The sequence below is a fragment of the Rhododendron vialii genome, chromosome 1a (genome assembly GCF_030253575.1).
Source record: "Rhododendron vialii isolate Sample 1 chromosome 1a, ASM3025357v1".
Lineage (NCBI taxonomy): Eukaryota > Viridiplantae > Streptophyta > Magnoliopsida > Ericales > Ericaceae > Rhododendron > Rhododendron vialii.
This window is the reverse complement of record NC_080557.1, coordinates 43969029-44090038: the sequence shown is the minus strand read 5'-3', so window position 1 is coordinate 44090038 and position 121010 is coordinate 43969029. Positions and strand designations below refer to the sequence as shown.

The 121010-nt window shown below is 38.5% G+C and overlaps 13 protein-coding genes, 2 non-coding genes and 1 pseudogene across 32 annotated transcripts in view; 10 read left to right on the top strand and 6 right to left on the bottom strand.

Moving 5' to 3' along the window:
* The window catches only part of LOC131332045 (uncharacterized), a 9549-nt gene extending 4905 nt beyond the window's left edge, over positions 1-4644 (top strand). The window contains exons 11-17 of the mRNA XM_058366081.1: positions 358-568; positions 2520-2661; positions 2738-2775; positions 3582-3654; positions 3728-3832; positions 3982-4007; positions 4091-4644. Of these exons, the coding sequence (XP_058222064.1) occupies positions 358-568; positions 2520-2661; positions 2738-2775; positions 3582-3654; positions 3728-3832; positions 3982-4007; positions 4091-4644 (1149 nt within the window). The remainder of the gene's footprint in view (positions 1-357; positions 569-2519; positions 2662-2737; positions 2776-3581; positions 3655-3727; positions 3833-3981; positions 4008-4090) is intronic.
* A 15647-nt stretch (positions 4645-20291) lies between these two features.
* LOC131326152 (peter Pan-like protein) lies at positions 20292-26995 on the top strand. Of its 6 annotated transcripts, none has more exons than XM_058358787.1 (9): positions 20292-20330; positions 20572-20744; positions 22508-22573; positions 22799-22975; positions 24474-24704; positions 25360-25452; positions 25532-25719; positions 26142-26335; positions 26562-26995. In XM_058358787.1, the coding sequence occupies exons 3-9, from the start codon at positions 22556-22558 to the stop codon at positions 26639-26641; spliced, it is 981 nt and encodes a 326-aa protein (XP_058214770.1). In that variant the 5' UTR covers positions 20292-20330; positions 20572-20744; positions 22508-22555; the 3' UTR covers positions 26642-26995. The 6 variants fall into 6 exon arrangements, with proteins under 6 accessions (XP_058214770.1, XP_058214797.1, XP_058214763.1 ...); XM_058358814.1 differs by having other exon boundaries at positions 20295-20330; positions 22802-22975; XM_058358780.1 differs by lacking the exon at positions 20292-20330 and having other exon boundaries at positions 20555-20744.
* Positions 26996-27131: 136 nt separating this feature from the next.
* Positions 27132-28438, bottom strand: LOC131326141 (pentatricopeptide repeat-containing protein At1g11630, mitochondrial-like; annotated as a pseudogene).
* Positions 28439-39938: 11500 nt separating this feature from the next.
* On the top strand, positions 39939-49056 carry LOC131323885 (B3 domain-containing transcription repressor VAL1). 4 transcript variants are annotated; one of them, XM_058355727.1, is made up of 14 exons: positions 39940-40442; positions 40550-40690; positions 42316-42397; positions 42483-42599; positions 43244-43884; positions 44021-44117; positions 44275-44449; positions 44900-44973; positions 45077-45157; positions 45273-45497; positions 45716-45765; positions 46210-46323; positions 46575-46642; positions 48124-49056. In XM_058355727.1, the coding sequence occupies exons 2-14, from the start codon at positions 40581-40583 to the stop codon at positions 48807-48809; spliced, it is 2520 nt and encodes an 839-aa protein (XP_058211710.1). In that variant the 5' UTR covers positions 39940-40442; positions 40550-40580; the 3' UTR covers positions 48810-49056. The 4 variants fall into 4 exon arrangements, with proteins under 4 accessions (XP_058211718.1, XP_058211710.1, XP_058211715.1 ...); XM_058355725.1 differs by having other exon boundaries at positions 39942-40442; positions 48121-49056; XM_058355735.1 differs by lacking the exon at positions 46210-46323 and having other exon boundaries at positions 39939-40442.
* Positions 49057-56062: 7006 nt separating this feature from the next.
* Positions 56063-57567, bottom strand: LOC131335273 (RING-H2 finger protein ATL72-like). Its single transcript, XM_058370559.1, has one exon. The coding sequence runs from the start codon at positions 56748-56750 to the stop codon at positions 56205-56207; it is 546 nt and encodes a 181-aa protein (XP_058226542.1). The 5' UTR covers positions 56751-57567; the 3' UTR covers positions 56063-56204.
* Positions 57568-61805: 4238 nt separating this feature from the next.
* On the top strand, positions 61806-65739 carry LOC131324245 (transcription factor RF2b-like). The gene is made up of 4 exons (XM_058356136.1): positions 61806-62583; positions 63581-63713; positions 64303-64387; positions 64865-65739. Exons 1-4 carry the CDS (start codon positions 62081-62083, stop codon positions 65500-65502), a joined length of 1359 nt encoding a protein of 452 aa, XP_058212119.1. The 5' UTR covers positions 61806-62080; the 3' UTR covers positions 65503-65739.
* Positions 65740-66359: 620 nt separating this feature from the next.
* On the bottom strand, positions 66360-70272 carry LOC131332911 (uncharacterized). 2 transcript variants are annotated; one of them, XM_058367230.1, is made up of 6 exons: positions 69363-70272; positions 68236-68708; positions 67813-68000; positions 67385-67451; positions 67220-67300; positions 66360-66906 (listed from the first exon to the last, which is right to left on the bottom strand). In XM_058367230.1, the coding sequence occupies exons 1-5, from the start codon at positions 70033-70035 to the stop codon at positions 67259-67261; spliced, it is 1443 nt and encodes a 480-aa protein (XP_058223213.1). In that variant the 5' UTR covers positions 70036-70272; the 3' UTR covers positions 66360-66906; positions 67220-67258. The 2 variants fall into 2 exon arrangements, with proteins under 2 accessions (XP_058223213.1, XP_058223208.1); XM_058367225.1 differs by having other exon boundaries at positions 66360-66873; positions 69363-70257.
* Positions 70273-71901: 1629 nt separating this feature from the next.
* Positions 71902-78463, top strand: LOC131298312 (UDP-xylose transporter 3). 3 transcript variants are annotated; one of them, XM_058323696.1, is made up of 9 exons: positions 71902-72085; positions 72343-72382; positions 72492-72662; positions 74470-74654; positions 75097-75164; positions 76581-76713; positions 77008-77169; positions 77259-77531; positions 77996-78463. In XM_058323696.1, exons 3-9 carry the CDS (start codon positions 72542-72544, stop codon positions 78110-78112), a joined length of 1059 nt encoding a protein of 352 aa, XP_058179679.1. In that variant the 5' UTR covers positions 71902-72085; positions 72343-72382; positions 72492-72541; the 3' UTR covers positions 78113-78463. The 3 variants fall into 3 exon arrangements, with proteins under 3 accessions (XP_058179679.1, XP_058179695.1, XP_058179688.1); XM_058323712.1 differs by lacking the exon at positions 72343-72382 and having other exon boundaries at positions 71946-72085; XM_058323705.1 differs by lacking the exon at positions 71902-72085 and having other exon boundaries at positions 72088-72382.
* A 1055-nt stretch (positions 78464-79518) lies between these two features.
* Positions 79519-79611, bottom strand: LOC131308884 (small nucleolar RNA snoR114). The gene has a single exon (XR_009194593.1). It is a non-coding gene; the product is annotated as a small nucleolar RNA snoR114 (small nucleolar RNA).
* Positions 79612-79617: 6 nt separating this feature from the next.
* On the bottom strand, positions 79618-79688 carry TRNAG-GCC (transfer RNA glycine (anticodon GCC)). Its single transcript has one exon. It is a non-coding gene; the product is annotated as a tRNA-Gly (tRNA).
* Positions 79689-82049: 2361 nt separating this feature from the next.
* On the top strand, positions 82050-85142 carry LOC131298303 (small ribosomal subunit protein eS26x-like). The gene is made up of 5 exons (XM_058323685.1): positions 82050-82186; positions 82278-82370; positions 83303-83387; positions 83492-83622; positions 84861-85142. The coding sequence occupies exons 1-5, from the start codon at positions 82184-82186 to the stop codon at positions 84924-84926; spliced, it is 378 nt and encodes a 125-aa protein (XP_058179668.1). The 5' UTR covers positions 82050-82183; the 3' UTR covers positions 84927-85142.
* Positions 85143-89346: 4204 nt separating this feature from the next.
* On the top strand, positions 89347-96132 carry LOC131298289 (uncharacterized). Of its 2 annotated transcripts, XM_058323668.1 has the most exons (11): positions 89347-90277; positions 91081-91266; positions 92059-92151; positions 92938-93120; positions 93208-93310; positions 93409-93594; positions 93731-94686; positions 94767-94883; positions 94965-95081; positions 95177-95505; positions 95812-96132. In XM_058323668.1, exons 1-11 carry the CDS (start codon positions 90032-90034, stop codon positions 95876-95878), a joined length of 2583 nt encoding a protein of 860 aa, XP_058179651.1. In that variant the 5' UTR covers positions 89347-90031; the 3' UTR covers positions 95879-96132. The 2 variants fall into 2 exon arrangements, with proteins under 2 accessions (XP_058179651.1, XP_058179658.1); XM_058323675.1 differs by lacking the exon at positions 94965-95081 and having other exon boundaries at positions 89694-90277.
* Positions 96133-97398: 1266 nt separating this feature from the next.
* Positions 97399-104982, top strand: LOC131298274 (uncharacterized). 4 transcript variants are annotated; one of them, XR_009190480.1, is made up of 12 exons: positions 97399-98775; positions 99617-99735; positions 99850-99969; positions 100870-100957; positions 101305-101396; positions 101470-101574; positions 102826-102935; positions 103391-103478; positions 103557-103592; positions 103681-103767; positions 104075-104200; positions 104657-104982. XR_009190480.1 is itself a non-coding variant. In XM_058323649.1 (11 exons), the coding sequence occupies exons 1-10, from the start codon at positions 97545-97547 to the stop codon at positions 103762-103764; spliced, it is 2073 nt and encodes a 690-aa protein (XP_058179632.1). In that variant the 5' UTR covers positions 97402-97544; the 3' UTR covers positions 103765-103767; positions 104657-104982. The 4 variants fall into 4 exon arrangements, 1 of the variants encoding a protein (XP_058179632.1); XR_009190483.1 differs by having other exon boundaries at positions 97402-98775; positions 104143-104200; XR_009190482.1 differs by having other exon boundaries at positions 97402-98775; positions 104014-104200.
* A 1542-nt stretch (positions 104983-106524) lies between these two features.
* LOC131307897 (uncharacterized) lies at positions 106525-107319 on the top strand. The gene is made up of 2 exons (XM_058334638.1): positions 106525-106853; positions 106941-107319. Exons 1-2 carry the CDS (start codon positions 106683-106685, stop codon positions 107052-107054), a joined length of 285 nt encoding a protein of 94 aa, XP_058190621.1. The 5' UTR covers positions 106525-106682; the 3' UTR covers positions 107055-107319.
* A 3892-nt stretch (positions 107320-111211) lies between these two features.
* On the top strand, positions 111212-115209 carry LOC131307890 (uncharacterized). Its single transcript, XM_058334625.1, has 4 exons — positions 111212-111545; positions 112253-112391; positions 114040-114173; positions 114253-115209. The coding sequence occupies exons 1-4, from the start codon at positions 111334-111336 to the stop codon at positions 115025-115027; spliced, it is 1260 nt and encodes a 419-aa protein (XP_058190608.1). The 5' UTR covers positions 111212-111333; the 3' UTR covers positions 115028-115209.
* Positions 115210-116187: 978 nt separating this feature from the next.
* Positions 116188-119295, bottom strand: LOC131307872 (CBL-interacting protein kinase 2). 3 transcript variants are annotated; one of them, XM_058334598.1, is made up of 2 exons: positions 119075-119295; positions 116188-118179 (listed from the first exon to the last, which is right to left on the bottom strand). In XM_058334598.1, the coding sequence occupies exon 2, from the start codon at positions 117819-117821 to the stop codon at positions 116406-116408; it is 1416 nt and encodes a 471-aa protein (XP_058190581.1). In that variant the 5' UTR covers positions 117822-118179; positions 119075-119295; the 3' UTR covers positions 116188-116405. The 3 variants fall into 3 exon arrangements, with proteins under 3 accessions (XP_058190581.1, XP_058190597.1, XP_058190588.1); XM_058334614.1 differs by having other exon boundaries at positions 116188-118146; positions 119075-119223; XM_058334605.1 differs by having other exon boundaries at positions 119092-119202.
* Positions 119296-121010: the final 1715 nt, after the last annotated feature.

The following is a 121010-nucleotide window of genomic DNA, read 5'->3' as shown; positions in this document are numbered from 1 at the left end:
TCTAGGCAGCTACATAGGGATCAGTGCTAAGTCTTCAGTGCCACCATTGCAGCATGGAATTTTGGAGTGTTAGCTTTTTGTTTCCCTTGAACAATCCCTCCGTAAAAAATTGGAAGCTGTTGCCTTGAATACAAGAAAGAGAGAAGCTAAAGCTATCTAGTATAACTGGAAAGCAGTATGGAGATCTAGTGAGGCGATGGATTGCTGTCCTAATAGGAGTATTATTTTAGTAAGAGTTAATCCAATTGTCATGTTTGCTGGGCCCATTAATTTGGGTGTTATTGCGTGGTAGGGTTAAGTTGCTTGATACCATTGACTAAGATCAGGGACCAAATTAAGACATTGCACATGATGCAGGGTGCTATGAGTCAAGATATGCATTCTGGCAGTTATTTGGATGATCCATTCTGTTCAAGGGGCACAGTAAACTTACATAGTGAACAGGGGCAGAAGGTATCCACTGGCAAGGCGTATTCACGATTCAACATCAATGCTAGTAGTTTGAAGAACTTTGCTGATGATAAAATGTCATATAACATTGCTGATGAAGATAACGATATATGGAAAGGTAGTTACGTTTTCCATCTTTTTCACCAGTATTTTTGTTGAAATTCTTATTATTGGTCTAGATGTTTATGTCGATAAGTTCTATGTCAAGTAGATGACTTTGTTGATCCGGGATCAGAGCCTGTTGACTAAGTAGCAGATAGACCCTCGGCTTAATCTACCATAATAGAGCTTGAGTAATCGGATCAAAGAATCCCAATCAAATAGAAGATGCTCCTATGTGAACTATTGTAACCTTTTCTCCCGGTGTAATGTTTATGTGAAAAAGAGTGACGAACTCATTTTTGTTCGGTCATAGGCTTGTTCTGGTTGAAGTATGCATTGGAGCATCCAAACAAACCAGCAGAGGCTGCTGTGGCAGAGTTGGAAGAACCTTAGAGAACTGAAAGGCGCTTTGGTACATCTGATTTTACCTGGGTAACATCTCTAGGAATTACACAGTCAGTTTTTCACGTCCCCAGTTGAACTAACTGATAGTTTAACTGGTGATGGTCTTTAGGTATAATAGGGTTTTCAATAGGGGGGGAGGCTGCCTCCTCCACCACCTCCACCTGCCCCTCCGCTCCTCGCCAGCCACCCCCACCTCCATCTCCTTGCCTTTTCAAAACCCACATTCTTGCTGCCTCCATCTACCATCTTTCTCCCTCGGCTCTGCTCCACATCTCCCTCAACTTGGTTCTGATCTCAGGTGTGGTCAGATCTGAAGATGTTGTGGATGTTGTGAAGCTAGGGTGGCTTGGCTTTGGCTCTTTCTCTGGAAAATAAGTTGCCAGATCCGGCGTGGCACTTCCAGCGACATAGATGATATCTGGAATTTTTTGTTCTCTCTTTTCCTTTTACTTTATTATCTGTATTTCTCCTCCTAAGTGGAGGTTTTTCCTTTCCTTTAGCTCGACTTTCTCACCCCTTTGTACATAGGTTGTAGATTTCATTTGGGCTTTTTCCTATGGTTTGAGTTGGGTTTCCCTTATTGATCCTCTACTACCACATCTGTGACTGGCCCTATATCTGAACTTGTTTTTCTGTCTGCTTTGCAATATGTGTTATTTGAGCCTGCAGTGTGCTTGTTCTCTTGTCTAGATTATCGCTACTTTTGGTTCGTTCTTGTATTTTGTGTTGAAATCACTTGTGATGCCTTCGGGCTTTGAATGAAATTTGCCATGTTCAAAAAAATAACCTTTTGTGCCAAGAACAGGCATGTTAAAAAGTCTATTTAATTACTAGAAAACTGAGCATGTTCACTGTTAAGTGCGTGTGATAACCACCAATGCCCAAACCTGGAAATCATTTTGTCTTTAAGTTTTAAATTCGCATGACACGACATGGACATGGCACCACCACATAAATTTTTGAAACATAAAGGACATGACATGTTGGAGACGTGTTAAAACAATATACTTTTGTACTTTTAGTACATGCAAGCCATTAAAACAAAAATATTAAAGATGTGAAACTAAGGCTCTGCTTATTACTACATATTCCTTGATTCACACATGTAAGAGTAGATCAACAAAAGGTGTTTCATCATTCACATTTACGATTCTATTTTGCAAACCATCATTGATGACATACAAAGTTTTTAAGCTTTAGATTATTGCATACTATTTCATTTGACACCAGTGACATGTCCAACCAGTGTCCATAAAGTGTCCTACCATGTCCCAAACGCATTCTAGAGTACCCAAAGCACCCAAGGGAACAAAATTGGAAGAATTTAGGACCCTTTGGACGTGAGTGTCAGACACATGTCCGGAGAGTGTTGGTGTTTGAGAAGTTTCCGGTCCTGGTATGTGACCTCTGGCGAAGTGTCTGTGCTTCGTAGTTTAGTTGTGTTTATTGAATTTGAATATTTGATGCTGCTTTGACCTGACTTGTGAATCTAATTCGTTATGGCCAAAATAGTGGGATAACTAATTTGTATCAGTTTTCACCTGTTACATCAAACTTTGCAGATGGCAACTTTCTTCATGAGGATTGTGATATAACATGGAATGGTAGTCTGCTTGAAATCGATGGCAGTTCTTCTGAATTTTGGAATCTTGGAAGCCATGAGATGTCAGACTTTGCTCTTGAAGGCCCCCATTTTGAGAAAATGTATTTTATTTGGAACTGACCTTCCTATTCTGGATGTGATTCTATGCTTTTTGATCAAATTGTTTTATCTGTGTAGGGTCACAGAGAAAGCAAGAGGCAGGTTCAACATCTCAGGTTCTTTCTAATCCCGTCTCCCATGACTGCAAAGTTATTACCAAGCTTCTGGCCTTGGTTCTCCGAAATTGACTTGTTATCAGAAATGGAAAAGGGAAATGTTTTTCAGAAGATTGGTGTAATGATGTGGAACTAATTGAGTTGTTCATTAGGATTCTTTCAAGTAAAAGAATATGGAATGCCTTCAAAATGTCCATAGTCTCTTGAGCAAACAAATTTATGCATTGATAGCTAGCGTTGATGTGAGAAAGATTTGGTGGTAGTGTGTAGATTCCCGAGTGTTTTAAAGCTTTATTTCTCCTCTACCTTTTTATTTGGTTATAGTGGTTACATTACTGGTTTTCCAAGGTCTTTAGTTACCTCAATGAAACAATATTCACTTAGCTTCCTACATGTGAAGAGCTACTGTAAGTTTGTTCATCATGGTAGAAGACATGTTTTATTTTATTTTTTGATCAAGAAGACATGTTTTCTCATGGTTTCCAGGAGAATCTTGTTTGTCATTCCTTACCTTTTTATGATAATCTTGTGAGAGAATAACTTTTGACTCATGTTTTCAATTCTTTAGAGTTGCATAAACCTTCTGTTGTTCAGCAATTAGGGGTTTAGTGTGAAAATATTGGCATCTGACAATTAATTTCTAAGTTGATAGGAGAGTAAATTATTTTGACCACTTTGGCACTTTCTAATCCGTTTGGATTCGGATTATAGTAGGCTTATCTGCCGTTGAGAATTTTGTGACTTATGACATTATTGACTGGCTCCTGATATTTTCTGGTTAATATTTTCTTTTCTTTGGTTGCCAGACTCACCAAGGCCACATTATAGGCAACGAAGATCAAGAAATAATCATGATTTCCTTTTTCCAGACAGAACATGGTATGATATTCTGCTTGGATATTTTACTTCTAAACTTCATTTTACATCAGTGAATTGTTTCCTATCATATCAGGAACCACAAGGTAGGAAGAGACTGTGATTTAAGAGATATAACCAACCAACCAGCATGGTCTTGCCATCTAACAGAAGATGCAGGAGAAAGTTTGAGCTTGTTGAGGTTAGTATTCTTAGTTACTGTTGTCTCTGGCATACTGTTTTTCTCTCGTTTATCATCCGAGTTTTTTTTTTTTTTTTTTTTTGGGGGGGGGGGGGGGGGGGGGAAGCTGGAGTTATATAATTGATTTTCTTTACTGTTCCCTTTTTCAGTGAGGAGTCGTGCTCCTCCAGCGCAGGTTATTACTAGATCTATGATACTTCAAAAGTTTGGGTTTTTCCCCCAGCCTATTTAAGAATATTTTATTTTGAATGAACTCAGTAAGGAACAACGCTAATAAGAGGTCACCATCAAATTCAGTGGCACAACAGAACATAAGGCGGCATGGCAACGATATCTGTAGCCCAGCAAATAAGTGCTGTAGGGAGAAATATGCAAAAGTTAGACCGTATGAAAAGAGTGATGATCTCTTTGAAGAAAAGAAGATAAATGGGCCCCAAAAGTTTGCAAAGATTTGCAATCCGTCGAATCCAAACCAAGCCCATTTCTCTAATTCTCTTTTCCACAAAAAGTTAGGGCCTGAGGACAGCTTCTCAGGCGAGGAAGGATATATTTCTGCAAAGATGGATTCAGGATTCAGTTCATTCCGCCAAACATCAGGATCAGAAAAATGTGCGTCCGCACATCCCAAGATTTGGACTAAGTATCCCTTTGGTGCATACCCCCTTCCTGGAGCACATGTGAATGTCAAATCATCTTTTGAGAGATCCAAGCATGATGTTCTTCCCAAATTGTCACCTTCTGGCAAATTTTTGTTGACTTTTGTGGCTCCAACCCACGCCTGCATTTCCTTCTGCCTCCTTTGTGGAAAATGAAGGGAAATCTTTGACTCTTACTCCAGTATCCTTCAGCCTCTTTTGTGGAGTATCCTTCAGCCTCCTTTGTGGAAAATGAAGGGAGACTACCGTGGCAAATGAACAGGGTCTCATCTGGCTATAAATGGAGACCTTTGGTTCAGAGTGTTGTATCAGAAATCAGAGAGAAGAGAGTGATACACGAGTAGATTGTGAGGCAATACTGTGTGAGTCTGAGTGATTGTTGTAATCCTCCTCCAGTAAATATAGTGAATCCGCTGCCCCTCCGTGGATGTACCCGATTATTGGGGAACCACGTAAATCCTTGTGTTTCTCTGTGTTGTGTGTTTGTGTTTGCTTGGTTTGACTCTGGTTTAGCACTACAATTGGTATCAGAGCAGTGTAGTGGCAACCAAGAACACAAAACACCATTGTTGTCTCTGTTTCAGGGTCTCTGTCCGAAAATCACAGCACGGATTTCTGATCCTCCACTCAGTTTGAGCACTGAGTCTAGTGCATCTCATCGAGACGATTCCAACGCACCAAGGCCCGTCGACAACGGAGGTCCACAGTAGCCACACGGTCCGTTCGACGGAGTTGCGTGTACAACGAGTTCTGTCCAGAAATCGCAGAACTGGAAAGTGATCGAAAAATAGATCTGATCATTAAGTCTTGTGCACCTCGGCGAGACGATCTCGGAACAGCCATCGCCGTCGCCGTTCTTTGTCGGAGCAAGCCGCACCTGCGGTTTGAAGTTGGAACCAGAACAGTGCGTGCTTAAAGGAAAAGAATAAGAACAGTGGGTCTTATCTTTTGTTTTTCTTTTATATATCTGAAGAAGATGGTTCTGTGAACGTGGGGTCAATTTTCTTGGGAGAAGGAAATTATTCCCTGCTTCTCAAAAGGAAAACCAGGTGCTGGTTTTTTGACTAGTCAAAGCCAGGGAAAATTATCCAGTGCTACTGGCTCCCCTAGAGACGCTGATGTCAGCTTGACATCATCGATCCAGAAGCTTCAGAAGGTTACGCCCAGTCAGCACGCCACGTGTCACCCAGTCACCAGACACGTCACCAGCCACATCATCAGAGAGGCTGAGTCATCAGCCACGTATTCAGCCACGTGTCTTTCCACGTCAGCCCCAAGTGTGCGCCACATCAGCAAAAAAGGCCCAGTCATTAGCGCCCAGTCAGCATTTATTGCTGAGTCAGCAGGTCCAGTCAGTCCTAACCAGAGGGAATATTCTCTGATCCAAGGAATATTCCAGAAGGTGTTATTTTGCGATTTCGGAGCCGTTTCAACTCTGATTTGCGCAAGTGAGTAGTCGTTCCTGACTATTCTCGACGTTCCGGATCCAACGCCGCACTCCGTTTTCCGTAACTCAGCTCCGACATTGGTGTTTTGTCCGTTGGTTGGCTAAAAAGCGCGTTTTTGGTGTTTTTTGTGCACCGGATATTCACGTGGGTGGAGTTTAAGGAGTTCTAATGGCGGAAGAAGAGTTTAAGGAGACCTCGGAAGTTTCTTCATCTGCAGAGAAGAATACCGAGCATCCCAAGGTCACTTCGAGCAGTTATGGGCAAAGGAATACGGTTTCCAATGCTAAGTTCGAGGTGGAGAAATTTGACGGAACAAGTAACTTTGGCATGTGGCAATGCGAAGTTTTGGATGTTCTGTATCAACAGGAGTTGGATATTACGTTAGAGGAGAGGCCGGACGACATTTCAGACAAGGATTGGATAAAGCTTAATCGCCAAGCTTGTGGCACCATCAGACTTTGTCTCACGAAGGATCAAAAATACTTCGTGATGAAGGAAACGTTAGCTAAAGAGCTATGGGAGAAATTGGAAAACAAGTACATGACGAAGAGTATTGAGAATCGGTTGTATCTCAAGAAGAAGCTCTACGGGTTCCAGTACGTGCAAGGTACGACTATGAACCAACACTTGAACAATTTCAATAAGATTTTGGCTGATTTGCAAAATCTAGACGTTTCCATAGAAGATGAGGATAAAGCTTTACTGTTGTTAAATTCATTGCCTGATACTTATGATCATTTGACTACTACTTTATTGTACGGTAAAGAAGAAATCAAGTTTAATGACGTTTCAAATGCTTTGATGAATAACGAGGTACGGAAGAGGGATCAGCAAGCTCACCGTGACCCGTCCGCATCAGCTTTGACAACAAGAGGCAGAACCGACACTGGGAGGACTGGTGGTGGAGGGCGAAGGAGGTCTCGCTCAAAATCAAGGGGGAAGTCTGTAGAGAGAAGATTGGGGAAAGACGAGTGTGCCCTTTGTCGTCAAAAGGGGCACTGGAAGAAAGATTGTCCGAACAAACAACCAGCTGCAAATGTTGCAGAGGAGACAGAGGATGATCTAGAGTCAGCACTATTAGTTTCATCATCACCTGACCATTTAGATGAGTGGATACTAGATTCGGGATGTTCCTACCACATGTGTCCCAACAGGGACTGGTTCTCGAGTTTTCAAGATCTCGATGGAGGAGTTGTTTTGCTAGGCGATAACACCGCTTGCAAAGTCCAAGGGATAGGTTCAATCCGTTTGAAGTTGCATGATGGGACGATTAGGGTGCTAACAGACGTTCGGTATGTTCCGGACTTGAAAAAGAATCTCATTTCGCTTGGAGCCTTTGATGTGAAAGGATACAAGATTACGATGATGGGTGGAGTGCTAAAGATAGTTCGAGGGGCGCTCATTGTCTTGAAAGGTAGCCGAAAAGGAAACTTGTATTTCCTAGACGGTTGCGCAGTCATAGGGAGAGTGGCCGTTACTACTAGCTCAGACGAAGACGATGCATCCAAGCTATGGCACATGCGTTTAGGGCATGCTGGCGAGAAGGCCTTACAGGGTTTAGTAAGGCAAGGCTTGTTGAAAGGGGCCAAGACAGGGAAAGTTGGCTTCTGTGAGCATTGTATATTGGGCAAACAAACTCGAGTCAAGTTTGGCACTGGAGTTCACCGCACAGAGGGGATTCTTGACTATGTTCATTCAGATGTTTGGGGGCCGACCAAAAATGTAACTTTGGGAGGCAAACGATGGTTCGTGACATTTATTGATGATTTCTCCAGACGTGTCTGGGTTTATACCATGAGGCACAAGTATGAGGTCCTTCCAATCTTCCTTCAGTGGAAGAAAATGATGGAGACGCAGACAGGAAGGAAAATCAAGAAGCTGAGGTCAGATAACGGTGGCGAGTACAAGTCAGATCCTTTTCTCCAAGTCTGTCGGGAGGAGGGGATAGTCAGACACTTCACAGTTGCGGGGACGCCGCAACAGAATGGAGTAGCTGAGCGCATGAATCGCACTTTGGTGGAGAAAGTTCGGTGCATGTTGTCAAATGCCGGGCTTAGCAAGGCGTTCTGGGGTGAGGCTCTCAAATATGCCTCCCATCTTGTCAACCGTTTACCGTCAGCAGCAATCGGAGGGAAAACTCCGATGGAGGTATGGTTTGGAAAACCAGTTACAGATTATGATTCGTTTCATGTTTGGGGTTGTTCTGCTTACTATCATGTAACTGAGTCCAAGTTAGATCCACGAGCCAAGAAAGCTGTTTTCTTGGGTTTCACTTCAGGTGTTAAGGGATACAGGCTCTGGTGTCCCGAGTCCAGGAAGGTGATTCTAAGTAGGGATGTTACTTTCGACGAATCTGCTATGTTACAGCAGGTTCCTTCCAAGGAGAATGTGGAGCCGAATGCCCAGCAGCAGGTGGAGCATTCAGAACAGGCGGAGGTTGAGACTCCCCTTGTTCCAGCCAAGACTGTTCAGACAGTCAGCCGTCCTGAGGATCAACCCGTTGATCAGGATGTCATTATTGAAGAGGAGGCTTCATTACAGGAAATACCACAGCAGCCAGAATCCATTGCAACCAGCAGACCGAGGCGGGAAATCCGGAAACCTGCTCGATATGCTGATACAGTAGCTTATGCACTTCCAGTGACAGACGATGATGTCCCCTCCACTTACCGGGAGGCAGTGCAGTGTACAGATAGTAACAAGTGGAAAGAGGCGATGGATGAGGAGATGGGTTCACTCTCCAAGAATCAGACTTGGGATTTGGTTCAACTTCCCAAGGGCAAGAAATCTATTGGCTGCAAGTGGGTTTATGCAAAGAAGGAAGGTACAGGATCTGAGAAAGTCAGGTTCAAAGCAAGATTAGTAGCCAAGGGTTACGCACAGACGGAGGGGATCGACTACAACGAGGTGTTCTCCCCTGTCGTCAAACATTCGTCGATCAGGATCTTGCTTGCATTGGTAGCACAGTTTGACTTTGAGTTAGCCCAACTCGATGTCAAGACCGCTTTTCTACATGGAGATCTGGATGAGGAGATCTATATGGCTCAGCCAGATGGTTACAAAATTGTAGGAAAGGAGAATTGGGCTTGTAAACTGAAGAAGTCGCTATACGGGTTGAAACAGTCGCCGAGACAGTGGTACAAGCGCTTTGATCGGTTTATGATGGAGCATGGGTACACAAGAAGTCACTTTGACCATTGTGTTTACTTCTGCAAACTCCCGGATGGATCATTTGTCTATTTGCTCTTATATGTAGATGACATGCTGATTGCATGTAAGAGCAAGGTGGAGATTGACAGACTGAAGGCTCAACTCAGTAAGGAGTTTGACATGAAGGATCTCGGGGAGGCAAAGAAAATACTCGGCATGGAAATTCAGCGGGACAAGGCGAAAGGCACAGTTTGTTTGACTCAGATGCAGTATCTGAAGCGAGTGTTGCAGAGATTTGGGATTGACAGGAAAGCCAAACCTGTCAGTACACCTTTGGCCGCTCATTTTAAACTTAGTGCATCGATGTCGCCGCAGAAGGAAGACGAACGGAAGCAAATGGCTCAGGTTCCTTATGCCAATGCTGTGGGAGCTTTGATGTATGCTATGGTTTGTACGAGGCCGGACATTTCACACGCAGTTAGCATGGTCAGTCGATACATGCACAATCCAGGGAAAGAGCACTGGCAGGCTGTGAAATGGATTCTACGGTATCTTCAGGGTACTGTGGATATTGGATTGAAGTACGAGAGAAACAGAAAACTTGGTCAGCATTTGGTTGGTTACGTGGATTCCGATTATGCTGGTGACCTAGATAAGCGACGGTCGACTACAGGGTATGTGTTTACACTTGCTGGAGGGCCAATCAGTTGGAGGTCAACGTTACAGTCAACGGTGGCTTTGTCTACTACAGAGGCAGAGTATATGGCAGTGACAGAGGCTTTCAAGGGAGCTATTTGGGTACATGGTTTGATTGAGGACTTGGGAATTGCTCAGAAAAACGTGGAGGTTTTTTGTGACAGTCAGAGTGCCATTTGTTTGGCGAAAAACCAGGTTCACCATTCCCGCACCAAGCATATCGATGTTCGGTTTCATTTCATCAGGGAGATTGTAGAGGAAGGGGATGTTCTTCTTCAGAAGATTCCGACTGCAGATAACCCTGCGGATATGCTCACCAAAGTGGTTACAGGGATCAAGTTCCAACATTGCTTGGACTTGATCAACATCTCTCGAGTAGTGCGCGCCTAAGGGCGCAGAGGGCAGTGTTGATTCAATGATTGTCGCCAAGGTGGAGATTGTTGACTTTTGTGGCTCCAACCCACGCCTGCATTTCCTTCTGCCTCCTTTGTGGAAAATGAAGGGAGACTACCGTGGCAAATGAACAGGGTCTCATCTGGCTATAAATGGAGACCTTTGGTTCAGAGTGTTGTATCAGAAATCAGAGAGAAGAGAGTGATACACGAGTAGATTGTGAGGCAATACTGTGTGAGTCTGAGTGATTGTTGTAATCCTCCTCCAGTAAATATAGTGAATCCGCTGCCCCTCCGTGGATGTACCCGATTATTGGGGAACCACGTAAATCCTTGTGTTTCTCTGTGTTGTGTGTTTGTGTTTGCTTGGTTTGACTCTGGTTTAGCACTACAATTTTCCTCGGAGAAACTTGCATTATGCGAACCATATGGTCATGATAACTCTTATGACACTCCTATTTTCTCAACCATTGGGTCTCGGCAATGCAAACGAAATTTGTTTACAGACTCTAAGGTTGAAGGGAGACCTCGGGATTTATTCCCTGTTGAAGGTTCTCGGGGAGATGCAGAGTTTCTCCATGTGCCCGTGGAAGTAAGTGTTGCAAAAGATGGGGAAAATAGATCTGAAAAACAACAAAGTGGCTGCGCAAAAGTTGAGCTTCAGAATGACATATGCATGGGAAGCAATGACTTGTCCTCTGAAAACGGACAATCATCAGAAGCTTCAGAGTCAAAGGATAACCGTAGTAGTGACTGCAAGGAAGCATGGGATTTAATCCCAGAAATGGAGAATCAAAAAGCAGATGGTTCTCCTGAACATGCAGAAGAGATATCATCTTTTGTGAAGATTGGTCACAAGTTTGATGACATTATTGATGAAAAAGCGTGAGTTCGACATGGAATTGTCTCATTTACTTGTCATTTTTATCAATGGTTTCTACTAAAAATTGTCATCACAAATATTATTCCCTTACCTTTTTTTAAAAAAAAAAAGGATCTTGTTATTTTCAAATATCACAACGATGTCCAAACTTCTCTTCTCCAACAATTTGTATTATTTAATCCTACTTTCTAATACCTCATCCAAAAAAAAACTACCTCCAATCCCCGTGTTATCTCTGTGGGTCCATCTTTCCACATATTACTCCCTACTATTTTATCTCTTCATAATTAATACCCCCGATCTTTATATCGCATCAAACGGACCCTTAAACTCTCAATTTGTAAAAATTCAGCCCTTTAGATATGTTGGCTTTATTCAAACTGATTGTTTTACCCACCATTTTATTAAATGTCCCTCCGCCATCATCTGATAAAATCGTTTTTTGGTGTGGACTTCTGTTCCGATTAATCAAACATAATATTTATGATCATATTACGTTTTAACATTTAAATTATTCATGACAAGTGTAGGGCTTACCTTTTCCAATCTTTTTTTGGAGAGACTCCTTTTTACATCTTCTGCGTACTTTTCACTCACTCTTTTAAACCTCTGGAGAAAAAATAGCTTGCATTCGCATCGTAGTATCCGATAATCCATTAGGTATAATCATGGTGATTATTTATTTCCAATGTTGTATACCTTATTTTTTGTACACTACTAAACAAAAACTACGGCTACCATTTGTTTGTATCATTTATGCTAATAAATGTGAAAAGATGTTGTCCCCGAAAAGAGGATGAGGCTCACTCCGTCCGAATTCAAGCCCTGATTGGGAAGCATCACCTAACGGCAGTGTCTCATCGACTCCCTCCGGCTAATACGTCTCAAAAAAATTTCACTGACTTTTCATAAATCTCAACTTTGTCATGACTCTAAAGGTTTCCAATTTTCTCTAAACCATCAGCGTCAGAGATCATTTGAGCATAAAGATTATTGTTGTGCTGTTTTTTTTTTTAAGCATAACAACTTGTTTGCTGGTTGAATTTATATGGATTTGATTGATCTATTCATACGGTAAAATTATTTTTGATTTTGTACTTTGCATTATTATGCATTTTGTTTAGTTTTTATATGTTGAACATGTGTGTAAAAAAAAAAAAAAAACACATAGTGAATATAACATAACAGTAAAAAAAAAAAAAAAAAAATTCATATTTAAATTGCCTGTTTCAAAGATATTTATTATTCCCGAATTTGTATTATTAATTCCATTAAATAGCAAAAATAATCTCAAACAACGATTATTCTATTTTGCTTTTAAAATTAACAAATTGCTATCTTATAATTGTTGGTTTTACTAAAACATAATTTTGTATTTGTATTTGGACAGATAAATATATGGATATTATTGAAACATGGATCTAAAGCATGGCCTGTAAAGGTTGTGAATAATAAATTGCAAGATGGTTGGCCCGAATTTAGAAATGAACATAGGCTACGATCTCATTGCAAGATAATCTGGGGATGCGAAAGGAAATTAAATGGGTTTTTGAGGTTTTCATACTCAACAACCGTGGCTGTCATATGCTATATGATTGGTCTTACGTAAATTACAACTGGATGGATTTCCATCCATTTGCACGTAAGTAAGGAATTATCAATTTTATTTTGTTAAATTATATTACCACGTTAAATTTAATTAATATGAAATGTTAGAAAAAATAGGAGTATCTTATTTTATATTTCATAATTATCTACGATTATATAGTCACTCTCTTTTTTTGTTCTGTCAGTTCACTTGAGAACTGCGTACTTATTATGGAGGGAAAGTTAACATACTAAAGGTATAAATTAATAGCTTTTGTATATATGTTATGAAAGATGCATTTTGTTTAACTTAAATAGTATCTGACTACACTTGTGCAGTTTTTAAAAGACAATACCAGCCCAATAATTCATCCACAAAGCTCTTCGAACGTGATCATGTTGATGAATCGACGTCCATGGATTATCCCGATATTCTATGGAAAACTTTGCATTTTCTCGTTGAAAATGTTTGTAGATGAGCTACATCTGCAGCAGATGGAATATGTTCTTGTTTTGGCTTCTACGGTTAATCAATTCCACGTTATGGTGTTTGGTGTTGATCAAGTTGAAAAAATCGAGTAAATAGTATGCGGACACCTTGAATAACAAGAAGACTGTGTATGTATGTTTCACACTAAGTCAGTGTAGTATGTCTGTTCAAGTCTAAACCAAATCCTTTTATCTTTAAGTTCATTTTGAAATGTATTTTAATGTAACCAAGCTTTATTACAACCCTGTTATTTTGCTTAAAAATTCTGCATGGTGTGATTGTATCAATGGTAAATTGTTGTCTTATTGTACAAAGCGCATGAATATTACTACAATTAGCAAAAAATCTATCAATCTCTATTCAATTAGTTTCTTTGTTAATTTGAAAACACTTGGTTTTCAACTTGTATTCTGGATAGTAACTATTTAGGTAACTTTCTTAGTGGAAAATAATGAGTTTTAATTACTTTCACAAAACAAATACTCATTGTTATTCTCTCACAAATGACGCAAATGGAATGCGAGTAGGTTTTCCCGTATATATATGGAATTATAATGAAATGTATGCGTTATCAACTTGGTATGTCAAATGTTTATGTGTTTTTATCTTATAACATGGGGAAAGAAAAATATGAATAACTCACAATTTAATATAAGTAGTTTTTATTACATCCAAACTCAATTTACATAAGTGTAATATAAAATATAATACACATATCTCTAAGCAACATTCACAATATCACCGAATAAGACCAGGCTATTGTAATTATTAACTTTATAATATGACCACACGTGATATGTGAAATACAACTAATGCAACCAAAAAAGTACATATATTTCCGCTGAATAATTCGATCTACCTAAAGTTGGTATTCGAATTAATCAATCATCTGTAAATCTTGTAAATGCAATGTAGTTTCTTCCATCATTGCAAATTGTTGAACACTTTCAGTCACCGTATACTGATCAGTATTTGTTGTTTCGATTATCATATCTTATTCAACTTCAGCTGATATGCGAATTAAATACGAAAGAGTTGGTTCTTCCCAAAGAACTTTCCCCATCATATCAACCATTTCCAAAGTTTCAGAAAATCTGAGCATAAGGCTGTATACCTCTTTTTTGAGTTTGTTGAATTTCTTGGAGGGTGTTTCTAAATTCATTAATTCATCGCTTACTCCCATTTGGTTGCAATTCATACATGGCATCATGGGTGTAGAATATGCAGTGTTTTCAGAGTTGTTAAACAACGAATAATTGTTTGCCATCCGTCGTATGGAAAACACCTAACATAAAATCTAACGCCCCGATTTTTGAAAACGTTAATTAAAATAAATACAAATTCGATTCAATATTTATTTTAAATAAAATCGATAATTGAGTCATTACAATAATTAAGTTCGAGTTTCAAATACGAATATTCTAATCAAAGGGGAAAGGGTACTACAATAAATCTATTCTACTTGATGTTCGGCTTCTTCTTCAATATTTTGCTCAGCTCTGAACTCCTCTGAATATTAAAACTTTTCCTGTTCGTCACCTAGGTCTGGCATAATATGCCAGGGTCACAAAAATAACACCGTAAGCTTTTAAGCTCAGTAACTAACTCCTTACCCTATGTCCCATACTTTATAAAAAATAATATATAATTTTGCAAAGTAAAATCTAGAGATTTAACAGTTCAACATATAAATAACGATTCAACAAAAGTGTCAATGTCTTTTCAGAGTCAACACAACATATCGTAATTCGTGTCTTCATTTTATCAGTATCGATTTCACTTTCTATTTTATTTTCTCGAGCACTGATTCTGCTAACCATCTTTCAAATTCCATCGAGCTCCCAGGCTAATTTGTTCCACCCATAAACACTGATTCCGCTAACCATCTCTTTCAGATTCCATCGGGCTTTCAGTCTTATTCATTTCATTGGCTCTTTCACCATTTTCACATGACACTAGTTCCGCTAACCTTCCTTTCAGATTCCATCGGGCTCCTAGGTCACACACACCCGAGCCATGATTCCGCTAACCATTTCAGATTCCATCGGGCTCTCATGCTCACACACACCCGCCCGAGCCATGATTCCGCTAACCATTCTTTCAGATTTCATCGGGCTCTCATGCTCACACAATTATTAATCTTTTTCACATTTCAATTTCTCATTTATTCTCGTTAACTATTTCTTGTTTCTCGTGTCTCATGAACATGCATCATTTTCTCGCTTTCACATTATTCTTTCAAAACTTGCTAAAATCATGCAAAATCCTTGTTCATGCATTTCTACACTTTCGTTTTAATCTAAATTAAAATGGTACCACGGTAATAACAGCAAGACTATATTTAACCATTCAACTCGATAATATTACCACATGCGAATATCTAACAATGTTAACACCACTTGATAAATTACTTTCTTGGATAATTTAGCAGTACTAAGCATGCGATTCAATAAACCTAAATTACTAGTTTAACTTTAGCAGCTCTCCTGTAGCATTAAAATCATTTGTTCATCTCTCAAGCGCACACACATACCATTTTACAATTTCCCCTGGTCATCGCATTTTATAATTTTATACTTTACATGCGTAACTTGTAACTAAATTCAATTCTCGTTCACCCAATAAATATAATCAGTACATTATACTTAGGTAAGTAGGAAGAAGATTTTTACCTCGCGATCGATATATAAATTTTAACATGTGATACCATACAATTTCTAATTTTAATATTTAATCATATAGCACATCAACTTTATACTTAGATGAGTATGAATGAGGTTTCTACCGTTCTTCTTGACGGTAGTCGGGTACAGTACGTCGGTATTGGTGGCGGACGGAGTGACGGCTAGTCGGGTTCGATTCAGAAGAAAAAGAAAATTGTTTTCTTTTTCTAGAATCAAAAAGGACAACTGAAACTACTAAAATCAAATGGTGGTTTTGTGGTACCTGGTGGTGGAAGGCGGTAATGTGGTGGTGCATTAGAACTAAATTTTTCTTTCTCCTTCCCTCCCTCCTAGCCGATTCCCCTCTCTTTTTTAATCTCTCTAAACTCTTAAGAGAGATGCTACAACCACACCCAACATCACATACCCAAATACACACTCTCTCATAAAATACAAGGGTTCCACGCACACATAATACCCTTATATTTTGTGAGAGAATGTGTGTTTGGGTGTGTGATGTTAGGTGTGGTTATAGAATATTTGTATTTCAAACAAAGCAAGAACAATGAAGTGAGGTGGCGTGAAATGACAAAGAATGGATTGCTATTTATAGGCAACTCATCTCCTCCCTCTCTCTCCCTCCGAATTACTCTCTCTGTCTCCTGCTTTGGGCCCAAAGAAAAGGGAAAACATGGCATGTGCTTGCCATAAATGCAATCTTGTCTTCTCCCCCCCCTCTCTCTCTCACTCTTCTTTTCTTTCTTACTACGGCACACACACACTCTCTCTCATAGGTAGTCCACTACTACATAGGATAATATAGAGTGCATTGATGAAGGAGAGATGCTACATAGTCTAGGGGTGTGAAAAAAACCCGAGACCCGACGAACCCGACCCGAAGGATTTCGGGCGGGGACGAACATGTGGTTTAGTCGGGTACAGGTACAATTTTTCAAAAAAAGCAGTTTTCGGTTCGGGGCTCGGGGTGCTATTTTTTCTTACCCGACCCGACCAAAAAGCAAAGGAATTCATATACTTTACTTCGGCTTTGGTCGGACCTGACCAACCCGACCCGACCAAAAAAATCGGTTACACGGACGGGTATCTCCCCTCCTTCGGTTCGGGTTCGGGTTCCAAAAAAGTGATACTCGACTGGTCGGGTCGGGTCGGGTTCGGGGCCAAACCCGACCCTCCCGACCCCTGCCCACCCCTACTACATACACTATCATCCATCTACTACATCATTCACTATATTTTTTATGAGGCTTATCCCGGTTCTCAAAAAATGTTCATAAATTTTAGAATAATATTTTATGAGACTCTGTAAAAAATCAACTCCAAAAGAATATCGGTAAGTATTATTTCTTGATTTGTAGGGACAAAACTGTTTAACTGCACAGTTTCGTCTTTACAAATCAAGAAATAATACTTACTGATATTATTTGGAGCTGATTTTTTACGGGGTCCCATAAAATATTATTCTAAAATTTATGGACATTTTTCTGTATTTTTTTGGAAGCCGGGGTAAGCCTCATAAAAAATGTAACGGATAATGTAGTTGATGGATGGTAGTGTATGTAACATCTCTCCACTATCCCATTCAAGATTTGCACAATCTAATGAATTGTTTGGTACAAAATCTAGTCAAAACCAATAGGATTTTAGGCGATATCAAATAGGGTTTTTTAATAGTTAGGGCTAGCTTATAATAAAAATACTCTCTTTAATTTAATGAGTTTTGACAATTAAAAAAAAGTTAAATTATATTCGAAAGAAAAAAAAAATTGGCCGAAATTTTGGGTTGGTACATAAAACTTGGTCCTTAATAAAATAGAAAAACAATTGGATAAAACGAAAATGCTGTTTAAGTTCAGAAAATGTGAGGCTTATATAGTACTTCACAGCTAGGTAGAATGCAAAGCAATACGTACATACGTTGTGTCTATCTTAGGGAAAAATAATCTATATGTTTCGTACTCGATGACTAAAATGAAAAACATAATCCTAACATGCCAGCTTTAGTTAATGAAACCTTTTATTTTGATTTATAGTTATGTATAATTAAAATACAAAAAAAAATGCTAATAGTTAAAATAGAAAAGCCGAAAACAACTTCCTAGCACGAGACTAAAGGATACATGAAGAAATCCTTTTTTTTTTTGTTTAATGTATCTTATAATGCTTTGTTGCGTATACCATCTCGCTCACGAAATAGGAAGGAATTTTCAGAGATTGAAGTTTTTATTGGATTTTAATCAGCGTTTAAGTTTCGAGTATCAACTGAGATTAAGTAATTTTGATATTTCTATACCCTTCTCCTTGTAGTCATAAATTTTTTAAATCAGTGATTAAAAATAATTTTATCTAATCAAAATATAAATTTAAAATAAATAAAAATATAACAACAAAAATGAATTGAATTATAAACTATCTTCTTTTTGTAACTACGATTTCATTTTTTAAGATTTTATTACTGAGATTGCATATATTATTGCCTAAAAGAAACAAAAGAAATGTATAGTAAAAAAGAAAGAAAGAAGGATAAGTACATATTAATTTATTAAAATAAAAAACAAATAATCTGGAACCATCAGACACACAATTTTTAATATTATTGTTATCATTAAATCTAAACTATAATCACACAATTTTTAAATTTCAAACGCATGTCCTCGAAAAATGTTTGGGTAAATAGTTATTGAATTCTTAAGTACACATTTTCCGTTCTATTTGAGCGGTAAAGAAACCAAAACTAATGCATTTTCAAATCTAAACTTTATGTGGGAAAAAAAAAAAAAAAACTTCCCAAATTCTATTTTGTGTTGGAAATCCATGGTCTACAGAACACTCGACGTTAGGCCTGGGTAACAGGTCGTGTCGGGTCGTGTTTGTGTCGTGTTAGTCGGGTTTATGTCACAAATCACCCAATCCGAACCCAACCCATTTAGAATTCGTGTTTCTCGAGTCGTGTCATTTTCGTGTTTCGTGTCAGAAATGCTCAACCCTAACCCGTTAACTTCGTGTCCGGTTCGTGTAGTGTTATCGTGTCTGATGCCCAACTCTATATAGAATTACAGAATTACAGATATACCATATATTATGTATATACGTTCGTGTTAATAGGTGACACAGATTAGTAATCGTGTTAGCCGTGTCAATTTCGTGTCTTGCGTGTTCAACCCGAACCCAACCCATTTAGAATTCGTGTTCTCGAGTCGTGTCATTTTCGTGTTTCGTGTCAGAAATGTTCAATCCTAACCCGCTAATTTCGTGTCCGATTCGTATCGTGTCTCGTGTCCGTTGCCCAGCTCTACTCGAGGTTCCAGCTACAATATTGACAAGATAGCTGCATTTAGAATAATTGTTCAGATGTACAGAGTGGAAAAACACCATTACAAAGCCAAGTTAATTTCGAAGTTTTTTTTTTTGTTTTATGGGTTATTCCATCAAGTAATTAGGGGTGTGCAAAATACCCGAGGGTTCGCAGGCCCGACCCGACTGGTATCGAATGGCTCCGAAGCAGTGATTCGGTCGGTTACGGTTTGTGATGTGCAGAATTTTTGGTTCGAGGTCCGGGTCGGCACCTCGGCAACCCGTTGAACCTGACCCTATAATATATATACTACATTATAATACATATATACTATATTATAACCCTAAGGGAAAATTTCAAAATAGTCCCCAACCTTTACACCAAAATTCAATTAGACTTTTCAACTTTTTAAAAATTTCAATTTTACTCCAAACGTTATATTTCGTTAATCAAAACGCCCCCTTCAGTCCGAATGACTAACGGATTTTGTTAAAGGCTCCGTTAAATATCATCCCAATCGAATTTTGATAATCTAAGCCGCTCAATGTGTTAAAAAAAAAAGACCAGAACACGTAAGTTCCCTAAAAATCACATTTTAATCATATTGAGCGGCTCAGATCATCGAAATTTGATTGGGAAAGGGGAGGTGCGGATCGATCCGGATTTTGTTCAAGTCCTAATGTCTGGATTTTGCTTTGGTCTACACCTCCCATTTTCCGATTGAATTTCAATGATTCGAGCTGCTCAATGTGATTAGAACGTGATTTTAAAGGCACCCACCGGAAATCAACAAAAAAAAATGACCAGAAAAAGCTTGATTTGAACAGTTTTTTTATTGAAGTTCAATAAAAAACTGTTCAGATGAAGCCTTTCGCGATCTTTTTTTTTCCTGATTTCTCGAATATACCCTTAAAATCACATTTTGAAAAACATTGAGCGGCTCAGATCATCAAAATTCGATCGGGACGATATTTAACGGAGCCTTTAACGGAATCCGTTAGTCATTCAGACAGAAGAAGGCATTTTGATTAACGGAATATAATGTTGGGAGTAAAATTGAAGTTTTTAAAAGGTTGGGAGTCCAATTGAATTTTGGTGTAAAAGTTGGGGGCTATTTTGAAATTTTCTCCCTAACCCTTAACCCTAATCCCTTGTCACTGTCGGTCTCCCCTTTCCCCTTTCCCAAACGAAAAACGCCAAAGCCAGCCCCCAAGTCTCAGGCTGTTCCAGAAATCTTCTTAAAAAATAAGCAACTTATTTCATATTTTCAAACTCAAAAATAATGTAAATGAAAAATAATTTTTTAATTTTTTTTGGCACCATATTAAAGATCTTGATGAAATCTATTAAACAAGATCCATATTGGTAGAAAAATTATTTGCGTAAACACATTATTTTTTAGCTTGAAATTGCCTTCTTAAAAAATAAGTACTTATTTTATGTTCCAGACCAAAGCCTCAGTACACCCCCACGTTCCTCCACTCCAGATCTGATCCCGCCGCCGGGAGCCTCCGCCGGGAGCCTTCCAGTCCACCGTCTCTCTCTCAGTCTCCCGCACAGATGCACACCGTCCGGACTCCAGACTCCAGGCGTCCAAACTCCAGGCGTCCACGACTCCACCGATCTGCAAATCGGTAAATTTTCTGCATTTTCTTGGCTTTATTCCTCAGTCTCCTCCGATCTGCATTTCGTTGTGCGACTTCTGCCTTTACAAATTTACTTCAAAAATTGTCCAAATATTTAAATTTACACATAATACCAATATTAATTAAATGATAACTTGTGAAAGTACATTCATAAGGCTTTAGATTATATTTTGACATCTTATGATCATTAGGTGGCTTTTTGATTTCCACTTCATTGTGGATATGGTGCTCTAATTAAATTGATAGTGCTCCATTTGTTCAGGCCATAACTAAGACAATACTATACACTTTGACGTTGGTAGATGGAACAGCTAGAAGGCTTTCATTCTCTACCTTTTGTCTAGAAGTTTTTATCTTTCTTGGATTTTACTGCCTTTTTTGTATGGCTTTAATAGCTTTTTTATTGACGTTTTAATCCAGATTAACACACTATATATCAACGAATAAATAAATGAGCTTGTAAAAAAGGCCGATCCAAAAAAAGACCTTAGATTTTGGTGGCCGAATCCAACAACAGTGTTAGTAATAAAGTTTGGAGATTGAATATCACCCAATAGACGAAGAGATCCATCTAATCAAGAACTACCCAATGCCAATTTAGCTCATTGAAAATTAATAGAGACACACATATTTGGACGTACGTCCATGTGTATCAAATGAATCTGTTTTCATACATTGTATTCATGAAAAGCGCTGTAGTTTATTTAAAGCTTTTAAGTTTTCTGCCATCTAGGGAGCCTTAATGTATTTTCATTGAACCTAATTTGTTAAAAAAAAAAAGTGTATCGTAATTGCACATTACTGTGTGTTTCTGGCTCTTGGACTTGACAAAACAAATAGTCGGTGAAGGACTTGTTTTGGCTCAATAATTAAGCTAGATAATATTTTTGTCTTTATTCAAATTTTTTTTCGCATTTGTTAGTTTTGCGTCAATTTTTTAAATAAACTTTTAGTGTAGGAATCTAAAAAGTAAATTTTTTCAAACCATAGTAAATTTCTTTTGTGTAATAAAAGAAATAATCAAAAGTCTATCAGTTCTGGATTATTTTTGTCCTTGGTGATTTTTGGTTAACATTTTGATTATGTATTTGTAGGCTTTATATTCCTCTCTTCGAGAACCTATAATTCATTGAACATTAAATACAAAATTACCAAAGACAAAAAAGTTATCCTAGAGAATTTTTGTTTTGTTTTGTTATTTTGGGGGGTAAGTATCCTAGAGAATTATTAAGCCAAAATGGGCCTAAAATTACTCATTCACAGCCTGTTGCCTAATGTTCTTTTTCGGGAAAATGATGGCCAAGTATGTGTTTTAATAATTAATACCCGCCAAGAACATTTTCAGTATTAATAAATGTTCTTAGCATGTCCTTGGCATGTATTAATTATCAAAACACGTTCTGGGCCGTCATTTTCCCTTCTTTTTCACCTTTCTGGGCCAAGTGAAGAGCCCATGCAGGTCTGTCATTCTGTCCAACAAACCATTTGGGCCGAGGCCCATCAAATAATTATACATAGTTAACCCCTGAACCAAAACCCCTTCTGCCCTAAAGCTTTACTCCCGCGTCGACTTTCTCTGGCACTGCGATTATTGACTCGCTCTCTCTACTCATCTCCATCCATTATCAGGTCTCTCTCTCTTTTGCTCTCTCTAAAATACAAACCCTAGTTTATCCCTATATCTATGTATGTTGGATTTAGCCCTCTGTGTGTGTGTACTGTTTGATTTCTAAGTTGGTAGTTTTATGCAGCTTGATTGACATATCAATTAGGGCACTGGAACACACATTGAAGAAGAGATGGCTCGTTTCCGAAATGTAAGATTTACGTTATTCGATGTTGCGCTCTCTTTGGTTTGTTGCTGGGGAAATGAGGAAAAGGAAAGAAAGCAAAATAGAAGTGAAAGTTTTTGGTTTCTTGTTATTTCGTCTAATTTTTTTTTTTAAACCAAAGGGGGCTTTTGTTAAGTTCTCAATTATGTATCGTTTTGGTGGCATGTCTGTACTAATTTATGCTACTATCTTTTCGAATTGGATCTGAAGAAGAAGGCGGCATTCGTAAAGCCAGTTATGAAGAAGCAGCCGACTGTGGATCATATCACGGGCGATAAGATCCCAAAAAGCTTTGTTTTTTCGAGAGGGAAGTTGCCTGGTTCTCTTAGGCAATTGCAGATGGACTTGAGGAAGTTGATGCTTCCTTATACTGCCCTTAAGCTTAAGGTAATTAATTACTACCATTTTGTAGCTTCAGTCAGCTATATTGGTGTTTTTGTTAATTTGGTATCGATTCATTCCAAACAAGAGTGGCTTAAAGAACTTTCAATGATTGCTTGGAGAACTGTTATGCCTAGACATTAGGAGTGAAAATAGCACAAGTTTGATAGATTTGTGGGACAAATCTAGGTCACATAATCCTTCAGTAACATCCTTAGCTATTGCTCTCAATCCTCGTTCTACGCTTCACTTTCTATCCTTGCTCTAACAAATTTTAGTAGTATAGGATGTTTTTGAAAGACTCTTTCAAGCTCCCTCTCCCCTGCTCACGCACACGGATAATGTGACTTGGGAACAAGTAATTGTTGCATAGAGGTAGACATGATTGGCCATGTGGCCAGTTAGTTAAGGGATATCAGCTTCTTGTAAATGCATTCAGGAGATTCTTACTTGGGGAACTTCCTGGCTTGCCCTGTCTGGGTGAAGAATACCCCAATAGGTCCTGCCCAAAGAGTCCATAGTCCAGTAGGTCCTCTTCATTATTTTGTTGACAAAAATACCCCTCGCAAAAAAAAAGAGGCAATTGGAGAGAGACATCAACGAGACGAACCAGCCGCCACCACCACCATCACCACCACCATCACGCCACCGCCACCATTGCTGTCACCGCCACAGCCACCACCAAGCCACTGCCGTCACCACCGCCACTGCCACCTCTCCACGAACACCACGGCCACCACAATGACTACCACCACCACGCCTCCACCACCACCACCACCGCCACGATTAGCAGTGTTAAATTCTGTCTAAATTTATGATTAACAGTGTTAACTTTTGTTTAAATTTACGATTAACAGTGTTAACTTATGTCTAAATTTACGATTATGAGTGTTAAATTATGTCTAAATTTATGATTAATAATGCTAAGACCGGCGAATGAGTGGCCGGTGGCGGGGCTGATTGGGGGGGGGGGGGGGGGGGGGGAGGGGAGAGAGAGAGAGAGAGATGTGTTCATTTGTTGCTATTTAAAGTGGGGTAAAGAAGTAAAAGCACACCCACAGGACTTAGTGAGCGTTGCACTTTTACCCCATAGTACTTGGTGGGCTATGGAATCCAATATTAGGACCGGCCCAGAATTAACTCTTCTTACTTTGGCTGGTTCTTTTCAATTTCGCCAGCCAGTATTCTTTCAATTGTGTGAAATCTATAATTTGCGGTGACTAGTATTTGTTTAAAGATAGTGTCATAGTTAAAGCACCGTGTTGAAGTAAAACAGTAGCTGAATGTTCTACAAGGGTATACGGTGTTGATACGTAAGTCGGAGAACAAAATGGCTTCCTTGCCTAAGCAGTTTTGGGTCTTCCTTAATGCATATCCCCTTTTATATAGGATCTTCTAAAAGCTTTCAATTCATCAGGCTTGGTTCTGTTCAGTATGTAAAGTTTGATAAAATCAAGCATACTCCTGGCTAACTTGGTACTTCATCGTTGTCTCAAAATTGCAGGAAAAGAGGCGTAACAATATCAAAGACTTCTTGAACATTGCAGGGCCGATGGGAGTTACACATTTCCTCATATTATCAAAAACTGAAACCGCACCATATTTGAGGGTTGCCAGAACTCCGCAAGGCCCAACTCTAACATTTAAAATACAACAGTACTCATTGGCAGTTGATGTTGCTCATTCTCAAGTGCGCCCGAGATGTCCTCAAGACCTTTTCAAAAACCCACCCTTGGTAATAATCTTCTTCTGAGGAGTGCATGCACAAATATACACTTCTGTGCAGCTGCGTGTCTATATTGTTGCAATTGATTTTCATCTAATTGCTTCTTACGGAAACTTTGCGAACTTAAGGTCCATAGCACAGGTATTTAGTTGGCAATGACCAGAGAGATATCACAAATGGGTGACAAACTTCCAGCTGTTAGAGGGTTTATGCTTTAGTAACTCGTATCACTGAGAATGTTATCATGAACAGGCATTAAAATCTAGTTTAGATGTCTCTCTGGAATCTGTAATTTCCTTTTTCTGCCATGTGAATCATGTGATAGTGCTATTCTGTTGTGATCAGGGCTATGTGTTAACGCAAAAGAGCCTATGGTTTGGTGCTCTGAAGTGGATTCCAATTCTCTTTATGTATAACTTTACAGTTTTCCCGCATTAGCAAGTTATTAAACTTCCTTGTGTAGAGGAAAAGAAAACATTCACAGTTCTTCTGTCAACATGTATTCCCACCATTTATTTTCAAGCTGTACAATGTGCTACTTTTGTAAATTTAGTTTGCAATGTATAGTTGGTTTCAAGTGTCAACTAACTGTTGCACATTATTGATTTTCTTGTTACTTGTTTTTTGATTACTTATTCAGATTTTCCATCCACTATTTTTCCAGATTGTTCTTTCTGGTTTTGGGACGGGGGAGCAACACCTGAAGCTTACAACTATTATGTTTCAAAACATCTTTCCAGGCATTGATATTAACACTGTGAGTGCTGTGACAATGTCAACCAGATGCTTGCATCATATTGAGTACTGCTTTCCCTCATATGTTGCTTGTGTTGCAGGTGAAACTTTCTTCGTGTGAGAGAATTGTGCTGCTAAACTATAATAAGGAGACAAAGCTGATTGATTTTCGGCATTACTCCATCAGACTACAACCTGTTGGGGTCTCACGCAGAATCAGAAAGTTTGTGCAGAACCATCAAGTTCCTGATTTAAGAAGTCTTCAAGACGTGAGTGACTTTGTCACCAAGTATGCTCTCTCTCTCTCTCTCTCTCTCTCTCTCTCTCTCTCTCTCTCTCTCTCTCTCTCTCGGGTGTGTGTGAAGTATCAAGTAGCTAAGGAGCTCTCAATTTGACTCACAGTTGTTTCTCAGCTTCTCAGATTTCCATTGTTTATGCATTTATGTTTGTTTTTGTGAGCATTAGAGGCTTAGAGCGTAGAGGCATAGAGGGTAATCAGTAGTTAGTATAGTCTCAATGGTACATTAGAGTTTTCTATGGTCTATAAACCTCTGCTTGACTAAGAATAAGGGAAATTTAATTACGTATATTAGCATAAAATCACAAGAAAAGAAGCTCTTTGATACCTCATGCTTATGTGTTGGGAATGTTTACTATTTTTGTTTTAACTTTGTAAAATTGTGTTTTCCGTTCCTTGGTATTTGCCTGCAGGGCTGGTTATGGATCAGAAAGCGAAGCAGATGAAGAAGCGGCAACTGTAAGTCTACCAAGTGATCTCGGTAGAGTTAACCGAGCTTCCACAAAAAGTGCTGTCAAGCTTCAAGAGATTGGACCCAGGATGACTCTTCAACTCATGAAAGTCGAGGAAGGATTGTGTTCTGGTGGCGTCATATTCAGTGAATATGGTATGTTCTTTGATCTAACATTGTACCTTTCCTTTTTCTGTGGTGGGAAAAAACCAGAAGCGTGCTATGCCCTTGCAATGAGCTTATTTGTCCATATCAGCTGTGTTTGGGGGGTTTTCCTTCGTTTCACTCTTATTCTTTTCTTAGGATTCCTACTGGTAGCCGATGGGAGAACAGGAGTATGAAATGCAGTTGTCACTAACTATAACATTTCTATCCCTTTCAGGAGATTATGGCAAACAGAAAACACAGGAGACTGAGGTAGAGCAAGAGCAAGAGGATGAGGAAGTTATGGTGGAAGATTAGCCGTAAACCATCTTCAAACACAAATAGGAGGCAGTTCTTATTGTATTCTGACGATACTTTTTTATGACAGTTTCGAGTCGTTTGGTTGGTCTCTCTCTCTCTCTCTAGGGCTGGGCAGGTGGGTGTGGACAACTCCAAAGGGTGCACAATATCAATTAGCTTCCCAATTTTGTATTTGAGGAAATGAGAAGAAGAATAGTAGTGCCATTTTGTTTCTATTGCGTTTGAGAAGAAAATAGCTGTTGATCCATTTACAAGAAAAGTGCAGAGTTTTGTTGGCTTAGGGAAATGAGTTGTATTTCGCATTTAGATCTGTGATATCTGTCTAGTCGCTGATGTTTAAAAAAAAGAGAGGCTAGTTTCATGTTTGTTGCAAATTATGTTCAATCGAATTCTCAGATTAATGCTTAAAATGCATCCAAAAGCACATTAAGAACATTTTAGAAATTAATCCCTTTATAACAAAGGTAAAACAAGTATGGAATCTCCTTTCCACCAATTTCTGAAACACTGAGGAATTTCTGGGAAAACAACGAACATTTGGTTTTGAAGAAGCCGACGAATTGGAAGCTCTGCATAATTCCACTAAACATCAACACCAACAAATTTACAGTGACAAAAAAATTGCCACACTTCCTCTCAAGTACAGAAAGTGAAACCATTACTCCTACAAAGGAAGGGCTGCTTCGACCTTCCCCCACGAATCCACGGCCCCCCCCTCTAAGCCTCTCCTTCATCTTCTCCACAACCTCCTTCACCTCATCCCCTCTCGACATCTTCACCAACCCATGAACCAGAACTTCCATGGCCGCAAATGGAGGTAACCACCCCCTATTTATAATCTACGTGCACGTTTCCAAGGCCGAATCAAAGTCTCCCTCCTAAACCATATGCCTCATCAAGGTATATTACCTACGCGAAAGAATGCGGCGAAACAAGCCCATCCGCCACCATTCTGTCCAAAACCTCCTTCGCCGTTTCCAAATCCCCAGCCTCACGAAACCCGGAAATCAGAACATTGTAACTCGCCGAATTTAGGCTTAACCCCCTTCGAAACCATCTCATCGAACAACTTCTTGGCTCTAACGCATTCCTTGATCTTGCATAGCCCCATAATTCTAACATTGTAAGCCGCCAAGTTAGGGTTAGGACCCAATCCCTTTTCTCCATCATCCTCTTCACAACTGCATCGAATCCACCCATATCCTTAGCCTTCAAATGAGCATCCAAAAACATACCATAACCCCACCTTCATGTTCCATCTTATTAACCAACTCCATTGCCAAATCCATCTTTTTCTCCTCACAAAACGCCTTCAGAACCAACTCATAAGATTTCACACGCGGCGCCACGACGGACCGACTCGAACAACAGATGTAATTCATGGTTCGTTTTGTTATCGAGATGAACGGATAGGATCGCGCATAGCGATTTCTCGGTCCGAGGGCAGTTGTGGTTTTCCATCTTGTTGAAGGTTCGAGCGGCGCGGTCGACCGATCGAGCGGAGGAGTAAAGCGTTAGGACACCGATCCAGAACCCTTGGGAATTTAAAAGGGATGGATGGTTTGTCGTCGTCGGTGCGGTGGTGATGGTGTGGTTGAGGATGCGTTCGACGAGGTTGGGGCGGTTGAGGAGAGCTTTTGGACGCAGAGGTGGAAGAGAGGGACGGTGGCGGAGGAGGAGGATTCGAAGGTGGCGGCGAGCTTGAGAGGGTCGGATTTTCGGACTCGATCGCGGATTTGATGCATGTCGCGTAACGTGGGGAGGGAGGGGGAGGAGAGAGAGGAAGATGAAGAGAGAGAGAGAGAGAGAGAGAGAGAGAGAGAGAGAGAGAGAGAGAGAGAGTGGTCGGTGGGAGGGAGGGAGAGAGAGTAGGCGTCGACTGTGCATGGCTTCTGAAGAATGCCGCCATATTGGTTGGAGAATATGGCGCCGTGTTTGGATGGTAGAAAAGAAAACCGAGGAAAATTACACGTTGAGAAAAAAAATTAATTTAATTTTTCTTTTCTTTTTTTCTTTTGCACAGGTCCAAACAAACTCTGAAAAATGTGAATCACTAGTACATGCACTAGCTCATTTAAATTTAAAAATAAATTACTTTCGTTGGTCTATCTACACTAGCTTTTCTGGGTTTTTTTTTTTGTCTTATGTAAATTTTCTTGAACTTCACTTTATAGTTGTCTTAATTTTTTTTTTCATTCCTCTTATAGATAGGAACGATGTGATAAAAGAATTTGACCCAAAATTTAATAAGCATAAAGAGAAATTTTTAAAAAAAACCGCACCAAAAAGTTGGGAAAAAGTTTAGGTTGAGGGGGCAAGACTTGCACCAAAATTTATTAATCCGCCTAAGAAATACTTTGGAGAATTTTTTTTTCTTCTATTGATGTTGATGAAATTTGAGAAATGAACCACTAAATTAATTTACGAGAGTTTAACCAAGTTTTCTACAGGGTCCCACCGTGCATATATTGCAGTAATCAGAATCGTTCATCTTGTAAGACTCACAGAATAGTATATCTTCACAAAAAAATCAACTTTATCGGACATAGATATTAGATATATAGGTATATAAAAAATTGAAGTTTGGTTTATAAGATCAGCGATAGATAATAAGTTTAAAGTTAAGCTATAAATGATTGTCTATTTTATAAATTTAAAGTTAAACTTTTCATGACCGTCTATTTTATAAATTAAAATTTAATTTTTGATGTATCCATCGATATCCAATAAATATAATTTCTCGTGGGAATATATTACTCTATGGGCTCTACAAGATGAATGGTTCAGATTACTGAAAAAATGCACAGTGGACTGGGGCTCGCAATGGGTGGTTAAGGTGGAAAGAATTTAAACTCAATTTACGAACTTGCAAGTTAGGCATTCAATAACCTCATGGAATGTGTAGAAACTTTATACTCCCTCCGTCCCTAAATGTTTGGCACTTTTGGGAGTTCTAACTTTTAAAGAACAAATATTATTGTATTGTGCAAAAATCAAGTGTCCAATTTTACCCTTCTAGTGTACTCTTGAAAATTTGAATTTGAAATTTAGTGCCCAAAAGAAAAGGGTAACATAGAAAATTTACCATATTTTGCTTTTGATTTTTCAAAATGGACAAATAATATGGGACAATAAAAAGTATGAAAGTGTCAAACATTTAGGGACGGAGGGAGTATCTATCTCAAAGCCAATTGGCAATGAGTGGAGAGGTCCCAGATGTTATTAAGTGATCACCCATTCCACTCCCAAGCAATGTGGGATTCTATTTTCTTAACATTCCTGATGCGCACCCAATATTGTAGATATTTGGTGCGACTAGTCCCGTTTTATGTTGCTTTAACTTGCATTTATCTAGCTTTTATAACGATATTGCACGTAAGGTGTGTTTTTAGTGTTTTCAGGTAAAACGTGCAAATAAGGCGCATTTCAACGCCATGGATGGCCCAAGTGCTTCCAAGTACCCGAAGACCCTGTCGGCCCCTTAAAATCTGTCTAAGTATGGAAAAATGACTTTCAGAAAAAGTATCGATTCTCGAGATTAAAAATGGCGGTAATTAATCCTTGAATTTTTGTAAGAGTAACTACAAAGTTACAAGATTTTATTTGAAGAGCAAGGTCATGTTTTGAGCCATTTTCTCTTGCGAAAAACGTGCAGATTTCCATTTTACACTAAAAATGGGGGGTTGACATTTTGATTTAATTGAAATCTTCAAATTCTGGTAATGCCATTGTTTCCAAATGGGGGGTACTTTCTTATTTTCATTAAATAAATTAAAGTAAAGAAAAGGTAAAAGAAAGGTTTAAAATGTAGTCTTTACGATGTGGTATCGATACTTTGCTTATTCTGTATCTATACGGAGAGCTTCCGGCCAGATATTTGTTGCTTTTTGGGCTTTCCATTTATGGAATATTTGCCTTTTATAGTATGTTTTTAGATATTTGAGGAGAGAGAAACCCATTGTGTATAAATAGGGGTCTCCTCTCTCCCCTTTGTTATCTAGTTAATAATTAGCTTTAAGTTTTCCTCCATTAATGTTCTTTCAAGCTTTTCTAGTGTAATTCCTTAAGAACTCAAGTAAGTAATTCTCGTTTGTTAATTTCTCGTTTATTAAAGTTGTTCCTACGGACTAGATCTTTTATAATATCAAGTTTGTTTTCGTTTTTATCGGTTAAAAGTCATGTCTCGTTTTTATGCTTTCTTTCATGCTTTAGCTATGTGTGAGTAGTTGATAGGCCAAGTCTCGGGGTAATCTTTCCCGAGGACTTAGGTGGTTATTTGGTTCTCAAACCTTTGGGCTTAAAATCTTGGTTTTCGGAATTTCATGAACCTAACCTTTTTGGTCTAAGCGAGGCGTGTTAACTCCTTGGTATGAAGTTTAGTCAAGCGGTCTTGGCAAGCGACATACCGAGGGCTCGTGGCCCCCTACGTGTTAGATACTTTAGCAAAAACAGGTTGATGTAATTCCGGTTAATCACATCTTTTGATAAACGTAGTCATTAAAGCTAAATCTTCCGGGCGTGAGCACGCGGTCGTGGCTCTCGCCTGAGTTATATTGAGAACCGGTAACATCCTTTGTCAAGGGTTAGACGATCCCTAGACTTGCCTCCTTTAAGTTAATTAGGCGTTTTCCTAGTCTTTTGCCTTGGCAATTTTCATCGTTTCAAAGCAAAATCAAGTTGGCCGTCTTAAACGCCACAATCCACCATATAAAACCAACAATCCGATTAAGCTACATTCGAATTCTCTGTGGGTACGATCCGGGACTTCCGGATATTATGCTACCAACGACCTAGCCCTACGCTTGGGGTTTTAAACCTTATATTTGAAGGCGAGATTTGAAGGCGAAGCATATTCCCCCTCACGTGCAGCCGCATTTAGATGTTAAGTGATCACCCATTCCACTACCAAGCAATGTGGGATTCTATTTTCTTAACATCCCCCCTCACGTATTTTCTTAACATTCCCCCTCACGAGCAGGCCGCATTTAGAGGTCTGTCACGTGTGGCCACTTTTGGGTCCTATCATCGTGCAGCCTTTTTACTGGTCTGTCATCGTGGGGTGTGGATTGTTAATTTTTAAAATATGGGGTGGAACGGGCCCCGCTCTGATACCATGTAGAAACTTTATATCCATTTCAAAGCCAATTGGCAATGAGTGGAGAGGTCCCAGATGTTATTAAGTGATCACCCATTCCACTCCCAAGCAATGTGGGATTCTATTTCCTTAACAGAATGGACCCAAAGTGAACTCCAATGCCCCTAATATAATACTAGGGAAAGTCTTCAATACACACCCCTTTAAGGTGTGTACCATATGCATCTATTGTGTGGTTCATATTGTGCCACCTCATAAAAAATTATTTGTAGGACCGGTTATTCATAACATTTTATTTCGTATCGTAACTTTTATACTAAAAATTCGTAACTTTTCAACAATATGATTTGTAACTTTTTAGCAATAGATTCGTAACATTTTGGGATTCATAACATTTTTGTGTATTTTAATAAGGGTGCATATGATACACACCCAAATAAAGAGTGTGTATTGTAGCACTTCTCATGTACTAACGGTTAAGACGAGCCAAATAGGTTAATTTGGTCAAACTCTGAGTGAACTAAATTCCAAGGAATTAGCAGCCGTATTAATTGAATATATGAACAGATGGTTTTGGCCGGCAAAATTCGGTTGTTACGGTTGACACACTATTTTTATTTTTGTTTTAGCAAACGAAACATATCATATCATATCATATATTGAAACAAGAACAGATCGACACACCATTTATAACATATCATATCATATATTAAAACAAGAACTGGTCGACGCACCATTTATAATTCATTCAATGGGACACGGTTGGATTTTTTTGGACACCAAATGAAGTGCATGCATGTTATAGTATAACTTATACTCCATCCCTCCCGTACTATTTTTATCCCTTTTTAAAGTTGCATTATTTTTAAATAGCAAAGTAAAAACAGGTTTGCGCGTACGTCTTTCATTTTGTGGTACCAATTCAAAAATCTTCGCTATTCTTTTAATTAATAGTATGTCATGCACTAGCATTTCATTTTTAATTCAAAAAATAACTCGTACAACTTGCCAAAACAAACGCTTCTTCCTTTTTTATTTTTTCATGACTATTTTCTTTAATTTTTTTTACTACACCAATTGAAAGAGCTCTGTACATTAGATCTTTCAATATTCAGTACAAATAAGTTTAACAAATATTCATAAAAGGTATTTCCCCCCCCCCCCCCCCCCCCCCCCCCCCCAAATGCACATTTTTAAAACAATACTAACAGAAAGAAACGAATGGAGCATTAATAGCGAAGAGTAGTGGGAATATCGTCATGGGCACATGCTGCCATTGTCTTTTTCACTAAAAACCATTGAAGACACTATGATATATCTGTACACCCCTCTCTCTCTCTCTCTCCCTCACACACACACATGCATGGACGTCCGCGCTCTACGTGTAGGCCATGCAATGCATCCTTCTTCTTTTTCATTTATATAATCAGTTATTCGGGCCAGCTTGCGGACACCTCGTCTAATTTCGGGGTCTCAATATTAAGGACATGACAAATAAGGTTTGGTATGTTTGGTTTCCGTGAGATTAGAACATGCGACATAATTAATTCAAGCCAAATGCTTTTTTACTTTCTCGTGCTCACTTGCCCAAACCCGTTGAGGTTCATGCAATCCTTGTCCTTTTGCCAAATTATTAGATGTACATCGCAACAAAACAATGTTGATATCCAACAAATGCATAAAAACAGTTCTTTTGAGAACTCAAAGTGTTCGAGCAAATTTAAGCGTGCCAAAACGAGGTGGCACAATGGTATTTGAAAACTGTATGTCTATCAAGCCGGTCCCCCTTGGATTAATTAATAATGAGTAGAGAGCTTCCAAATGTTATTAATTAGTTAATTAGTAGTGATTACTCCTTTCACTTTCAAACAATTTGTGGAACTATATTTGAAAATAGTAAATGTTGGATATTATAGTCTAGAACAACGAAAGGACCACGAATATAAAAAAACTCATGTTATCTGAATTTTGTACAACAATTTTGTTTTGTGGTAATACCCTTCTGCCAATTTTACTGCCGATTGATTGTGTTAATTTGAAGGGAGATTTAGCAAAACATTTCTCATATTTACATTTTTAAGCTCAAGGACAGACACCTTTGGCAATCAAACATAAGAACAAATGTGCCTTATAAAAGTGTCTAAAATAAAATCCTAAGGTACTCTATGAAAGTATCTAAAACTCTAGGGTACCCTATATATGAAAGTGCCTAAAGCTCTAAGATCCCATTCGTTTTGGTATTTTGGATGGAAAGAAATAGAGTAATGATTAAAATTAAAATTAAAACCCTTAAACGAATGGGATAGTACCTATGAAAGTTCAAAAATTAATAAAAGGGTTAATTTTAGAAATAGTCCCTCTAGTTTGTATGCAATCTCAATTTTGTCCCTCTAATATTAATTGTGTAATTTTTAACCCTGTAGTTTATATTTTGTCTCAATTTGGTCCCTCTCACTGACAGTGTTATTAGAATTAACGGAACTCTGGGGCAAAATTGACATTTCATTCGTAGAGGGACGAAATTGAGATAAAATGCAAACTAGAGGGACCGTTTTAAAAATTTTACATTTTATTTTTGATTTTGCAAAGACAAACTCATACCTAATTTATTTCTCACCTTAATTATTTTTCTTTGATTAAATAATCAAAATATATTTGAGGAAATAGAAAACATTACTATTTTAGAATATAATACAGATAATATTATGAAATTTGAAAAGAATCCCTTAGTTAAATAATTTTGCATTGTGTTTTTTCTTTCAATGGATTTATCTTGATTTTTACAATCTCATTATGTTCTTTTTTACGCTATTAGAAAAAAGAAAAATATTTTGTACAAAATTTTTCATCACAACTTTTTCCTTATTCACCAAAAACAAAATCTTTATTTTCGCTATTAGAAAGAAAGAAAAATGTTTCATATAGAGATTAACAAAGTGTTTCATAGTAACTTTTTTTTTTTTTTTTGTAATTGCATAGAAAAGAACATATATAACGGGATTGTAAAAATTAAGATAAATCCATTGGGAAAAAATCGATGCAAAGATATTTAACTAAGAGATGCTTATCGAATTTCATAATGTTATCAGTAATATATTTGAAAATAATTTTTTTAATTTCCTCAATACATTTTGATTATTTAATTAGAGAAAGATTTTAGGTGTGAGTTTGTTTTTGCAAAATAAAAAAATGTAAATTTTCTAAAATAGTCCCTCTTGTTTGTATTTTGTCTCAATTTCGTCCCTCTAAGAGTTAAATGTCAATTTTACCCACGAGTTCCGTTAGTTTTACTAATGCCGTCAATTAGAGGGACCAAATTGAGACAAAATATAAACTATAGGGTTAAAAATGACACAATTAATTCTATAGGGATGAAATTGAAATAACACGAAAACTAGAGGGACTATTTCTAAAATTAACTCTTACTAAAACCTTATAATAGAAAAGTGTACCTTAAAATTCTATGAAAGTGTCTAAACACTAGGGTACCCTATGTTTGTAGGATACACTTGGGTAGTTTTGTATGTGAAAACATGTTTTGGCCTTAGGGAAAATAACAGCCCATGACGTGTTTTGATAATTAATACCCGCTAAGGACATGCTGAGAACATTTGTTAATGCTGAAAATGTCCTTGACGGGTATTAATTATCAAAACACGTCATTGGCTGTTATTTTCCCTCGGCTTTATGGCTAAAAAATGCAAAAAGTTGAAGGACATTCACTGAAAACTATTTTGCTGGTGTCTTGCCCTTGAATGAAAACTATTTTACTGTCCTTATGGCTAATTTTTTATTTGAATCCTTAAATTCTTAAAAAAAAAAAAAATTAGCAAATCTACTTCCACTTTCATAAATTTGTTGTCGAGAAAATTTAAGGAGGCCGGCTAATGGGGGTGTGATCCTCGTTTTGATCATAAACAACCATGCATGCACCTAGCTGTTTTCTAGGTTCCTCTTGCAATTGGGTTTTATAGTTGAAATTAAGTTCTCCTATATATAGCTAATCCCAATCAATAATTGTAATTAATTTAGGGCTTGCTAGAGAGAGAGAGAGAGCGCGCGCTAATCATTATCACACATTGCTTCAACTCCCACGTTATCTAATAGTCTAGACACAACCCAAACTTTTGTTGACTTCTTATTTCCTTTATTTTTTCTTCCTCTCTCTCCCCTCTTTCTTTATAGTAATAATAACCATGCATTTAACAAACTCTCAAGGGCAAACCAAAAAAAAAGTAATGGTCTTAACCATTTGTAGATCGATCATGTTTGGAACTTAGTCACATAAGTAATTCTTGAGTAGGATCTTCCGCTTTCTCTAGCTCGCTCCCTCTCTCAATATATCTTCGTTTTGCACTCGTGCTCTCAATCCTCGTTCTCACGAATTGTAATTGATTAGGATATTTTTGAAAGACGCTTTTATATATGCTCACGTCAGCTTGCGCTCTCGCTCAGGTACGTGCATACGCATAATGTGATTTAGGTTTGGAGTACAATATATGCAATAATTTTGCATAGTGACAAACATTTTAGCTATTACGTTTAAAAAAAATTATTGTTTCTAATTTCCAAGTAGCTAATTATGTCAACTACTACTATTGTTTGAGAAAAATCAGTGTCAACCAAAAACAAGATTTTGAGTGTCAACCAAAGATATTCGTAATCATATATAATCTAGAAGAAATTTCATGCAAATCTACTACTAAATACAAAAGCGTCAGTTACAATGTATCTCTCATATGCAAAGTAAAATTACGCTTTTATCCTTTTTATGTTGTATGGAGCATCTAATAGGCCAGGGTCTGTAAAATTCAATAATATTGTTGAGATCCATCATACTACTATTTAATTTGTTTGTAATGAGTCATAGGAAAAGAATATTAAAAATTTAGTTTACCATGCCGGTATTTGACCCGCAAAATTTATTGGATAAAAAATAAAAGCAAACTACTTAACAACTAATAAAAAGATAGTGATAAATCTCAATCGATAACCATAATGATTGATTGGAGATCGAACATAAAAGTATTCGACAAGTTGTAGACAATGACAAAAGAAATACGACAAACATGATAGATGTTACTCTTTACGTGTGGAGGAAGAATACGCATATTAGGAAAAATAATTTCAATTAAAATACATGAGATTATTTAGCAATGAAAGATAGCAAGGAGACGACCATTGAACGATGATAGGTGAAAAGATTGACCACGTTAAAGGCAATCACAGATGATGTCGGAGGAAGATATCTAAAAACAATTATCTTAGTTTATCTCTATATTATCTCTGTAGTTGTCAGCAGTGAAGGCAACCAAAGGAGATGATCGATCATGGAGAATGTCAAGTATGATTTGCGGATGATAATTATATGGAGTATTTATTTAATGGTAGTACATTTTTGACATGACCATGCGTATATATCACATCATGCTCTAAAAATTTGAATATTTAATTACTTAATTAAAAACATCGAATGATCGGTATTTAGCACCTGGAGAAGCACATGTGACAGACATGCCCTTTAGAGAGATTCATTCTTTGTTTTAACTTGCTGAGACGAATATACATTTAAACACGTGTTTCTGAAAAATTTCCTAGGACTACTCAAAATAGTCTATACTTAATCTGGAAGAGAAAATATATTGCAGCTTATTCTAAACCTAAAAGCAGGTAATGTGAATGGTAAAGACACCCGGGTATCTCTCTCTCTCTTTCTCTCTCTCTTTTCTTTAACAGAGGAACGAATCCTGCAGCCAAGTCATTATATGGACCCGACTACGTAATTCAAACTTTCGGAGATCTAGCATGGATACATCAGTCACAGCCCTCATTTACTGTAGGTTACTCACCTAGCGGAAAATTGAACCCCATACCTTAAGGAGTACTTCTAAACAGTGGCGGAGCTAGGATTTTCGATAACTGGATCGAAAATTTGAACTATGTGTAATCCACGAACGAAACCCTTGATTTGTTTTGAGGAACGAACAAACCAGAGCTATGTTTGGAAATTTTGTGGATGGAGATTCTATTTTGACTCATTTTTTTCCTAAGGACAAAACCCTTATATGGGCTGAGGCAAAAAAAAAAAATTAAAGTAGGGTCAATTTAGTAAAAATGGGGTAAGAATTATACTTATCTCTATGAATATTTGGCAGTCAGTGGGGTCGGTTGCCCACCCTTGTCTCTATGTCCCTCCGTCACTACTCCCAAAGCCTGGACCACTAGGGCAACCCTTGTGTAAAAAAAAAACAACAAAACCCCCCGTTCTACCATGCAAATATCTTCCATTAATCCTATATAATAACTTATTTTTGTAATGTAAGCTATGAGTGAAATTTGAACCCACTAATATAAGGGAAATGATTTTCACACTCCCTTTTTAATTATTCACACTTTTTTTTTTTTTTTTTATCCACATGAATTTACAATATTATCCTTGAATGTGCGAAAAAAGTGTATTGAATCAAGAACAAGACAGTAAATTCAAGTTAATAAAGACAAAAAATGGAGTATGAATTGTAAAAAGTGAAGTATGAAAATGATTGTGATTTTGGCACTCCAAAAATTAATAGAGGGGCTCTAAAACTGAACTGTGTTGATACACAAAATGACGTCGTTTTAGAACTCCTCCATTAATTTTTAGAGTGCTAAAATCAATTTTCGTATGAAAATCAATTCCTTAATATAATCAATACAAGCTTTTTGAAAATGTTAATTTCATTTCATATCAAAGTCCGAAGGCAATACAGATTTCATCAAAAGATACAAGAATGAACCAAAATTACCAAAACTTCGATACAGGCACCCCCTGCAGAAGCAAGACCGACGAAACGCCTAGATTAGAAACCAATCTATGTCCAGGAAGTAGAGAAAAACGAACGGACCCCAACTCAAACCCGAGAAAGCACATATGAAATCTGGACGAACACCGAAACCTCCAGCTGCAGCCTAATCGCGCGACCAAATTGCCGGCACAACCCAGACACGCAACAAAACCCAAATGCAGATGAAAACTCCAGCCAAGCAACCCAACCGACGCTAAACCTAAAATTATTAACCCACCACCAACACCCACTAGACCTAGAAAAACTAGACCAGTACAAGCCGGACTGGAAACTAGCCGGAAAACCACAGGGCCAAACAGCTAGGAAAAGGAAAAGAAAAGCAACAATAAAAAACCCCCAACTATCCGCCTCACCTTTATTAGCCATATCGCCGCCCGCCGCTTGCTAGACCACCACACGCCACGCCTACCCAGCTTTGAGCTGCACCAGATTTGCCGAGCAAAACGGACGGAACCCCGTCACAAGTGTCAAAACCACCGAAGAAGACGCAAAGATCGAAATCGAACGAACGAGAGAGGAAAACGGGAAGAAAACAACGGTAGGTAGGTCAGGTAGGTGGGAGAAGAGGGGAGGAGCTCTGGTAACAAGTACAGGAGGAATAACTAGGCAAAAAAACGCACGTGGCCAAAAAATTTCCAAGAGTTACACTGCGTACATTTGATTTATCGGACTAGTAATAGGAGTATAGGTATAACTTCATACTAAAGGATAATTAATTAGACTAAGGCCGGGTTTGCTTCATCTCTTATGATCTTAAGCTCTTAACCTGATCCAGGCACCTGAATTATCAACAAATATCATACTATTAATTCTTTTATTGTAAACTTTTGTCAATTTTTTATATAAAAAAATAGAGCACTTGCGTGCATAATGTTTTTGAATTTTTCCTAATTAATTAATACTAGCTTTAAATTGAATCTAAAAAGTCGAATAATCGTATGAAATTGTTTCATTCTTAATCCGAGAAATAGTACTACATACTACTAGTACATGATTCTTTAAAAAAGGACCAAATTTGTGAGAGGAAATAAAATATCTAATTGTGCTTTGCGAATGAAAGTAGTAATTATTCCATACCCCCGGGTGCCACGTAACGGTGGCCCAAACTCTTCTCTGATACATATTTGTATAATGAGATCCACACGAATGTATAATGAAGTAAGAGTTTGGGGTATTACGTGATGGTGCCGACGGCATTCAAAAATACTCCGTATTCCGAATGAAAGAGACCCTCAAAGTTAGAGTAGAAGAAGGAAAAAAAAAACCCCTAAACCCAAACTATGTTTACATTATACTAAATTGCTTGACTTGGGCTTTGAGTTAAATTTGACATTTAGGCAACCAGGTCACCAATGGAATCCCACGAAACAGTCGGGTTATTATATCACCACTGTCCGAAACAACCCACAGGTAGAGAGAGAGAGAGAGAGAGAGAGAGAGAGAGAGAGAATCTAGAGAGAGAGTAGAGATAGAGAGAAAGAAAACAAAGGGGGCTTTGTAAAAGTGGGTGAGGAGACGACCTCGCGCTGTCTTCAAGTGTCGTGCATGCATTTTGTGCATCTGTTTTCCTTTGCATGCACACATGCTCTCTCTCCTCCCCTCCCTCTCTCTCCTCATCTCTCTCTACCTCTTCATCTGTATGTCTATCTATAAAATAATCATATAATTATTCCTCCGTAAAACCTCCATCGCCGGATTTATCATCTATCTTACTGTCACAGACCTACCGCTCAGTTGACCCCTTCTCTCTCCGATTGATTCACTTCACGATTTGAAGTCTCTAAACAAGTCCAATTTCTCCGCTTAATTTTGCATGTGAATGTCGCATTCACTACTTCGCATCAAAGATTGGCCTGAGGTAATTGATTCCTAAACCTGTGTTTCTGTGTTCCAAGATTTGATTTTTTTCGCGATTTTGTTAGGGTTTTTGATTTGGGGTTTTTTATTCTGCTTTGCATGGGAAAGATTCATTTGAGATTTGAATTTTCGGGGGTCAATGGCGAAGATTTGCGTGAACGAGACGTGCCAGACGACGACGACGTTTGAATGGAAGAAAGGCTGGGGCTTGAAATCCGGTGGATTTGCTCTCCTCTGTTACAAATGCGGGTAATTTTTTTTTCAATACCAATTTTGTCCTTTGATATTTTGTGCATCTGATGTATCTGGGTTCATTGCTTGATTTCATGTTGCAAGGGCATTACAGGGGTTTGGATCTCTTGTAATACCCTTCTTGGGTTTTCTTGATTTATTGCATTTTTGCCGTCGGTGTTGTTATTTGTAGTTTTCCGAAATTTTGGGGTACTGATTCCTGCCTCCTCTATTTTGATTTTAAAGTTTCAGGCTTTTCCTAATTTAATTTCTTTTTATACCACTTCTCCCCTTTATTTTTGGATCATTTTTCCCCTTTTATAAATGTGAGTGCTTGCAAATATATTAAAATAAATGTATGATTTGGGCCCAATAATGCTCAATAGCATCCAATAAAATGAGTTTAATTTTCACTTTTCGACACAAATGAGAGATATTTTCAGGAGGAAAAGGGCAAGATGGAGGACTAATAAAGAGTGAAATTTACATAATTGGCGTGAGCACCTCCTAGAATGTTGAAAGTTAACCAATTATTTGCTCCACTAATTTCAATTTTTCCTTGCATGATGACTACAAGGTAACGAAAATTGTGTGATATGGTATATCCTGGAATAAAAGTGCATTTTATGTCATCTGACTTGGGTCTACATAAAACGGAAATCATTTGATTTGAGTATCCTAAGGGTATTAGCTAGTGATTAACTAATGATTATGGGCGTAAATATTCATACAATCAATTTTGTAATCATCTTTCCCCTAGTATTTGAATAATTTGGGTTCTTAAAATTGATACTTCCTCCGTCCCATATTGCCAGTTATGTATTCTATTTTGGGATGTACCAAAATGATTGTCCTCTTTGAAAAGTCAAACTAAAGAGTGTGTAAATTTCTACAAACTACCTCTCATAAATAATTAAGGGGTTGCACTGAAAATCTAATCAAACTTTCTAAGAAGACATGCATTAATTGCATGTCCCCTTAAAAAGTAGGATTCCTCGTTCCGGACAAGCATTATGGAACGGAGGGAGAATATAATAGGCCATTTTTGGACATGTGTTGAACACGTCCCCAACTATTGAGATGTGAGGCTTGATTTGCTTTCAGTCCAACATGCGTTGGGAGTGTAAAAAGAGTGTTCGCGCCAAACACTTTCTCAGAAGTTCCTAGGATTTTTGGAATACTATCTTTAAGGACAACGGTTTTCTTGGTTTATATATTAAAAAGAAAAGGGTGTCGGGTTAATTTGTCTCTTCTGTGTATAGTGAGTTAATTGAATTCCTTCAAGAGTTAATGTACTTTTTGTTGGCCAAAGGTAGGATGGTAGCAGGTTGGAAGATCAATTACTGATTATGGGCGTTCTATAGTTGTCCATATGCTTGAACCTCTAACCTCCCTGTTTGTTTCCAAGGCTTACAACGACTTGACCTAAGCTCAAGTTCAAGTTGCAGTTATTATTTCTGCTTTATAGTGATGTGCTTCTGTTCTTCCCCAGATTTATAAATAGTAGTAACATGTATTGTTGCTTTTTGTACACAAGACTGCTGTCTAAATTATCTATATATGGATATGTTTGCTATTTTCATAATACTTGGCTTTATTTTCTGTTTTGCCCAATGGTTAATGTCACCTCACGTGGATTGTAGATCTGCATATGAGAATTCAGTTTACTGTGAGACGTTCCATGTGAGCGAATCTGGTTGGAGGGATTGCAAAATATGTGGAAAGGTAGCTTAAAAGCCCAATTATCCTTATCATGTCCAGATGATATTTCCGCTGTGGTTTCTTAGTCAACTTGAATTTGGTATCGCAGCGTATCCACTGTGGATGCATCGCTTCCAAGTATTTGCACGAGTACCTGGATTTTGGGGGTGTAGGATGCATAAGTTGTGCAAGGAGTTTGGAGACTCGCTTGATAAGACCTATTCAGGTTAGTCGGTTCATGCTAAACTTCCTCTAAAAGATAATGCTTTACCTGTATCAGATGATATTTTGTAGGTTTTATAAGCATCAGCCCTATCAATAACCGATGTATCTGTGAGGAAGCATTTTAGTGTGGAGTATATTTTCCTGCAAAATGCCAAAAGTTGGTTAGTAATTATTGTGATCATTTATTAACTTGATTACCATGTTCTACCATCCCACATGGAAAATTATGCATATATGTCTCACTTACCTCTCTAATTATATGAAGACCAAACAAACACAGAAAAACATAGGTAAGATAAGTATTCAGTAGCACAACTAAGACCAACAGGTTTAGCAAGTATAATTCACCTGATCCTAGTCAAACCATATGAATTAAGGTGTACTAACCAAGGATGTGACATTCTCGGCTTTGATATAGATGTATTTCGCATAAACTTATGTGAATTTGGTAATGGAGGTTGTTATAACAGTTGTTTGTAAGCATGATGTTTTTGGCCAAAATTTTAAAAAAATATATAAGAAAAAAAGAATGTTCTTCCTCAAGAATATCCTGTTTTGGATATTTCTTTATGTTCCTTGTTGGCCGTGCCTTAGAAATCTGTCAAACTAATGAGGATTCGATACTTCTATTACTTATTCCCGCAGATCCCAAATGATGATACTCCCAATGGATTCAGCCCATTGACAGCAAACAACATCAGTGCTCCTAGGTCCTCTTTTTTTGAAAATACCATAGGCAGTATCAGTATGGATCAGCGGAAGCTTATGAAGGTGAGCAAATCTCCGGATGCAAAGGAGCTCACCCACTTCCCTCAAGCTCAGAGGAGCGAAGCTAATGCATCTGTTGCGAAAATCAAACGAGAAGAGATGACAGGCTTTCCAGAGATGATGCAACGGGCTGCTGGATCTTCTATTTTCGCCAAAACAGAGAATAGCGGGTCAATACTAGGGTCAAAAGATATGTATGAGTCACTATCTCGGCGGTTCTTAAATTTCCCTTTGGGGACTCCTTTGGATACTCCAAATTCTCTTTTACCTTGTCCTAGTGGGGTTGTGGAAGGAAGGGAACAGAACAAAACGCCTCCCTTTCAACAAGGGCAAAGGACACGCCATATTTTGCCCAAGCCCCCCAAAGCTGGCCCCGCCATTGGTTCAGAGGCAAATAATGCAACGGTCTCTACGACGCGTGTTGCAAGGCCTCCGGCTGAAGGTAGGGGCCGCCATCAGCTACTTCCGCGTTACTGGCCGAGGATTACAGATCAAGAACTGCAACAAATATCTGGAGAGTATCCTTACTGATTCCTTTTTGGGTTTTAAATTTAATTGAAGTCATTCTCATAATCAGATCTCGTATGTTTTCGTACTAGTTTATGTATGTCTATCGATTAAAATGAAGTGTTTACCTTAATTCTCAACTTATAGCTTGAATTCCAATGTTGTGCCGTTGTTTGAGAAGGTGTTGAGTGCTAGTGATGCTGGTCGAATTGGTCGTTTGGTTCTCCCTAAAGCATGTGCTGAAGTGAGTTTTACATTCTCTCCCATTTCTTGTTTTTATTGTAAACGGGCTTGTGCATCTTCTTCTTCTTCCTTTTTTACCCCTTGTTCTTCTCCCTAGTGACGTTTCTTTTCCTTTTGCTCCCTAGCTTCAAATCTTTATACAATGCAAATTCATGCAGGCATATTTTCCTCCTATTTCTTCATCGGAAGGCTTACCAATAATAATTCAGGATGTAAAAGGGAAAGAGTGGACATTCCAATTCAGATTTTGGCCCAATAACAACAGCCGGATGTATGTGTTAGAGGGTGTAACCCCTTGCATACAGAATATGCAATTACAAGCTGGTGACACTGGTACTCTTCATGCCATTTTTGCGGAGGTGGTGTTGTATAATATGTCTCTTCTCATATAACATCACTAATTCACTACATCAGTTACAGCACTATATCTTATGTGATTTGATACCATCCAGAAACTTTTTATTCAATGGGCTGGGATTTTTAGGTTACAATTTAGTGTTACTTCTCTTGGTTCATCTGTTGTGTTGGATTATTAGTTTTCCACAGCTAGTTATGTTTCCTCCACCATCATCTATCCTCCCAAGGCTCTCTTGTTTATTTTGATATCTGAAGCACTATCCTTATTTGATTTGTTTAATGGCTTCCTTTAATTTGGTATTATTCTGCTGATATTTGTACTATAATTCATTTAAGGGCAATTAGTTGCACTTGCATGTTTTTTGACATTTCCTTGATTTAATGTGTATTTGGGTACGTTGTCTGATACATAAAACATTTTTGTAGTGATTTTTAGTCGGATAGAACCTGGGGGTAAACTCGTCATGGGCTTTAGGAAGTCATCAAACTCCGATATGCAGGTCAAGCCTCGTAGGCATCGATATCTTCTCCACCTTTTATTTGATTAGCATTGTATTGCTTTTATTATGTATACGACTTATCGATTTGTCGTGAAACAAACAGGACAGTCAAACATCTTCCCTCCCTAACGGCGCTCCCTCTGAAGAAACCTCCCCTTTTGGTGTTAATGACAACCCGGCTACCGTAAGTGCTCTCTAGCCTTTGAAAAATCAGAATTTTTGGACAGAGTCAAATAGATATACTTCATGGTTGCTCTGTCTGAATTTGTGGCTTGTGATGTTTTGCTTTAAATGACAAGGATGGAGGCGGGCCCAATGAGGAATCATCGCAACGGCCCCTGCTGATTCCGGAGAAGAAGAGGTCTCGAAACATTGGGTCCAAAAGCAAGAGGCTACGCATGCATAGTGAAGATGCTATGGAGCTCAGACTCACATGGGCGGAAGCACAGGAGTTGCTCCGCCCTCCTCCAAGTGTCACACCTACCATTGTCATGATTGAGGATCAAGAATTTGAAGAATATGATGTAAGTAAATCCAGTTGGCAGTTGTTCAGGGTTGTATTGTATTCCGGCCTTCCGGGTCATCTATTTGGTGATATTGCTTATCTGAAATTTATTTATCAACACCCTGCCGTCATCACATACGAAAAAGAAGCTACTCTTAACCGTGAGAGAGTTTGATTTCAGACCCCACAATAGTTTCTGGGCAACTCTGCATCCTTACCTTTTGTTCATGTTATTAGGAACCGCCAGTTTTTGGAAAGAGGACTATGTTCACAGCCAAAGCATCTGGGTAAGGATTTCTACAACTTATTTTCTGTGTAAGAAAATTCTAAGATTCGTCGTGAGTTTATATTATGAAAGGTAACCCAACCTAGGAGGAACATTTTGGCTGGTTCTAGGGTGTCATGTTGGGAATGGAAAATTGGTGGTGCGGGGCCCTAATGAAAATTGGAACATATAAAATAGTTTCAAAAGGCTAGTTTATCCTCAATTTGGTCCTTTGTACAAGAAGAATGAACTGCCCTCGATCTGGTTTGCCTTGCTTCGCATCTTGCAAGAATTATTTCAAGGACCATCCTGTATTTTTTACTTCACTGCAAATCATGCATAGATTGAGGATGTTCTCATTGTGCAAAAAGCGGCCCATGCACCAGCAGTGTGGCCTTAGCCCCTCTGATTCATTTTTCAGTTGGAAAATAACTATGTAGTCTGAGTGTGCAATGTTACTGTTCAGTGAACAGGAGCAATGGGCTCAGTGCGATAGTTGCTTCAAGTGGCGACGGTTGCCCATGGACGTTCTTCTCCCTCCAAAGTGGACGTGTGTGGAAAATATTTGGGACTCAAGCAGGTCCGTTTAATTTTGTGTCCCAGTTTTTGTTCGTTCATGTGATCATATAAGTCAATGGTACATGGTCAGTCAGCTAAGCTGGCTCGGTGTAAGGGGGCACTTCAAAGTGACCTCTTACTTCTGGAGGGCATAGTGAACTGAGGTGTAGGGTTCAGCTATTCTTTTTAAATGAATTTTGAGAATAAGGTGAAAATGTTTAAGAAAATAACTTTTCTTCATATTGCCGCCTCATTTCTTGTACGTGCTTTCAGATCTTCATGTTCTGCACCTGATGAGATAAGTCCAAAGGAACTCGAAAGTCTTCTTGGACTTGGCAAGGGTATGGCTCAACCTGCTGTATTTCCTCTTTATTCTAGCAAAACTTTTGAAGCTCATCAGTGAACCTAAAGAAAAATAATGACTGAAATATATTGCAATTTCATATGCTAATACGTGCTTGCTTGCATCATCTTGATTTTTAATTTGTTGAGTAGCTTGACATGCATTCCCCAAGAAGTTGAGCTTTTGGAACAATTGGAAGTAAATGGGATCAAACCTTCTATGAGGGTCTTGAGTTCAGTCTATTTGTATGCATTTTGTTCCCCATTTGCATTTTGCACTTGCTTCGCATTTTCCACAATACGGATGCATGTTTGCGTCTGCACCTACAAGACGGGGTTGAATGTAAGGACAAGTGTCGTATAGCTTGACATATAGTTTTCATTCCCCTTTGGTACCAAATCAAGCTTTTGTGCAGTGTTTTTAAAACAGGACCGGACCAGCCGGTTCGACTCAGAAGACCGTTTGATTTCGGAAACCAGTCTAATTTCTGAAAACCGCTCATATTTAGTGGTTCAACCGGCCACTTTGATAGACCGTTCACGGTTCGATTGAACTGGACCGGTAAAATTTTTAAGTTGTGCCTGGCTCTGTGCGTGTGAGCACGTGCAAACACTATTTCAGCATATGCTGCTCTTTATTGTTACACACTCTGAACCATTTTATACACTCAAATGTTGCCTCAAGTTATTTTCTCGCCGACGTGGGATTGCTAGAAAAGTGTTGACTGCTTTCCTCACAAAGGATAGTTCAACTCCAATTCTTTTAATTCAACAGATGTGTGATTTTGGTACATTTTTTCCCATAGGTATTCTTTATTATAATATCAGTTAGTTTCCCTTTATTAATAGTTTTTGACATAATTATTTATAATTTTAGATATATTTATGACATGACGGTTTGATTCCGGTTCGTCCGCGGTTGAGCCGGTGACCCGTCCACTGGCTTCCTTTTCCGGTTCATTCAACGGTCCGGGTTTCAAAACATTGCTTTTGTGACAACTGTTGACTTGAATGATGACGATTGTGTGTTGTGTAGGCACGCTTGCTGGATTGCCAAATCATCTAATACATAGATATACAGGATAAAAGGTTGAAGTTATTTTCTTTGCATTGCGCGTCTTTGTATGTTCTACATAGTATCTGCACTTATATCGCGAAAGATTAGGAATGCAAGTATCTGTTCAAGGATATCATCTTCCTCGTTATGCATAACCGAGCACCCTGTGTTCCTTCTGCACCTTAGAGTAGGATTATCCAACACATCTAATGTAAACGTACCCCATTCATTTAGGTGTTACGGGGCTACATCCCTCATTCTGAAGTATCTGTTAACATTGCTTACTTGGGGTATCCTGAAGTAATTGAAGTTTATTGATATGTATGTATGCATGTATAATGAACGCCTCTGCGGATATCTTTTTGTTCAGTATGGAGAAAATTATTGATTGACTCCCTTCTTTTCTTTTTTATTCACCAGAAGTAAAGAAGAGGAAAATCAGAGATAGCCCCATTGTAACCGAAGCCGAGGAACTCGAGCCTTCCGGCTTAGATGCTTTGGCCACTGCTGCAGTCTTAGGAGACAATGCGGTCGACGCTGAGGATCCATCTGCGGAGCCCACCACCAAACATCCTCGGCACCGCTCCGGCTGCACTTGCATCGTGTGCATTCAGCCCCCCAGTGGAAAAGGCCGACACAAATCCACCTGCATTTGCAACGTCTGCGTGACTGTGAGGCGCCGCTTCAAAACCCTAATGCTGCGGCGGAAGAAACGTGAAGCAGAAATTGCCGTTGCCCGGGGAAAGGAGCCGGTTCCGCCCACGGAGGAGAATTCGGAACGTGCCAACCCATCGGAGGAGGGCAAAAGGCAGAACAGAGTTCCGAATGATGGTGGGGGAGAGAGTAGCAACGGAGGATTAGACTTGAATTGCGATCCGAACCGGGAGGATGAAGTTGGGGATTTGAGCATGGCAAGCCTCATTCGTGCAACTAATTTTCCGGTGGAGTACTTGAGGGAGAACGGGATCGGAGATTTAGATCTGGGTCCTTGTTTGCTGTTGCAAGCCGCGGGAGAGACCGGAGACTGCCGACCTGATGAGGGCCAAGGGTGTGTTTCTGCTTTAGTCGAAGAAGAAGAAAAAGGAAAAGACGGTGATGAAGGTAATTGAGCTTCAGATATAAATAAAAAAAAGAAAAGAGAAAGGTAATTGAGCTTCAATTAAGAAGGTTTTTCATAATTAATTTTTTTTTGGGGGGTGGGTTTTGAACCATACATGAGTCTGTTGTATTTCTTCCTTTTGAATTATAGATGCATCTGTTGTATTTCCTTCATAGCCAACTTATACATCTTTACAGTTGAGAGGGTGCCTTTAAGTTACCCAAAAAAAGAGGGTGCCTTTGGTTTTTGGTTTTAAATCAGTCGTCCTTAAATTTTTGCTATAAGTTTAAAAGTAGTTTGGTAACATCCGGTATCGCCAGTATTGTAAGGTTCCGATTGGTGTTTGAGTTGGAACAAAATTAGAGGTGCAGGGTACCGGATTTGGTCAATAGCGGGGTACGTACTGGCTTTGTACGGAATTGTGACGCACGACAACTATCTGTTGGGTCTTATAGAGAAATATTCTTGGGGGACTAGAGTGGGAAATCTAAAATTTTAAGGACTGGGTAATAATTTAAAGGTAACAAAAATAGTTTGCTCTAAATGTTATATAATATATAATACAATCACACGTTTTGGAGAGGGGAGTGATTTTGTCACTTCCTTTTGTGTCTTAATTAGATGATTTATTTTGTGAAAGAAGGGGAGTGACAATAATAAAAAAAAGAGTGGCAAAATCAATTTCCTTTGTAGAAGGTGAAAAATAGGCATTTTTGTCCTTTGAGCCAGGCCCAAGAAAGTGTTGAATTCAGGCCCATGAGAGTGTTGGAAAAATGACGGCTCAGGACGTGTTTTGATAATTAATACATGTCAAGGATTTTCAACATTAAGGGATTGTTGCCAATAAGCCAATTTTTTGTCTTTATTAAAAAAAATTGATTTCGATCATAATTTTTTATTTTTTAGATTCCTCTCGTTATGACGATGCAACAATCCCTAAAAAATTAACGACAAACTACCAAATGCGAAGAAAATTTGAATAAGGACAAAAAAATAAGCCACTTGGCTTATTTGTCCAAACAACCCCTAAGAAATGTTCTCAGCATGTCTTTGACAGATATTAATTATCAAAATATGTCATTGGTTGTCATTTTCCTTAGCTTTTTCAATAAAACCAGACCAGCACAACCGTTGACCCGTTAGCTGCACAGTCTAGATGCAATGAACCTACGAGGTATCTTTCGGTTGCTCGAGAGACCCTCCGAATTTTCCCCAAGTTCATTCACCCAAAATTTCCAAACAGTTTTGATGCTCGAAATCTTCCATTAAACAACCCTAAGTGCACAAAATAAGAATACTTATTCAGTGCACTATTATATGATTCAAACTCACTTGGTATTACTATATGATTCAAAGTCACTTGGAGTATAGTAGTCCTCTGCAAAAAACGAGAAATTTTTCAGTGCCGAGCACGCATCTCAGCCGTCCAAACGTGTTTTGAATGGTCCAAATTTATTTGGGCTTGAGGGGGTATTTTGGTAATTTTGCACTCAAAATTTACCCAAACAAATCTGGGCCATCCAAAACACGTTTGAACGGCCGAGATGGTGCTCGGCACCACGTGGCCGGTGCCCACCAGGCATTGAAAACTTCTCCGCAAAAAACATAAACAATGTCATCCAGGTTTATTTTTGTAGAGCATGAATTGGGGATGATGTTGTGCAGTAGTGTGCGTAGCACCGTGCTGCGCACCTCTGAGCCGTCGGATCATGCATCCGATAACTCGGATCTAATTTCGACAATGAACAGTTCTCGATTGTTAGTTGCCAAAATGAGATTCGAACCATTGGATGCTTGATTCGATGGCTTAGAGATACGCAGCAAAGTGTTGTGCACCTCAATGCACAGAACCAACCCAAAGTCCGTAGAGCATGGGAGATACAGACGCCGACAAGCACACACCAACTACAAATTCCCAATTGTTCAATGGCGGTTTTCTTGTGTCGGCATGAATAAATTCTGCTGAGTGGTTAAGATTTTAGTTACTACTCCCCCTTCCTATCCACAGTCCACACAGTCGTGGGGTAGTTGAGATCGGTAGTTCGGGCCATTTATGAACCATTTATGGGTCCACAACACTGATCTTTTTTTTTTAAAGTTGAGAGGTAGTAGTATTTATCAAAAGATCCCCATGGAGGAAGATTGGGAGTCCACAGATCGGACTCTCCAACTGAAAGAGCGTATACAATGTCGGCCCCGACGTTTGGGTTGACCAAGTCCGACCTTAAGCTTGGTTGCTCGCTCACTATTAAGTCATAAAAAATTTATTAAAAAAAAACTCGATAAAAAATCAAAATTATATTGTACTTTTAGTTTGAATTATATAAAAAAAAATTAACCCTGGTTAAAGCGCTTTATGATTTAGCATGATCCGATTAAAAAAAAGATTATAATGGGTTTATATTTATTTTTAGCTTTCATTTAGTTATTTTTCTTATTTTGATCACTGTTCGATATTTAATAATAAAATAAAATGAGAAACATTAGGAGCCAACTTGCAAAAATACAAACTTGACTTAAAAATTGGTTAATTTTTTCATTGAAGTTTTTTAAAGTGGTGCCTGTCCATATATATACACAAATGCAAACAATCATTGTGAGTCCTGTGTAAAAATAATACGTAGTATACATATGCATGTACATTTTTTATATTTATTTGCATACATAGACAAATACCACTCCACTTCATGGACAAATAGAGAGAGAGAGAGAGAGAGAGAGAGAGGAGTGGGTGCACTGTCAATGAAGAGGAGAGAGAGAGATTGAAAAGGAACAGAAAAGAGTTAAAGAACTATTTTCGGAAGCATTAATTGCAAAGCTATTTTTTGAGAAGAAAAAAAGAATCCCCAATGCAGGGCATAAGAATCGAACCCCAGAAGCTTAGAACTTAACTACACGCTTGGTAGATGGCATTAGGTCACAGATCTGAGAAGATGGAGGCTGAGAACGGTGGAGAACAACATCTTACCCGCAACCACTGAAACCAAAACCCCGGAACGTCGCCAGAAAACGATCTGACTGAAAAGTTCCCTATGGACAGCCAAACTTCAATCGCGGAATTGAAAGAGAAAATGGTTCGACGGTGGAAGAAGAGAACAGAGAGAGAGAGATCGGAGGGGAAGGATCCCTCCCCTCCCGCCACCTGAAAAGGAGAGGGAGAGGAAGGACGGAAATTGCTGTTGGCGACTAGGATTTGGAGATTTTTAAAGGGAAAACAGAAATATGGCTATGTGGTTTCTTTGTGTTTCTTGCTTAATTCCACAACACGGATCAGGACTGTTCACTTTTTAAGTAGTACTACTATTTTGTGAATGGAACCCACCTCCAAATGATTGTAGCTATCCATTTCATGGCAAGTGCAGTTGCTGTTTGCCTGGCATGCCTGCATAGTTTTAATCGTGCCAGAACCAGTCTCATTTTTTAACAGCAAAAAAAGGAAAATAATCACTCTCATGTATAGGTTTCCTCAATTATTGAGTGTGTGGGTACTGGGTAGGTGGGGTCCTAAACTAATTCTTCTTCGAGAGCGACTAATTGTTGTGCCCATATCATGGCGTGGGGTTTAATATGAATCAGACACAAGCGATTCGAGTCATTCATTAAGCGTAAAATATTTTTTTGACTGTCTTTGTGAAAAATCAACTTAATTCGATAGTTATAGGTGCTCGATTCAATCATCTATATCTTGAACGAAAAGTTAAATGATTGAATCGAACACCTATAAGTATCGGATTGAGTTGATTTTTCATGAGGACCCTTGAAAAAAAAATTTACGTTAATAAACAGCTCGGATCATTTTTATGAAACCCATAGTACTTTTCATATAGTGATCTGTGCACAATATTTGTGCAGTTAGACTTTTTGTTCTCCCATGGTGGACTCATGAATGATGAGTGATTCAATCAATACCGATAACTAGTACTATTCAACTCACATGTGCACAGAAATACCATTTCGTCTGTAGGATAGAATTTGCGGGACGAAAAAATGACGAGTGATTCAATCAATACGGATAATTAATACTCCCTCCGTCCCAAACTATTTGTTCGGTCCGCAAAACGAGGTGTTAAAAATAATACAATTTTTGCAAGAAAAAATCAAAAGTTTTTTAACAACTTACTAGATATCAATGAGTATTTTTAATTTGTGAAAAAAGTTTGAATTTTTTTTTGAAAAAATTGTATTATTTTTATCACTCCATTTTGCGAACCGAATAATTATTTTGGGACGAAAGAAATACTATTCAACTCACATATGCACAGAAATATCATTTCGTCTGTAGGATAAAATTTAAGGGACGAAAAGGGTATCTCTGTGCACATGTGAGTAAGATAATACTAGTCTCATCAATCATTCATGAGTGATTCATAGAGGATCCTCAACGGCCAACACCACAAATGAGACTTCAAAACCCACTGTCATAATAGCTTTTCGAAATTCTCAATATAAAAATCAACATGATATCCTTCTAAATTTATTTTCAGAGTTTACAATACCAGCTTGACGTAGGCTCCGTTTTGCTTAATTTTTAGCATTTTTTAAAGTTTTTTGTTAGTTTTATGTTAAATTTTTATGAATTAATGTTTCGACTGGACAAGAGAAATAGGAAAAGTAAAAAAAAAATTACTTTGTACTTTTAGAAATATCAAAATTTAAGCCAAAAAAAAAAAACTTTCTAACATTTTTGTGCTGAAAAATAGTTATTTCTCAAAGTATTTGGGTAAAAGCAACCAAATTTACTTTTTCGATTCCTTTCATTTAGACGAATCAATAATCCACAAAAGTTCGACGCAAAACTAAAGAATGCGATTTTTTTTTTAAAATAAGAACAGAATCTCCTAAAAGCACTTTTAAGTTGAGGGGAACAACACCGTAATGGCAAAGAATCTTGCTAGGACGAGATCCTCATTTGAAGGAGAAATTTTTCGGTGCCCAGCCACTGGCCACGTGGTGCTGAGCACGCATTTCGGCCCTCCAAACGTATTTTGGACGGTCCAAATTTGTTTGGACTTGAGGGAGTGTTTTGGTAATTTTACACTTAAAAATTATCCAAACAGATTTGGACCGTGGAAAACACGTTGGACGGCCGAGATGGTACTCGGCACCACGTGGCCGGCACGTTTGGACGGCCGAGATGATACTCGGCACCACGTGGCCGGTGCCCACCCGGCACTGAAAAACTTTTCCCTTTGAAGGCTGTTTCGAAGCTATCCAATGAGCAGCCTTTTGTTCACCTCCCTATTTAACACTTTCCCAAATTCTGATTATAATTTAAAAGTTTATATTTTACAATCCACAATTCAAAACTGTCTCCCCACAATTCGACAAATAATTAGCTCCCAAATATCCTTAATATTGACTCATTCAATATATAGAGATTGAAATAATTTGACCCACTTGTCAGGAAATTGGTGCAAAAAAATTGTTCTAGAAAATCTATCGATAAATGTAGTAAAAAAAAATGAACGATATTTTTCCTTAAGTGCTCATTTGATAAAAGGAATTTATGAAAAAATAATCGATTAGTCGCAAACAATAAAAAAAAAATTTGTACATAATCTTGTGTTTTATGCATGATACTTATTGGGTTTCAATAGCTTCTCTATAAACACACAAAATTTACAAGAAACTTGTACATTCCCATTCTTTCTTTCGTTCGCAGTCCCATTCGCCATGTGTGTTTTTCACGTTCAAATACCGCCCGGAAACTCAGGATATGCAAGGATGTTTCTGGCTCCGATGCTGACGAATAAGGATGTTGTAATTACATTGTAGGATTTTGCTGTAAACTTAACATTTCTCCCCACGAACTCACGAAGTGCTTCGTTTCAGATATGTGTAGGTAAAGACATGAATGCAAACGTGTGTGCAAAAGTATTTGTGTGAGTATGTGTAGTTGTAAAACTTTTCGGTAGCCCGATTGGTAAGAAAGCCTGTACTCACCAAGCAGTGGGTTTTCCACCACCGCCGTTTGTGGGCTCCACCGTGCATTTATTGTTATGGTCTGAATCGTTCACATTGTAAGGCTCATAAAGTTGTATAATCACACATAAATTAGTTTAATCGAATATCGATAAATACATAAAATTTTAATTTATAAATTGGATGGTATGATTATCTTTAAAGTTAAATTGTTCATAACTATTCATTTTATAAATTGGTCTGAATCGTTCATATTGTAAGACTCATAAAGTTGTATAATCACACATAAATTAGTTTAATCGAATGTCGATAAATACATAAAATTTTAATTTATAAATTAGATGGTATGATTATCTTTAAAGTTAAATTGTTCATAACCATTCATTTTATAAATCAAAATTCAATTTTATATACACCTTCGATATTCGATTAAGCTAATTTTTTTAGTTAAACATACTATTTTGCAGACTCAGAGTCGGCCCACTCTCAAGGCCCAAGAGCCGGGCCTTGGACATTCCAAAATTTTTAAATTTTAGGGGCACTCCAATATTTTTACTACATGGGTTTGAGTAGGAGTCTTTTTAAGTTCAATAGAAAAAAAATGTCCAATTGGATGTAATGAGTTAGTCCAATAGAATGAAATATTTTTACTACTTGGGTTTGTGTTCGTATTTAATGATTAATAGAATTTTATATTGGTTTAGCTTTCTCGTATTGTGATAGTTGCTGTAAAAACAAAAATGATACTTACACAACAACCTCTTACACAACCTCTCGCACACATGTGGGACCCATACTTAGTAGTGTGTGTGGGTCTTATATGTATGTGAGAGATTGTATTTGAATTATTGTATGTGTAGCATTGTTGCTGTAAAAATTGTTGAGTATTAACTTTTAAGGACACATTTTTTTTTATTAAACCTTAGACACTAAAAATCCTTGAGCCGGCCCTGTGCGGACTTTATAAGATAAACGGTTTAGCTCATCAATAAACGTACAGTGGAGCACATAATAACGGTGGTGAAAAACTCACGAGTTGCACCGCCGATGGAAGGGATTTGACTTGTTTGCTTCGCTTTATGAAAAGTTTTTTTAAAAAAATATCACATATCTTCAATTATTACTCTCCATTTATTATCTCTATTTTCAATCATTATTTTCATTTTTCTCTCTATCTCTCTTCACTCATTACCCCTACTTTTAATCATTACTCTCATAACAAATGGAAATTAAATTATACACTCCATTTTTTGACATTTATACTCTTTTTTTTGTCTTCTAGCAAAAAAATTACAGACGTTTTTAACACTAAAATCCAAAAAAAAGAAAGAAAGTGTAGATGTCAAAAAAGGGAGTGTAAAATTCAATTTCTTAAAAAAATTCTCAAAAAATTCTCAAAAACTCATCCAAACACAGTATTAATCTTTAGCCAGAGGAGAGAGAGAGAGTTCCTTGTAAAAACAACCCATTTTGATTTCGTCCACTAAATTCTAACCTGCCCATCCTCTACACTAGCACAACTGCCAGCACCTTCAAACAACAACAACTGCCTGCAAATCGGGCACGACGAGTGCGAATCCAACCACGTATCTATACACTTGACATGGAACCCATGCCTACACTTGGGCAACACCCTCACCTTCTCCCCTTCCGCGAACTCCCCCAGGCAAATCGGGCACTCCGTCGCCGGCATCCCCATCCCGGCCTCGTACGCTGCCACCGGTATCTGTCTCAGCGCCTCCTTCTTCAGCCCCGTCGCCGCCAACCTCGACCCCGCCCGCCCCGGGTCCTCGTCGAAGCTGAACCTCCGCCCGCACCGCAACGCACAGCGCACGATCGAGTTTAGACCCAGGGCGCAGATCAACGCGCAGAGGAGAGCCGCTAAGATGATCACCATGTTGCTGTCGAAGTTGGCGTCCGCGACGTAGGAGTTTGTAGGTTTTCCGGTCGCCGACGGCGGCGCGGCGGCGGAGGAGGAGGCGTCGAGTAGGAGGCGGTGGAGGTTTTGGTGGTAGTGTATTCTCGCCATAGTTGGGTTTTATGAGGGTAAGAAGAGAGTTTTAGGAGGTGCCGAACCAGCGCAACAACAGTTGATGTTGATTGTTCAAGCTTGGTTTGGAAGCTGCTTCCAAAATTGTATTCGAGCTTTGGTTTGTTTATGAGACGAATCGATCACGAACGAGTTCTAATCGAGCTGCTTTAAAAGTATATATGCTCGAGCTTTGTTTCGTTTATGAGACGAATGCATCTCGAATGAGCTTCGATCGAGCTAATCACAAACCGATCTTGAGTAACTTCAATTTTTTCAGGTCGAGGAGAAGCGGCAGAGGTGGTGGTGGTGGTGGTAGTGTATTCTTGCCATAGTTGGGGTATTCTGACGGTAAGAAGGGGATTTTAGGTTATTTTATATATAGGAGTTCAAATGTTGGAAGGATTCCAGCAAGATAGAGAGGAAACGGAAAAGCCAAAAGGCATCTAATTAGTCACAAAAAAAAAGGACAAGGGAGGGAGTGAATAAGAACTAGTTGGGATTGGATATTATTGTGAATAGGGATTATGTTAAAATTGATTTGTTTGAGAGAGAGAGAGAGAGAGAGAGAGAGAGAGAGGGTGAGAGGGTGGGGGTGAGGAGAGAGAGTATTGGTTACCTGAGCTCCATTTTTACTTAAGAGATGAAGGTATGCAGAGAAGAAAGATCTTGGTGGTGGTGGTGGTGTGAGGTGTGTGCATGGGGTGGGGGAAGAATCAATACAAAGGGCTAGTGATATATGACAGAGAAAGATACACAAAATGACAGATTAGATATTTTTATTTGGGAAGGCAGTTAGACGGTGAGGTTTGAGAGGTAGGTGGCCTTTCGATTTCTTCAATTATTTCGAGGGGACACTTTATAAAACGAAGTGGTATTTTCTCCCAGATATAATTACTTTTTTCCGCTCTTTTGCAATTGGTAGGTGTTGGTGAGACGAAGAGCCGTTCATGTCTACGAGCTTTTTCAAATCAAACAACGTAGCAGGCGTTTCAAATTCGGTTCTTTGAGTGATGGATCTTCAAATTCAAGTGGCGATTTTGAATTGAGCGTTTCGCCGCGCTTTAAAAAAAGGACGCACCCGCTTATCGCGATGCGATTTTCGTGATGTGTGCCTACATATAGCGAGTGTACAATTTACTTGAATTTTTGTGTAGGCGTTTTGCTAAACAAGACCTTTAATACATGAACAATTCATATCATCAATAAGGGATGAATGAGCCCATAATGGCAAACCACACCTTATAAGGAACCTGTCTCTTCTATAAAATACTAGGGCGTAGAGTAAATTAAAAGTGTCTCGATCAGCTACCGAGCGAACACCTTGTCTAACATTAGAATGGTGTGTTGCTATCATGCTATGTGAACCCTGTAACCTAAATATACAATTTACACAGTAACATGATAAATATCTAGATGGATCGAAAGAGTAATTTTGTAACTTTTGCATATGTAGCAACAATTAAAAGTGGAAGTATTTCTAACCACTCCCTTTATTTTGGTCTTTTTTTTTTTTTATCATTAGGTTCTGGAAATTGCTTGCAAGCTAGCTACAAAATCCTTGTCCAAGATTAGTACATTCTAATGTTGACAGTGATTCATTGAACCATGGGTTTGAGCTCATCACCATCTTCGGATCACTGCATCAGCCAAAGAAATCTTTGTGGGTCGATATGTTTTGCCATGTTTTTTTTTTTTTTTTAATCCAAATGTTGTACGAAACTTCAATAGATCAATGGACGGAAATTAAATGGCATAGAATTCGTTATATATATTATTGCATCTTCAACATCGTATCGTCAAGTTAGGGTTATATGTTTTGGGTTTTCTTGGGCTGGGCCAAGTTCATTTTGGTGGGTTAGGTTTCTCTTTTGTGCTTATTGTATGATCTGGGCTTTTTAGGCTCATAGATGTTATGGGCTTTGTCCTTATAGAGGTGTGTTTGATTGTTTCCAACGGGCTGTATTTTTCAAACTTTGGTTAAAATCCTCTATCTCTTTCTCCTATTAATAAATTGTTATTTTTACCGATTAAAAAAAACATCCTATTGTCAAGTAGTAATTTTTAAAAGTTATCTGTATGCACTCCTATGTTATTCTTTCAACACCGTGGATATATCCTTGTATATTCTTGGGTTTTTAGTCTATGTTGGTCATGATTGAATAGACTAATAATGGCCAAAAGGGCATATAGTCGAATGGTATTTCTTGGTCCTTTCTTTGTGGAAGATCAAGGTTTAAATTCGTCAGAGGCGTTTGAGATTCAGAACTACGGATAGTTTTTGAACTCCTTGTGAACTAAACTTACTAATTAACTATCCCTTAAACCGCGCTGATGTATACCACTTGGAATAGACGAATAATGAAAAACACGTGCCGTGTGTGGGGCACTATCATGGCCTTAGAGTATCTCCAATAGGCTAAGCAAATGAGGGTTTTCAGCAAAATAACTAGCCAAAGCCCAAAAAGCCCTTACCCAACAGACTAGCTCCACGCTCGGGGATTTGATTGGGTGCTGCAATAGCTCGTTTGGTCTGGTGTGACACTGTAGCTCTCGTCTGTCGGCGATTTCTTCTCATGCTTTCACTTTCCCTCGCTTTCTCTCATCTCCCGCCCAACGGTTCTCTCGGTTTCCCTCCTTTTCTTATCTTTAGTATTTAGCAAGCAAATTCATTGCTGGGTTTGCTGAGATTTTTCATCCTCCTCAACATCAAGACAAGGAACGCCTCTCCCTCTTTCGAAATTACATGTTCTACTTGTGATTCGTGTTCAGATTATGTATTGTTTTCAACCATATCAATTTGACTATGAAATTGGAGAAGATTAGGTCTCAATAGTATGAAGTTTGACAAATCAATCTTTCAGGTTGCTTGGTTTGTATATTAGCTGTTTGATAAAATGTCACATTGAGCATTTAGTTTCCTTATTCAAAGAACAACTAATTTTGAGGGTGCAGCAGTATTCCCAATGTGATTTAGAGAAATAATGTGTTTTCTTAGGTTAGACGTGCTTTAGACGTGCTGGAATTAGCTGAACGGGCTTGAGGGGAAATAGGAGAAAGAATGAAGTTTAGAACAATAAAATTCAAGTTGAGATGATTGTGGAAATGTATGATATATATGAACTTATTCATAAATGAAGGGAAGCTATTAGCTGTTTACCGGTTCAAGGGAAAAAAAGAGCTGTTGCAATTACCAGTTCAAATGCCGTTTTTTTTTTGCAGGTTGCCATTTTTTTTTACTGGTTTCCCTTTTTTTACAGTTTTTTGCATGAACCAATTTCTCAGGCTGTTGGGAGCTTCATGTTAGAAAGGGCTAACTAAACTACCATTTGGACCTTTTGGATAGTCTTTGTGCCTAGGATTGGATTGAGGTTATTGGAGATGCTTTTAGTCACATATCTTTCAAAATGCTTTGCGTTTTCGCTCTCAATTCTCGCACTACGTTTGCACTTTCAATCACCGCTCTCGCGAATTTCAATAAGTTAAGAAGTGTTTCAACAACACTTTCACGTCCAAACTCGCACATGCAAATTATGTTACTTAGCTTACAGTACAGTTTTCTTCTCCATAGAGTTTCCACTGGAGACGTCAATTCCAGGCCATGTGGCCCGTTTGCAAAAGGGCATGTGAAGGCACAGATGTGCACTGATGGAGATCTGAATTCTAAAGCAAAATTGAATATGCTTACGAGCAAAATTGAATATTTCGTAAGCACTCTAACCGATATATAGTTGAGCTAATTTTTTGTAGGAACTCTACCTAAACTAAATATTCTGAACAAAACGAGTGGTTCAAATCATCTTTTTAGAATCCGAGACGGACCCAAAATCCATCTGTTCACGTTCATGCCTACTGTACATGAAAGTGCAGCTCCCAACGATTAATGTCTCCTCACTAAAATGGGATGACAACAGTATAAACTGATTTGGCCCACTTCAGTGCACCCAACTTGCTAGTGGGCCCCGTGATGGACGCACATCGGAGCAGTCCATGGCCCGTTCTGAAATGGTTAACCTTTCCGACAGGCAACATCGCATTTCTAAGAACAGTAAGTCCACAGACAGATTTGTGTGCGAAAATCTATGTGTGTAGCTTCATTGTTCTGAGAAATCATTGTTTCTTAGTACTAATATTATGGCGACAAGTTTCAATTATACTGTTGTAGGTGCGACAAATGTCAGGTTGGGTGATTTTTTGAGAACCGAGGTCTCTGTAGAACAGGGGTGCATTGCCAAAAAGTAGTTTCTGATCCGAGCCATTAATGTTGACAATCAATGATCTAAATTTCTTCTCCGTACCTGCAAATATGAGTCGCTCGTTGCCGAAATAAGTAAAGTTTTAAATTATTGACAGATAAGATGAACGGCTCATATTATGCATTAGACAGGTCCTGGGTCCGATTTTTCGGATACTTTGTTAGTACTCGTGGATTTGGGAACAGTGGGAACATGTTTTGACAGGATCGCAAAATTGAATTGTGTTGTGATTTGTTTGGTTCCTAAATTCAATAAGGAAAAGTCTTTTTAAAAACAGGATTATTCCTTGTCAATTCCCCTCCCTTCTCTTCACAATAAATATGCCTACAACCATCCGATGCACATAGATATCTCACTATTTAATAAACACACGTGTGTTAGATGGTTCTAAACAAATTGTTTCGTGACATACATATGAATCTATGCACATGCAAGTAGGGTTTCAAACGAACTGAGCTGCTCACGAGCAGCTCAAACTCGGATTTTAAGCTCGTTTAGTGAATAAGCAGAGTTCAACACTATAAAACTAGGCTCGGCTCATTTATAAAGGCTCATTAAATAAATGAATTGAGCTCAGCTCGTAAGGGCTTGTCTCTCAGAAACAAGCTGAGCTCGAACTCGAGTTTCGAGCTTGTTTAATGAACGAGTTGAGCTCATACACTTGAAAAATCGGATCGACTCGTTTGCACCCTTACTTTCCCTCCCTTTCCCTATTTGCACAAATTCCTAACCACCCCTCAATTTTGGCACAACATTAACCACACACATAATCAGCAAGTCAAATTAGGTCAAAATTGTAGAGTTTTCAGTTCCTGTTTTTGTGGTTAAACCCCCAAAAAGTCTCCTTTTCCACTTTGACTCCTCCTCCCCACTTTCCCGCAAAATTCCAAATTCGCAACGGTATATAAATGCTTGGTTGCAATCCAAAACCACCCGTCCCTCCTCCGCGAGTCGACGGCCGCCGCCGCCACCCGCCACCGTCGCCATTCATCTCTCCTACCTCCACAATCTTTACCCCCTCAACATCCATTCATTTGGGTTGCGAATTAAACAAACATGTAATTGCAATTACCAATGGAAAACCAAGACAACCCGAGCCCTAATCCCCATAATTACAACTCTAATTACAATAATTACGTTAATCATAATAATAACTGTACCAACAATGTGAATCCAATCTCCTCCTCTCAACATGCCTCGAACAACCCGTCGCCGACGACGCCGGCGCCGCAATTCACGACGTTGTTTTGGAACTCCGACGACTCTGCCTCGCCCTCCGTGTTCAAGGGGCTGTACCACCGGCGGGCCTTCTCCGACGGAAGTTTCCAGAGCGCCGGCGGCGGCGACGACGACGGCGTCTACACGCCGGGCTTGGAGGAGATGGGGGCGGAGGAGGATGAGCTCGTCTCTGCATTCCTCAATGAGGACAACGGCGCCGGCGGACAATTGATGGATCACGATGACGGCAGCAGCGGCGGTGGTGAGACAAAGAAGAAGGGTTCCCGGAGTATTCGCCGGCCGAGTTTGCCGGCCGAGTTGGTTGAACTATGGGACGAGGACCCCAAGCGCGTTAAGAGGTGCAATTCGTTTTCTCAAAAAAAGTCCAAGGAAAACAACCAAAGAACATAATTGCGTTCGAAACTGTTGGATATATGCGGGTTCACGTGCATCGAACAGCTACGAACACATTTATTACCGATGAGAAGTGCTAGGTACAAAGAAAATCTATCCGGAAATTATCCCGAATGAGCAAATCAATGGTATAGATACAATTCAAAGTGAATCTGTACCATTGATTTGCTCTTTCAGGATTATTTCCGGGTAAATTTTCTTTGCATTTAGCATTTCTCATTTCCAATAGTTTATTTTAAAATTGTTTTCCTAGAATTGGTGTAATCTTGGTTCTATTTTGTATAGAGCAATACTACGTACACAAATTTTGATGTATAGATACAGACACAAATGTATTATGAATACAAATGTATTTTGAATCATTTGACGTAGGGACTCTCAAAGCTGATGTGAGGCCCGACCCCACCCAATTTCCTTTTACCGTATAGTTTAGTTTACGTAGTTTTGGTAGATGTTTATAAAAGGTTTACATAGTTTTGGTAGATGTTTATAAAAGGTTTACATAGTTTTGAACCTTTTGGTAGATATTTATGAAGATCATTTTAAGCGTACTAAATTATGATAAATGACATTTTTTTGACAATGTTACTGCGTGTCATTGGATGATATGACAGCAATAATATCTCGATATTAATTTCTCAATTTATCAAGATGGTTCCATAAAACCTCAAATGAGTGAAAAATCATCCTACAAAAATTTCTCTCGTAGTTCGGCCCTCTCGACTTTTGATTCCCAGCTCCGCCACTAGATATACATGAAACCTTTATTAGTTCAACTATGTGTGTGGAAGTAAACCCTATTCTTCGAGATGATCACATTTTATTCGTTAACCCTATAAAAGGTTGCCCTGAAAGTTACTCCTATATAACCAATTTAGTACCATCTTTGATTTCAAACTTCTTTTGGAGGATGTGCTAAACGGGCTTGAACATTACCTTCAGAATTCTGGCAAACAGACGGTCTGCTGCTCGTTCGAAAGAGAGGAAGGTTCGGTACATGTTAGAACTCGAGCGAAGAATTCAATCCCTACAAACCGATTCGTGGAATCTCTCTGCACAAATCAGCATATACGAGGTTTGTCTAGCTGCATTTCTACTTGCACTTTTATACATCCATTCCTGGTTATTGATGAATGGTCCTTTTTTTCATACACTGAAGCATGAAAACAGACAGGGTAAAAGGTTGTGTTTCGACCCTTTCCTCTTGTACCCGGGCCCGTTTGGTTTGGCGTCTTATTTTCTTATAAACTGATTGAATTTGGACGCGACACCAAATGGGCTCTAAAACCTCATCTTGTTTTTCTGTGTGACATTTCTGACATGAAATTGGCTTTTTATGTTCTTGGGAATCATCCATCAAATGCATGTCTTGTAGTATGTGTTTATCAGTTCATAGACGATTCTTGGATGCACAAGAAGAAAAAATCAATCGCCACCCCAATCTTCCACCCATCTTCATTGTTGTTAAGCTTTTGCAGGTTTCTTTCTGAGAGTTCAAGATGGTATTGATAAATTCTTTTATTTGTTTTTTATCAAGAGACCTCTACCGTATCTTATTTTTTTCTCTTGCAAGTACACGCTTTTGTCCTTGCGCGCGCACAAAATCCTTCGAGTCATTCTATAGTAAGGTTATACTCTTATCCTGTTTTTGTTTTCCTATTCAGAGAGAGACAAGGGGTCTAAGCACTGAAAATGTTGAGCTCAAACTACGGTTACAAGCTATGGAGGAACAGGCTGATTTGCGCGATGGTAAGATCATGAGATCCTTTAAAATAAGACATAGAGCAGTGCTACATGTACATATACAGACACAGATGTGTCCAGAGCCGCCGATGCACCTGATTCCCACATAAAACACGTTATAACGTGCACATCAAACGGTTCTGGACACAGATGTATCCGTATCTGAGTCCAAAGTATTTTCCTAATACATGTACAATCTCCTAATCTTTTAAGAAGGAAAGAAAAGCAGAGTCCTCTGAATGCTGTTTCTTGGATGTGTATGTTGGGAGAAGAGGACTGTTGTTGAGCCAAACACTCGTTCGATGATTTTTCTCCATTTTTTTCTGATTCTTGTGCCAAAGCTTGATGAAAGAAGTACCGAATTTGCTTACTTCAATTTCTCTTTTTGTCTCTATGTATGTCTTTTCGTTTAATTTTGTTGATAACATGTTGTCTGGAGTTTTAACTGGATTCATGATCTTACGATACATTTCTCTTGAACAGCTATAAATGAAGCATTGAGGAATGAAGTCGAGAGTCTCCAGATTGCCAACGCAGAACTAAGAACTCCCACCGAGCCATGCCCCTTCGGAGCCCCCCAACGGGTTCCATACAGCCCATCAGCCTCCCCGTCAGCCCTAACGCCACAACCCCCTGTGCATTTCAGCCCGTTAACCTCCCCTTCAACCCTCCAAAGCCCCACGCATTCCACCCAACCATTAACCTCCCCTTCAACCGTCCAGCTCCCGGTGCATATCACGCCACCATTAACCTCGCCCTCAACCGTCAACCTCCCGGTGCATTACAGCCCGTTAACTTCCCCATCAACCGTGCAGACCATTCATTTCAGCCCGTTAACCTCCCCATCACTCGTGCAAACTGTGCCGTTCACTCAGATAGCCTCCCCCTCGACCACACAGACAACAACAACAAACCCAAGACCATCGGTTTATGCTGTTGCTCCGTTGCCACCATTGCATAAGTCCCGGTCAAGCATTATAAGTCGCCGGTTGAGACAAGCAAATCTAGTGACTCCTACCGAGCAGAATGATTCTTCCGGCGGCAATAGCAAAGGACCGGATGTCGTGAATGGTGAAGTTGCTCCTGTTTCTAGCAGCAGAAGTGGATCTGCGACTCCCTGATATTTCAATTGGGGACATCTGAATGCTTATATGACCGATATAAATTCAACTGGGAAAAAAATGCCCTGATCATTTATCTGATTCTTTAATACAGTACTGGTGCTATGTGCATGATCAATTCTTTATTCTTTTGGGAAGACACTATTTTCATAACCTCTTATCTTTTACGTACTTATGTATCTCAACTACGGAATATTACAGACATCAAGGTTCCAATGTCTCATTCAATTGATACTAATATTGTTGAAGTAACTCTCTCTCTCTCTCTCTCTCTCTCTCTCTCTCTCTGCGCGCGCGCGTGATGTCTTTCACAGTTTACTTGCTTATGATCATTATCTTTATGGGGAATGACTTTCACATTTCCTTTTGAATTACAAGTGAGAATAAATATCAACCCCAAGCAGGTTATTCCATCGCCTGCTGTTGGTTTGATGTTCATTTGCATGTCACTGACTGTATTTTGTGGTGGATTGCTGAGAGGATCGTTAGAATAGGAAAATGGAACAATCATTTGGGAAAATGACGGCCCAGAACGTGTTTTGATAATTAATACCCGCCAAGGACAAGTTAAAAACATTTGTTAATGCTGAAAATGTCCTTGGCGGGTATTAATTATCAAAACACGTCATTAGCCGTCATTTTCCCAATCATTTTCCTTGCAACTTTCCTACATTTCCTATCGTTCCAGAAAATCCTCCACAGATAATCCAAAACACCCTAGAGGTGCAGCGCACACGAGGCCTCATTGCTCCACGTACTTGAAATATTTCGCGAATCTCTCAGAGGGGGATGGTATGTGAAAAAAAATGATAATACTGAATAGAAGAGCAAAGAAACACCAAAAGAAGAAGATAGGAAAAAAACAAAGCTATTTGTTGATGCCACAAGAAACATCATGTAATACAGTCCTACTTGTTCATCAGGCAAGGCGGCAGATGGTTTACACTTTACAGTACCAAAACTCTCCTTTGTAAAATCTAAAATATATTCATACATTCTGAATGCATAAGAAAACCCTGGCTTAATACTAAAAATTCTACAAATTACACGTTTCTAACATAATTAGCAGATGTACAAACTTTGTCACCAACGTATTCACAATGCTTGAACCGATGAGCACAAAACGTAAGGCCTGCACTCTGGTGATTCAGTTGGGTTGCTCAAGGAGCTCGGAGAAGAGAGCACAGACTTGGAGCTCAAGGCTCAACAGGCTCGGCTAATTTGATAGGCAAAAAAAGACCCAAACTAGCTAGAGAGAAGCTCATGCCGATAGTCTGTCGGTTTAAGAACTTCATCTCATCACATTTAAGTTGGCAAAAGATTTGGTGCCATGCTGTAGACGTAGGACCAACCAAATGTTGTTTCGAGCCTCTGCATGACTTATTACCATGAGTACAATCGTATCTGCATAATAAAAAACAAACAGAAGAAGAAAATTTCAATGCGTTATGTATCTGATGCACTATTACTTTATTCAAGCAGTCAATGATTAGTTTTTTCCTTTCTCAAAAAATCCTTCCAGAAAGCTATGAAGAATTTATCAACGCAATAACTATGTTACTATCCTTCATGTCTACAAAACTTAGCTTGTTCATAGACTAAACTATCTGAAGGACACTAGATAACTAGCATATATAACCAATCCCCCGTGTTTTGAGAAACTCGCTTGAAAAATACAGAATGTATGGGGAGAAAGAGCTAATGTTAAAGGGCTTACCTCAAATATAATACAAACTGAAGACATTATTTTGATAAGTCAATAGCGTGTCATATTTCTCCACTTGTCTTTCAAATCAACCTGAACAAGAGAACCTCTCGTGTATGATACAAGGAAAAAGGATAGAACAGTAAGTCACTGCAAGTAACTACAAAACATTCTTACCTCAGTTCTTTCTTCAAATATTTCACGATACGCATTTAAGATGACCTTCCAGTTCCCCATACCAAGCCTTCAGAAGGAAGATACACAGATCAGTTGAGATAATTAAATTTCTCTTAAACACATCATGCATCTGCTAATTCTATCAGAAGATACGAGACCAACCCTTTTGGTGGAAAAACTCTGGCAGCATTATAGGCTCAAAACATGCATGCACAAATCGAAAGTGATGCTATAGAATGTGGATTATGTATCTTTCTTTCTTTCTATCTTTTTTGGATGAAATACACGATTTTACCTCGGTAAAACATCTGACAAGCAAAAACCAAAACTAAAGAACAACTAAATAAGACGGCTCTTTCATAGGACGGAGAAAACATATCTAGAAAGGCTTTGCCAGAATACAAAAAAGGAAAGAAAAAAGCACATACTTCTGCACGCCAGTCCTTAAAGTGTCTTCTTCCAGTATACTCCATTTCTTCACTTTTCTCCTCGTTGATATTTTTGGAGTTTCATACTTTTTCAGAGGAGAAACAAGCCTTCTCTTTGGTGTAGGCAAGTGAAGTCTACTTGCATGGTCAGCTGACCCTTCAGGTAAGGAGTCAATAGAATCATCCCACTGCAAAGTTGACACAAGCAATTTTGAACAAGTAGAAGAGATAAGTACCACTTGAACAATCATAGTGCATAGAGCCAAATGATGGCCGTATAAAATGACAAACATTATGCATGCTAGTAACTAGAACTACACAACATAGAGTTGTATACAAAGAAACAATATTTGAGAGCAAATTTCACTCTTTGAGCTTATATAAAATGCAAGTGATGAGAACAACAAAACATGAAATAACTACCTTGAAAGTGCGGGCAGTACCATTCCGTGCCATTAAGCTGGGTTTAGGCGCATCATTCTGATGCCCGGAACGTTGATTGTCGCAATTAGCCTCATTGGCAAGAGCAGCTTCAGGACTCGTGCCAACAGAAGGATTTGCTGCATCTACATTTTTCCCGTTCTGTCCTCTAACTGATGACTCCTGATTCATGTTTTGTCCATCCATGCAAGACATCACATTCTCTGCAAGCCGTAAGGCCTCAGGAAGAGGGTCTTTCACCACTGCTCGTAGCTCAGAAACACTGGTTCTGAGTGCTTCTTTTACTTTATCAATATCAGGAGAAGGTAGACACTTGTAGTAGTTAGATAACTTCCTCAAATCCAGTTCTTCTGTATCAGTGATCTTAACTCCTCTGGAAGTGCCAATGGTTGCACCTCTGGAGCGTTTCGTAACAACATGCTTCTGCCTAGGCAACACACCACCTCTCTGCGATTCTAAAATAAAGAACAAAATACTCCATTACACAATACAACTGCAAAACTCATAAGTTTGAGAAATGATTGAGTAGCACACTAGTCATCTAATAATATAAGGAGAACAACTGTGTTGGCTATCATGCTACACTTAGTCAAATATGCAATTGTTCTATGACAGGAAGCTGGCGATCATAGCACACGAACTGAAGCTATAAACACACAGAAAGAAAACCCTCAAATGCACCGTTGACCATAGTCTTTGATCACTTGCGCTTGCCATCTGATGTGGCACCAACTATCACTTTTGATTATGGGCATAACAAACACATTACTCATATCCAAGGGTAGTCAAATGTCAGATCATAAATGCAAAAGGTAAAAGCAAATGGTCAACATACTAATTTCCGCAAACAACACAATCTATATACAGTTACAAATAGGTTATGCATCTCTGGAATTTCTGAAGAAGGCACAGGGTTGAGTCATATGTCAATGAGATTGAAGCCTAACAATTCCAAGACATCTATCTATATACGCATATTCAAAGTGTTAGGCGTTACGAATCAAAAAGAGACAAATGCTAGCAATTCAAACCCGTAACATCAAGCAGTTCAAAATTCATACACCATATAACAATCATGATACAGCAACAAACTTGGCACAAAAAGTCACCTTTATCCTTCTCATTAACAATCAAATCCCGAGTTGAATCTCCACCTGCTCGATCACCTATCCCGCCCTGTCCCAAAACCTCCCTCATTGTATCCTCACTCACAGTCCCCGCCACGGCTTCAAGAAAAGACGGGCCCGCACTCTTCCACGCTTCATCAACATAAACCCTAACCGCCTCCAGAACACCATTCCCTCTGCTCTTTACCCGCACATTTTCGCAAACACTCGGGTCCCACACCGCCGCCTCAATATCATCCCTCCAACCTCTCAACTCATCACAAACCAACCCAACAGCCCTCTCAGACCTCTCCATCTTCCAAACCCTACCCCTCCATATCCTCTTCACCGCGTCGAAATACTCCTCCCTCTCATCAAGAAACCTCACCGTGCAATCCACAGCCACCGAACAATACGCGTGCTTCATCGAATCGCAAGTCTCGATCCCCTCTTGGTTATCTAGCTCCTCGATGCGTTCCAAAAACCCAAGAAGCTTCTCCGAGATTGAACCCTTTCTAATTATCTCTGATTCGATCCTGCGGAGAAGCATTGACTTCTTAAAACGGACGTTGTCGTCGGGGATAGGGAGGACGCGAAGGAGGTTGTTGAGCGTGCGGTCGTCGAGGGGTTGACGGAGGAGGTACTCGAGGACCCAACGAGCCACGTCGGCGTCCATTGGTTAACGCATGAACTGAGACGGATCAAATGGAAACCCTAATTCGTTGGGGAGTGAAACGGAAAAAGACGTAATTTTTAGAAGAACAGAAGCGAAATCGAGCTTTCTGATGTTTGTGTTTTGGGGAGAAATTTACCAACTAGTATTCGATTTGCGATCGGCACTCTCTCTCTCTCTCTCTCTCTCTCTAGGGTTTTGAAAACGACAAATTTTGATCGTTAACGGGCAAGAGAAGGGTACAAACACACGATTAAACTCTCTTTTTTCTAGTAGTAATTTTTTTCGGTATTTTTTTTATTTTCCCGAATTGTTTTTGAACTTTTAGTTGTAATTTTTAAAACTAATCATTCATCTATAAAAAAAGTGGATTATTGTTTAAAAAACATACATATAAGATGACATTATAGATTAAAGCCCCGTTCCATTTTTTCAAATAAGTGCTTAAAAAATAAAGACCTACTTTTAAACTTATAAATAATGGGCTTACGCGTAATTTTCATTTTTTTTACAGGGTTTGCTATCAAACAATATCCGTATTGGATATTTTTTTATTTCAGTATGCATGTTGTTTTTATGTTTGAAAATCACAAATAAGTACTTATTTTTTAAAGGGTCAATCGGAACACCTCTAAATGCTTTTAGTCATATTTTTTTACTTTTTAAACTCCTTCCGTCGAGATAGTTAATTAATTAAAAAAATATAATGTGAATCTAACAAAAATTCAGAAAAGACATAAAAAAAGAGAAAGGTAAAAGGGTTTAGGATAATGGAGTCTTATCAAAACTTTATACATAATATTGTTCGTTAGATACAAATTCTGAATAAATCACCTCAAAAACCATTAAATACACACGAATTCATATAAGACCAATTTGGTATAGGAAACTGATTTTTGAGCTCCACTTTTAACGTGAAGTTACTGGTAACTTTATAAACAAATTAGAGCGCCATCAGTAAAAAATGAGAGCGAAAATCAAAATCCTTTGTAATAATTTCTTTTGGTATCGTCATTATAACCTCATGCTGCGACAGAAATATTTTAAGGCTCCGTTCCAGAACATCTTCTTAAAAAATAAGTATTTATTTCACATTTTCAAACTCAAAAATAATGTAAATGAAAAATAAATTTTTAATTTTTTTTTTGCACCGTATTAAAGATCTCAATGAGATCTATCAAACAAGATCCATAGTGATAGAAAAATTATTTACATAAACACATGATTTTTAAGCTTAAAATTGTCATCTTACAAAATAAGTTCTTATTTGGGTTTCTGGAACCCACCCTAAATGTTCTTTACGAATGCTTAACTGAACACACACAAAAAAAATATTTTCTTCTTATGCTTCAGTTTCTCTACTTGTTTTTTTATTCATAAATCCATATTATGTCTTTTAATTGCTAAATCCAAGGGACCGACATCCCTTTGTATCCAATATCAGAAAGTTCATACCAGATAGTCTTAATATATAGTAAAAAAATTAAACTATTCAGTGATCTTAGGCAACAGTGTGTGATGTCTAAATACTTTTGCTAAAAGTATAGTACGTTTACGGAAATGTGCGGTAAACAAGGGCGTACCACTGAATTACTATTACTCTATAACCTAAGTCCAAGGAGATGGCCGGTGGTTAGGCCTTGAGACTTAGAATTTGCTCCGCTAAACTTTACAGGTGTCGTCAATTCTTTATCCAATCTACGGAATTTGATTCCAACTTTAATCAAGCTCCCCGCAAAATAACGGTGAAATTGAGCCCTCATAATTTATCGAAGCGCGTGTAAACCGACTTACACACCGAGTTATTAAAAAACAAACAAACAAAGAGTGCTCCTATATACTCCATTATAACCACAACCACTGAAGACAGATCCTTGCATTAATTTCTTGCGTTTTGCATTAAACCATGAATAGAAAAATTTAACCCCCTCTTCTACGTAAACACACGACAAGGATTTCCAATAACGTCAATTTCCCTCTACGTATAAAGAAGAAGATCAACCACTAATCTTCGGATTCCTCCATAAATTTTTCCCTGATCTGCTGCCGTCAGGTGATTCTCTCTCTCTCTACATTCTCACACTACGTTGATTCTCTCTCTCTCTGTCTCTCTCTCTCTCTCTCTCTCTCTCTCTCTCTCTCTCTCTCTCTACATTTCTCACACTACGTTAATGGAAATATGCTGACGATGTCTTCATTTTCCAAAAAAGTGGCAGATCTAGGGTTAAGATTTGCTGAATTATAGGGAATCCCTTTCATTATTATATTACCATGTCTCATTTCAATTTTTAACGGGCATGCCTTTTGCAGTTGAGCGCTCTCTCGTTGCACAGTTCGGATTCATTTTCAGGTTTTTGTTTCTGCATTTTCTATGATTAATTTCTCATTTTGCTTTGCCCTTTTCAGTGTTTGTATTGTGGCGTATCTGATTGATAATTGTTGTGGTTTTTAACGAGTAGATTGCGAGGAAGGGATTGGAGAGGCGGGGGGAATTAGATTAACAGTGAAGATGAGTGAGGGCCAGCGGTTTCAGCTGGGGACAATTGGGGCACTGAGTTTATCCGTGGTTTCGTCCGTGTCGATCGTGATTTGCAACAAGGCGCTTATTAGCACCCTTGGTTTCACTTTTGGTGAGTGTGCCCCATATTTTCGGCATTACAAATTTATATTGGCTTGTGGTGATCTTTGATACATTCCTTTTTTGTTTTGGTTTGTTTGAGACTAATTTGGTGATTGATCCAAGTTTATTCCTTCGATTACATTGCCCATGTATACAACGTCCCAACTCCCAATTAATTGACACGAGACGGGAGAATATATACAAAAATTGCATTCAGTGACAATTAAGGGAATTCTGGTATTTTCCGGTCATCGGTGTATAATTAGGTTTCCCTCGTGGAAATCTTATGCGGTACACAATAAGGAGGGGGCAATGGGAAATTCTGTTTGAAAGCGAGAATTTATAACGAGAGACATATCTATCCTTGTGTGGTTACTTACCAAAAAAAAAACCTTGCGTGGTTGATGGTAGGATGTGGACTCCAATTTAGTAGCCTTACTTTCTAAGATTGATCCTTCTAATGCCATGTTGAGTTGAATGAACTCACTTCGATCATGTCTTTGTTTGGAAATGTTGAAGACAAATACGTTCAGAAGGGATGCATGTAGTGTGTAAGGCTCCTGCCTATTTGCGGGCAACCTTACCCCCAAGAAATGAACCCGCTAAAGAACACATTTGACCTTTTTTAACCTGACGTGACTCTTTCTTTGTCTTTTAAAGTGGCATTGTGCATTCTGGCGACCTTATAGCAACGCCACATGTTGCAGAGCACTGACTTGACCCATTAATGGTCATGGATTCAGAGGAATACCCTTTTTCTTGGTAGGGGCAAGCTACAGAATGATTAAGGCTAGCTACACAAGCTACTAGACTGATAGCTAATAGCGACCAACTCCTTACTTGATCCAGAACTGCAGGAAGATGAAGAACAGGCGAGGGAAAGGGCAACCACATTATACGTACCCTGCTTACAACCTAGATAGTTTAATATCGGCTAGAATTAGATGCCTCCATCTCTCGATAAGAATGATCAAATGATTCACAAGTTCTTCTTTTAATGGTGGCATTACTGTTTCCATGTATTATGTTCTCCCCGGCAGCATATTGACGATAGCTATCATTGTGAGGGATTTATCTCTTTATTTACCATCATTAAGCCATGTGGGAAAATGGTAGTGCTCTATTTCTTCACGTAAGTTTACGCTTCCCATTAAATGTTATGCACTAGGAAGTTAAATTCCACAACATACCGTCCGGATACTAGTGTCACCGTTGACCAGATTGAAGGCGTTAGCAATCCCTAGGACTGGAGTCAGGGGATGGGCTGTGATTATAGATTGTTGAGCATACATCTCGTCAGGTTTAAGTGTTTTTTTACTTTAAAATTTAAGAAACAAAAAAAGGAAAGCAAAAATGCTATATAGAGCTGATTTTTATGCTAGATTAGATAGTAAAGATGGAGAGACGAACATTTATAAATTAGCAGACCCCAATTGATTGGGACACAAGGCTTGGTTTGGTTTGGTAAAAATGCTATAGAGCGCTAAAATCAGTACCATATAAAAGCTTCTTGACATAGAAGCCCAGCACCTTTGATCTTCAGTACTATTGGGGGTTAAAAAGGTGAACACTTTCTCTTAGTGATCAAAGCTATAGGCATATTTGGCTAAAGACCTAGAGTCCTACCTGTTGTTGCTTTAACATTGAGTCCCGGCTGGCAAATGAGGCTTAGATTGTTGGATGGATGTGAATAGGGTGATTAAAATGCCATATGATTTCTAAGCAAGTATTTAGTTGTACATGCATTGAACTTTATGGGTGCTCTCTACACCTGAGTTTTGATTCTGTCATTGTATCTTATTTGTTTGTTGCTTCAGCTACAACTTTGACGAGCTGGCATCTTCTAGTCACATTTATTTCGCTTCATGCGGCTTTATGGATGAAATTGTTTGAGCACAAGCCTTTTGATCCAAGAGCTGTGATGGGCTTTGGCATCCTTAATGGGACTTCCATTGGACTTCTCAATCTTAGCTTGGGTTTCAACTCTGTTGGTTTCTATCAGGTGTGGTTTGAAATTGTTGTTCCGACCACTTAATCCGTTGACTTCTGTAATGGTGTTACTGCTGTTATAACTTGAATTATTTTGGTTTCCAAACTCATTATTTTTTGAAATCATAAATTATTTGCTGGAAACAATCATAAATTTGTTGCATTTCATTCCTTTGGTGACTGTATTTGTTCAACTAGGACTGTTTGTGCTACTAGATATGGGAAGGGCATCGTGCATGCTGTATATTGTTTTGCATCACATAAGCCATTTGTTTCTTGATTGAGTGGTGACTGGTGATACTGAAGGACCACTGATATGTCGTCATGAGATATTTTGTCTCGAATCTTGATTGTACCCTGGTCACAATCATATCCTTGAAGTCGGTAGTTCAACTTGTAAAATTCTGTTTTTAAGTTTTGATTTCTGACCGTTTTCTCTCTCATTTTCTTTATAGATGACAAAACTGGCAATTATTCCCTTTACGGTTCTTTTGGAGACTATTTTCTTCAGGAAGAAATTCAGGCAAGTTATACATAACATTAATCGTGTAAGTGTGTTGTTTTATCTCTTTCTTCTCTTCTTATAGAAGGCTTTTGTATTTAAAAGCCAAGCACTGAGTATCCTTGGGTTTGAAACTGTTTGTCATTAGTTGGTCCCAAATGACGTCAGCGTATGAAACTATGAAGTGCTTCCGACATAAAGTGCAATTATATTGGGCAACTAATGACGACCAGTCTTTATTGAGTGATCTTAGTGGCTATAGCTTCTTTTCAGTTGTGTTCCTTACTTATCTCGTGTACCAATTAAATATGATGAAAAGAATGAGCATGCTTGTCTTCATGATGTAAAATAATTTTTAAGTTGTCTGTTGAGGTAATTACTCAGAATGCATGTGCAGCCACAGGAGAACACAGTTGTTTCTTTCTAGTTCTGTATCCATTTTGTTAGTGACATACCGTGCTTGGATTTAAGGAAGTTCAGTCACCATGGAATCTAAATCCATGATCAAGTAATGTTACTTTGGCCCAATTAGTCTGGTGTTTAAGTTGATCCAGTTTCTGTTCATATTAAACTTGAGAACTCGTCGAATTGAATGAAAGAAGGACGAAAATCATTGGATTGATCGTGTCGACGACCTAAAGTTGCTTGCACTGGGAAGGTGGAGATTAAACATTTTCAATGACTTCTCCAGTATGTCTATCTCAAGTGTTTGTAACCATGGCTTAAAATCTGTTTCAAACAGGTTCACGCTCACTAGCCTACGAGTGAGGCTGCTATTACCTTACATATCAAAATATCAAATCAGGGAGGATAATAGCTTTTAAGAACATTCTGCATGGTCGGAAGGAGAAACTATTTCAGAACCTTTAGGTGAAAGATTTAGATACAACAAAATTAAAGACATCAACCTCCAGAAAAAGACAGAAAAAGAGCAGAAAGACAAAACAAAAAGAACACCAGAGGGAAAGGATGTACAAATTATCTCGATACGGTGATATCTAAGCCTTACTTTGATCCTATTAAGAAATGGCTCCTGTGGTCTTCTCCAGAAGGCTCCATGCCAATTATGAGCTTGTCATGCTTTCTTGGTGAGTTGGGTTGAATTTTTTTACATTCGCGTGCCACAAATTATCAATGTTTTGAGCATGATTTCGTTTGTTCCAGATTTTATTTGCCCAATCGTGAATGGATCCGCTACGGAACCCTCTAGGTCTTCCACCATTATTTTATCCCTCACACTTGCCTGTCAAGCTATGTGCATCATTCTTTAAATTTGTTCGTCTTTCCAGCTATACCTGCTCTTCTGTGTTTTCACAGCGTTGCAACTTCAAATTGTCTCTGTGATCTTTTTCTTTCCCAATTTTTTTCTTGCGTATATGTGTACATTCAGATGTACAATTTTAGTGTTCTGAAACTTCATTATCAATTTGTTCACAGTCGGAATATCCAGCTTTCACTTGGTGTCCTACTTTTGGGTGTCGGGATTGCAACAGTGACTGATCTGCAGTTAAATGTTCTTGGATCTGTCTTATCTCTGCTCGCAGTAGTTACAACCTGTGTTGCCCAGATTGTATCCTCAGCTACCATTATATTGGTTTTTTGCATGATTCCTTTTTTCTGTTTTACACACGCCCGTGATGGAATAAAGCAAATTAAACAATTGTAGTTTATCTAAAAAATGAAGCTTGTATCATCAAAGATTAATAAAAATATTTTTGCCTTTCAAAAAAAAATAAAAAATGAAGCTTGTTCTCCATTTTGTTTGAACGCCAACTAAGCAAAAATAGGTCAGATTTTGATGTACGATGAATTTTCTCGTTTTCATATTCTCTTGCTGTTTAACACCTTAATTAATTACTTCTAGATGACCAATACCATACAGAAGAAGTTCAAAGTTTCTTCAACCCAACTCCTCTACCAATCTTGTCCCTATCAGGCAATCACTTTGTTCATCACTGGACCTTTTGTAGATTGGCTTTTGACAAATCAGAATGTATTTGCTTTCAAATATACCCCTCAAGTGCTGGTGAGAATTCAATTTTTTCTCCCTCCCCCTCCTTCTCCCTTAAATTTTGAGTGAAAATGCAATTTTCTCTCCTATGGTCTTGATTGCAGGCCTTCATTGTTCTATCCTGCATGATATCAGTCTCCGTGAACTTCAGTACGTTTTTGGTAATAGGAAAGACATCTCCAGTTACCTATCAGGTCTTAGGACATCTTAAAACGTGCCTGGTTTTGGGCTTTGGCTATGTTCTACTGAGCAACCCATTTAGCTGGCGAAACCTTCTAGGAATCCTCATTGCTGTTGTTGGGATGGTAATCTATTCTTATTGCTGTACTCTTGAGAGCCAGCAAAAAGCCAGTGAAGCATCAGCCCAACTGTCCCAGGTATTTCATTTTCTTTGCTTTCCCCTTCCCTGCATTTTCATAATTTGTTTCCTCTTATCATTCAATAAATGGAATAAAGGTGTACTCTCTCTCTCTCTCTCTCTCTCTCTCTCTCTCTCTCTCTCTCTCAAAATCATAGGCTGTGTTTGGTTGTTTTTAGAGTTAGATTTCCAGAATACATTGTGGAAAACCCATCTGGTTGACAAATTTCAGAACTTGTTTCAAGAGCTTTCTTTTTTAAAGGAACCCATTTTTTAAAAAGAACACCAGAAAAAAGTTTTCTAATTTTACAAACCAATTTACGCTTGACGATAGAGTCTATATTTGCCATGGAGTGTTTGTGATTTCAAGTGTGGGATGCACTCTACTTTCCCATCCTCACCTATTTAATCTTGGCATATCACTTTGTCATAGGTTTTAAAAGATCTGGGTTACTAATGTCTCTCTGCTTGAATCCTTCCAAGGTAAAGGAAAGTGAATCCGATCCGCTAATGAGCGTGGAAAATGGAGCGAGCATCTTAAGTGACGGTGTTGTTACGAAAGCCCCTGTGTGGAGTTCGAACAAGGACCTGGAAGCGTGAACCTTACTGATATCTTTATTAAATCAATACGCTAGTTCTAAACTTGTAGACTAAATTGTTTGGGCGATGAAGATGTCGCTGCTAGGATCTCGATGTAATATTGCGTAGCACATAAGTGGCACTTTTCGACGGGATGATTGAGTCTGTTCTAGAGGTTGGCAGAGTTAAAAGGAAATGCAGTATGTAGTAGCAGTTTTGGCTGTTAGTTTTGCAAGAGTTGGGTGTGCCAAGAGAAATGGGATTGCAATGTTGTCACCCTTAAACTGCTTGATTTTTTCCCCGGAAGAGTTCATCACATTAACTCTTTGGTATGTTGAGATTGTCCTTCCTTTCAAGGAAGTGCACGAGAAATCTCTCTCTCTCTCTCCCTCTCTCTCTCTGGTATGTTGAGATTGTCCTTCCTTTCAAGGAAGTGCACGAGAAAAATCTGTATGTTGAGATTGTCCTTCCTTTCAAGGAAGTGCACGAGAAAAATCAATCTCTCTCTCTCTCTCTCTCTCTCTCTCTCTCTCGCAAAGCATACGGTCTTTAGGCTAAGTTTGGACAAACTTTTCCGAAGGATTTTTGGACTTTTTCGACGAAGCAAAAAATCCAACTGTTTATGTTCAAAGTAAAGGCCTTTTGGGGGGAGCAAACAGCCAAACATCACGTAAAGAGACAAAGAAGTTAGTCCAAACAACTTTTCTTTTACTCAATCAATTTTTGTGAAATAACCAAAATGTTTTTAAAAAGTTTGTTCAAAGACACCCTTAGAAGAGCAAACGACAATAGCAAACGGGCTTTCAATGTACTATTAGGAATTATCTTTTACTGCAAAAAAATCAATCGTTTCCTCATCCTACAGCAATGTCACATTAGTTGCAGATAAAACAAAAGAAAGCATCTATTTATTTATTAGTACTTATCTTTAACCGCAATAAAATTAATCTTTTGTTCATCTTACAACAATGTCACATTAATTGCCGATAAAGCGAAAGGGTAAGCGTAGCGGAAGTATGACAATCAAGGACCTTAGGAAGTTTTAGTCTATATTGCGACTTCTACCCGCGTGCTCGGGTCAGTTTGTTGTTAGACCCTGGTTACTATGGGGGTTTTTTTTTTTTTAACTAAATAAAGAGTTATTTCGAAAGAAAGATCAAACAACGCCAACATATATTTCTTTAATCAAGATGCAGAACAGTTTTTAGAGTTTTTTTTTTTTTTTTGACAAGTAACAGTTTTTAGAGCTTAAGAATTTAAATTTAAAAGATATATGCCAAAGTGGCAAAGTAACAATTTTTGGGAAAAATAGAAAAGTAGTAATTGAACATGGGAAAATCTAGCTTTGAACTTATTGAAAAAGTATTTATCAAAAAAAAAAAAAAACTTATTGAAAAAGTAGAGAGAGGGGGGAAGCGGAAAAAAGAGAGCTCAGATACGCCACGATTTCGCCCTTATTAATCGGACGGTCGTGAAGGACCCAACAATCACATTTAGCGCAGAAGGCTTCATCACAGCTCTCAGAATGCACCAGCCGGGAATCGAACCCGGGTCTGTACCGTGGCAGGGTACTATTCTACCACTAGACCACTGGTGCTTGTTGTTTCCACTGCTTCTAAACATTACTATATAACAACACTTCTTAATTCTAAGAACACTTTTGATTCCACTGCGTCTACTACACACATGTATGATGTATTCTACCCCTCCATTCCCTTTCTTTTGTCCCTCGTTTTATCCTAATCGGATAAAAAATTAATTATAACTTTTATTTGGTAATAATATAAATATTATTTGATAGATCTAAATGAACCATTTTAAACGATGATTTCAAAATTATCTAAAAAATTATAAATTGTATCATATAATCAATTGAAAAATGACACAGACTCCCAAAATGAACTAAAGAATGAGGACGAATAGAGTACCATTTTTCGGTTTAAGACAAAATGTTACTTTATTTTGGTTTCCAATTTAAGATCTACAATAAGATTTAAGCATTTTTTTTTTACATTGTCACTCAGTACAACAGAACAGACTAACAATATTTTCTCTTTATCAAAATGATCATCTAACCTAGATAGAATACAACTTGTAAAAAACAAAATTTCCTTACTCAAGCAATTAGAAGCAAGCCAATGACCAATATTGTTCTTTTCCCAGCTGCACCACACAAACGATCACTTCCTTGAGGATGCCCAAATATTGATGTCTGCAAACAAGGCACTACTCTCTTAGAGCAAGTACATCAGGTGGGGTAAAATGGCTTTATAGCTATTTTACATAAGGAAAACACTAAAAAACAAGCAACAACAGAGGAGCTAAAAGAAGAGGTAAATTGACTTTGCTGAAATGGTTCGGTAAATGTACCGAACCCCTGTACATAAGGCTTTTCATTTCTTTATTACTCTCTCTCTCTCTCTCTCCCAAAAAAAAAAAAGGGTAATAAAAGTAATTATATTTTAATAGAGAATAGGTTAAATAGATAGTATTGGTGTAGTGTTGAGAGAGATGTGAGTAGGTAAAATGAAAAAAATGCACTGTTTACTAGCAATTTTACAAAACAACTGATAAACTTGCTCTTACAAACATTGAGAATTAGGTCGTTAATGCAATTTATGGCCTTCTTGTAATCGGACTTAGAAATAACTTATGGGAAGTCCACACCAAAGACAATGCCGCAAGCAATTCACAAAGCCTAAGTCTCGATGAAGATAGTCATAGATGCCATAACTCTGCCAAACCTCCACAATTGAGTTAATCCACGACAATCTCTGGCAACAATACCAAAGGCAGCCAAGCCGCAGAAGGCTGAAAAATGCTCCATTCCTAATGGATAAGTATGGATCGTCGATTTTGACATTTGGATAATAAACAAAAATCAAACTAGTATGACTAAATATCAACAAGAATCGTCGTGTTTCGTATGAGACCGCCTCTATAAAGTTGACAGTCAAGCCCCAAACATATTTGCATATTTTTCTAAATCTTTTCATTGATAGTGTCGGTTTTATTTGTTCTTTTTATCGACACCTTTCCATTAAGTGTTGAAGCATAGAAATAGCTTTAAACTTTCATTTTCCGATGATTTGTGGTCTGTATTTGTACTTTGTAAAAAGCTGAAGGGTCATGCAAACTACTATTCTATTAGATGCAATTACGTTAAAAATAAAGCTAACGTTTTTAAAAAAAAATCAAAAGAACCGTTTCACGCAGTTTATGCAATTTGACAAACTTATGTGCAATTTCCACACCCAAAAAAAGGTACTTTGTGCACTTATTACAATCATCCATCCCTCTACCGACAGTGTTAGGGTTTTTTATTAACAAAAAAAAAAAGGAAACAGAGAGAAAAATAGGCCCCATTTCCGCTAAATTAAAAGTTGTAGACTACAAATTTCTTGTTTTGCTCTTATTCAATTTTTTTCGTGCTTATTAACTTTGCACCAAGTTTTTATGTATTATTAGTTTGTTTCGACAAGAGAAATCAGAAAAGTAAAAAATTATGACTTTTACCCAATTTTTTTAGAAAATATCTAAGCTAAAGCATTTTTTCTTGGATATTTACAAAAATACTTGTATAAAAGTCATACTTTTTTTTTCTTTTTCGATTCTTCTCGTCAAGACAAACCAAATAATACATAAAAATTTAGATTAAAACTAAAAAATGCGAATAAAATTAAGATAAGAATAAAACAAAAAAGTTATAGTCTACAATTTGTAGTTTAGCGGAACCGATTACCCCGTTCACGCTAGTGATTAACTTATGCACCACAACTTTTTGATTTTGTCTTTATTCAATTTTTTGTTGGATTTGTTAGTTTTACGGACAAAACTAAAAATTTATATTGCATAAGTTAATCACTAGCGTAAAGTTAAACACCTCCAAAACAGAAAGGAAAATGAAGGCGGGCCTAAAAACTGGGCTGGAGCCCAAAGACCCGGTACGGTCCATTGGGAAATACGGGCTGATCTGTAGGGCTTCAAACCGCCTCTATATATAGTCTCTCTCGCCCATTTTCACTCCCACCCTCTGTAAAGCCCTAGAGCGCCGTAGCCGTCTTCGCAACATCTTCACCAGAGAACCAGAAGATGGTAAATCACTAGGAAGATTTCTCTCTCTCTTTTGATCTCAATTATCTTCGATCAATTGACTCATTGAATCCGCGTCTATTTTTCTGTGCAGACTTTCAAGCGAAGGAATGGTGGCCGCAACAAGCACGGCCGTGGCCATGTCAAGTTCATCCGCTGCTCCAACTGCGGCAAATGTTGCCCCAAGGTCCTCTTTCTCTCATTTCATGTGGTTATATATATTTATGTTGTTATATGTATGTATGTTGTAGTTTCAGCTGCGTAATTGCGTAAATCATCTAGTGACACGATTGATTAGTTGTTGACACGTCCGTTATATGTAATTTTCCAATTTTGATTTGGTTTCGAATGTGGAAGCTAGTTTAGGATCTTGTGTGCGTTAATTTTGTATACCTTTTAATCGATTAGTTGGGGATTGATTCTGTGTTGTACGTTATCTGCTGGATTATCTAGAAATGTTCTAGTGCTAGATCATGAGCAAAGAACTTCTTAGTATCCGATACTAGGTATATTAGCTTGTGGTTTTCACTTTTCAGAACGAAATGCAATGTTTTACAATTTATCCTCCAACCCAAGTGGAGATTCATTTTAGCTTTGGTAAAAGTTGGTATGAACTCAACAATGTTTTGAAGTAAATGGCCCTTAAGTTGTTCTTTGGAATTTCAAGTATACCATTTGTGTTCTTACATATTTCTTCGTCTTGGTTCCACCTTGCTCGCCAACCAGCCCATCCACCGTCCTCAATAACACCTCCTAACACGCCCCCTCGTCCCTCCAATCTAGAACGCTCCCATGGTCCATCCCAATGAGCTGTTGACCCAAAGTAAAAATGCTCTGGGCCTTTTTAGTCGGCTATCTGGTTTGCAATCATTTGACCCAATTAGATTTTCTGTTCGAAGAATGAAAATTGGACTCTTGAATATCTCAAGGGATGAGGTGAGGCTAATGTCTATGGCTTTGGGGTGGGCTGGGAAGAGAGTGGGGAGGAGCAAGTTAGTGTCTTTGTACTGCATGTTGGTCCACAAACCATTCAAACATTGTGTATTTTTTCCATTTTTATTTAGAGAAATTCCCGTGTGTTTGTTGATAATTGTGTGATTTTGTACCTTTCTCTATTAGGACAAAGCTATCAAGAGGTTTCTTGTGAGGAACATAGTTGAGCAGGCTGCTGTTAGGGATGTCCAAGAAGCTTGTGCTTTTGATGGTAAACTTGTTTTTGTACTTTCATATGGATTTCTGTTAGTTGTATCATTTTTTTGGATGAGCATGATTATGGTTTGGCTATTTTTGTGGTATTTGATGATTAAGGTTACACACTACCCAAGCTGTACGTAAAGATGCAGTACTGTGTGTCATGTGCTATTCACTCCAAAGTTGTCAGGGTTCGCTCTCGTACTGATAGGAGGAACCGTGAGCCTCCTCAGCGCTTCAGGCGCAGGGTATGTCAAACTTCTCTATTATACAATAATGAACTCTTATGTTGCCTTCTGTTTTTGTGGCTTATGCTAGTTTACATCTAAGAAATTGCTCTGTAGTGTCGGACCATAACATTTCATTTTGTTGTATTATCCTTGTGCTGTTTGAGTTGATCACAAGCCTTTGATTTGTGTTTTGCATGAATCTTTATAACATATGACGGCTATGGTTATGACCTATTTTGCACCATAAACTAGAAGGATCTGTCTAGGGAATTGAAAATGTACGACCCCTTTGTTGCTCAACCTTTTCTCCCTAGCTTTTTTATTTCGTGTGTGAGAATCCGATGCCATATGTGGCCCCATGAACCAGACCTATGGAGACATCTCAATGTAGGAGAGGACTATGATTGGAAAGAGAATTGTTTGGAGCACAATCACAGATTCGAAATATATTATCTAAGATGTTTATTTTTGTTGCTGGTATTCGTCTTCCGTTTTGGGTATCATTTTTTGTCTTAATATGTTTGTATACAGTTAAGTTTTACTTCATTATTTTGTCATTTTTCGCAAGTGTTGGATTCATCATTGAAGTTGTGTCAGTACATTATGGCTAGCGACAACTGGAATCTATTACTCCTTAATTGCATTTGGATTCCAAATTTGGCATCCTCACTTGTTTATTTTCTTGAAAATTTATTACAATACAAATAATGCCTTCATAAGAAACTACCACACAGTATCGATGTCAATTGAATCCCTCTTTTTGGATAAAATTAGGTATTTTTGGGTTTCAAAGACGACATAAATGACCTTCTCCAAGGTGTTTCCCTTTACGAGTCACAATCACTACACGAGATGAATTCTGTGGTTTGCATCCTCCAAATAGAATGCGCACTATTTCCTGGTGTGGCGTGGCAACTTTTGTCCGTAGCTTTCTTGTTTACTTCTGCAAGGATATACTTCCTCTGGCTGTTTGCCTCAACCCCCCCGAGGAAGTGGTTGAGTACTCAGTCTCTCTCACATGTTCAGGACAACAAAAACTGAAATTGGTTTTTGAAGTTCAAAGTCGTTATTTCTAGATTTAGCAGATGTACCACTTATTTTATTGCATTATCTCAGCAGACTAGTATTAAGACCTCTTTAAGACGTCTTCGGTGTCATATTTTATTCCCATGTCGACTATTTATTTTGCTGAATACCTTGGTATCACCGGTTTCCTCGAATGTTGATTCTTATGTGATTTTTCTTTTTGTTGTCAGGATGACATGCCAAAGCCTCAAGCACCACGCCCTGCAGGAGGAGCACCAAACCCTCCTCGCGTCTGAAAACCCTCAGCTTGTTTTGCTGTAGTATGAGCTTTTGGACTAATTCTGTTTTGAGTTTAAGCATGTCTACTTGTAATGGAGGTTTTGAACTTAGCATCTTTTGTTTTTCTGTTTTGGATTAGTGCCGTTTTATTGTGATAAATTCAATGGGATCCAAAGGAATTGCTTATTTTTAAGTAAGCTTTTTTTGAATGCATATTTTAATCTAGTTCATCATGAATTTTTTTTGATCCGATAGTTCATCATGATTTGATCACGTCTCGTCCTGGTCCTTTATAAAAGTCATTTCATTTAGGTGGAAATATTTTGTTAGATAAAAAGTCTGCCTTTAAAACTAGCATGGTGATGGCGCCCGTTACGTGTGGACGGATTAATATTTCTTCTCCGGGTGGGTTTGCTATGTTGTGCGGTGGGGGAGGTGTTTCCAATGTAACTTGCATTTCGGTTGGGGCTTGGTGATGGAGCCCGTGATCTGGCAGGTGGAGTAGGAAAGGCTTAATTGCCACTTTCATGAGCTACATTTTCAAAATGATTCATACATGGTAGGAAGCCTTTTAATGACAAATACATACATGGTAACCATAACCCTGGTGAAACAGTTGGGACAATTTTGTCCCTAGATATAAAACGGCACCGTTTGTAATTAGAAGTTCCAATCTTATTTGGGCCAAAAAAAGACAAGTCAATATGTGAAACTGACGTTTTATTATATTGAAATAGACCGTAATTTTTATTGATAATGATCAAATCATATCATGTTCAATGAATGCCATCTTCCATTGAGCTGCTCAACCAATCTTATTTGGGCAAAAAAAGGGCAAGTCAATATATGAAACAAATGTTTTATTATATTGTAATAGACCATCATTTTTATTGATAAAGACCAAGTCATATCTTGTTCAATGAATACCAGCCGAATTTGCGAAAAGGGATATATCGTGGATCCCCCTTTTTGGAACAAAAGAAGACGCCAAATTCTTTTTTTTTTCTCCCATTTAAGCTCAACCATCCTTCTTTGGGCAAAAAAAGGGCAAGTGAATATATGAAACAGACTTTTTATTATATTGAAACAGACCATCATTTTTATTGATAAAGACCAAGTCATATCTTGTTCAATGAATATCATTTCTCATTGAAGCTCAACCAATTTTATTCATTCAAAAAAGAGCAAGTTGAAATAGACGTTTTATTATATTAAAATAGACCATCATTTTTATTGAAATATGTCATCTCTTATTCCTCTTCATCGCAACCAGGCCCACCACCATCCCACCATCTCTGGCAGGACCAGCACCCCTCTAACTTCCATAGCAACCATCACCCCCAGCCATACCCACCTCTCTCTCTCTCTTAATTTGGGCAAAAAAAGAGCAAGTCAATATATGAAATAGACGTTTTATTATATTGAAATAGACCATAATTTTTATTGATGAAGACCAAATCATATCATGTTCAATGAATGTCATCTCCCATTGAAGCTCAATCAACCTTATTTGGGCCAAAAAAGGGCAAGCCAATATATGAAACAAACTTTTATTATATTGAAACAGACCATCATTTTTATTGACAAAAGACTAAGTCATATCTTGTTCAATGAATGTCATCTCCCATTCAAGCTCAACCAACCTTCACTGGGCAAAAAAAGAGTAAGTATATATATGAAACATACTTTTTATTATATTGAAACAGACCATCGTGTTTATTGATAAAGACTAATTCATATATTGTTCAATGAATGTCATTTCCCATTGAAACTCAACCACCCTTATTCATCAAGAAAAGGACAAGTCAATATATCAAACAGACATTTTATTATATTAAAATAGATCATCATTTTTATTGTTAAAAATTAAGTCATTTTTATTGAAATATGTCATCTCTTATTCCTCTTCATCGCAACCAGGCCCACCACCATCCCACCATCTCCGGCAAGACCGGCACCCTTCAACTTCCATAGCAACCACCACCCACAACCATACCCACCTCTCTCTCTCTCTCTCTCTCTCTCTCTCTCTCTCTCTCTCTCTCTCAATTTGAAAACCCCAAATTTTCTGTCATTCACAAACCACAAAATCCCTTAATCTCTTCACCGCCACCACCATCCCCCCATCTTCGGCACCATCACCCCTCAACCCTCATAGCAACCACCATCAAATTTTTTTGAAAGGCAAACCCAAATTAGTATCGTTTTTTACCAACCAAAACCTAAATCAGTGGAGGGTAACTGCGCATACCTGAGAGAAAGAGATACCAGAGTGAGAGAGGAGTAGCCTGGTGTGTTGAACGATGAGAGATTGGGGGAGGAATGAGTTTTAGGGCTAATAAGTGATATATAAAGAAGAATAAAATAAACATTTCAAGTTGGAACACAATGTATTAGTCAATATATTTCTTCTTGTCATAAGAGTGGTAGTTTCAAGAGTGCAAACCATGATTTTGGAATTAATCCAGATTAACACTTCTAACCTGTAATTTTCCCAATAATATTCCTCTCCGGCCGGGTTAACCATGGCGTGAGTAACGGAATAATATTCCTCGTTGGCCGGGTTAACTATGACTGAAGTCAACATTCTAGGTCGGGTGTGTTTCCCGAGGAGATCACTACGTCGTTCATTCAAAACCCATCGTTTTACTGAGCAAAAGGGGAAAAAATGATTCGATGTTTGTGATCGTATTCACACTTGGTCCCTACTTAAGCTCAAGGTATGGCCGAATGGGTATAAATAATCTCTAGTGACCTATTCTCCGGAAATTCAAGGTGTGACATCAAGTAATTATTCTGATTTTGGAATTTTCTTCAAGGTTGACCTTTGGAGATAGTTATTTAGGTGGTGGCTATTATGAGGACAAAGCTGATAAATCTTTACCCCTAATAATTATGCTAGGTTTCCTGAAATTTGGCTCGATGTGTGGAAAAAAATGCACACGTCCAAATCCATTACGATCGCATTCAGAATACATTTGGCTATATGTTTGGAATTCTATGCTCTTTTTTTTTTGGTTGCATTTTCTGCCATTGTTGACTGAAGGGGCTAAAAATTCTCAACAAGAACTTTAATTACAACTCAGACAGATGCAGTTGGGAATATGTGGAAGTTATTCTTGGAGAAGCATCAGAAAATGCTCAGAAGCAGTGAGCCAAAAATCCCAGATAGCCTCACGTTTCTACAAGTCGTTAAATTCCACGATGCTTAAATAGCATTCATTTTTCTGATAAAAGAAAGAAAAAAGGGTGAACGTCATTCCATTCCATCCCATAGGGACTCGAAAAACCATGTAGTGTAGGGGTGCATATTTGGACGACTGTGAGCTGCCCTACAAGGCGCGGCCTGCAAGATCTCCGGATCCATTCCATAGTGGTATATTCTTTATGCATAGAAGATTGATTAGTGAACTAAGCTATATGTGCTTGGTTCATGATTTTTTAGGGAAGGCAAGAAATCCACACTATGTGGTAGAGAGTTCATAAGTTAGAACTTAAAAGTGGGAGAAAGAGCTATTCCGTTTTGAGAGGTTTTGAACTTGAGATTTTAGGAGAGAGCAACCCAAAAAGTCACGAACTCTGACCAATAGGGTAACACGCTAGGGTTCTGCCATTACAACTTTTGGGTGGTGAGACTCCGCTTCAAGCAGTGAATTGGTATTTAATTTCATTTTTATTTTCTCCTGAAATTATAGTTTTTCTTTTTCAGTCTCCTGAGATTCCTTAGTACCATCCTAATTTTGAAAAAGAAGAAGATACCTTTGGTCAAAGTTTGGTCCGATAACTATAATAATTACATGTAGTATAAATGAGATTACATTGTACTAGAAGAGATCACATGTATCGGATATTTCTCATAGTGAAGTTTGAGACGCACCATTTTTTCTCTTGAAAATAAAAAAATACTATATATTAGCATCTTAGTTTAGTGGTACATAATAATAACCATGGCAAACCTGAAGGGATTGGCCTTTTATTCAAAAGGAGAAAAACTCTATTACGGTTGTTTCCTTGAATATAGTAGTTGTTTTACGGAGGTGTATTGCAGCAATCCGTTTTGATTTTGGACGGTTCGGATTTAAATGTGACTTTTTCGAAAAAGAGTTACAGCTGAGATTGTTCAGCTCAGCAAATGTCCGTAAAGTTAGTCTCCTTGTCAAGGCTCATGATTTAAGAATTTGTTTCATATTTGAAACTTTTCAAGTCTATCAATTTTTGTGGGGCTAATTTATTCCGACTTTGCTTTAATTTTAATAAGTCTCCCTACTAGCTGCCGGTAAAACTATATTTTCAAAAAATAATTAAGGTGCGCATAAGTTGAGTTATAAAAATAATGCTTTGTGACCATAATAGCATGGAGTAAAGACGCCGCAGACGAATAATACATCTTGGTGTAATTAATTAATTACTGGGAGAGGGAAGAACCAGTAACCGAGGGCGGCAAATCGTTAACGAGTAACCGAACGACGACGTCGAAACAACCCAATATACTCCGACGTTGTCCTATCACCCCGTCCTCGAACCCACGTTCCTCTCAGACGAAACCCATTAATTGTTTTTTTCCCCTTTCGCTACTCGCTTCCGTTGCGTCGCGTCGCTGCAAAAACGTGAGAGAGAGAGAGAGACGAACGATACACGCAATTGTGTGTGTGTGTGTGTGTGTGAGAGAGAGAGAGAGAGAGAGAGAGAGAGAGAGACGAACGATACACGCAATTGTGTGTGTGTGTGTGTGTGTGTGAGAGAGAGAGAGAGAGAGAGAGAGAGAGAGAGAGAGAGAGAGAGAGAGAGAGAGAGAGAGAGAGAGAGAGAGAAGCTTTGCGGGGGTTTTCGGTTTTGGCTGCAAAAAAAAAGCTTCAACAAGACAAACATTACATATATCTGCTAAACCGACGCCTCAGCTGTTTTTTGTTTTTGGTCTGAAATCTCCTTTTTTAATTTTGTTCCCTTTTCGTACATATACGCGAGATACGTACTCATTGATTAATACCAACTTCCCCCCATCTCTCGCCATATCCACCCATATATACATATATATATACCCCTTTGTGCCCCTCTTCAGCTCATGGGTTTTGTTTCACGTGTAATTCTCTTGCCTCTTGAATAGGGTTTTCTTGCTGATCATATGGGCGATCTTCAGGCTGGTTCTCGACAGCCAAACGGCGTCGTGGCCGAAGATTGCCCGTTTCTAATGGCGTCGTTGACGTCTAACCCTGATCCCTTGTCAATTGGGGAGGGTAGTTTGGGGATTGCTGAGAAAATGACCCAAGAAGTGTTGTGTTGCATTCATCCCACTTTGGACTCTGAGGAGAAGAGGAAGGACGTGATTGAATATATCCAGAGACTCATTCGGTTGTCTATTGGATGCGAGGTGAATTCAAGCCCCTTTTTCTAGTTGTGTGAAATTTTGTGTGGTTAAATAGCTACCAGGGTTGTGCTTGGTTTGGTTAGATATTTTGTGGGTTCCATTTTCTTGTTTTCCATTTTACATGGCCCATCTTTAGGTTCATTTAAAACCCCATGGGGTTGGCTGGTGGGCAATGCTTGGAATAAGGGGTTTACTTCTCCTAACTAGATCTAACTCATCTATGGTTTCGGGTTTGGAATCTTTTAGGTGCTTTCATCTCTTTTGGGACCGGTTCATATGGGTTTTTCCCGGCTTTAATTGCGCCCTGCTAGTGGACGGTGGAATTGGTACCCTGCTAGTGGTTTGGTTCTGCTTTGTGGGTTCCATTTTGTTTATGATGGCATTTTCATGTTATTTTGACATGTACTTTTCTAGTTTCCTGTTGTTTTACTTCCTTTCACAAGCTCAGATCTACACCTCTTGTAGTGTGCAGTTTTGTATGGTCGTGTAGGTATCTGGGTTATTCTTGTTTGGTTCTGTTTTGCAGATTTCGTTTTATGTTTTTCCAGTTCTTGTTTATGTTGTTATTTTTAGGTTCTTTTTTTGCATTTAGTTTTCCAACTTCCTGTTCTACTTTCTTCCGGGAGCTCAGTTCTAGCAGGAAACACATCTGCATGGTAAAATAGCTATCTAGGTTGTTCTCTACTATGATTCTGTTTCGTGGGCTCCGTATTTAATTGAGCAAGCCATGTGGGGAGGATTATTGCTCCATGTCTTTTGAAGCGCCTTAAACTAAGCTTTACTTACTGTTAATGCAACTTTTATAGGTCTTCCCATATGGCTCTGTGCCACTAAAGACCTATCTTCCGGACGGAGATATCGACTTGACTGCCCTTTGCACTCCTGATGTCGAGGAAACTTTAGCCCGTGATGTACTTGCTGTTTTACAGCGAGAAGAGCAGAATGCTAATGCTGAGTACGAAGTCAAGGATACACAATTTATTGATGCTGAGGTTTTCTCCTCTGATGTTTTACGACAAAGTCTAGGTTTCACATGTCTTCAATATTCCGGCAAATTTGGTTCTGTATTTCTATTGGAATTTATTGGCATATCGTACCATGCGACTTGTTTGGGCACAAATCTTATCTTTTAACTAGTGGGATATCTCAAGATTCTCATTTTGAGTGGCTCCCTCTAAGAAAGGCATACCCACTATGGTTTCCTTGAAATTACTAGTCAGCTGGCCATTCTTTCTTGGATTTTGAATTTTTTCTTAGCGGGCTAGACGTATGAATTGTCAATTTTAAGGAGGTTCATTCAATTCTTAGTTCTTACTATTTCGTGCAAGTTTTGTCTTTGCACGTGGTATGGGTGGAAACAATTCTCCGCACCTGCTCTAAACTTCTAGTTCTAGAATACTCCTTCTCCAATCATGGAGCTGCTTACATTCTCTTCTGAATTTTGGGGTGATTTCCCATCTTCACTTGAAAACTAATTTTATAAAGAAATGAATCCTTTAAACACAGTTGCTAATAGAGGATTTCCAACACTCAGCTGTACACATTGTGGAACCGGAGGGTAGTATCATTCCAGTTTTCTGGTAGATTTTTTCCTTAGCAAATGCTTGTGGGTTGACATGCTTGTCAGTTCCACTTGTTTCTTATCCTTTCAGGAAGTTGCTATTTGCATTAATATGTAACCATGTACTTATGTCCTACCTATGTTAACTCCCAATTGTTTCTCCCCACTTCCTTTTCAAACCCAGGAGTTCTGTATTTACGAATGTATGGGTTGTTGGTGGCAGGTTAAACTAGTGAAATGCTTGGTGCAGAACATTGTTATAGATGTCTCCTTCAGTCAGTTAGGGGGACTTTGTACACTATGTTTTCTCGAGCAGGTAGAATTAAATACTTCCTGTAAGATTTATTGTACGGTTTCTTGCTGCTGCCTCTTCTTTTTGTTCTTTTTACTTCCAACTCCGTGTATGCCTCACTAGTAGTCAGCTTATTTTATGCAGTATAGTAATCAAAGTTATTTTGTTTTCAATGTATTTAGATAAGTTGATATTCCTCTCTGTCTACCTGAAGCTTTTTGTTGAATTTCACATAGTGGCACACTGGCACCAGAGAAATAGAGCAATATGGACCTGTACGAATATGGATTCTGATTCAGTTAGTCGTCAAAGCTGGTGTGTTTGTTAGAGGAGCTATATTGATTTAAAACTTTCTGAGCGATGAATCCATTCGTGAATTTAATGCCTCTCAACGCTGACCATGATACAGGGTTGGTTTGTACTTCTACAGTTCTGTTGGAACTCCTTTCCCCCACCCCACTCCACCCGTCCCATGGAAGAATTCAAGTTTTTTATTTTTTATTTGTGAATCTTTGTAATTCTTGTGATGGTATATATACCGGTTGTCCTCAACCACCACAAAAAAGGAAAAAAGATGGTCTCCCCTTTTCTCTTTCCTTTAATTGTTTCTTCATAAGTGATTTATAGCGTTGCATCTTTAATTGTTTCTTCATATGTGATTTATTGCGTTACATCTCTTTGCATTTTCAAAGTGGGCAAAATGTTGATACAGAAAGAAAATGTTTCTATTTCCTGAAGTCACGCATCCTTACCAAAAGTGTACAGAGGACCACATTTTTTTAACTGGATTTTGATCTCTCTCTATTGCAGGTTGATCGCCTTGTTGGCAGAGATCATCTCTTCAAACGTAGCATTATTCTGATAAAGGCTTGGTGCTATTATGAAAGCCGTATTCTGGGTGCTCATCATGGTTTAATTTCAACATATGCGTTGGAAACATTGATCTTGTACATTTTCCATCTATTTCATACATCTTTAAATGGTCCTCTGGCGGTAACTACTCTTGCCTGTGAATAACTTTGTATTGTTAGACGTGACATATGATAATTTGAGTTATTATATTTCTTTGCATGTTGACAGGTCCTCTATAAATTTTTGGATTATTTTAGCAAGTTTGACTGGGATAACTACTGTATTAGTTTGAAAGGTCCAGTTCCCAAATCTTCTTTGCCTGATATAGTTGGTAAGCAAGTTCCCTCTCTGGTGGCGAAGTTGGTAATGCTTATCTGTTTCACATATATGATTCTAATGCATCTCTCTCTCTCTCTCTCTGGTGTGTAGTTGAAATGCCAGTAAATTTGGGTGACAACTTAATGTTTAGTGAGGAATTTCTTAGGAACTGTATGGACATATTCTCAGTTCCATCAAGGATGCTTGATACAAACTTGCGAGCATTTCCTCAAAAGCATCTAAATATAATAGACCCATTGAAAGAAAATAACAACCTTGGGCGCAGTGTCAACAGAGGTAGGGAGCATTTTCTTGTTTATGTTTTTGTTGTTGAATTCACTTCTAGCAGAATTTGCCTCTAGATGTAGTTGTGTTCCGAGAGTAGTCCCGATGCGACATTATGGGATAATATCACTGGCGTTGGTTTTTCTAGGTAATTACTATCGGATACGGAGTGCCTTCAAATACGGAGCCCGCAAGCTTGGCCGTATCCTTCTGTTACCAAGAGAAAGAATTGCAAATGAGATCAAGAGGTTCTTTGCGAACACTCTAGAAAGGCATGGGCATAGTTTCAGCAATGTGTCCTCATCATCCCATTCTAGAACATTTTCTGAGGAGTCGATTCAGCTGAACTTGAATCTTGATTTGGACAACAATAAACTGGAAGAAAGAGATAATGAACCAGACAGATATTGGAGGAACGGCAATTCTATAAATGTGGCGTCCAAAATGGCCCGTACAGTAGCTGGAAATGGAGAAGCGAGTTTGAGAATTGCAGACGACACATCTAATGGTTCACCATCAAGTCACTGCTTGGGCAATTCTCTTTATGGATTGAATTATCATGCACCTCATTTCTATTTTTCGGGATTTTCTCCAGAAAATGGTAATTTGGAAAACGGGTATTTAAATGAAGAAAAGATGGAAAATGTTGATGAGAAGATGGGTTTTGATTTGTGGACCGAACTTCGGGAGAACGATTTGAATCATGAGGATGTGAGCTCTAGTGGATCAGGAATCTCAAGTCCAGTTGCTGCCATCTCTGATGGCCCACTTGATTTCAGGGAAAGGGATTTGGCCCACTTGGGTGATATTGCCGGAATTCCAGAAACTTTGATTCCCTTGTCAGACCTCAGTGGGGATTATGACAGTCACATAAGGAGTTTGCTGTATGGTCAGTGTTGCCATGGGTATGCTTTATCCGCACCTGTGCTTCCCAATTCCCTTCACCAATCCATTCTGGTTAAGCAAAATGCAAGTTCTCAAATTAAAACAAATGGTGCGGTCAGACCGCCACAAAGCCCGATCAACAATCCCATATCATACAATTCTTGTTCGTGTTTGGAAGAAATGGTTAAACCTCCAGGAACTGGTCCATATCCTGATTCGGTATTGCCTTGTTAAATTAGTTACAATTTTGGGTATTTATCCTTTTTGGTGAAATAATTTTGAGATGCATACTGCTGCAGATTATCATTGGTCTAACGCATGAAAATCGCACGAACAATCCCACACCATCCATTTCTCGTTTGTGTTTGCAAGAAAAGCATAGACCACAAGGAACTGGCACATATTTTCCTGATTCGGTATTGCCTTTTCAAACTCTTTTCAATTTTTGGGCACTTCTTTTACTTGTTCATATATTATTGAGATGCATACTGCTGCAGATTATCGTTGATCTTACACATGAAAACCCCATGAACAATTCCACACCATCCAATTCTCGTTTGTGTTTGGAAGAAAAGCATAAACCGCGAGGAACTGGCAAATATTTTCCTGATACGGTATTTTCATTGGTCATTTTTTTCTTGGAAGTTTCTTGGAATTTTTCTTTCATTTCTGCTGCAGTTATCAGTTATCTTACACATGAAATTTGCAGAATGGTTGTTCATGCAGGGAGAAGTCCTCACAACCAAGGGGAAGGAATCATGCACCAGGGAATCAACGTCAGTCCTGGAGACAAATACATAGCAATGGCTCTGAGAAGGTGTCATTAAGTCGTGAAAAGTCTGGATTATCCCACCAGAGTACTCGTTCCTCAGTGAATGATTCCAATGGTGGTGGTTTCTCCATTCCATGTCGGAAAATTGAATTCGGATCTCTTGGGCAGTTACCGGAACAAATCCTTCATTCAGCTTCAGGCCCTCCAAGCCTTGTGGTACGGGTGCAGAGTTCAAAAGAGGCAGTATTAGGTGGTAATGAAGGAAGGTACTGCAATCTATAGCAGCTATTTGTTTGGTTAGGTTTTGGAATCAGTTTTGCAAAATGCTCTTCAAAAAACTGTTTCTGGAAAACAAAACAACTTTTTTTTTTTTTGATTCTCAAAACACTCATTGTTATCGTATTCAATTTTTAGCTTTAGTGGTTTTGAGAATAATATAAAGTACTATCGGAAGTGGTTCTGTTTCAGACAAGTATCAGAATACAGGTTTCGAAAACTGTCAATCGGACAAGTTACTCTTTGTTTTCAACCCATTAGATGCCTAAAGCTCAGTGTGTGGTTTCGGTTTTCAGGGTTGCGAGGCAGTCATTCGTCCTCAAGAATGAAGATGATTTCCCTCCTTTGAAACTGAACGACTAAGCGAGGAAGTTTGCTAATGCTGATGCTAATGTAGATGCTAACACATATACCAGCAAAATATGTAGAGAGGACCCACTTTTGTTTTCTTGTTTCATAAACTTATTTCTTTTGAAAATTTTTGGTGGTTGTTGGTGTGATTTACAAAAGTTGATTCTGTAGATTCCTGCCATATTCCTATGTTTTACATTCCCATTCACTGCTTTTTCTGGTGACTTGGGCATTACTTTGTACATAACTGGTAGCTACTTCCAACATGCGTTTCTGTTTTAATTTGTTGCGAAATCCTAGTGTTAGAAAAAGTGAAACATTGCAAAAATTTCAAATGGTTTGTGTTGAGGAAGCGGGGACTGTGCTGCGTAGTGTGCTGTGCACTATTTGGACCGTCCGTCTCGACAATCAATTGCCAGATTTTAATAAAAAAAATTCAATATACTTTTGGACGCACAACACCGTGCACCACACAGCACGCCCCCCCGGGTTCTTGTGTTGAGCATCGTTACGAGGTGAGTGAGGGAAGGGAAAGCTGGTGAATTAGGGAAAGGGAAGGTCAGTCTGCACCGGTAAGAGTTGATGGTCTATCATACCTCAACAAGTTTCCCACAACCGTAAAACAATTTTGCTTAAGCATTGAGTTGATTTTTAATTACGTTTACAGTGGTTGTCAATAAGACAAGAAGAATACGAAGACAGTTTTTGATGTATTTAACACTTTTCGAGGCACATTTAATACATAGAAAATTGTGTTTTTTGAGCAAGCAACTCGCTGCATATTTGGTGACAACATTCAAATGCTTTACTTAGTTTGGAAAAGTTTTTATTTTCAATTTTTTTTTGTTTCTGATACTTTTTGAAACAGGTATCATAAGCATGTTTGTGTCATTGTTTTTGTTGACAAAATGCACACTAATTTATGAAAATTCTAGAAAACACAAAAATTGCGTTTTTATTTGTTTTAAAAACATGTTCGGCATCCCAAAAAATAGATAAACAAAAAACTATTATGGTTACCAAACGGTATTTTTTGTTTTTATTTTTTAATAAATAAATAAAAACTCATTTCTTATTTTTCGTTTAACTTACAACTTTACCAAATATAGCTTTAATGTTAAGATATTTTGATTTCTTGTAAATTAGCCGTTTGGATACAAAAAGTATCCATTCGTATTTGAAAGACTAGAAGGTTTTTTTTTTTTTTTTTTTTAAAATTCTACTTTATATGGTTGCCATTTTTATGGGATTAGAGTTCTATGGTTTTTTTCTCCCTATGTATGGTAGAAAGTCACTTTGAGGGGCTTCACTATTTAGAATTAGAAGCGGGTCCAATCTCTTCCGTTCCAAATTTCGATCTCTTTATGCCGATAAGTTTTTCTGTTGTTGGATTGTATAATTTTTTTTATGTTTTGAATTTAATAGCCGAAAAATTCGTTAACACAGAGGAACCAGAGTTTTCGGCACGAAATTCTTTCAGAAGTCGTAGGGTAAAATTACATATATGTGTGTGAACCCTAAACTACTAGTCGAACCACTCTTTTACACTCTTCCATCGAACCAGCCTGCTGGCAGCTCCGGCAACCGTCGGCGGCATAAGTCTCTCTCTCTCTCTCTCTCTCTCAGTTCGTGTCCCTGCCATTTCATGTTCTCTATCGAAAAGTTGTATTTTTGAAAAATGTCTGCTAAAATAAGCTCAAGGCAGAGCAAACTCCATAAGAAAGTGAAACTTACGACTGGGAGATCAAAGAGCCGTGAGGCTGACGGTGAAACCCTAGGTTTCAAAAAGAAGGTCTTTCGAGTAAATAAAAACGCTCGAGTTAGTTTAGATGATGCTGTTGATGTTAGTTTCCATGATACCAAGAAGGGTGAAAGGAGGAATGTAAGGCAAACAACAGAAAGTAAACCTTTCAGTGGAACCCTAGACTCCAAGAAGGGTTTTCGAGGAAATCGAAATGGTAAATATGATGCTGGTGAAGTTCCTTCCTTTGGAAATAATAAGGTGTACGCGAGTGAGAATGGTGATAGGAGGAATGTAAGGCGTAGACCTTTCAGTGGAACCCTAGATTCCAAGAAAGGTTTTCAAGGAAATAGGAATGATCGGCTTGGTAAAGAAGAAGCTGGTGAAGTTTCTTTCTATGTTAAGAAGGTGTATAAGAAGGAGAATGGTGATCAGAGGAATGTGAAGTCAAAGAATGTGGATAAACCTGTCTATGAGGAAAATTTTGATGGTGAAAGGGGGTTTGAAGAGAGAAATTATGATCGGAAAAGGAAGAGAGTCTATGCCGATGATGGTGGTAACGGAGATGATGGAATGTTCTGGAAGAATGTGGAGAGACCTAGCAGAGGAGGTTTTTCTAAGGGGAGGAAGGAGGTGGAGAGACCTAGCAGAGGAGGTTTTTCCCGGGGTAGGAATGAGGTGGAGAGACCTAGTAGGGGAGGTTTTTCTAAGGGGAGGAATGAGGTGGAGAATGATGTTGGTAAAGACAAACGTACCATGGGGAAATCTCATGATTTTGGGCAACTTGAGAAGGAAAATGTTTTCAAAGGAGAAAGAAAGGCTCGAGAAACCGAGTCACTCGATAATCATAGCCACAAGAAATTGAGAACTGAACTGAAGGGTATTGATGATAGGGGATATCTTAAAATAGATCGAGGTGGGGATAGTTTGATGAAGAATGATGCCAAGAGTAAACATGACTTGAGGAAGCAATCAGAGCAGAAAAGTAACAGACGCATGGATGATAATTCTCTTGAGAATTCTGGGAAGAAAAAAGTTCATGACAAGAAATGTGGGAGTGATGATTTGGCTCAAAATGAAGAGCGGCCAACAAAAAGCAAGCGAGTAATCCGGATAGATCCAAGTGATATCACTAATAAGCGGCTAGATGATGGCATCGTCACTATTGGTTAGTTTTCCAATTCAGTGGTTTTGAGTTTTGTTGTGAATCATATTTATTGCACATATCAGCCAATTTTTTGATTTACTTGGTTTATGTGGTTTGTTCTTGGATTTCTCTAAAAGGGTATTTCTACCTCATTTCACAACTCTGCTTTATGGAATGGTGATTTGGAGCTTGCTGGAGAATGTGTTATAAGTATGAGTTGGCTATTCTGAATGTTATCGGTTGGACTGTTGGAGCATGTAAAGGGAATGCATTGTATTTGGGGTCCTAGCTTCTTTTGACAATCTCATATTGCTCACTGCTAGTAATTTGTTTGATCTCTTTATGAGATTGTGTTAATAAGTCGTTATGTGCTTGTACAGTATCTTAGAAACCAAATTGATCAAAAGAAGCATGCAAATGTCGTGAAAATTTATGATGCAAATTTCGGCCACCAAAATCCTTCGATTCTATTTCGTGTATCCCAGTTTCTCTAGAACATGTTTCTATTATTTTTTGTTATGTAATTTGGTAAATGGGTAACATGTTCGAGTTGGGGACTTTATTCCATCATTGAAAGTCAAATTCTTTTACCATTGTCTGATGGACCAATTATCAGGTATGAAACAGAGGATGGGTGTTACGGTGAGGTGTTGCCCGTACTTAGAAAACTCTTATGTTGTTGGATCCTTATGACTACTTAAGTATCATGTCAGCCCCTTATGAATTGTAGATGTTGCAGAGGCTGTTCGAACATTTGGGCTTATATGCGCCTTCCTAAGTTTTTTTTTTTTTCCTTTTGATTTCAGCGTCTATATAGGTTTGTTATTTCTTGGCTTATGGCTCTTGGTTACATGTTCTCTAGGACCTACCAAAGAGAAGAAAGAAGATGCTGAGAAAAATGAAAGCGTTGAAATGTCAAAGAATGCACAGTTTCGTGCGATAAAACCTAGCCCCTCTGTCCTTTCCTTTGTGGAGGATAATGTAATTTCTCTTAGAAAGGCCTTTTCAATTTTAGCTGCATGTTCATATATATTCGTATTTATATGTTGTTTGCTCTTTTTTCTCTTTAATGGTTTTTGGCAATTCCATCTACAGTTCTTGGGCCGTAGGCGTTTGATTGAGCTACGTAGAGCAGGCTACAACACTGAGCTTTCTGCGCCTTTGGATAACATCCCCTCTTCTACAAGCATAGAAAGAGAGCGAATTGAGGAACCGGTATTTATTTGTTTTACGTGTTCACAAAGTTGTTTGCCATTCTTGCAATTTCTTTCCCCTTATTTTTCACGGGTTATTGGTTAATTTAGTGACAAAATGGGATTATGTATTCTGAAATCTGAAGTGTTAAAACACCGACACAGTTTCATGCTGTTACCATGACCTTTCCTTTAAGGAACACCACTATTGGGTTAGGTTTAAAAGTGATTGTGTTTGGGATCTGCAACCTTAAGGAACACTGATATTGGCTTATGGATTACCTTGCCCGTCCCCTTTGATTGTTCAAAGAATTGTTTGTCAAGTGGCGGTTATCCATTTGACAAGCAATTCTGTTTTTTAATTGGTGTGAAGGAGAAGATGACTGAATGTGGGGGAGTTTTTCAAAATTCGGTTTTTGCCGACCCCATTAGAGATAGACGCCAGGCTTTGTATATATTTGTAACCAAGGCTGTGGAAGCTATACACACAAATCGCAACTAGGAATCACACTTTTTCTGTTGTTAAATTGGTGCAGAGAAACTTTGCATTTGTAGCACTATGGAGATGCTCAAAGAAAGGCATTACTTGTGAGAGCCAAGACATTGGCAAGAGTGTAACAAATTGTCCTTGACATTTTATGTATTTGGAAAAGAACTTAAGTTTTATGACCTGAAAGCCAGGCCAAAGTTCTTATATTCAATTACTTAGCATGACACTGGAATATTCTGAGGCCAATTTCCAATTAAGTTGTCCATTGTTTTATGGTTGATGTAAAGTTTATCCTGTCTACACTGATGACTGAGCCTTGAGTATTCTAAACAAATGTTTCAAATACTGTTGATTTGATAGAGAATGTTAATTATTCAGTGCTCCCTATCCATTTCAGTTCATAAGTGGTTTGGTGCTCACTATTCATGGCAGGTATTTCGGAATAAATTGACATTTTTTGCCGCTGCAGACATTTCTTCGTCATTCCCACCTCCTGATCTTCCCGAGATTGCATTTGCAGGTGCTTGTTTTCTAATTGTTTCCCTTGTGGTGTGTGGTTATCAATTTTGTTTGAACTCATGAGCTTTCCTGAAACAAGCAATTTCTATTGTTTAAGGTCGGTCCTTTCCTTTTGTAATAGTGGGAAGATTTTGATTTATACGGTGTGTTCTATACCTGTTGATTGTCATCTGATCCTGGCTTCCTTTTTTGTTTGCTTTCGTGGTGTTACATTGTGGGCTTAAGTTTGTCTTTATATGCATTTACTAATACCTATGCTTTTCTTTAGTATTATTTCATTTCGGTTCTTCCCAAGAAGTGAGATAAATGTTAGTGAGATATTTAGCTGAATGAAATTTTCCTTATTAGGAAGGTCTAACGTTGGAAAGTCATCCTTATTAAATGCTCTGACCAGACAATGGGGTGTTGTACGGACATCGGATAAGCCTGGGCTTACTCAGGTGATGCTTTTTCCAAGAAATTGAAAACTTAGTATGTGTTATATGGATAACCATCCGAAACATTCTTCTGCAGACTATTAATTTTTTCAAGCTTGGACCAAAGCTCAACTTGGTTGATTTGCCTGGATATGGCTTTGCTTACGCAAAAGAAGAAGTTAAGGAAGCTTGGGAGGAGCTTGTGAGTATGCCAATTGGTTCTTGCCTTAGATGTTTCTTTTCATTTTTTGTCTCTCATCTTGTAAGTAGTGAAGCATAAAAGTTTAGTGTGACGTCGTTGGTACCTGGTTTGGTCCCTGTGAGATGTTATGCGGAGGTGATAACTCTTCATTCCCTTGAAAAGCATTTTGGGGTACTCGTGCTATAGATAATGTCCTTTGTGCTTGTCAAGGAAAGGTTATCACTATTGATAATTTGGTTCGAAGAGTTGTATGTGCAAGCAGACTGCCAAGTTGGTGGTACATTAACATATACACTATACCGTGGGGCTTAGCTATCTCCTGTCTTTAGGGTGGGTGGTATGAGTATTTCTGGATGGCATGGTTGAGCTTCTTCACTTTTGGCGAGGGGCTAAACTGCTAAAGCAGGAAGTGGGAGTGGCGACTGCGGGATATGATTCGTCTCTGTTTGATGTTGCTTATTTGGTGGGACAGGATGACACACTTTGATGGCTTGGGAAGTTCTTTGTGAGTTAAAAGCTATCTTGTTTGTAGTCTCTGTAGATGTGAGTCTAGGGAGAGTAATCTAACCCTCCACCAATTGCTTGAAATGATAAGAGTTTTTCATTACTCTCGGAAGTGCATAGGGCTTATTGATTTTTTGGTTTCTTTTTATGCTCTCCTTCTGTATATCCTTTTATGCTCTTGGTAATAACTGCTTACCAATTTATGTTTTGAACATGTACTAAATGGCCAAACAGTCTAAAAATATCTCCTTACACCGGGAGGTCCATGGCATCATTTGTGTCACTGGCACACTTCATGCCGCTCTGATTGCTTGATATTTTTCGATATTGGATGTTATCTATCAGATGTTATCATGGTTTTCTCATACCAAGCATGTGATGGCAATTGTCTATACCATTTTAATAAGCGTGAACAGCTGTGTTGATTGATCTGGAGAGTACTTGGCTCCATTACAAAGGGTAGTCAGATTTGTAATTTTTCCCTTCTCATGGAGATTTACTGTTGAAAAAGGGACCATTCTTTAGGTAGGAAACTGAAACCTATGGAGTGTGAGTATATAAATTGTCCCCAACTAAGGATTGCTTTGCTCAGCTGATGGATTAGATTAATGCATTCATGGCGATCAAAAAAATATTCTAGCATTCATGCTGCCACATTGTTATTAATTCTTCTTTTTTATGCTTATTTATTGAACAGCAGTTGATTCTGATTCTCCCTGTTCTTTCTGTAACTTCTGAATTTTCTAGGTGAAGGAGTATGTTTCAACACGTGTTGGTCTAAAGCGAGTATGCCTTCTTATTGATACAAAATGGGGTATGAAGCCAAGGGACCATGAGCTGATTGACTTGATGGAAAGGTATGGATACATATGCTTGTTGGTTTTCACTCTTGGTTCATCAGATGCATATTATTGCCACTAGACCTCTAAATGGATCAGTGGCATGCATGAATAAGTTACAATCCACAATGGCAGTATGATAGGAGGCCCTTTCTTGTTTTTTCCATGATGTCTGTTCTAAGACTGTGATTTGAAACTCCATTTAATAATTTATGAACTGTTATTTCGGAATCTTGTAGCTCTGGCATGCCTCTTGACTCTCATCCTTTGAAAGTTCTTGTATTTGCTGTAATTTTGGGATGAATCTCGCAACATTGATGTGAGTACTGATGCGTCATGTTTGTGTGCTGCATAATGCTCTCTCTCTCTCTCTCTCTCTGAGTGTGTCTCACGCACCTGTATGTTCTAGTTGTGGTGGGAAATTTCAAGTGTTAGTTGATACAGAGTGTGTGATGCTGTTATGTATATCGCAGGTCTCAAACTAAATACCAGATTGTACTAACCAAGACCGATTTGGTTTTCCCAATTGATGTGGCACGCCGTGCAATGCAAATTGAAGAGGTGACTTCTGTTTCAATTCAGTGTTTAGTGCAAGATATACCTCTGAAAATGAAAATTAATGCATACATCTAATTGCAGAGCCTCAAGGCCAATAAGTCTGCAGTTATCCCTGTGGTATGAAGGAAATTCTGGATTATTTCAATATTTTAGGTCAACGATTCCTGGAAGCAAGCTGAGAGTTCCACTTTGTTTCTTATTTTAGATGATGGCAAGCTCAAAGACTGGAGCTGGCATCCGAAGTTTAAGAACAGTGCTAGCTAAGATCGCTCGCTTTGCAAAAGTCTGAAAGGTACTATAGCTGCCATTTTATTGGAAATTGTTCCCTCCTATTTTCTTGCTCTTATTCGATTTCTTTTCTTTGAGTTCAAGCTTGCAAGTATTTTCATGTTATATGACAATATCCCAAGTTTGGCAGTTCTACATATCAACTTCTTAAATTGGAGCTGAATTGTCTATGGACGTGGATAGTTTGAACCATGTCTGAATAAAACTGCAAAACCTGACCCCTATTTGTTAACCTGTTCATTCTTTTTAGGTTTCACTGGTCCTTCTGAGGCTATTTCCCAACTCTAACTGCTGCTTTTGATTCTTTTCAGTATCTACATGTCCACATTTTGTGTTTCAGTACCGTTCAGCATTTTACACAATGCCTTTGAAAATTTAGGCAGGTGACATGTTTTCAGACAGCCACAGCCTATAGAGCCCTCAGTATCTCTGATACGGTAAGTTTTGGACTTTTATTATTTACCTCTTCCTGCATTGTAGCCTATTGAATTCGCTAGTTGGGTTACTTGGTTAGGTTTTATTTTGTGTGGCAAAAGAAATTTTATCAACTCGGAGCATAAAGTGCAACGAGAAAAACTGGATGAAGGAGAAGGCAACAAGGAAAGAGAGATAAGCCCAAAACTATGGGAACGCTACCATTGCTAAGCAAACAACCAAAGTTGACAAGATGCCAACCCAAAAGCCCAAAAACACCAATATATGGAAATGCAACACCAAAAGCACAAAACATCACAGCAGCAGATGCATGGACCCCTAAACTAACATCTGAAATAAAGAAACATAACCCAAATACTCACGAGACTATTACTGTCTATTGGTTTTGTATTTGATATCTGCTATTGGCCCTTGTTCATTCATAATATTGAAGGTTTAGTGTTGTCTATATTGTGCAGATTTTTGACTGATTCTGCATGGGGTGATTAGCTTGCCGAGCAGAATTCAAAGGCTACAAATTTCATCTTCTGCAATATTCAAGCTTCGAAATTTCAGCCGTACATCTTCGTTCTCGAAATTGCCAGAGACTGAAATTGAGAGCATCATGTATTGAAAAATCTGTTTACATAGTACAGGAAAGTTCCGTCTTGGAGGCAACCAAGTTTTTCCGTACATCGACAGTAACACATTCTAGAATGCATGGAGTGTTTTGTATCCCTTGCATGTGCTAGTCTTTCTGTACTATTTTTTTCTTCAAGAATATTTAGGATTCCCAAACAAAGAACCATTTTTTTTTTTGGGAACCGAGGTGTCTGGGCCAGCTTATGCACACCTCGACTAAATCCTCGGGGGAGACTAGCATAGCAATCCACCGCTATGGCCTCCCTCTTAAATCATGGTTTGCTTCCAGAGAGGATTGAATCATGCCATTTTGCAGGCACAGGTTTGCCCTTACCACTAGGGCAACCCATGGGGGTAAACAAAGAACTTCTTGTCTGATTTATGAACATGTGAGAGTTCTCGATATGTGAAATTGGATGTAGCCGACTACATGAGATAAGGTTTGGTTGTCCATTTGTCTTGTTTTCTGATTTGAAAATGAAATGCAAAGCATTGTCATTGTGAGAGATTTTCATTGACTCTCAAAGTGATAGCTACGTAGGACAAGTACGCACGATCTCCATTATCAACCAATGAAACCTGGAACCGGTGGATGATGTTTAGGTAGGTTACATGAATCATTGTGATTGTGGAATCCAAGTCATCTAACCCACCGTAACGTACTTTTAGAATAATGGGTAAATACCAAATAAGGACAAAAAAAAGAAAAGGTAGGAGGAATCGTTGAGGTTAATAATGATTAATCATTATGAAAAATGAATAAGAGTAATCTAGAAGGGTGAAAAAGGAGGACAAGACTCGAGAAGAAATCGTGGATATGAGGTCCGCCCAAAAATCCCTAGAGAAAATGGTAACCCTTCTTTTACGGCCACCAAATCACTAGATTTCCTTCTTTTTCTTGTAAACAAGTTCATGGCTAGTTTAGCCATGCCAATACCGCTACCAACCTTAGAGGGCCTCTTAGGTCCTGCCTTAAGACCTGTACAAACATGAAAGTACGGGTAATATATTAGCCATTCGACTTCTTGCGTTATCGCCCATTATCTTTGGGCTATGCCAATCTCGACCTTCCTCGGGCCACAGCTCCTTTTTGGAGGGTCTATGGGAACAAACCTCAACATATCAGGTTTGTGACTCTGTGAGTCTCGAGGGGTAGCGTTGCCACCCCCGGTGCCACATATTTGTAGAGGTTGCGCGGGACCACCTCCCTTGCAAAGTTCTATGCGTCCCACTTGGATTGGGTGGTCAAATCGTCAACTTAGTCAAACGTTACGTCCGTTGACCTTCCCCACAGCCTCTAAATAGTCCAAGTTCCAACTCACATGTCTTTGAGATTTGTTACAGACGCAATGTATTTTGTTATGTTCTTAGTTTTTCCTCTTGATCGGAACACAATCTTCTGACTTCTAAACTATAGATTTCATAGTCTTAAAAATTGTGCTATGTGTAATTCACACATCATTTAATTTTTTTTCTAGACATTTTTTTTCACCCTTGATGGGTGGTTGATTTACGAGAAATTAAAATGATTAAAAAGGATATCTACATTAGGACCATTAATATCCTAACTTGCACTTAAGATAAACACTAGTGTAATTAATTAATTAATCCTATATTGTCCACTAATTAATACTGTACATCCGTTAGTGGGGGCGGCGTTAATCATTTTCATCACATGTAGTATATATAGTCCACCCCATAGATAGAGACTATTCCATTCCCAATTTCCCACCAGACCCGGAAACCGTGTTGACAATTTCCTAACCACCCAACCACTCTCACTCATCCTTTTCTCCAATCAAAACCTAATTCTCTCTCTCTCTCTCTCTCTCTCTCTCTCTCTCTAAACGAAGAGAGAGAAAAATGTGCCCGCTGAGACTGATTCTCATCTTCCTCTCGGCCACCCTCGCCGGCTTTTTCGTCCTCAGAAACCTTAAATCTCAGCCCCAAATCCTCCAAGACCCCTCCGAAGATTCCATCAATGCTAAGCCCGAATCTTCCGCAAAACCCGATTCCGTCGATGGATCCTCCAAGGTCCCAATTTCCCGCCTTTTCGTTAACATCTAGGGTTTCTTTTTTCCTTTCTCTTTCAGTTTTGTGATTCTGTTTATGAAACTGCAGGTTTTGGGGGTAATGAAGGCGGGGTTCTGGACCTGCGTGGACATGGCCAGTGGTCGCTACCTGTGGAGGAATTTGGTGTCCGCTTCGCCTGCACCTTCCGAGCGCTCCGACTGATACGTTTGGCCCACTTGTTATTGTTGATCTATTCTCTGTTGCTGCGTTTGTTGATTCTAATCCCACGAGTTTACACGTTTAGTTTTATTTTCACCTATACTTAACTATGACGCAACCGAAATTGTTGTAGATTTACGTTAGTGGAAGGTATGCCTTTTCTTGAAATGTGGATAGTATGATTTTACTCAAGGTTCTGGTTACTAGTATTTGTTTGTACTTGAATTTGAGAGACACATCTTCAGAAGTATAGTCTATATGTTGTGTATGCTCGCATATGTCCTTTGAAATCCCTTTCTTGCACGTGTTGTGAGGGCCAAGGGGAGGGGATTGAACGAAGTTTTGGGGGTTTTTGTTGTGTCGAGAGAGAGAGAAAGGGGAGTAAAATAGCGCTGATGCGTGTGTTTCTAGTTTTATCTTTTGATCTTTGTGGTTGGTTTGTCTTTCTTGATCTTTATGCATGGATTGAATGATTTTGTTGTGTAACAATGTGGTTATGGGCTTGTGAAGGAGAAGGTTGTAGCGTTTCTCTCCCAGCTAAACTCTCGGGCACCACAGTTTGGCACAATTGAACATCCCCTCTCTTCTTGTTCCATAAGCAAGAAAGTGTGCTTGCATTATGATCAGGTCCTATCAGTGACTTACTGACTATATCTTTACCATTTCGCCTGTTAATTTTATGAACGCTTCTCGAACTTTGTCTTCTTGAACGAGAGGATAACAAGCTGCATGAGCGTCTTTAATAGAATGTTGGACAATAGAAATGTGGATAGGAAATACTTATTTATTGTTTGCTGAATACTGAGCCTGTTATTTTGAGAGATGGTTTGAGTAGTTGGAGCTTCAAACGATTGTGTTTAGTTGGGCAACCAGGTTCTGGTAGGAAGGTTTACCTACTGCAACAAAAGACTTTTGTTTGTTAGCACCACTTATTTTACTGGTTAGGAAATCTTCAGACTTTTGTTTGGTGCTCGCTGTCCTGATCCTTCTTCTTGTTATTGGTCAATGAATGTGCAAAAAGGCCTGATGCATTTAGCCTTCACAAACAAAGTCGAGGGTGGGCACACGTGATGAGGTAGAGGTAAACTATCAATGTAGTGATGACAATTTCTACAATGTACAAGAGGAATTTTAATGAATGGCGAAACACTTGGCTTGGTTATACAAACCCCTTGGATTGATTGGATGATAGATGACAGATGAACTTATCTCTTTGAAACACTTGGCTTGGTTATACAAACCCCTTGGACTACTAGTCTACTACATATAGTATGCTGTGAATTTGTAGGACTTAGCTCTGTAGGTTAATTGTTGGTTGGTTAAACAATCCCTTGGACTACTGATCTACTACATAGTAAATTGTGAATTTGCAGGACTTAGCTGTATAGGTTCATTGGTGGTGGCTTAAATACAGATGCTATTCCTTTCGAAAAGGCACATTCGTTCTTACAGCTACATTTGTTGCCCCTTGGGTTTTATCTTGGTCTTTTCGGGGTTCTAATAGTTATATTAGGTCATTGGTGCATTGTTCTTAAAACATGGTTTGAATGTGTAGAATTTTGCTTGAATAAGTGATTGTTGGAATGTCATTTTCTTGGTATCGACTTCGAATCTTTGTAGTGACTGAATGTAAATTCTGTTTTCAGATTAGCCCCTTAAAATTTCATGTCTAAAGTGGACTTTTCCTAGGTTATGCTATTGCTAAACTTGTTGAATTTGTAAGGTATCCATCCATCTTAACTTCAAACTTCTCATACTACTTAGTTCTGGAAATGCATTATGCTCGATTCCTGGCTATACAGATTGGATTTTGGGGTTCCATACATGTGGGAGAAATCTGAATATTGACAATTCAGCTTTTCACTTTCATGGTGGGGTGGAGGATATAAGGTCTTGCATGGCAACTCGTCAGTCTTCCCTTCCCTCTCCTCCCCCCATCCCACCCCGCTCAAAGTTATTTCTGCCCCATACCCAGAGGAGGAACCAAGAATTCATTTTTGGGGTGCCCAAATTGTAGATAAAATTTTGGTATTGTTGCTATACTTTTTAAGTTGAGCTATGAGACATACAGTATAATGCAAGGTTAAAAAACTATACTAGGAAACCTAACCAGTTGGCCAAACCTAACAGGTAGGACGAATAATTCAGTATAAGATTTGCGTATATTTAGTTAATTAGAGCCCTCTAGAGTTCAAAACTTGGAGAGTGCCAAGTAGCCAGCATATTACATCTTTGGCAGTAACATTTTATTGCATGTAGTGCAAATAGCAAAGTGGGGGCATCATGGCACCCCGAGAAGTTGCCAAGCTGGTACCATGTGGCGATACCATGAGCTCATCCCAACCATCCAAAGGTGTTTTGAACGGTCCAAATGCGATCACTCTATCTCCTCTTTCTCTCTCTCTCCCAAAACCGGACTGTTCAAAAGTGGAATTGCTGACGGGTACCATGTATGTGGGTGGACGTGGTACCCGCCTGGCACCCAAAAATTTCTCTGGCACCCCTACCCTCGCCGTACTTATTTCCGCCCATGCCCACGCCCACGCCCAATCCATAAGGGTCAGGCTCCCTATCCAATCCAACACCCTTGTATATGGAGATAACTGCATTGGGGTCTTGATTTAGAAGGCAGACATAGGATAAATTTGGGGAAATGATAATGTCAAAACCATTTTTGTTGGTGTCAAAACTCTAGTGCACAAAAGGCTTGTACCATTTGCAATATACAAGACTTTTATGCACTAGAGTTTTGGCACCAACAAAAACAATTTTGACATTATTATTTCCCTAAATTTGAATCATAAAAGAAAGTTTCAATTTAATCAAAATTATGTCTAAGAAAACAAAAGTGCCCTTAATATTAATAAAGAAAGGTGTTTTTAGATTATATTTCATATAATCGTGTTTTTTAAAAAATCTGAGCAACACCAACTTCGTTCATACTATATACTAACATATTACAGAATTAGCCACCATGTCATTAACAAGAGTTGCTTTAACAAGGAGTATTTGATACACATGGAATATTTCTGAGTTCAAAGTTTTAACCTCATAACATCCTCTCTCTCTCTCTCATCCACCGCCTTCGCTCTGATAAATTAACGAGTTCCTTATAAATTTTTCACTCTTGCTCATGTATGGATTTTGGATAACTTTATCATCATATTCCTTCATATACATCATTTTAAGCTTGACAATTCATCAATTTTGATGTACTTATCTCACAAATTATTTGGTAGATTTATCAAATTTGTTATTTTATCAGTTTTGAAAAATTTACTATTTTGATAAAATTATTAGGTTATAGTTTTTGAGTTTTTTAGTAGTTGTTGCATGTTATTGGAATATTTTTATCTTTTTTTTTCCCCTGTTGAATATGAATAAAATTTCACATTCTATTTGATTTCCTTTTGGAGATAAGGGTTTAAAATCTACCTAATAAAACACAAGGGTGTGGGCCTTCACACAAAACAAGTTGATCCAAGGGTTGAGATTGATTTGATCCAAGGGTTAATGTGTGCTCTCCAACTCTCTTAAGAAAACACCCACACTCTTACAAATATATTACAAAAATGCCATTGGTTCTTTTTATCCATTGTTTATATTACAAAAATGCCCGCACCTATGGCACTACATGAGTGAGTGCGTAGTGCCGTAGGCACGGGCAAACACTAGTAGATAGAAAAAGCACAAGGATTTGTTCGATTGTTTTCATGAAAATCAAAGAACAATCATCATAGTTTTGTTGCAATTAAAACTACATGAACCAACTTGACACAAAGGGTAAAGTATGTGAACACTTGGAGGACAAATTTGTGCCAAAATTTCATCTAAACCATTGTTAAATAGCTAATTAGGTACCCTCAAACAATATTTCTCAAGCTGGACCTAACCTGTAGCAAACTTATATATCTTGTCGAGACTCAAGTCACAACATAGATGAGCTAAAAATTCATTATGAGTTCAAAACCATGCAACCTCCAGGGGTTAGTCTGCAAAAATAAAAATCTCTCGCGAATCTCTTATTTCCGGCATGGATGTTCTCATTTTAACCGGAATGAGAGAAAAAATAATTGAGGTACGAGTAAGTTGGAACCACTTCCTGCACTTTGTGTTTTTTTTCTTTTTCTTTAAAATTACGGAATCCGGAGCCGTATCGAGATGCGGTAGACTTGAAATCTGCACCGTCGCTTATTTTAACGCTTTGCTACAACGGTCGAATTTGTCTCCGATAAATTAAAATAGATCACCACGGACCACAGAGAGAGAGAGAGAGAGAGAGATGGGTAGAAGGAATTCGCGACGAGCGATCTCCAAAGATGCGAAGAAAAAGAAGTTGGGATCATCGATCTCAGAAACCCTAATTTCTTGTGAAGAACGACGGGGAAAGGAAGATGACGAAACAGGTGTAACGAAAGAAGGAAAAGGAGGGTTCTTTGCTTGTTACCTGCTCACTTCCCTCAGCCCCAGGCACAAAGGCCGTACCTACATCGGGTTCGTCTCTACTCAACTCATTTTCCAATTGACAATAAACTTCAATTCTGCACATCTGTACGTATATGAAAAACATGTGTATTAGGTATGCACGTTTATGTTTTTGATTGGGTTTCCTTTACCCTGCCTGTTTGATCTCGAGGGGAAAATGAAATTTCGATTACTAGAATTAATATACCGAGTTAATAATGGCTGAAGCTTTGGATTAACTAAGGAATCTTATTCACGAAATATATTATTTAAGAAAATTGAGTAATGATAGGGAAACAGACTGAAGTGCAGAGATTGAGAGACAGATGTGTTTAGAACCATTCGACCCACATGGGTGTCACGCGGTAGATGTGGAGCCTGCACACGTGGGAGCACTTTTGTACGTGTCCGTAGAACTTTTGAAGAAAATTAATGATATCAGCATTTTCCTTCATTATGAATTGAGGCTAGGATCTTAGTATGAGGGAGGGTGGAGATCGGATTCGTCCTGTCTTTCTTCATGGAAAGATGGGTTCGTATTTGAATCTTTTTGAAACTTTAGGAATTATGAAGATCCTAAACTACATTACTATTTCCTTGAAATATTTGTGCCGTTCAAACTGGGCGTATAGGCCACGGAATTTCTTGATTGTTCATGTTGACTTTGGACCTTGTAATCTTAAACGTAATGGATGGTGTTTATATCTTGTATAGATTTATTTTTCCCAATTTGGTAGATTTACGGTGAATCCAAGGCGTAGAATTAGACAGCACAATGGGGAAATTGGGAGTGGCGCATCAAGGACCAAGTCTAGGCGTCCCTGGGAAATGGTTTTCTGCATCTATGGTTTCCCTACCCATGTATCTGCTCTTCAGGTAACATTATCAGTGACCTTCTCTTTGACTTCGTATTTGAAACTTGCACTTCTGCAGCTGCAAGTATGTAACTGAAACTTTTGGGTATTTTTTTATGGCAACCCATTTTTTAAGTAGTTCTTTTCATACATTTGAAACACTTTGTTTGGTTTTGAGAATTTTTTTTGATGTAATGAGTGGATATAGATAGATAGAGAGAGAAACTTATTGAGAACCGTGCAGAGGGTAATTTTTTTTTTCTCTCAAAACTTGTAAGAGAACAAAGTGTTTGTGTCTGTTGGTAGCTATTATGAGTTGGTCTGGTTTATCATATGGAATGAAAGTCGCATGGAGATTACCCACTGATGAACTCAAATCCTAGATGTCTGTTTGTTTTCCACCAAATTAGGCGACTAGATTAAAATTTAAAAGTTTGTTTTGCTATGGATTGGATGGGAGGAGCATGGGACCCTTTTTCTCTTCTAATTGACCTCACCTACTTAGTGACATTATTGGTAAACTTATGCCCCATATGATGGTTAGTCCCTATGATACTTAATCTGCTGGCAAACCTTAGCCATGCTTTTGGAAGGTTGGCGGTGATTGCCTATTCACACCTTTCAATGGTCATCCCTCATCACAGCGTCAGCAAAAACTATAGCATGTAAAGAAGAGATAGTTATGGTTCCCTTTTTCCTGACTGCCCATGCATATTATCTGTAAAAATTGTGGCCATGTTCTTCATTTATCGGTATATGAAACACTATATGATGTAGTGTATTTGTTGTTCATTTGTACTCTAGGCTCCATTTATTTGGGCGTAAAATGTTTTCCGGTAAAATATTTTACCTATTTTTCGGTGTTTGGTTGTGTAAAAAATGAAAAGAAATATTTTACATGTAAAATATTTTCCATCAATTGGATGAAAATGACTTACCCTTAAATCTTCCGTAAGTTATTTTTTGAAATGAACCCGCTACCTTTAATTCTCATTGCTTCGTCGATCGTCAGTTCTAACCCACATTCAATTCCAATATTTTTAGATCTCTCCATTGTTTAAGCCGCACCCCCCTCCTCTCTCTCTCTCTCTACACTATTTTGTTGATTTCTGAAAAAATTTCAAGTGCCAACCAAACACTGGAAAATAAAAGTTTGAAGTTTGTTTTTTTGGAAAAATATTTTACATTGTAAAACATTTGACATCGAAACAAACGGAGCCCTAGTCTTTACAGGAGTGCTTGGTTTGTAGTTATAACAATCCTCCTAGTTTGTTTACACCTATTTTGCTATTCTAGTCAATTACACCTAGTTAATGGTATCTCGTACTTGTAAAAAGCCGGTTCCTTAAAGATTCTGTCCATCCATATGGGTATTGTCTAGGTGATTTGATAAATGTAAATATGTTTTTGAGAACTATGTCATTTCCGAAACTTGTTGCAGTCTTGACTGCAATTAAGGCATTTTATTTCAACTGTCCAATTAAATTAAGTTAGCCTTCATTTGGAATGAAGGGACATGATGATATAGTACAAGCCTGCTAAAGTCATCCTAGCCCTGTGGTAAAAGCATATTGTGACTTTTGTCTGTCTTTACAATAAACCAAACACTAAAGCATGGAGCAGGAATAAGTTTATTTTTATTTTTATTTATTTATTTAAAAATTTTGCAGTTTGAATGGGCATGGCAGCACCCAAGAGAGTCACTTGCCGTGAGAGAGGCAGCTGCAACTTTGAAATCCCTCACTGGGCTAGCCAATAAGATCAGGCTTGGATACAAAATGCTCACCCTTCCGGCCTGGGAGAAGTAAGACATTTCTCTCATTACAAATGGTTTCACTTTAACTTGTTGCTCTGTCGCTGACCTCTTTTCTGTTTATGATTAGCCTGAAACTTACAGTTAACTTTTTCTCAACAAAGTACACAAAGCATTCTGCCGGTTGCCCTAGCCTACCAAAGCACATGAGGGTTCAAGTTTGTTCCTTGGATGAGCTTCCTTGCTATACAGGAACCGGTCATAATAATATATTCGAAGATGAAGATGAAAGGCATGATGATGAAATGTGCAAAACTATGAGTAGTGAGAATGGATCTAGAAGCGAAGGATCGACTGTTGCAGAATTTGAAGATGAAGATGAAAGGCATGATGATGAAATGTGCAAAACTATGAGTAGCGAGAATGGATGTGGAAGTGAAGGATCGACTGTTGCAGAATTTGGTGATTGGAGGAGGACTATTGAAGAGACTACTTGTAACCAGAATGGCATAGGGATACAAGAAACCATTGGCAGAAGACAGTCAGGAGGCTTGCTTGGTTCAACTGAAGGAGATAGACCACATCCACTTTTTACAGCTCCAGCTCCAGTGCACGAGTCATCTTCCGTTACCACTAGTTCGTTTAGTGAATCAGAAGGAAGCAAAAATAGAGAGACGGTTATACTGATTGAAGAGAATAATGGGATAGAACTTGATCGGCTGGTGAGAGCTGTTGATTATGACGAACCTTCAATTTTGACTTCAGTTTTCCCTTGTGAACTTGATGTCATAGACTTGTTATCCCCGACCCCTGGGCACAAAATTAGGTTAGGTAGGAAGAAGAGAAAAGTTTCAGATGTCGGTCCTGAAACAATTGACTTAACGAAATCACCCATTTTTGTTTGAAATTTGGATTTGTTGGACATGCAACCTTTGGTTGCTGAAATAAGAGAATTAACAGAGGCTAGTGCTGCTGTTCTATAAAAGATAAATGTTTTATGTAATTGCACACAGATTGCACCAATGTGTGTGTGGTTCCCACACTTATTTGAGTGTTAATATGTATGGGTATATTACCCATTGGTGAATTGTGCACCTATGCCCTAATCCCTATTCAGTCTTAGAGTCTTAGATGCTACTCCCTCCGTCCCAAAATGATTGTCCGGTCCGCAAAACAGAGTGATAAAAATAATGCAATTTTTTCAAGAAAAAATTCAAACTTTTTTCACAAATTAAAAATACTCATTGATATCTAGTAAGTTGTTAAAAAATTTTTGATTTTTTCTTGCAAAAATTGTATTATTTTTAACACTCCGTTTTGCGGACCGGACAAACATTTTGAGACGGAGAGATAGATATGTTTTTACTCGAATTTGAGATTTTTACGTCCTTAATAACATAATTGCCGGCATATGGTATACCTGATGACGTATTTATCTCTTCATTAATTGCTTAATCAAGAGGGGAAAAGAAGATGAAGCAGAAATCCAGTATTTTCTTCATTATTTAAGTGTCTTTTTGAGTCAGGACAGTATTTTACTGTCAGACATGCATACGATTCGCTTAGCATTACGAACGCCTGGTTATGGTGTGTATTTTCATAAGTCAAGGCTTTTCAGTAATGTAACCAGAGAGTGTAATCGCCAACAAACATCAACTTCCTTCTCTGATAGCTCAGAAGCTTAGAACTAGGCAAGTAGGGTTGAAAGGTAGGGTGTTTTTCAAACTTTTCAGAGGATCAAACCAAGAACTACGAGATCACCCTTCATTCTGGGGTGACAGGGATCGTATTTCATTCGAGCATTTTTTTTTCATGCTTATCCCTGAGTTCTGGAGAAAGTTGCAATCACTAGGATTTTGCTAATCCTCCCTTACCGAAAAGAAGAGCATGAAATTCTTTTTCCTTTCCACAGGGACAAGGAGATTGGATCTGGTCGCAATAAGAATGCTTGGAATAAACTACTCAATTCTTGGTCTTTGACCCCCTCAATCATTACGAACGCCCCAATTAGTGCAATGGGATATGTCTATTTATCTATCTCTTGACTTGAAATGGAAGCAAGCCATTGAAAGCCGGTCATAATCTATTACAGCAAAAGAAAAGGCACAGCTGATTACATTATAATGTGTGGAAAGCAAACACAACGTAAAACTTTCAGGATTAACAAGAAGTTTATTTTGGAAGAGAGATGATTCAAACCAAAAAAACAAAGATATAATACAAACTAAAAGCAAGATATGATACAAACTTCAGCTAGTATAGAAAAATCGCAAGGAATAATTATTAAGGTAACTTATCCTGCAGCTTATGCTGATGTATTAGTAGTTGTTGGGCTTGCGGCTGCTGCTCTGGTGGCAGTTCTGGTGGCGGATGGAGTTCCAGTGGTTGCTGCTGGTCACCTTGCCATGCCCAAACAATGTCTTCTAGAGCAGGTCTCATGCCATCTTCTAGAAGCTTCTTATATTCCAATGTATCTCCGTTAGCTTTCTTCACCTCCACCAGATGAAAAGATGGAGTGATTTCAAATATCTCTGCATCGATGGACAAGATCCCCTTTCTACCTTCCTTCACTCCCTCGAATTTCAACAACCCTTTATCCGCTTTCCTCACCCTCAGCTTCAACCACTTAGCAATTTCCTCTAGCTTGGATATGATGACCGATGCAGGTTTCCTTGAAGTAAATCTTGCTTCTTTCTTTAGATGAGAATCCTCAAACAAGCCGGAAAGATCGAATCCGGAAGAAAATGAGATAATGTCAAAAGCATTCAAGTTTGCAGGATTCAGTAGTTCTTGCATACTACTACTGGACTCAGAGGGTCCAGAAGTTGATTCTGCACTCAGACAAGCTGTCTCTGTGCTTTCTGCATCTGTTTTTGTTTCTTTGGCGCTCAATTTCCTTTTGAACCAAGGATTTTCCTTGATTTTAGCAATGGAAATTCTGCTATGGGGATTTGGATCCAACATCCTTGACAATAGCTTCCGTACCTCTGGCGCAAAGAAATTGGGGCATTTATATTCTGATTTTCCAATCTTCCTATACATCTCCATCAAGTTTGAATCCTGAAATGGGAGATAACCAGCCAAAAGAACGAATAGGATCACACCACACGACCAAATATCAGCTTTCGCCCCATCGTAGCCTCTCCTGTTAATCACCTCAGGAGCGACATAGGCGGGGGTCCCACAAGTGGTGTGAAGAAGCCCATCTTGGCGCTTTGACTCTGCGAATGCACTTAATCCAAAGTCTGAAACCTTGAGATTCTCATCCTCATCTAGCAGCAAATTCTCAGGTTTCAAATCCCTGTGATAGACACCCCTACTGTGGCAGAAATCAACCGCGTCGATCAACTGTTGGAAGTACTTTCGAGCAACGTCCTCCTTTAGCTTTCCTTTGGCCACCTTGTTAAAAAGCTCACCTCCTTTACAACACTCCATGATGAAATATATCTTGGTTTTGGTGGCCATGACTTCATAAAGCTGCACAATATAAGGGTGCCTAACCAGTCTCATAACAGATATTTCGCGTTTAATCTGATCAACAAGCCCTACCCGCAAAATTTTCTCCTTGTCTATCATTTTAATGGCTACACTCTGGCCAGTTCTGAGACTTCTCGCGAAGTAAACCTTAGCAAAGGTTCCTTGGCCTAGTAATCTACCTAATTCGTATCTTTCCATCAACACACTCCCTTTTTTATCCATACCAGGACAAAAATATGCGATATATGACTATACAATACTCTGTTATTATCTCCTCCTAATATGATATATGAAGCCTACCTTGCCGGAGCAATAAACGGTAGCATATACTCAACCCTCTTCAAGCATTTATAACTGATTGTCGCACTGTGAGTTTGAACACGTGCACCAAGTAATGAATGAGCTAAATGGCCTGTCTCATCGAAGATGAAGTAAAGCGGCTTTTGTAAGGTGAAACTATTGTGGACTTCAGAGGAAGGGTTCCGAATGCTCAAGCACATCTTTCAGCATTCCAAGATTTCTCTCTTTTACATACAACTAGAAAATGCTGGGAAAAAATATCTGAATGCGAGATTTAGACCTGGACAGCGGGGGTAAAAAGGTAGATGTTATAACTTATGTTCGCAATAAATTAACAAAATGCAAAAGTGATGAAAAGAATGGAGAATAAAGGCTGATTGCAGATGGTTATAAGAGCCTCAATCTATGTACATCATTGAATGCCGGAACAATAGAAGATTTCAGCAAGTGGATGCATAAGAAAAAATTGTGGTTCCTTCAGATTTTCTGGTAACAAACCATAAAACAGATATCTCCAGAACCAAAATCACAATCAAGGTCTCCTAGGACTACCACCTACAAGTAGATTTAGTGAAGAAGATCTTGTGCTGTATTTACCCAAAAAAATAAAAAATGAAAAAAATCTTGTGCTGCAATTTTGCATTATCAAATGTCAACCAAGATTTTCGTGTTGTCATGCCAAACTGGCACAAGAGAAAGAACATGAAAATATTAAATTCACCAACCCTCCCGGGGGATGGTGCTGTGCCAAGCTTAAAAATTACAGGGAGCGAAAGTGCGGTGATAACCATGTTTAATTTGTTCAACTTTCAAATCAATCAATAAATTTAAAACCCAGAATTTCATTACCTAATTATAATATCCTTATTATCAGAATACAAAATTTCTCATCATTAGACCAACAAAACACAGAATTCCATCATTAGATACTATCAATAGGGAAACAGATGGATTATGTTTCCAATACCTAAATCCATCAACAGCATTAAATGCCAAGAAAAAAAAGAACAAACCATTCCGACAACCATTCAAACAACCCACAAGCCTAATTGGACACGCTCACATACAAATCGAAGAAATTCGGAAGAACCCAAGTCAAAAGATCAATCAGGACCAAATAGTGAGTAAGAAAACAGGAACAAAGGATCCAACTTTAGAAACAGGAACATAGTTACCTTCTTGGGCTATTTACAATATTGTTAGAGCTGAGAAACGTCTGAGCAATCCACGAACTGCAGAGAGAGAGAGAGAGAGAGAGAGAGGGAGAACAAGTTTGTATTTACAGAAATAAAAACCCCATGGGTCATTTTCGAAGTCATTATATATACATGGGTATATATGTAGGTGATTACGTGTGTGGAAGAGGAGTAACGATTACGAATCAAGAGTTAGGGAGACCATGAGTTGCAAATGGGCAGCTGGATCTGGAATATTCTTCATTCGGGTTGTCTTGTTGGGCTTTCTAACGAGGATCCCGAGTTGCGTGCTCCGCAAACTTGTGTGTCCCATGGCCCATCGAGAAATTATCAATGTCGGCAAGGTTGAGCACCAATGACACACTGGCGGCTCTACATGTGATCATTTTCATGGTCGCATAACCGAAATGATATTGGTATCGACGGGTACCGTAGGGAAAATGTATTGACGGTCGCGTCGGGCCATCTCCGGCCACCGGATGGCCGATCCGAGCCGTCCAAATTTTTTTTTAAAAAAACGAGTGGGCCCACGCAGGAATCAACGGCATCCGACGTACGTAGGTGCTTGATCCAAACACCCCATTTTTTTTTCGTATATACATGTATACACATGTCGGATGCCGTCGATTCCCGCATGGGCTCACTAGTTTTTTTTTTTTAAAATTTTGGACTGCTCGGATCAGACGTCCGGTGGCCGAAGACGGCCCGGCACGGCCGTCAGTGCAGTTTCCCTACGCTATTGGTCGATACCAATAGCAGGACTCGTCAAATAAACACCCAAGTTTTTTTTTTGTGCCCACATGTAAATGAGCACCCAATCCTCCATAAGTAAATAATCACCCATCCAAAAAATAGCCCAAAAACCATTATTTAGCCATTACTTTACTACAAAAAATAACAATGCATAAAAAATAGAAAAAGAGGTGGTAAAAGAAAAATGGGGAATTGCTTGGTTACTTATATTGAGAGTGATGTATTCGGCGGATTTAGAAATCTCATGTAGATGGGTCACTTTGGAAGCACAACCTTGGTAAATATACTTAAACGAAGGATAGTGAATAAAATTAATGGAATATTAGTGTTTGTGTATTTCTATTTGTAGTTCATTATATATTACATTTTGTGTAATGCATACAAAGGTACTTTTGGTTTTCTAATTCTACTACTAAGTATAAGTACTTATTGGGCATGGTTCAACTCCCAAATTATTTGAAAAAATTGGAAGATTTTTTGTTTTAAAACCATTTAAGCATCATAACCAAAAAAGAGTCAAACAACACTATAAGGACTCAAACACAACTCTTCTACATGGAGGACGAAGCACTTACCAATGCTACAAGCTGAAATATCTACTTTTTTTTGGGTAGTTTAAGTATATATTACTTACACTAATATTTTTTTTAAAAATATTCCGAAAATTGCAGGTGGGTCACGTGACCCCACCTGTGCTAATTGTAGATTTCGCCCCTGGATGTATTTGATACCATAGGTAACGATGCCTATTATGCAACGGTTTCAAAATATGAAAAATCATCAAGCAAAATTTTTAATAGCTCATATACTTTATATTTTTGGGTGGCATTGTAGATATTAATATATAATTTTTTGTTTATATATCATTGTGATTTCTCGAGGGTAATATAGTGTAATTTCTGAACACCCTTCAAAGAAATCTTAGAGCTGCCACTGTAATGACTCTTGGCCTAGCACAAGCGGTTATGCCCTTTGGGGGTGAGAGATTGCGTGTTCGACTCCTATTGAGAGGTCAACCAAGGATGAAACTAGTAATTTAATTTGTCCAAAGTTAAACCAAAATTTAATAAACTAATATATATATATTATGAACCAAAAAGGAATTTTATAATTAATGTCCAAGTAAAAAAAATGTAAATGTCCAAAAATAAATAAAAGAAAA

Excerpts from the sequence above, each read along its gene's own strand:
- LOC131307890 (XM_058334625.1), top strand. The coding sequence starts at position 111,334 with ATGGGTAGAAGGAATTCGCGACGAGCGATCTCCAAAGATGCGAAGAAA. Across the intron at positions 111,546-112,252 it reads AAAGGCCGTACCTACATCGG|ATTTACGGTGAATCCAAGGC; the intron begins GTTCGTCTCTAC and ends CCAATTTGGTAG. Across the intron at positions 112,392-114,039 it reads CCCATGTATCTGCTCTTCAG|TTTGAATGGGCATGGCAGCA; the intron begins GTAACATTATCA and ends AAAATTTTGCAG.
- LOC131323885 (XM_058355725.1), top strand. The coding sequence starts at position 40,581 with ATGGCGAAGATTTGCGTGAACGAGACGTGCCAGACGACGACGACGTTT. Across the intron at positions 42,398-42,482 it reads ATTGCAAAATATGTGGAAAG|CGTATCCACTGTGGATGCAT; the intron begins GTAGCTTAAAAG and ends TTGGTATCGCAG. Across the intron at positions 44,450-44,899 it reads ATTACAAGCTGGTGACACTG|TGATTTTTAGTCGGATAGAA; the intron begins GTACTCTTCATG and ends ACATTTTTGTAG.
- LOC131335273 (XM_058370559.1), bottom strand. The coding sequence starts at position 56,750 with ATGGCGAGAATACACTACCACCAAAACCTCCACCGCCTCCTACTCGAC.
- LOC131298303 (XM_058323685.1), top strand. Across the intron at positions 82,371-83,302 it reads GCGGCAAATGTTGCCCCAAG|GACAAAGCTATCAAGAGGTT; the intron begins GTCCTCTTTCTC and ends TTTCTCTATTAG. Across the intron at positions 83,388-83,491 it reads AGAAGCTTGTGCTTTTGATG|GTTACACACTACCCAAGCTG; the intron begins GTAAACTTGTTT and ends TTGATGATTAAG.
- LOC131326152 (XM_058358787.1), top strand. Across the intron at positions 22,976-24,473 it reads ATACTGCCCTTAAGCTTAAG|GAAAAGAGGCGTAACAATAT; the intron begins GTAATTAATTAC and ends TCAAAATTGCAG. Across the intron at positions 25,720-26,141 it reads GTGAGTGACTTTGTCACCAA|GGCTGGTTATGGATCAGAAA; the intron begins GTATGCTCTCTC and ends ATTTGCCTGCAG.
- LOC131332911 (XM_058367230.1), bottom strand. The coding sequence starts at position 70,035 with ATGGACGCCGACGTGGCTCGTTGGGTCCTCGAGTACCTCCTCCGTCAA. Across the intron at positions 68,709-69,362 it reads TGTTAATGAGAAGGATAAAG|AATCGCAGAGAGGTGGTGTG; the intron begins GTGACTTTTTGT and ends TCTTTATTTTAG. Across the intron at positions 67,452-67,812 it reads TTAAGGACTGGCGTGCAGAA|GCTTGGTATGGGGAACTGGA; the intron begins GTATGTGCTTTT and ends TTCCTTCTGAAG.
- LOC131298289 (XM_058323668.1), top strand. The coding sequence starts at position 90,032 with ATGGGCGATCTTCAGGCTGGTTCTCGACAGCCAAACGGCGTCGTGGCC. Across the intron at positions 93,121-93,207 it reads CTTTAAATGGTCCTCTGGCG|GTCCTCTATAAATTTTTGGA; the intron begins GTAACTACTCTT and ends GCATGTTGACAG. Across the intron at positions 94,687-94,766 it reads CTGGTCCATATCCTGATTCG|ATTATCATTGGTCTAACGCA; the intron begins GTATTGCCTTGT and ends ATACTGCTGCAG.
- LOC131307872 (XM_058334598.1), bottom strand. The coding sequence starts at position 117,821 with ATGGATAAAAAAGGGAGTGTGTTGATGGAAAGATACGAATTAGGTAGA.
- LOC131298274 (XM_058323649.1), top strand. The coding sequence starts at position 97,545 with ATGTCTGCTAAAATAAGCTCAAGGCAGAGCAAACTCCATAAGAAAGTG. Across the intron at positions 101,397-101,469 it reads ATAAGCCTGGGCTTACTCAG|ACTATTAATTTTTTCAAGCT; the intron begins GTGATGCTTTTT and ends ATTCTTCTGCAG. Across the intron at positions 101,575-102,825 it reads AGGAAGCTTGGGAGGAGCTT|GTGAAGGAGTATGTTTCAAC; the intron begins GTGAGTATGCCA and ends TGAATTTTCTAG.
- LOC131307897 (XM_058334638.1), top strand. The coding sequence starts at position 106,683 with ATGTGCCCGCTGAGACTGATTCTCATCTTCCTCTCGGCCACCCTCGCC. Across the intron at positions 106,854-106,940 it reads CCGTCGATGGATCCTCCAAG|GTTTTGGGGGTAATGAAGGC; the intron begins GTCCCAATTTCC and ends ATGAAACTGCAG.
- LOC131298312 (XM_058323696.1), top strand. The coding sequence starts at position 72,542 with ATGAGTGAGGGCCAGCGGTTTCAGCTGGGGACAATTGGGGCACTGAGT. Across the intron at positions 74,655-75,096 it reads ACTCTGTTGGTTTCTATCAG|ATGACAAAACTGGCAATTAT; the intron begins GTGTGGTTTGAA and ends TTTTCTTTATAG. Across the intron at positions 77,170-77,258 it reads AATATACCCCTCAAGTGCTG|GCCTTCATTGTTCTATCCTG; the intron begins GTGAGAATTCAA and ends TCTTGATTGCAG.
- LOC131324245 (XM_058356136.1), top strand. The coding sequence starts at position 62,081 with ATGGAAAACCAAGACAACCCGAGCCCTAATCCCCATAATTACAACTCT. Across the intron at positions 62,584-63,580 it reads GACCCCAAGCGCGTTAAGAG|AATTCTGGCAAACAGACGGT; the intron begins GTGCAATTCGTT and ends CATTACCTTCAG. Across the intron at positions 64,388-64,864 it reads ACAGGCTGATTTGCGCGATG|CTATAAATGAAGCATTGAGG; the intron begins GTAAGATCATGA and ends TCTCTTGAACAG.